This window comes from Gallinula chloropus (genome assembly GCF_964237585.1).
Source record: "Gallinula chloropus genome assembly, chromosome: 15".
Lineage (NCBI taxonomy): Eukaryota > Metazoa > Chordata > Aves > Gruiformes > Rallidae > Gallinula > Gallinula chloropus.
The window spans coordinates 15,343,069-15,487,247 of record NC_140100.1 but is presented as its reverse complement, the minus strand read 5'-3'; the positions used below and the strand labels follow the sequence as shown (position 1 = coordinate 15,487,247).

The following is a 144,179-nucleotide window of genomic DNA, read 5'->3' as shown; positions in this document are numbered from 1 at the left end:
CCTAACTGCTAATTGAGTAAACACAAAGATTCACAAATACACTATTTCATACATAAATTTGGTGATGGGGTGGCATGGGTTTAGGATTATTAAACCTACCCCCCCCCCAAAAAAAAAAAAAGTATAAAAACAATAGCCAAGAGTACAACTCAGCAGAGCTTTTCATAAACTTTTGGTGCTTGCCACCAACTTTTCTGAGGCTGCTGACACCCAAACAGTTGTTTTCCAGAAAGCAGATGCTCTAAATGTGCCCTTTGTGACATACTGTGGGGTGTAATCATGAGTGATTATTCGGTTACATAAAATATGCATGTATTTTGAATCACATGAGGGAAAGTAAACACACTGGTTCTGAGAAAAAGGTGTATCAGCTTGCATGGCAACGGAGAACAGACTTTAAGTGACCATAACTGTCCAAGGCAAGAGCTAGATACCACTGGTGTAGTCACAGTACAGTACTGGAAAGGCAAAAACACTTGCAATCTTAGATCACACCAAATGACAGAACTGAGTTTTCTCTAAAATTATATTCATGAAAGGCTACTACCATAGAAGGAAAAGTTAAAGAAAGTTCTAAAGAGTAGGAGGAGCTGGCTATAGACTGCCTTTTTGAATATGCATCCTTCCTAACACAAGCTGGCAAGTGAACTTTTCTCCCAGTATGGTGTACCCCATGCATGTTTTTCACTGCTGTAGTTTCCTGGAATAGCTCAGTTTATTCTAAGGTATGGGGCACTGGCAAAGGAAGAGAGGAAAGAGGTCACATTCACAGGAATTCCAAAGTATCTTGAATTCTGTTTGAAATGCTGTCAGTCTGGGTTCCTGTAACTAGTCCTGCTAATGGGAGAAGTAAACAGCATACATCTCATTTTTTATATATCTCTTCTTTACCAAGGCATAAATTGTTCTCCTTTGTCACAGCAGACAGTACAAGGCTTTCGTTCTTTCAACTGGCAGTAGCAGGGAAATAGAAATTTAAGGAGTTGATCTACCCTCCTGATGTAAGGTTACAGTTTATTACTGAAACATAATTTCTTAATATATGCTGTTAAGATACTGTAGAACATTTAATCATGCATGACATTGGTAATACATATTTGCAATAACTACCTACTTCCATTTATTTTATGAAAATGTGCTTATCTTTCAATGAGAAAAACATATCATCATAACTGAAAAAATAATGTAATCTGAGCAATTTAGATGTAGATATACAGTACTTAATAAACAGTGTTATGTCTGTCTGCAATTCAAGCATCATATCAACTCAAACTCTTGGTTTCCATTTGATCACCATTTCTGAAAAGGAAACTGCACAGAGAGAAGGTGGTTCCCTGGAGGATTTTCTCATTTTTACAAAAAGCTACTATCTTTCTTTATGGAGAACATGAATAGTAGAAAAAGTGTGTTTGAAAGAAATTTCAAAGTCAACATTAATGCCAAGGAAACTGATGCCTTATCCACTGTGCATAACATATCAAGGAAGTTCAATTAGCAAAAATGCCAGCTCATCTCAAGACTACTTCTATTTCAAGCCTATATTCATTTTATATATATTTTGTAGCTTCTGGCTCATGTTAATAATATGCTGAAGCATCCCAGTAGGTAGTAAATATGTTGCAGAACAGTTAAATGAACAACGGCTGCCTGGACAGCTAAGTGAGGACTGACAGGCTATGTGAATAATAGTACATTTAACAGGCTGCTTTCTATAAGAAAAATAGAACTTGACATCAAATGAAGCAGGTGCTCCCATTACCTATCTCAGATTGATTTAATCAGGAACATTTTGGGACAATTAGTTGGCTAAAACAGAATTTCAAATGCCTCCAGCTTCCCCGCAGAGGAAAGCCCAAACACTAAACAAGAAAAAGGAACAAAAGTGGCAAAGAAGCAACTTCACAGAACATCACAGGAGAAAGAGCCTACAAGAGGGACTTCTGTCAGCAAATGTAACAGAAATAATAGGCCCAGAGACACAAAAGAGGGAATGGTCAGAACTCCATGCTGTGATTTTTAAGGAATGCTTTCTATCATTTATGTACAGAGCAATTTATTCACAGAGCAACTTTCCACAAGTGCCTGTGGTAATCTTCCCTAAATAGTTAATATGACTGTATAGGTAAGTAACACTGAGACACTTCAGAGAAAGAATGATTTGAGCCATCTTACATAAATGAAGTGGAAGAATCATAGAATCACAGAATGCTTTGGGTTGGAAGGGACCTCAAAGATCATCCAGCTCCAACCCTCCTGCCATGGGCAGGGACACCCTCACTAGACCAGGTTGCCAAAAGCCTCATCCAACCTGGCCTTAAATGCCTCCAGGGATGGGGCTTCCACAGCCTCTCTGGTCACACCGTGCCAGGGCCTCACCACTCAGTAGTAGTTTCAGTCAGTAAAGTCCCAGCCTAAAACAACAGGAAACGGTACCTACACTGTAACAGTCAAAACTGGACTATTTGACCAGAGCTTAATTGCTTAAAGCAGAGGACAGTTTTCCTGATCTCGTCTCCTGCCTTTCCCTCAGATTTAATCACCTAAACAAGATTGGTACATTGCAGCAACCCCAGAGCTGTTTGGCGGGGTTGGGGTTTCTTTATTGTGGTGGGGATTTTTTGTTGTTTAGGATTTCCCCAAACCTGTTACAAATATAAGCATTTTATGAGTTTTCAAATGAGCTGCATAACTGAAGCTACAGCTTACCATGAATAATTGAATACAAAATAACAAAGCCAAAAAACATTAATTGTTGTTTTCATACATATTAATCTATGTATTAATAATCTATTGCTGTTCACCAGGCAGACATACCATTGCCACGGCAGAAGACGGTTTTGCAAAACTCCAACCAAACTGTGTTAACTTGCAACAGTTCTCCAGCACTGTAAGAGAAAGGTATAATGATACAGAAGTTAGAACATATCATAAAAGAGGTTTATCTTTAGCATTCATGAATGTTTCCAATTTTCTCCTTCCTCACCCCCTAATTTCTTAAACCATGAAAAAACATTAATAGCGACCATCATTCCGGTTTCTTTATAAGTAACAAAAACCCAGTCTTTCTAGCACAAATATATACTGTATTTTTATCCTACAAGACTCTCTTTTATAAAGTTTATCATCTGTTCTTCAAATATGATGAATGTCACAGCAAAATGCTTGTGATGGGTACGGAAAAACAATAGGTTGTGATATGATGTAGTAAGACACAATGCCCATGCTTAGAGTAGCTGCAAACATCTTTAGTAACAGGATTTTATAAGCACACTAAAACAGAATGTCTGGAGCCATCATAAAAAAACCAAGCCAAAAAACCCACAAACCCTAAAAAACCTACCACCAAACCAAAAAACCCCACAAACTTCCCAAGTTCAGAAAGGGAAGACACAATAAATCATTCCATTTTCTGAAATACTGAAAATATTGAACTGGTCTAGTAGCTGGTGATTTTAATTCTTCATGTCAGAATTTAGAACCACATAGAAAAACATTTGGTGTTTGTTGATTTTGAATTATTGAGATTTCTTTCTTCTGGAATCTGGGAAACAGACTCATTCATGTGCTCTGTTCCTGAGCCCCACTTTTGGCTGGCATGATTTAAACAGCACATCTCTTGCTGACAAGTTCCTTCATGCTGACAAGGAAGAAAGTTGCAGTTTTCCTTTTTATTTTTCAGGTCTCCTTATGCTTATTTAATGAAGCATAAATATGGATGGCACCTTCCTCCTTATATCAGTTGAAAACACACCAAAATACATTCAGCTGCAAAAGCACCTCTTTCTTAACCAGTCTTTTAATAGTTCCCTTGGTTTTCATTATTATTATAGAGACTTATGCTTACTTCAAACACATGAGCCAGACAATCTCCCCAACAATCTGTCCACACAGATCAGCACACTGATTTCAGAAAAAGTATAAGAAAAAAACATATGCAGCACTCAGAACAAGAAAATACTTTCATGTATTAAAAACATAGCTTCATATCATTATTCTTTGACTTCATTCCCACTTATTATATGTGTTCAATATTATTTTTTTTAATGTTGCTCTTTCCTCTGTAACTATAATTAAGAGTCTGTCACCCAGTGCTGCATGGGATCAGCCATACCTAACAGGTAATGCTAGCTAAGCTCTTCCTGACAGATTTCTAGTCCTACTGCCACAGGACATGGAAAGAATTGATTGTCTTCTTCACAGAAATATTATGCAGTGCTTTATCAAAGGACATTCCTGTTTATCCAGTTTATTATCACTGGATGCTGCAAACTGGCTTGTAACATTTCTCTGCTCCTATTCCATATCCTACTTGGTAGATTATCCTCCTTCTTTCAGCTCACTCTTGCCTTTTCTATTGCTTTCTTAGTGTTATGGGGAATTATTGTATCTTTTTAGGCTCATTTACTTAAGTGTTCTGGAGGTGGAGAGAAAGTGATATATAGATGAAGTAAGCAAGAAAGGATGTCTGCCAGCAACAGGCAAACACTGACATGCAGGTTAACACCCAATACCTGTCTGCACAGGTTGTCCGGGTCAGTTTGGATAACGTGAAAAATGTCACTGATATTGATCAGGCAAACCTATTCCAATAATGATATCCAGAATAATGTTTTTATGTTTTACAGCCCTAGTTGTCTGCGATATGTAGAGGCATTATTAATTAGCTACTTACTACCTGCTCTTCTTGCAGACTCCACCATAAAACTTATTATATACTCTCAAATCTAAACATTCAGATTCAGGAAAACAATAATTTTAAAAAATCCCATTAATGGCACACTTACATGCCCACACACAGAGGCTGCTGGGCATCAGCTCCACCCATTCGCCAGCTCACTCAGTCCACGTCCCTTCAAACACAGAAAGTGTACCACACCTTAGCACCACAGAGCCCACTGGGGCTGCACGAGCGGGCCTGCTCCCCCAGCAGAGACACCAGCAGATTGGGCTGACTGGAGCAGCAGACAAGCACATGGACTCCTTCTGGTTCTTTACTTTCCTCCTTCAGAACTGTAAACTATAAAAACATAGCTTTCTAAGTAATAATTCATTATTATTATTTGCATGTTTTAGTTTTACCTCCTGACCTTTGCTCCAATGCTGTCCTGTCAACCATAATAATTATTTACTTTTACTTCTGATGAACACTGCTGCAGCAATTAAAGACTTATTCAATTCAATTGGCGGTTAATAATTATATATAGTGTATCAGACCACATTGCCCTTTAAATTAAAATAGATTTTTAAAAACCAAACAAAATGCCCAAAGAAAGAGTTGACTGTGCTACTGACAAATAAATCTAGCTTCAAAACAGTTTCAAAGGCTCTCAAAGTCTCAGACCTGATGAGTGAAAGGTTTATGTCAAATGTCTCAGAGCTCTTAGTTCAGGTAAACATTTGCATATCAGTCATTTTTCTATAGTGTTTTAAGGAATAATATTCAAAACCATGTGGCATTGAGCACGTGCACAGTGGACCCAGCTTTGAGTGCTACACTGAACGAGTCAACTTCCTGAGGTCCCTTCCTACCTGAAACATTCTATGAGTATATGAATTGGATTATAAAACTCACGTAGAATTCAACAGGAGTAGGGTTAAAGCAATACTAAATATATAATGCCTGACTGTTAGAGTTTTTCATCATCTTCTAGCTTTCAAATTACATTAGTAAAAGCAACTGGTCACTTAGCACTTTTGAAAAGCAGAGCACCTACCATTCTGTTAAATATAAGTTATTTTAAAGTGTTTGCTACTTAAAATATTGATCTTCATATAAGCTGTTATCAAAATATACCTGGAAAGATTTTGTGCATGTGCTACTTCCTATTTCTAGATTGAAATAATATTTCTCATCAGAAATATCTTGTCAGGTGTTTCTTGTGTCATTGCCACAGCTCAAAAAATGAGGGCACACACAGAATTCAGAAAACTTTATCAAAATAGACATCTCAGTTGCCCACAAGAGACAGCCTGTGCTTGTCTTTTGGGTTTGTTTGGATGGTTTTTCCCTTTACTTTTCGAGACCTGTATCTGGTAAAAATGTATCTGAGTAAAGCAAGCACATTTTCCTCATGTCCTCCCTCCTGTTCTATACCATATATTGATCATTTTTCTAATGCAGGAAGATTTTTTCAACTAGATTTAGAGATCTGACTTTGTACAAGAAAGGAAGAAGATGAAGATCCAATTGATTCAAGTTGAGTGAGCAACAGGCAGAGGTACTGCTGAGCAGGAATCACCACCCCAAAAAAGTCATATATCCTTTTGATAACAATTAATTATACTTTTCATAATATCTAAGTTCTAGTGTGCTAAACAACAGGCAAGAATATCAACATTCACTGTGTAAGAGACTAACACAGATGAGAAAGCACATCTATGAATCAAAGTAGAAAGCTAACTAACCCTGCAGCAGATTCTTCCAGCCAACCAGAGATATAAAGGACAGAGTTTGAAGGATTTTCACATTTACTCAAGATAAAATATTCATGAGCCTGCAATATTAACACACCACCACACTGATTCCCAGAGACAGAGAGCCCTGGTACTCAGCCGGGACATTCCATTCCAAGCTGACACATTTCCTCACGGCTTCATTGTATTTACAGATCATCCAGGGGCACATCAAGGGCTCAACTACAACGCTGGTCAAGTATCCACTGTACAGCAAGATATCTTCTACATTTGTGCTTTGTGGGAGAAGATGGATTTCATACACTACACAGCCTCTAAATAGTTCCTATAAAGTGTGAAAGAGGAGTAAATTATGAAGAACGGAGGAAAGTGTTGTAGGATAGAGCTTTATTCTAAGCCTTAGCCAGCAGAAAAGGAACTCTGAGTTCACAGTGGTAAACATGTAAGCAAAAACAGAAAGGAGAGAACCTAAGGAGTCTTTTCATCTGAAAATTCCAGCATTCCTGTGGGGTCAATATAAGTGAAAAATTAGCCCCAAGACAAAATTCCTCCTGCTGAAAGACAAGAGAAAAAACAGGGCTTCTAGCATACATTTAACAACTAAAATTGTGCCATGTTTTTCTTTCCCCATTCTTTCTTCTCACTCTAGTATTTCATGCAGTCCAGAAATTATCATTACAAGTACTGTTAAGAATAGTTATCTGACCTCAATTCCACAGTGGGCAGGGTGTCATAAATCAAGTAAAAAAACTCCCAAAACCAACCAAACAAAATCCATACTGAATAAAATAACCAGATACATTCCTCAGGCAAAAACTCCCTAAAAATTTCAGAATTAACATAAAAAATGACTGATTCTCTATGTCACAGCGTTTACTTTTGGAGTAAAAGCGTTAGAGACCTCTCTGTCTTCATCCAAAGAGTACGTTAAATGATGACCACAACCATCCCCAGGGAGCCTGCAAAGAGCACTGGAGACATTGTTCATGTTTTTATTGCAAGCAGAACTTGGCTGCATATAAAAATTTGCTCTACAACGTATCAGGCTTGTCTTAAATTGTTGAGGATTACCTTTCATCCTGGATTGGATACAGAGATACTACAGATTATCTACATTCAGAGTAAGAGTTCTTTGTCTCTGTTCATTTCTATAGTTTTGCAGGAAGAATCAACGTGTGAACAAGTGGAAATAGGTCAGGGAAACTGAAGCACATACAGTCAGACCCCAAAAGTATGGGAATTCTACATATGAGTCCCAAAATTAAACAAACTTCCTATTTCATTTACAAGTGAAGCAGCAAGCTACTTGTTCCAGTTAAATAAGCTGTTATGTTCCAATAACATCAACATTCAGCTGAGCCCATGGATACTAATATGCTTGGGTGCCACAGTGCAAGGCAACATAGTGCGTCTATTTTGGTGTCTGTTTACTGGATACATAATTACAAGCAATAAGTGCATGCATCTTTCCACCCCTCTTCGAAAACCACCTTTCACACTTTATTATCACTTACTAAAGCCTACTGCTGGCTTGATTGAAGTGTGTAGGCTGCACTATACTTACCTGCAAATAAAGCACCTTCATTTGGTTCTTAAGTTACTTCAGAAGCTCTCCCTGTTATTACATGAATCCTGTTCATATTATGAATTTCACACACTTTACTGCTTTTGTGTTTCACTAAAATCTTGTTTATTGGTGGCACAAAAGTAAAGCTTGACTAGTAATGCCTGCCTTTTTCTTTTCATGCTTTCCCTCCTGGGATGCAATTCAACTCCCATTATTGATGTGAATTATTCATTTCTGAAAATCTTTCAAGTACGTCTGAAAATCTTTCAAGTATGTCTGAACCAAGCAGGTTCTTACATTTTCTACCCTTGGAAGAGGGAGAAGAATCGTATTACAGAGTTTCCATCCTTTGATATATATGATTTAATGGCAGAATATATATCATCACATCTTTCTCAACAGATACAGTTGAAGTCCAAACCTGTATCTAGATGAAGTACTGTGCCTAGCCAAGACCTGTTTTCTACTACAGGATCACAGGATCATTTCTCAACACTTCTTCAAATCTAAGGCTGTTCTTACATCTAAAGACTCCTAGATCTCAAAAGGCTGAAGACTAATATGTATAAAAGTAAAGTAGGCAAAAAGAAAAATCTATATGGTTAATTTTATTTAATATAAATTGAAAGTGCATGGATTTAGGACATATATTTTATTATTACTTGCACTGTGCCTACATTATTTTAATTTCTTTGAAAAAAAAGTCAGTCCTTTTACCTGCTTTCAGAAATGTTTAATTAAAGAAGGGACAATTCTAATGAGTTATCAAACATCTAACTCTGTAAGAGAGTTTTTATCCACAGACTCAAGTTCAGTAACTATATGATCTCCCTTGCCCACATAATGTTCATAAAAGCAATATTTTCGTTAGTCCCATTTCAAAAATGAGACAGGTAAGATCAAAACAATAAAAAGCCAGTTACAGTTTAGGATTATGTGGAAAAATAGTTGTCATCTGCTATCAGTTATCTCCTTCAACTCTCTTCTTTGGTAAAATGATTACCACAGGAAAAAAAGTAGGTAGACAATCAACCCTGCTGGTATTAGCGACTTCTTTTTTTTCCCCAAAATTGGCTTGTGTCAGGTAAACTAAGTGAAAGACTGCTAAACAACATAGTTTTTATCCTCCAGTTCTCCAGTAGTGAATGAGGTTTATGTATCAGTTTTTATATATACAACCATACACACACAAACCCCGAATGATGAGAACTCTCAACTCTGCAACTTGAAACACTAAGTTGTGCACAGCTTGGTCATGTGAATTTCAGTAAGTTTCAATTAAATGGAGGCTACTGCATTCTGATTGCCTATTTTAGAAAATTAGAAAACTTTGCTTTCTGTACTAGTTTTGGAAGGAAATAAATTAAACAGATGCATTGCCTGCCTGTCAGTTCTCATCTCCTCCCTCAGAACTTTTGAATGAATTGGCTAATTTTGATCAAATTTGATAAAAGGACCTGGTCTCAAGGATACGAAGTTCCAGTAAGCTTCCATGAGAACTGACAGTTGAGTAGGAGATAAAGACTGACATGAGTCTTCCTAGTGATGAAAATATTGCTGTGTAAGCTCAGCAATTATCTATTATGTTTGACATACCTTCAAGTCAATCATTGTGTATATATCAGCCACACAATCCACTCGCATGTAATTCAGAAGCAATCACAGGTCTTCTGTTTCTCACCCAGACACCACCTAGGGAGCAGAGGAATGGTTGGCAGTATATTTTGGAATCAGTGGAGCAGCTCAGTTTTAGCAATGAAAAGTGAATGGAGCTGTAGTTCAATTGGACATAAACTCATTTGAAACCAGGCTTCAGCACATACAGTGCAATCAAATGAATTTGTTTGCAAAGTGTTTGTAATCATTAACCCCCTGTGATCCAAAACAACAAAAAAAAGAGGAAAAGATCAGAAAATGTCAGGCTGATTGTGATTTAACAATAATACAAACAAGTTGCTATTTATACTTTCCAGTGTTAAATATTTAAGTAGGCCAGTATCCCACAGCGCTCTTCAACCTTTTTGTACCATCACCACTTGATCTAGGAGGGCACAAGCTATTGTACCCTTTTTAGGTGGGTCCATACTAGCTCTATCCCCCCTGCTCCCCTGCTTACTCCTGTTTACCTTCCCTTCTTATTAAGAAAAAGGATTACATTACTGTTTATGCAGGTGTGGCACCAGGAACTCATGTTTCATTATTCTAATACTACAAATCCTTGATCTTTTCCAGTCATGGCTTTCAAAGTCAGTATTCCGTTCTGTTGATGAAGGACTATACTTACATCTGCTCAGACCTAATAAACACTCCAGAACTGGCGGTCCATCAACATAACTGAAAGTACTTGTTTGAATTATCATTTAGCAATCATACCCTCCCTCGTCCAGATGTTACAGATCATCCAGGATAAGAAAACACTCCAAAGAAATCTGCATTGCAGTCATCATCAAAGTGAATAAATAAAGCAAGCTGATAGGACACACTAGGCAAATAGCTGTGATCTTCATAGGGAAAGGTAATGGATTTATTTTTCATCTTTTCTGAAATACAGTTTTCTTCTAGATTCAGAGGCCTTCATGTTAAATTCAGTATTTTTAGCACCCACACGACCATCTAGAATTAAACTGCAGCAGTTCCTTAGCATCTGAGTAAGAAAGCAATGATAGATCACTGTGATTCTCCTCTCCTTGTACAGTAATCAAAGAATCATTTACTAAAAGGCTGAACTGCTCCCAAAAGCAGAAATCACACAGCTCCATCTTGTGGAAGATATGATTCTTCGTGCAATGTCACAGCTCAGTTCAAATCCTGCAGTTGACTTCTACCTTTGTTAACAGTTTAGCTTTAAATTATTTTACCTACTGGATATATTTAATGAGCATTTTACAGAACTTCACCAAGAGCAGGAGCAATCTGCCTTGTATTTTTATTTTTATTCCCCTGTTTCATTTTATTTTCCCATAAAATTCTACCTAACAGATCTGTCCTGCCACAGTTCACGTTTGTACCAAGTGGTACAGAATCAGCTACTTACTTTAAATGCACAGTAGCAGAGTTCGTCTTATTCATGTAAATGAAAAGAGAACTCTAATCTGTAATTCTTCCATAATCCAATGACATTAAACTAAACCAAGTCATAACAACTTTTATCTCAGACGAACCAAGTAACTTTCCACAAGATCACAAAAAGTAACTTCCTGGATACTGAAGACAACTGGGGGGTCTATCCTTATTCCTTTGTTGCAGTCTTGTCCCACTGAGAGCTTTGGAAGGGACTGTACATCTGAAAAAAACATCACCATATGCATTGCACAGATGCTGATGCTATTACTGTTGTGTTGCAAAGTGTAGTCTGTACCTTCCTACTTCCTCCACCCTTCTGTGGTAAGTTTAGTGTTGCAGGGAGAGTTGTCCTCAGCAAGCACAAGTCTTTAATTACTTTGTGCTTCTCTTCAGCAACTTCTTAGATAATTATGACAACATTTACCTTAAAAGGTAAATTCCAAATTTGAAGTATTTCAGGAATTCAAAGTAAGACTTTTAGAGTGACAAAAACACCAAGAGTATGAAAATCTCTGAACAATAAGGCCCTGGTTTTAGAACAGCAGTTATTCATCCTTTTATGTTATAGAATTTATCTATCGATTCTTTGGTCATTAGGTGAGAATTTTATGGAAATTTTATTTGAATTTTGTTAGAAATTTTATTTTTATTTGGAATTTTATTTGAAATCTTAAAAAATGGCTATGCTCAAAAAAAATTTAGTCTGCTCCTATATATTCATTATTGTCCTGTCAGTAATACTTCTCTAACAGATTATCCCAGCCAACATTCACTGAAGTTTTCTGTAAAAACAGAGAGTAACATGACTCATGGAACTATTCACTGGTGACTCTGGGAACATATCTCCCATTAATCTACAAGTGAAATGCATGAGTGGTCACAAATGACCACAAACATTCCCTCAAGTCTTCTAATTTAATTAAAAGGATAAATGATCCTAAGTGTTTAATCTTTTTTAATTAGTTCTAAATTAATTTTCAGTCTGAGAGACGGAAGTCCTAAGAGTAAAAACAAGGAATTGTGCAGAGCTGCTTCTGCTGATCTTCAGACATACCAGATCTGCATGATGAATGTCAACACAATAACAAAAGCCACCTGCTTATTAAAATACTGTTTTTGAACTACAACAGTCAGAGACTGACTGAATTAACACATATAGACAAAAAAATGCAGTAAAGACAAATTTTCTAAAAATCATCCAAAATCTGTATTATTAGTTATGATGTCAAGAATCTAGGGTGAACAAACAGAATAGCGTCTTGATTATTGCCCTACAAAGCATATTTTACACCACTATTTGAGACAATTCACTATCGCTTCACCTTCCCAAATTCACTTTACATACCGAGAAACACTTCGGCAGTCCTGTCTTCTGGTAGGAGTCAACATAGTAACTCTCCAAGTATGACTGAGATGAAAAACACTTCATCTCTCCTGACTTTTTTATTTTTAATTGTATGAACTTTCAGGAATAGTACCAACTTGATTTCTTGATACTAAATCTTGAATTTCTTTTTCTTTCTCTATAAACCATTACTATTACTCTGAAACACTGAAAGCCAAAAGCTACAGAACGGATGCAGAAAAACAAGGGACTTTCCAAGGTTCATACCCCACCCCACAAATAGCTGTCAATCCTGACAATAAATAACTACCTCTGAAATAGATGGTTTTAATAACTTATCCTCTTTACCCAGTCAGTCTTTGGACCATATTCTAGAATCTGCTAACAAGGTTGCCAATTAGTGCCAATCATAGCATGTTTTTCTCTGATATGGTCACCTGTCCAAGCGAAATTGGGCTGATAATATCAATCTACTTCACATCTGTGTCTAAAGAGGCTTTGTAACCTCAAGTTACTACCAAGATTAGCCAGGCTGAAATATTAATCCATAGGTATAAACAGCATATTCCTACAAAACAAGCTACATTGTGCAGTTTATAGTTGGAAGTACTCTTAAGCTTTTCAAGAAAGTGCCAAAAGACTACTGCTAGAAAGATAAAGTGATTTGTTCAATAGGGCTACAATTATTTAATCCCCAAAAGTAGGGGATTAAAATTATGTTAATTAGGATAAATATTAAAGAAGTATTAAAGCATTAAACCAAACAACAAAAGAGTTGCTGAGTATTACAACTGCTATAAATAATATCTTACAGTGATACTCTGTGATGCCTATAGTGCTTAGAAGGTATATAATTACACACTTGCTGCTGGTAATAGTAATTTAATCACCCTTAACCCTATGTATTTTCATTACTTCCATGTACACCATTAAAACTCAAATGTTATCAAAACATGACATTAAAAATAATTTTGTATTTCCTATTCTAGACTGAAAAAAATGTGTCAATATATGATAACTATGAGCAGGTCATTCTAGTAAAAAGAGATTAAAAACAGTAATGAAAGCTGTTTCCCCATCATCCTCTTATCTGTTCCTTTTCCAATACACGTGTATTTTGAATAAGGCATTGAAAGTGTAATCCTGAATTCACTGGTAATCTAAATGGGAGAATTGGCTGCAGAAGAAATCAGACATCAGATTCAGGGCAGAGAGAATTAACAAGTAAAATGTCTAGAAGACTTTGCAGGTAACTGTTTTAGTATGAAAGCTCTTGTTTTACTCTGCATGAATAAGAGTATGATCCTTTGGATTCTAAAGTACTTTAATCAATGTTCAAGGGCTTTTAAGAATCTCATTATATAGGATTATGAACATTTGCAAATAGGGTCATGTCATAATGCTTCAAAGGCTAAAAAGTTACATCAAGACATATTTTCCAAAACTCTTCAAAATTTTTCAAATTCATAAGCCCTACCCCATATACATTCCCACATTCAAGCATTCTCTGTGAATTTTAGCAACATCTTTTTTCATACATATATAACTGTTCTCCCTCCCCCACTGTTTTCCTATGATGATGACTACATCTGCACAACTTTATCCAAAAGTAAGTAAGGATTTCATTTAAATAAAATTTAAATAAAAGCTACAAAAATAAAGTATTTAATGGAATCGAATTTACTAAGCAACAGTGGGACAAGGATTTTAAAAAAAACCAAACCACTTGGATTATGATTGCGCACCTCTTACAAATAAGACTTTGGATTTCTAAATGTGTGTATAATGGGTTAGTCAATATTTTGCACAGGTAAGTTTATTTAGTTTTCAGGTATATATACCTGGACCTAAACGATAATCTGAACTCTCAAAGGAATAAGTTAATACTCCATTTACTTGAGACAATTCTAGTGATGCTCAGATTTATAAAAAATAAAGTCAGAAACTCACAACACATGAATACAACTCCCAAGTCCAGAAATAATATGTGTTTGTTTTAAACAGAAAGCTTGATGCTAAGCTAAGAATATTTATGTGGCATTTTACATACTGAGGAAAAAAGCAAAAATTTAAAAAAAAAATCTGGACCATTCTTTCTATGTTCTAGAACTCATTATCTGTGAGAGAGACTGAAAAAAGTTGAGTTCTCTTCACATTTCAGATAATTTTCAAAATAATCTGTATTTCAGACAGCTTTTTATGGTTCAGCAATATCATCATCAGTTCATCCCCTATAAGGTAAAACAAGTAGGGAGTGCAAGAGACCCCCCTGTATTAACTGTGAGCTTCTGAGTCCGCCCAAAACCAACAGGGAAGTGTACCAGACATGGAAAAGCAGACAAATGTGTATTGAGAACTGTAACGGCATTACCAGGGCATGCTGGGATGCAATCAGAGAAACAAAAGCTCAGCTCAAACTGAATTTGGACAGAGATATCAAAAATTACAAGAAAGGGTTCTTCAGTTACATAAACAAGCAGAAGGAAAATTTTGGCCCACTGTTAAACAGGAGAGGTGAGTTAGTCATCAACATTGCTATAAAGGAAAACCCGCTCATTGCTGATGAGAAAAACAGTGGTCCAGAAACGCTTGATGGGTATTATCCCAGCAAATAGAGATAGTTTATTTTTGTCAGGATCCATTAAAAAGCCAGGTAAAATGACAAAATTAAGTCTCATTGCCTTTTCAATTCCATAACAACTAAGGACAATTTGCTGGAACACAGTTCTCTTCAGAATTTGTGAGGCTAATAAAGTATTCCAATCAGCGTCAAATGACACATGAAAAAGTAATTGCCTCAGATGTATGTGAGCTGATGGGGTGCAGCAATCAGAACTGACACAACATGGCAGCACAACTAGTTTTGGACAAACCAAAGGAAAACGCAGGAATGTTTTAAATTGTGTCTCTTAGGAGAAACAGTCCCTTACTGTATGTGTCAGCATACAGACTGACAGCGCAGAATCTTCTGTAAAGTGGAAGATAAAACTTGGGCTCAAATATAATTTTTTTATTATTATTTTGTACTAACAGAGGAAGAATTGTCAGGTTTACACACAGACATGGTTGCAAAAAGCTTTCTAGTCAATATACATGTGTGCATGGAGATGTGTAAACACTGGCAGCGAGGAAGGAAAGAGCAGCAAATCCAGATCAGATAAAATATCTGTATCTGACAGGAACCTTTTGTGGATGCCTAGGGAAGAGTGAAAGCACAGGTAGCAGACAGTGAGACTGCCGAATAGGAGCTCCTCCTTCCAGGGCTTAGGTCCCAGTATTTCATATCTTTAGCTGCTTTTTTAACACCATTTCTTTTTTAAAACCCATCTAACCTTCTTCCATATCTCTTCAAGATAAAAAGGGGGTTAGGAAGTTGAAGGAAGCAAGGAAAGAGGTTTGGAGCAGCGAAAAGGAGAGATTAGAGAAGGACAGAATAAATGGGATAGGACTTGCAGAAGCAAGCAACGCTGCTTGGAATAAAGGGGGAAAGATTTTTTCCATGTGCAGCTCTGCAGCTCTCCGCCCTTAAGTAACAGTACTGGAGGCTTTCTAGGAAGGTAAGAGCTAGCATTAAGCACAGGTGCTGACAGCACTGAAGAAGCACATTGTAACCTACTGCAGCCTAAAAAAACATTAGGGGATACAGTGAAATCCAGAAAGAAGATTAGTTCAAAGAACATTGGAGGTATTTTTTACTTGTATGCATATACATGGGATGTCAGATAATCCACCAGTGTATCACTTATCTTTCTTGGCCATACAACTCTAGATATGTATTGTGCTTTGCCTCTCACACCACACATGTCAAGATTGAGAGAACCCCTTTCCAGTCGCTGTTTTCAGAAGTAAAATTATTTTTTTTTTAAAGGATGCAAGGGATCGAGAAGTCCTGTGAACTCTAGAGGAACGACACTGGTTGGTAACAGCACAAAGAAATGGGAAGGCAGATTTGGTACATTAAGAGTGTGTCAAAGAAGATGAGCTATTAGTCGTACTGAAATTGCACCATTCATTTGTTAAAATGAATATGCTTGGCTGTAGATTTGTCAGTCTATATATTTTGATTATATTCACCACATAGCTCAGCAGTAAATTACTGCAATTAACTTTGATTCTTTAGGATCCACAGGAGTAGCATATGCACATCTCCTTGCAGAATCCAGAATTCAACTCTAAATTCTTGTCTAAAATGTTTGTACAAAGCAAGTCGTTGCATTCAGAAGTGCTCCCAAACTTCAGCAGGAATTCTACAGAGATCTAAAGCAATACTGGTTTCTTAAATTTCCCATAAGAAAAAAAGCTTCTAAAAAATCCAAAGAAAATGAAGTATAGCTGTCACAGTAAAGTTTGAAAAAGAACATAAGCATTCAGCCACCGTTTTTGTTTACCAAATACAGACATTCCACTGAATGTGTTTTTCGTGCTGTTCCTTTTTAGTTTTAGTAGAACATCCACTGTGAAAGTAGCACTGCTCCATCTGTGAAACTATATAGTCAAACATTTTGCCTCATAACAAACCTGCATAACTCACTGGGTTTTGGCTGTATGAGAACAAAAGAACTTGACACAAAAGAAACTGCAAATAATCAGAGGTAAGGTGTAACTCCGGAAGAAAGTTGTATTCTTACTTTTGTTAGAAAAAAATCACAAGTCATGTGTCAATAGAGGCTTGGCCAGGGAAGAGAGGATGAAGTAAAAGAACTAGAGGAGCTATAAGAGAATCCGCAGTAGATCTACCAGAAAATAGGAATACAACTACTCATCTACTGACTTAAATTTGACAAAGTGTGAAAAGAGTCAAGACATGTACTTATGATAAAAGAAGTCTAATAGTTTCCATGTATGATACATGATCTTCTGTTCTTGTTTTCATAAATTCCCTGTGCTAAATTAATGTAACGTACAAATTAAGGGGGCTTTTCTTCTTTCTAAGAGTTACTGCACAGAACAATTAATAGTTGCTATATCACTGCAATGTAATTTAGAAGTGATATGTATATAGTATACAGAGTGGACAATTTTGTCACAACTACGAAATCCTGTCAATTGATCATTCAAGGATAAAAGTATCACAGAACTGGACCAAATCTACTTATCAGCACTTGCTTTTCATATCACAGTAGATTTGAATATCCCAAATAGCACCTGATCCTCTTTTGTTATTCAGTGAGCAAAAACAAAATGAAAGATTTTACAGATGTAATGAGCTATGATGGTATTCTCTCCATTTGACTCTGAAGAGCAGCCAGCAAAACTGAGCACATCCATAGATCTCAACGACTTGCATCTTAGCTGTGATCTATCCACACAAAGACAATGCCTTGTGAACTGAAATGGCTGTGCTAGATGCTTCATTAAGCCACAAATGTGGGGAGATAACAATGTTATTTTGTTAAATCACCAAATTACTAACTTTTTTTGTGAGCACAGTAAGGTCATGATTAAAACTCCACATATCCCCCTTGCAGTTCCTAATAAAGTTCTAACTTGCACTATTCATCTGACAAATAAAAATCATGGAAAACTGGAAACAATGAGAAAGCAGTTCCATGCATATTCAAATAGTTGTAATTGCTATGGAAACCATCTCTACTAATTCAGTCTTTGTCTCAAAGCATCAGAGACAAACCATGATACAATGACAGCAAAAGAAAGTGTAATACCTCCTAAGACTTCAAAGGTCAAAATTCTAGAGAAAATCAAACCGCTGCGTAGGAAAAGCCTTCACATTCTTCCATCTTCCAAGCTTTTGGAGCGCATTTAGGTGGATGAGCTCTTTGGTATTATTTTCTGCCTGGGCTTCCTAAAGAGCTACTTAAGTAGCTCTGAGGGCTGGCAGAATTGCAACAGTTGGCTGGGGGCAGGGTGGGGAAAGAAGATACTGTTGCCCTCATCTATTCTTCAAGTAATCATAATTTTAATCACCTTTCACTATTAGAAACTTTGGGAAAACTGGAAATGGAGAATTCTCCACAGTCACCACATATATCATTTATCTAAAATGTAAAAATGGGGGATGGTTTTTCAGGATACTTAAGTACAAAATGTACGTGTCTTTAAAGTTTTTAAGCCAGTTTTGTAATTATAGGGAAAAAATACTGTAGAAATCATTAACAGCTGATTAAGTTTAATTCTGAGTTTACTTAAAGTACATTGAACACACTTGCTGTTACTCACGTGGCAATTATACCTAAGGGAGAAAGGAAGGTGAAGGAGTTCGTAACTCCAGAGTCTCAAGGTGTGTGCAGAACCAAACTAGGATGAAAACCTAACCTTCCCTTACTAATGTTCCCTGTCCATCACACCACAGCCCAAATCAACTTTTTAACTGGAGTTAATTTTTAACCCACCAAAGCACACCATGTTTACTTTTTACAACAGCTTCCTTGAAAAATAATAATTAGGTTTTCCTTTCTAGGGGATTTTTTTTTTTTTTGACCTGTAAAGAATGTTGTGTGTTGCCTACTGGGGAAGAAAGTCTGTTTCAGCCAACTGCAAATTACAGAAAGTAACCTTGGGCCTTAGTATTCTAAGGACATGAAAAGATGTGGCTATAAAATGGCTTTAATAAATTCCCAAATTGTGGAACAGATATATCTTTATATCTACAGAAAAAAAAATCAGTACTTATATTTTTGCAATTCTTTTAGAAAGGAATTTTTTTTCTATTTAATTAATAAATAAATAGATTGAATTCCTCAGGAATCTGGGTAACAAAACTATGCATTAATTCAGATAATTTTGCTTCAGCAGTCTTGTCTTTTAACTATAAGCTCCAACTGATATTGTTATAAGATTTACTCTGTGGCAAATCACAAAATCGGAAAATTTTTAGACCACTTCAAAGAAATTGGCCATAGTCTTCTTAATTCACTGACACGACTTAAAAATTACATATCATAACAATTTCTTAAACAAAATTTATCATGTCCCTATACAGCTCTTTCTTGTGGTTTTAGTAATACTCTTAAAAATGTTACTCCCTTTTTTTGCAAAGGAAAAAGCTACATTAAAATTAATTGCAAGACTAAGTTCTGCCCTTCTAAGGAAAGAAGTGACAGCCCTCTGCCGGTTCATAAACACACAGCCACAAGCAGCACATCTCACAGCAAACTCCAGGGACGGGACACATGCATGAGGAATACAGAGTCAAGAACAGTGCTCAGATATTATTAATTCCCACTAGTTTTTTAAAGACTTACTGCTACTTGGACACAAGTCTCTGCACAGCGTGTTAGAATGCAGCACTTTTAAAACCCCCTGTATGAATTTTAAAGGTTCATTAGCACAATCTACAAATAACGTACTGTAAAGCACAGGTTTATTGCTGGCACCAGCCTGAGCGAGCAGGCAGGAACACAACAAACACACCAGCACCTGCAGACTTTCTCTTCCCTCGGTTAGGGTGGGCAAACACCCCAAACCAACAGAAGAACCTCCACTTCCACGGCCAGCGTGTCACAGAGAACAGAGAGCGCTCACTGAACCTACCAGACAGTTACACCGAGGGCAGCGTTTCGCCAAAAGTAGTCGGTGTTGGAGAGAATAATGGGACTTTATACCCGCTGAAACGAGAGATTTGGAACGACTTCCACGTGCTCAGGCGATGGCCGAAGCCAGCCCGAGGCCGTCCCGCCTCCCAACGGCCCTGCAGCGCTCCCCGCTCCTCCCCTCGCCCTGCTGCAGCGCGGTGCTGCCCCAGCTGCCGTGGCGCCTGACCCCGCCGCGCAGGCGTGGAAAAATCACTTTATTCTGAGGGGTTGGATGCAAGCGCATTCGCGTTTCACCACACTGAAGCGCAGGGTACCTCAGGCATGTTTCCAGCCGCTCCCGAGCTGCAGCCTCGCCTCTGAGGGAACCCCGACGCCGCTGAGGCCGGGGCGAAACAACCAGCGGTTCATACTGATAAAGGAACAGACTGTCTCGTACCTGCACTCAGCACGTGCACGCACACACTCCCGCACGCAAAAGGAGGAAAGGGCTTCGGCTCGCCCCGATACAAGCACCCGCGGGAGCTCGGAGAGAAGCTGAGGCCCGGCCTGGCCGCCGCCCCTCAGGACGCTCCTCTGCCGCCGCCCTTCACCCGTCGGAGCTTCGCCTGAGGCATCTCGCGCTCGAGGCGGGAAACTCACCGTCGCCGCTGGAGGACTGTGTCCCTAGGTCCGGCAGGGGGCGCGGCGCGACTCAGCGGCGGGCGGGCGGGCGGGCGCGCGCGGCGGCGCATGCGCCGCTGCCCGGCTCGGGGTTGGCGGCGGCCATGGCGGCGCTGCTGGAGCACGAGAGCCAGATCTTCCTGGACCTGTTCCACCAGGACGGGCTGGTGATCTGCGCCCGTGGGCTCGGCGTCGACCGCCTGCTGCTGCGCTTCCTCCGCCTCTACTGCGAGCCCGCCAGCCTGGTGCTGGTGCTGAACACCAGCCCCGCCGAGGAGGTGAGGGGAGCGCCGGTCAGCCCGCCCCGCCCTTTCCCTTCCCCGCCGGCGCCTCTCCGGTTCGGCGGGCGCGACCCGGGGGCGGCCGGCGCCCTGTCAGCGGCCCGTGCCCAGGGTCGGGGGGGGCCTGGCCGGGCGGCGGCGGCAGGCGGGCAGCCCCGGGCACTTGGGGAGCGGGCGAGGCTCCAAGTCCCGCTCGCTGGGCGGCGAGTTACTCGTGGCGAGCAGCGAGGGGCGATACCGGGCAGAGGGGCGAGGCGGGCGGGCGGGCCCTGCGCGCGGGACGCCCGGAGCGGGGCGACGGCCGGGGCGCTTGCGGAGACCGGCGGCCGCCAGACCCCGCCGCCGCCGGGCAGAGCCCGCCGCCGCGGTGCGGGGCCTCCTGCTGCAGCCGGCCCTGGCAGCGGGTGTGTGGAGGGGAGGCTCATCCCTTCCCAACCCGCTGTGACCGTTAGAAGTGCCCGTTCTCTGAGGAAGAGCCGGTGCGCGGTAGGAGGGGTGAGCTCCTGTGAGGGACAGCGGCTCGTGTCGGCTGTGTGTGTTGCCTGGCTGCTAATGAGAACACACGGGTCTCCAAATCACCCGGGCGAGTTTGAAACCAAAGCACCCCGAGCACGAAAATAGGGCGATAATTCTGACTCGTCTGGTACAGTCTTTCCCTGTCCTCGTGTCGATTTGTTGTGGGCAGCCCCTCAGGGTGAATGGACTGTGTGTGTATAGTCGGGGGGGTTGCATCCCTTTCCTCGGTTGCCACAGTGAAGCCGTGTGTTTCCACTCTGTTTGCTGCAGGAGTATTTCATCGATCAGCTGAGGTCAGATGGAGTCGTTCACCTTCCTCGGCGTGTCACCAACGAAATCACCAACAACACTCGCTATGAGTTTTACACACAAGGAGGGGTCATCTTTGCAACCAGCAGAATCCTTGTGGTAGATTTTCTCACTGACAGAATTCCTGCAAACCTCATCACTGGTAAGAGTTCAATGAAACAAGGGTAAGGCCGTTCTGTTTGAAAATACATAAAGCTTAATTCTGTATTAAGAGTTCCAGACACCTGTATTGAGGGTGAAGAATTATTCCTTTTTTCCCTGCAAAGACTGAGGTAAAAAGATTAAAAATGTGGTTGGTTTTTGGTTTGAGTCTCTTTTTTTTGGGTGGGGGGATAATGGCTGTCTTTGCTTTATTTAATCAGACAATTTGAAAACATCCATGCTGATTTTAGATAATGCATTTGTATGACTTCTTGATACCAGTAACTGGCTGGGAAGCCAATCAGCAGTTAAACTTTGCCTTTGGCATTGAAATGTAAAATTCAGGCTGGCTTTCCAAGCAGAGTAATTGATTTCATGTGCTGAAATGATGTCTAGAATACTGTTAGTAAATGGCCTATGGCTGAAACTGATTTTAGATGTCCTTATGAGCCCTGCAAAGCACCTATTTTTTGCATTAAGAAGTTACTTCTGACTACTTTTTCCATGAAAAATCGCAATATTTTACTAATCTTTGCCTTGACACACCTTAGTCATTATCTAAATAACAGTATTATGAAGTAACACTAGTAGTATCCTTGTCAAAATTTTATGGAATAGCTTCTGACCTTTTCGGTTGGTACACAGAAGTTAGGTGTGCAAGGTGTTACAATTACCTTACTTCCATGTTCTTCTCCCCACCTCCCCCACCCCCTGTAGTTTTTAGGTTCTTGCCTAAGCTAGAAACTCTTCTAAAGCCTGGAAAGCTGGTGAAATAGATCTCTAAAAGGCAGCAATGTAAGACTATTTTACTGTTGTCTAAATGTTACTCTGTTCTTAATGACTAAACATAACTGAATATTGAGTGCTTGGAAGAACGTAAGGTTTTGCTTCAGAACCTGTGTCCCCTTCATTGTAGACAATGTGTGACAGGCTCTAATCTGCAAGACATTTGGAACAGTCTGATGGCTCCAGCCAGAGGGTACCCAATGTGTCGATTCTGATATTTCAACACTAAAAAGAGTTCAGATTCTCTGGGCCACCCACTTTAATTTCTCTCTTCCCCTTGATGCTTTCCTCTTTACTTTTCTGCCCTACCAAATAAGGGGGGGAGGTGGAGAACAAAAGAAAAAGGGAAAAGCACACCTTTAGGTGTTAAGTGTATGAAAACAAGAAATACACTAAAGATTTAAAGCATAGTGCTGTCCTTGAGGCAGCAGTTAATTTGCATTGCCACCGGAGGTCAGTGTGGCAGCAACTCTGGCAGACTCAGTGCTGCATTTGCACATCTATTTGTGTGAAATCGGTGACAAAACCAAGAAAAACTTGTGATAGTGTTTCCCATGGAGTTAACATAGGGAAAAAACAAACCAAACTGAAACCAGTAAAGTGTTTCTGGGTGCTACAAATGGTGTTTATAAAATCAGTGTAGGATCACATGTGAATTAGTATTTCATTAATTCAGCTAAATGAAGATAAGAAATCATGGCTGCAGTTAAAAGGCATTACTTCTGGTGATTTGGTCTAAGTAGGAATTTAGTAGCATAGTAAAACTGGTGCGACTTGGAGTAGTAAACAACAGCAAGTTCTACCCAGGTTTAAGCAGTAGTATGAACTGACTTAATAGGCAGAGAAATACTGACTGGAAGTAGGAAGGTTTAAAATAAACACAGTATTTAACAGGCTGGGTCTCACTGTCCCGCTACAAATCCTGTGTCTCCTGTAATGTCCTGTAGAGTCGCATCTTGGCAAATGGGAAGATGCTCAGAAATGTGTACAGTCATCATTATGTCCTGAAAAGTTTGCTTCATGGCAGAGATGTAAAAATATCTAGGTAGAAGAATACCTTTTAGTGGATCATTCCATGGCTTGATCACAAATGGCTAGCAGTCACGTGGAAGTCTCTCTCTTACAGCTGTTTTTCCCATTTACAAAGCAGAGGCATGTTAAAATCAATGTGGGTTGAAGAGACTTGTTGCAGAAATTAAATGCACTGTAAGTTTCTCAGCTTACGAAGGCAGAAGGTAAAACCTGTGATGCTTGGTGCCCTTTGCTTCTGTTCTAGAAAGGCACTGATTATTCCACTGGAAGCTGTGAACAGATAAAGTACCACGTAGGTATGGGGAGAGTGAAAAAATTGTCATGTGCTATTAACAATCAAGCATGAAAAAATAACACCTTTAACAGGTCTTGGCTGAGTGAAGTGTAAATTCCAGAAGTATTCACCCCAAATGCTTCAGGTTGTTAAACTGTTGTTTCAGTGCTCTCTCCTAAGATGTGCACAATGGGTCTATTTTTCCCCATGCACTGATAGCCATGAAGAAAACTGGGGGGGGGGGAAGCAAAATAAATCTTTCCAGAAATTCTTTCATTGTGTAAAGGCTTGAACTGTTACCAGTGAAACCTCCTTGCCTAGTTTGTGGTTCCAGAATTTCTGTAAGGAAATATATATATATATATATATGTCTCATGCATGACACAATATTACAACAAAGCAAGTTTGGTATGTCTTGCATTCAGTTTTCTTCCTTTGAAAAGGCTCAAGTTTTGTCCTAGGAGTAAAGATTTTTCTAAGCTAGTAAGTCCTGCCTCTCAAGCACAAGGTTTCTTTTGCTAAAGATGCACCAGTAGCTCAGTTCTGTTGTTTGGGGATTCTGTGGTACCGAAACTGAGGAACCATTTGGTTTGAACCTCTGAAAGTTTGTTCAACCAGTGCTCTAGAAGAGTTAATTTCTTATTTAGGAAAAGACATTAAAAGAACAAGAGAGTTTTGAGGAAAAATCTGTACAAAATTGGACTTTATTTTTTTGTAACTTGAAATCCTTTTATTTTGCCAGGCATTTTAGTATACAAAGCCCACAGAATCATTGAGTCCTGTCAGGAAGCATTTATCTTGCGACTGTACCGCCAGAAGAACAAGCAAGGCTTCATTAAAGCTTTCACAGATAATGCAGTTGCATTTAGCACTGGCTTTTGCCACGTGGAAAGAGTGATGAGAAATCTTTTTGTCAGGAAACTTTACCTGTGGCCAAGGTAAGGCACCTCTTTGCTTCACTGAGGAGTTAAACTTTTTGTTTGTTTGTTTTAAAAAGGGATATTAAAGTAGATTTCTAAGAAAACCGGGTGTGTGCAGCCACACTGCTAATCTGTGTTCCAAAACCAGTTTCATTCAGTTTTTGGCAGAAGAACATGCTACACTTCTGTAAGTATTTTTGAAAATAGACCCAAGTTAAATCTATAAGGGACTGAACTTTATGGTATAGCTGTCCTTTTAGCCACTAGAAGTCACAGCAGAAAGTGACATTCTTAGTAGCATAAGAAAGACTTTATTAAACAGATGATTTAAGCCATGACAGAACAGGAATATAGTCTTGGTTCTGCCATTCATGGAGGTGTTTGTACTGAAGCTCCATGGGTCTCTTTCTGCATGTCAGATTTTTTTAATCTTCTTTTACAGGTATGTTGTTATGTGAAGAATCTTTCTTGATGACTGATAAACCAAAGTGCCACATTTGTAACGTGCACTAAGTGTCAGGAGCAGAGCCACACAGGGAGCTGGCACTTGAGCCCATTACCCCACGCAGTGCTCTTGCCTTGGCCAGGAGGTCTGCCCATTTGTTCCTTTAGTCTAGTCTAGCATGTGTTCCACTCCATCCTAACCTATTGTTACTCTGCACTATAAACTCTGTAACAGTCTCTGAACCATGAAGAGACCTGGGGCGCAACCTGCAGCAGGGGAAATGCACCCTGAGTTTGAGAGGCCAGCAGGTATAGCATTTTCTGTTAGTAAAAATCAGCTGGTGTACCTGTATGGCCAGATTGGCTGTAAGGGCAGTGCTCTCCCAAGGACCTGCTGCTCACAAGCAGAAGCTAGAGATGTCAGAGAATCTGCCAGAGGATCAAGGGATTCCAAAGGATTTATGATTCCATTCCAGTTTCTCCCTTGTGAGATTCTTATGGGATTACTTTACTATTTGTTGTAATAATGATGTAGAATCTAGTGCAGAAATCTTCTGTGGGTCATTCACCAGCACTGTAGGCTCACGGGGCTAGAATGGCTACAGTCTTTGTTGTAGAATACATGGTTTTTGAGGTTTCTGTTGATAAGATTGCAGTCTTCGCACCTCTAGAAACCGATACTTTGCAATGAACTTACTTGTTCACGTTTAAAATTATTCCGGTTTGTATAAACTACTGAATAACTGTAGGTCAAGCAAACCATCCATGTGAACCCTAATAAGCTCTCTTCCTCTCAGGTTTCATATAGCAGTGAACTCATTTTTAGAGAAGCATAAACCTGAAGTGGTGGAAATCCATGTGTCAATGACACCTGCTATGCGTGCCATCCAGACTTCAATCCTGGACATCCTGAACGCCTGCCTGAGAGAACTCAAACGTTATAATCCAGCTCTTGAAGTAGAAGATCTGTCTTTAGAAAATGCTATTGGTAAATCGTTTGACAAGGTAACCATTTTGCTATGTCTAAGTAGAGGAATATAAATCTTCAGACTGCATACCATACAATCCAAAGAAGTATTTGTAAAATGCCTGGCCAGCAGCAACCAAGTGTTCTCTGATGACATGGTTGTTACTGGCAGAAGGAGAGAAACCATGTTAATCTGTAACAGTGATGTTACAGTTACCAGCAAGATTTTTGGTGTATTGGTATTATTTTTTTCCTTCATTTCCTAAGTCCCTTCAGTAAGAAATCCTGATTCATGGGGTTTTGTTGTTTATTATTGTTATTGTTATTAATTATAAAGGCTGCAATTGTGGCTGAAAATACTTGAGAGATAAGGATGAAATTATCCCCCCTCTTTAATTTCCTTTCTTTTAATTAAACATGCACCTGCATGCATCTGTTTTATCTTTTAATCATACTATTTGTCTTTAATTGTGTGTGCATTGTTATTTTTGGCAGATGTGCAATATTTGGTATATGTAAGCTTTCTGTAGGGCAAAATCATAAATTCTAAGTGTCACAGTGAAACAGTTATCTGTGATGTAACCTTGATGTAAGTCCCTCTGTGATCTAAGTCTCCCTTAAATATTTGCAGGGTTTTTTCTTAGCTCTGTAGGTTGCACAGCTGCATGGTACTTAATTTGAAAATTAAATTACATCATAGTGGTTTTTTTACTGTACATAAATAATGGATACTAAAGGCACAGGGCAACACCAGTAAAATAAAGTAGCTTTTTTTACCCATGTCTTATTGTTGAACAGAAAGGAACATGTTTACCAAAAACATTAAATGATACACATCTGCTAATTGCTGAGATGTTCTGCATAAAGGCATCTGTAATACATAAACTTGAAAAAAGAATAAGTTCATAAATACCTCACCATCACATCTTGGATGGGGTGTGTTTTAAAACTTTGGGAAACCAGTGGCATTCCCTGTAAAGGGAAAAAAACGTGTGTTATCTTGATGAGTATACTGTATATCTGACATGGTGAACTTTCCAATTTCTATTTGTAGACAATACGCCACTATTTAGATCCTCTCTGGCATCAGCTTGGAGCCAAGACAAAGTCCTTGGTCCAGGATTTGAAGGTACTACGTACGTTGCTACTGTATCTAACGCAGTATGACTGTGTCACTTTCCTTAATCTCCTGGAGTCACTGAAAGCAAGTGAAAAAGCTTTTGGTGAGAATTCAGGTAAGCACTGAATAACCAAACAAGTTAAAGTATGAAACAGTGAAATGTAGATATATAATTAACATTCCCAAACGTGAAGGTATCTAATTAGACTTTTATATAACCAGCCATAAGGACGTAGGTTTTTATTGACAGATAATGCTTTCATCTTCCCACTTAACTGCTGTTGCTTAACAGTGTGAAATTCACATCACATTTCAGTTGTTTATTGCCCAGTAACTGCATGGCCAGCAGGTAGCACAGGCATCCCAAATGAGCAGTGTGAGGCTCTCACCTCACCGGAGAGGGTTCTCACACACACACACACACACACGTACATTGGGAGTGTCCAAGTGCCGCCGCTTCTCTCTCCCTTAGGTTGGCTCTTCCTCGACTCCAGCACCTCCATGTTCGTGAACGCTCGAGCTCGAGTGTATCGGCTCCCAGATGACAAACTGCACCAGAAGGGAAAAGTCTCTGAGAAAAGCGATGGAAAGAAGGACAACGGTACTGATTATTCCTCATTCCAAGTCTGAGAGTGTCACACGACTTCACAAGCTCTGCATGTTATTACTGGTGCTGTGCTTCCCTACACGGTCTTACTCAGCTCAAGATCTCAATCTGTTAACTGAGATAAGATATAATCTTAGTTCAAAAATCATGTAATACACAACATAAAACAGTCAAAGAAGCAAGAGGGTCTTCTAAGCTTGCTCAGATGATCCTTGGGAGACCTTTTATGTAATTGTTCTTAAAGTACATTACTGTTTAGCTTGATCATTTGTATATTATGCAAAGGGATAGGAGGCTACTGTTGTTTTTATAAAAAAATAAATACAGGAGTCTCATAATTGAATGAGTGAATATTTTAACTTTTTGTTTCACTGAAGCACTCTTTCCTATTTTTAAATGTGTCTGTGAGCATGCTCTCCAACCCATCAGCATAACACGTTGCCTACGTAGGCTGTTGAATATGATATTTGCCAGCAGCCATCAGACTGTTGCCTTCTCACCATTAATTTAAAGCACTGAAGGATATTTTGTCTCTTAAGAGCTGCTGAGTACAGTTTGATTTTTTTTGTTTCAGAACTGAGAAGGGAACTGGTTCTAGAAAGTAACCCAAAATGGGAAGCTTTGAGAGAAGTACTGAAAGAGATTGAAAATGAGAATAAGAACAGTGAAGACCTTGGTGGTCCAGGTGAGAGAATATGAAATGATTTAAGTTTTCACAGTAGAGCTAGTTTTTACATCTGCTTGACATTTCAGAGAAGGAGCCTAAGTCTTTATTGTAGTTTTATTACAGTTCTAGTTTTAAACTTACTAATTTGTGAATTCAAGGATGTTGTATGCATATATGTGCATAAACCATGTAAAAATTACTAGTCCTTGCTCTGGAAGACAAGTGCTGTTGGTTACTTTGCAGTGCTGTTCAGGAAAGAATCTGTATTATTACAGAAAAAAAATTCACTTAAACTGCAGTATTTTACTGATACTGTAGTCTCAGTAAAACTAATAGCATGGAAATTAATAATAGTAAATTCACTCATTTCTCAAGTTCAGGTTAAAACAAAAAAGATTGTGTCTTATGCCCTTTCCATCTTGCACATTCTGCTTATACACCAGAAACTGCTTCTGCAGGAGATGTACCTACATGGGGAAAGGCAAGTGTGGTTTTTAATTGACTGCTTTGTGCCTGTCCTATTTTAGGGCTTTTCATCCACTTAAATTTCACCAAGTTTTATTTCAGGAAATAGTAAGGGTAAACAGTGCTCTCTTCTCCCACCCACGGTGTTCTGGCTCTGTGTAAGAACTGTCTCTCTCACCTAGTGTTGTAGGAGTTTATCTGAGTCAGCTTGTGAAAATTGTTATTCAGGGCCCACAAATGTCAGTAATACTGTATGAAACATGCATTTTATAGACTCTTCAGCACAGTTGACAAAGGCTGAAAATTAGAGTGGTCTAAATTAGGTTCTCTCTTATTCTGCATTAAAAAAAAACCCCAAATTTGTCCAAGTATGTTTCTGTCCATGCAGAATCTGCCTCATTTCGGATGGTCAAAAGGAAAACCTTGCTAATTTAGGTGGAGTAAGAATAAGGAATGGTGAACTTTCATTAACCTTCTCTAATCTTGTTTTGTGCATCACATCATGCAGTTTAAACTCTCTGGAAGTCAAGAGCAACTGTGACAACCGAATGTAAAGGCAGGGATGCTTTTAGGATCATTAAAAATGTGCTCAAGAGATGTCTTGTAGGTGGATAAGAAGTACTGCTTAACAGATTATAAACATGACACTGTTTCTTGACTGCAGGACAAGTGCTGATCTGTGCCAGCGATGACCGAGCTTGTGCGCAGCTCAGGGAGTACATTATTGCTGGACCAGAAGCCTTCTTAACAAGACTGTACAACAAAACCTTCGGAAAGGATGAGAAAGCTGGAGAGGTGTGGGCTAATGACAGAAAAGCTGTCAAGTCCAAAGGAAATGCCAGACCAGACACAGGGCCTCAAGCAAAAAGAGCCAAACTCACAGCTTCTGCGAAACAAAATACACACAGGAAGCAGCAAGACCGGACTATAATCCAAATGATGGGGAAAACTGAGGAAGAAAAGAGAGAGGAATTAGAGGTGGAAGACAAGAAAGAGTTAAGCAGTAGCCAAGAAAGCAGTTTTGAAGAGAACATTCCTGAAGATTTCGATGTGAATTTACCCTCAGACTGTTACTACGGCATTTTCAAGAACCCACTTACAATTATCCACCCCTTGCAGGGCTGCAGTGATCCCTACGCGCTCACCCGGGTGCTGCATGAGGTGGAGCCGCGATACGTTGTGTTGTATGATGCAGAACTGACTTTCGTGCGGCAGCTGGAGGTCTACAAGGCGAGCAGGCCTGGGAAGCCTCTAAGGCAAGTTCACTTGCTCAGTCTAATTTGAACCCTGGCAGGAAAAGCAAAACTTTTTGTGCTTCTGGTGATTTTTCTTTTTGATTCCTGTTTAACCCTCCTCTTAATTTTAAACAAAAGCATAATGTCTGGTTTGACAACAAGTAAAAAGGGGAAATATTTCCCAGCAGGTATTGAGTCCTGTAACAGGAACGTTCCTATTAAAAAAACAAGTTTATTCCATCTTCCACAAGACCTCTGCTTAGGTGATGTTAGTGGCACAAATCATAGCTGTATGTATGACTTCTGCACACTAAGTTTAATTTTGGATTTGATTAGTTTTCACATTTCCTGGTGTCTGGTCATGCAGAAGACCAGTAATGCAGAAACTGTAACAGAAAAACAAATAAAGGGAACTGCAGCAAAGAAAATGGGAAGCACCTGCAGTTATATGCAGCTCTGATGGTAGCCAACCGACAGATTTCCACATTGTGTCTGTGTATATACATAAAGCTTGATTCATTTGTAAGTTGCAAAACTCACTTTTATGAACAGATGTTACAGACTAACTAAAAATATGTAAAAATTAAAGTTTAATATACTATGAGGTTTTGCACTATCTTTCATTTATATGGCTGCCTGATACAGCATCTCTTCAATCCAGTAGACTGCATTTACACCTGCACCTCTCTGAAAATAACTGGGGGCAGTCTCTTAAGTCTTAGAATAAACACAGCCTGGTTACTGCAGCGGAAACACAGTTTGTTGGTATATAAAATTATTACTTTTTTAATTATAATGCTTTAACCACTTCATGAAAATTACTTGCATAGATTTAGCAGAGCAGATGTACTTTCCAGCCCAAGATGAGTGTATGTGCCCTGAAAATGGAGTTCAGGCTGGCAGTGTTTAGCACTTCTGTACCCAGTGTCCCAGTAAGGACTCTGCAGTGCAGATCCAGATGGCAGAATTCACAGAGCATGAGGATAATCACTGTTGTTTTATATTGCCTAATCCACACGTGGTGTTACCTACCATCAGCATCATGTTCCCATGCTTCAGGGCAGGAAAGTCAGGTGCAGTCAGGCAAGTAAGGGGTTAGGAGATGCACTGTGTGAGAGGAGTAATACCAATAAAATCTATCAGTCTGACAACACGTACCCCAAGTAAATCATATTGGGAATAAAATGACTGCTGAAAAGCTATAGGCAATTAAGTTCCTAAGGTAATTATTAATTCTCACATGGTCCATATAAAGACCTATTTGTGGAATAAGGTTGATCTGTCAGTGTGTTCATCTCTGTGAGATAAATGACAGCATTTTCTTTGTAGAACCTATGATTTCCTTGAACAAATGCATCATTTTTAAATCTTAGATGATTTTTTTCCTAGCCCAGGATGATTTTTTAGTTTGTTCTAAATATTCTAGTGGGAAGATTTTAGAAACAGTAAGAAATTAACTTCTCCATTATACTTGCTTTATGTCTTTACTGAAACCTGTGTCCGCTCTGGTTGAATCCCAGAATTCCAGTAAGCTGATCCTCCACTGGAAAGAGAGGACACTGGATTTATGTTTTTATTGCTGATTTTGGGGTATCATTACAGAAAAAGTGTTTTTTCACTTGCCTTTTTAATGGCAAATATTAACTTGTCAGGCACATCCTGCTACGGATCTTAACTGTTGGCTGTGGGTGGGTTTAAGTAATTACAAAATTTTTTGCTCTTTTCCTCATTTTTTTCTGTGGATTTTCTTCTCTTCCTCCAAAACTGTAGGGTTTATTTCCTCATATATGGGGGCTCAACAGAAGAACAGCGCTATCTCACAGCTCTGAGAAAAGAGAAGGAGGCCTTTGAAAAACTCATTCGGTATCAAAATCAGTTTACTACCTTTATTATTGATGTTTTTCTTGTGATTCCCTTACATGCTTATATTTTAAATAAACTGAAGTTCTTGACTGTATGAAGTCTATAAATAAACTTCATTTTCCTACTGTGAATCAGTGAGAACTCAAAACCTTCCTTCCCAAAGCATCTGATATTTTAATATTCAATTCCAAAGGCTAAACAGGACCACTTCTATTTTTCCCTGATTGTCTAAGAATTTCATTTCTGTAAATGTGGTTTTTTGTCTGCAGGTGATGTTTCTTGTAAGGTATTTCTAAGGCTTTTATGACTTGTCATTTTGGGAAAGAAAGCAATTCTTTCACAGACTGTGTAGGACAGTACTTTCACTGACACGTGTCTTCTCAACGGGTTGTACTGCTATTACTGGTCACTAGTTCCTTTGTTTCATGTGCCTGAAAAGTCAGGAAAATAACACCATTATAGTGTCTATAAATACCTGTGTCCTGGGCTTGGAGAGAGTTAATTTGCTACTCAGTAGCCGGTACTGTGCTGTGTTTTGGATTGAGGATGAGAATGTCAGTCACACACTGATGTGTTAGTTGCTGCTGAGGAACACTTACACTGTCAAGGGCTTTCCAGCCTCTTACGCCCTGACAGTGAGTAAGCTGGGGGTGCACAAGGGGGTGCATCTGGGGCAGCTGGCCCCAACTGACCCAAAAGACTGTCCATGCCATATGACATCATGGTTTGCATAGAGGGGGTGATTTGCCTGGGCAGTGTGTCGCTGTTCAGGGGCGGGCTGGGCATTGATCAGCAGGTGGTGAGCAGTTGCATTGTGCATTACCTCTTCTGTGTTACTCATATTCCTATTCAACTATTTTTAGCTAAACCCATGAGGTTTTGCTTCCCCCTCACTTCTCTCCCCCATCCTGCTGAGGAAGGCAGAGGGAGCAAAAGGTTCTGTGGTGTTCTGCTGCCTCCTGGGTGAGGCCACAGCAATCTGCCTGAAGGGTATTAAAGTGTCTTGATCTGTTCTTCTCATATCATTCAGTTTTTAGTGTATGTGTGTTTGTGTTTCCTTAGGGAGAAGGCCAGCATGGTGATTCCTGAAGAAAGAGAAGGAAGAGATGAAACAAACTTAGACTTAGTAAGAGATGCTAAGCCTGCCTCTGCTTCCATGGACACACGCAAAGCAGGTGAGTTCCTGAAGCTGGGCTGGCAGCTCTAAGCTTGAGAAAAGACAGACAAGTGGTGTTCAAATCCCATCCTGAGCATCTGCATCCTAGACACGTTTCATGTTATCACTGCAGTGCTCATGGTGGAGACACATCATCACCCTTACTCCATCAGCCTCACCTGTGCACTGACGAGTTACACTTTTCTTTGAAAATAGATGAGTGTTTTGCCATTAAGACAGAGGCCATTTGGATTGTTTCTGAGCAGCTTGTGGGTTATGAAACTGTCTACTACTGCTTGTAATGAGGTGGAGAGAAACTAAAACATTAAAGCTGAGGTCTACAGATAGTCAAAGGCAGTGTTCTCCTTGAGCTAGTCCATGCTGGGGACTTCTTTTGATCTTGGCAAAACACATTGCCTGGGTAAACAACTGCAGATTCTGTTTTTTGTCTACTTGCTTTGCCGTAAAGCATCTTTTTTCTTTTGTCACAGTTAAACCCACAGGTTTTATTCCTTTCTTTTGACATGTGTATTCTGTCTTCACAGCTCTGCCCCTGTTTTTCTTGGCTTTTGTAATCCAGCTCTCCTTCACCATATACTCCCTCACCTTTGCTGTTCCATCTTGTGTGGCCTTGTCTCTGCAATCCCTTCTTGTGTCCTTCTACAGATTGATAAGAGGCTAAACTAAAACTACAATAAAATGCCATATTTTTCTGGGAAGGGCATGGAAATAAAAAGGATCAGCTTCAGTATTTTGCTCTGCAGGCAGCTTTTAAAATATTTTCCTGATGCATTTAAATAATTTTCATCTACAGCTTAATGTATTTCATTGTCATATATTCAAAGCTTAGAACAAGTACCATGATAGTTCTTTGAAACTGCAGAGAATGCTCCATAAACGTGTCTCTAACAGTGAAGAATTAAGAATTAATTATTTACCATACTGCTGACTGTGAGGATCTGAGATGAGAAGAGGGAGGCAGCCGGAGTCAGGGGGTGTAAGGGTTCTGTGAACTGTTTGCTCTTCTCTCTAGGTGGGCAGGAGCAGCAGAGGGCTCAGCAGACCATCATAGTGGATATGCGGGAGTTCCGCAGCGAGCTCCCGTCGCTGCTCCACCGCCGCGGCATTGACATCGAGCCCGTCACTTTGGAAGTTGGAGACTATATTTTAACTCCTGATATCTGTGTGGAGCGGAAAAGCATCAGTGACCTGATCGGTTCCTTGAGTAACGGGAGGCTGTACGCACAGTGCGTCTCTATGTCCCGTTACTACAAGCGACCGATTCTCCTCATCGAGTTTGATCCCAACAAGTCTTTCTCCTTGATCCCACGAGGCTCTCTGCACCAGGAAATTTCCAGTAACGATGTGACTTCTAAAATAACCCTTCTTACCCTCCACTTCCCAAAGTTACGTATCCTGTGGTGTCCTTCTCCCCATGCTACTGCTGAACTGTTTGAAGAGTTAAAACAAAACTATCCCCAGCCTGATGCAGAAACAGCAATGGCTGTCACAGCAGACTCTGAAATCCTTCCCGAGTCAGACAAGTACAACCCTGGTCCTCAGGACTTTCTATTAAAAATGCCAGGTATCAATGCAAAAAACTGCCGTGCCTTAATGAACCACGTTAAAAGCATTGCAGAGCTCGTGGCGCTGCCCAAGGACGAACTCACCAAGATTCTGGGTAATGCTGCCAATGCCACGCAACTCTTTGACTTTATTCACCTGACCTATGGAGAGGCAATGTCTAAAGGAAAAGCCAGAAGATGACTAATGAGATTGTTCAGCATAGGGCATAGATAAGCTGTTCTTTGGCAAAGCACATGAAATATGTTAACAAATGCCCTCTGAGGTAACCAGCTGTTCCATCAGTTTTAACATTTGAGTTAATTATTACTGAAGGCAAGTTTCAAGAGGAGTAAAAACTGTTTTTAATAGAGAAATGCAAATTATATTTATTCTTTCTAAAGCACTTTAACTGCTTCTGTGATTCCACTGAATGAACTAAACTAGGGTCTTCACTGAGTGCATAAGAATGAAGTGCTAGGGGTAATAAAGGTGTTTTCTTCTGAAAGTTGTGATGTCTCATTACAAAGCTAAAAATGTGACCTGCTGCTGACCTGTCACTTTGCTTTTGCCATGTTTATTAACATTTTACTCTCTGGGAACTGCTGGTTTTCCACAGACGTGATGGAGCTCTTAGAAACAGACCATGATCTCTTGTCAGAAGTTCGGTTAGGAGAATGAGAACAAGGCCTCAGGTGTGACAGTCAGCTCATCATAAGCCTTTGTCACAGTAAGCTGCAATTGTGTGGTACACTGTACATTATAATTGCTTACTTTACCAGAAGTTATAGGTTCATTCCAAGGTCAGCACAGCTCTGCCCTGCTCGATTTTTGTCTAGACTGGGTAGAGATTTTGCAGGGGCACAATGCAACTTCTCAACTTGCCTTACTTATAAGTATAAGGAAGTTGTACTATTTTAATCAGTTTTGATACCTCCCTCACCTCATTCACTGGAAAGTGAAAAATCTAGGTGTACCATTGGAACTACTCCCTTGTACCAGAGCAGTTCCTTCTCATGAAATACAATAGTTTTCTGTGTGAGGTTTCCCAGAAGTGTTTCTGGGCCTTCCAATATTGCCACCTTCTCTGTCCTACCACAACTGCATTTTAAGGTCTTGAATGGACCATTTGTCAGTAGTTTCAGTGAGCTGTTGTCACCTGGAGGATAAAACCTTTAGCTGTCTGTGTAGCATAAACCCAGGAAAAGTTGTTATTTTCCTTTTAGCAGTTTGTGGATGTGTACACTGTTGAAAACAAGATACTCTGCACTGAACTGTGATAGAACCGTGTAGTGAACTGCCACACCTGTGTCCAACCCTTTTGGCAGTGGCAGTTCACTACATGGTAATGTGTTTGCATTAGATATTTACAAAATCTTTATCTACAATGACTTACATGCATTTTACAGAGTTCTAATGCTAACAACAGATCAGTATAACCCCCACTGTTATTGGAGAAAGTGGATTTTCTGCATTCAGGTTCAGTAAAAACTGTACTGTGCACGCTTAGGTTGAACTTTTGCTGTGGATTCTATGAGTGGATTATGAATTTGTTCACTTAGAGCCCAGGCCTGAACTGTGACCAATTTTTCCAAAGTGAAGATTTTTCTGCCAATGCCAATTTCAGTATTAAATACACCTGGAACAGGATTAAAATTAGTTAATGATCTTGTTTCTCATTTTTCTGTATTGATGTCAACAATTTGTCAGTGTGTGTGGTTTCTATTGTGCTGTGGTCTAATTTAAGTCATTTCTTTCTGTGAGACTCATGCTTATTCACAGCAGTAACACCAGAAACCTTAAGGGCTGAGTAGTTCTCTTAGCACCACTTCACGAGGCACAAAAACCAGAGTAAGAATGTAGGTGACCTGAATGCGTGGCCTTTAGAGCCCGATCCAGAGGAGGAGAGCTGCCCAGCCTTCCACAAGGTGCTCTGTTCCTGCGTTTGTATCATGAAGATGTTCTGAGAACTGTGGGTTGTTTGGTTGGGTTTTTTTCAGCAGCACTGTATCTCTACATTGCTTAGATTCCTATCAGAGGAAACTGAAGGGTTTATGAAGAGGTAATGAAGTTGTAGCTTTGTGTTGCACACTAGAGCAAAGTCTCATAATGCAATTAAGTACTTGCTCGATATTTAAATTGTCTTGTTTATATATGTGGACATATTGTAGGGGGTTTTGTTCAATGCAGGGTTTGTCTTTCTCTTTAACATAGTCAGGGCTGCTGCATGCCATTCCTGCTTAGCTGTGACTTGGCATTTTACTCTACTAGATTAGGTTGCAAGTTCGTGGTGTGTCCTTCTGGGGCAGAAGGCACAAACACTGAACAAAGGTGAGAGAGACCTTGTCTCCTGAAACAAACTGAACCACCCGAGACGGTGTCTGCCTGGTGCAACACAACAGAACACCTGGGTGAAGGATGAGAATCCTTGGGACACGTTCCCTGTCCTTATGGTGCTCCTCACCTTGCAGCAGTAAGGAAGTCTGTCTATCTTCTTCTCACTCAGTTCACGCTTTCCTTACTAAAACCAAACAGAAACCTGCCTTCAGTGTAGTGGTTTACCACAACCAAGACTGCACATTCCGTGGTTACTGACTACGTGAAACGGGTTCCTATGCTTTTGGGAAGTCAGCAAGTCGCCTGCCTCTGCAGTTTGTCCCAGGCTTTGGTTGCACAAGGCTTTTCCTAGAATTAACAATAAGCCCAAAACGTGGCTTCGATCAGCAAATGTATTTTGCACGGGATAGATTACAGTGTACAAGCTTTCCCTTCAAAATTACTTCCTCTGCATGGCTGTGCACAGTAGGGCTTTTCTAGTACCAGCTGTCTTGCTCACTTCCCAGGTTATGCTTCCAAACTCACAGGTGAAGCAGCCAACCAGAACCCCTCACGCTTGTAAAATCCACAGCTACCCCAGAAAAGAACAGTGACTCTCAGAAAGCACCAACGTTTCAGTGTGAGGATTTGTGACTGTGAGGCTTTCCTGTTTGCAGAGATGGTTCAATCACAAATAATTCTTAAAAATAACACCATTTTTTTCTAAAGCTTTCCTTAGTCATCTAGAACTTCAGTTCTATGACTGTAGAATAGAATCTGCAAGTGGACATCTGCCAAAAAGCAGTTATTAAACAAATACATTATTTCTATGCCAAACAGCATAAAGAAGTGTAACTGAGGGTCCTTAAAGAAACTTCCCATGTGTGGGCTCACCAATAGACAATTTTTACGTTGGGCTCTGTAAGCTGGGTGCTAGCAGTGTTTACAATCCTTTCACAAGGGCTCCTTTATCCTAAAGTTCTCCAAAGTGCTTAGGAAAGACAGCTTTGATTGAATATCCAACTGATCTGCTTTCCACAATGAATGGTTTTAAGGAATCCAAGTAGGGTCATAAACCAAAAAGGTCAGGAACTGTTGCTCCAGGATTCTGTAACACTTTGTAACACACTACACATGCTGGCTCGCTCTTGAGATGAATCAATGTTTCATACTTCCAAACACAAACCAAGCACAAACCCTGGTATGTTTGTCACATGGGGGGGTCCCCTGTAGCTGCTCAACTGAGCCACCTTCTCTCACGCAACACAGTGTAATAGAGACGTGTGACCCAGAATGTAGTTCAGAGGCAATTCAGAGCTCTTGTCCTCTTTGGCTTGTTGATGAAACACTTTGGCTTTCCTTGAGGCTCTTCAGGGGAACTAGTATCACAACTGAGTAAGAACACTTGGCTTTTCTCCCTACTAACGATGCAGCAACATACCTATATAAAGGAAGGCTCAGAAAAGCTGATGCTAAATAAGAGGGAACTAAGAGGCTCCTGCAGAGAAACTGTTTAGCATTGCTGCCTCCCTCTGTATTTTATTCTTGAAATCAATGGGTGAGTTCAAGGGGAAAAATCTGACTCCATTGTAAAAGGCCAGAGAGAATGTATGTGGCTCACTAAATGTTTTACTAAGGTTGTACAAGGAAATACTCAAATGTTTTAAAGTTTCAGAACTTTTCTTTTTGTATACAAAACAGTAAGAGTTCATCTCCCAGAGTCTTCAGTACAAATAGGCTGGATGGTTTTTTTACTTCAGTTTTGATCTCTGTTTTACAGGCTTCTCTGCAGTGAATCAAAAGGAAGAAATACTCTCAGCCAGTCTTGAAGAGGGAAAAAATGTTCAGTAGCTTGGCTAGCCACTACTTGCCAAGAAATTAATTCTTTGGCCTTACTGAACTTAGTAAGGGTAACCAGGGCTACTCCACTGCTATGGTGATTTGCTGTCTAAACAGAAGATGTTGCTGCAATATATCAAAAGGAGCCTCCACAGATACTAATTTTAGTGTGATTATTTTTTTTTTAGAGCCTGGAGAAATTCTCTTAACCCACAGCTCCTCTCAAGCTCAGCAGTATGCCTAGTGAAACGGGCATATGATGCCTGAACTTGGCACCGTTGCACTTCAGCCCCCTACAAATAGGCCATTCTAATTCAGGGTGTTTGCACAGAGCTCCTCAGTTCCCCTGGGGTCAGGCACACTGGCACTGTCTGCTGGACACGCTCCTGGGTGAATGGAGCATGTGGAACGTGCAGCTGCAGCTGGGACCTGTGTGTCCTACACCCACAGCACCGGTGCACACTGACTTTTGCAACATTTCAGAGTTTCTTGTAGCTTTCTTCTCAGGATGCTGTGTTTGTGTTGTTCTCAGATACTCCATTCCACTGAAAACTCTCCCCTGGTTTTGTCTCTGGAATTTTCTAGTTTATTTCCTTTTTGCTTCTTTCATCCTAACACCCTCTGTCTGTGTTCTCATCCATTGCTGGACCACTGCAGTTTGTGATGCCTTCTGAGTTCTTTGCAACACTGGCTGCACTGTAGCCCTGTCCAGTGCTTGGTACCCAGGGGCTTATACAAAAAAATGTACAGTGCTTCGTTCTTATTTTGGTCTCAGACTTGAGGTGTGTCACACTTGGAGGACTGATGTGTAGAGGCAGCCCAGGGCAGCAGTTGGCAGGTCTTGTGATATGCAATTCCCTTTTGTCTTGAATTATTATTTTTTTTTTAAAGAGATTAAAACCAGGCCAAACACAGATACACTAGAATTATAATCAGTTGTTTTTATAAATTATTCCCAGCCCTGGAAAACTTTCAAAGCATTTTTTACATAGAACAAAATTCTTGGAATCTTACGCGCAGACAGCAGGAGTTACAAACCTCCTTGTGGCATCTGCATCTCATGCCCCTCTTAACACACTGCAGGAATACAGCTGACAAGCCTTCAGAGCCTGTACAAACTCATATTCCTTGCACAGTCACTGATACCAAGATTTGGGAGATCTGCAAAAATATGAACACCATGACTCCTGCTTTCATCTAAATTCTCCTTAATGGAATCCCCCATCCTGCTCTTCCCATTGTCCAGATATGCTTTCTTCCTGCTTCATCTCAAAAATCTGTCCATGTTGAGTGCTGACAGGAACTGTGGTCTCTAAAAATCAGTGTTGGTTTGTGTTAAACTGTGACACACTTCTAATGGAACAGCCAAAGCCTACACAACCCGCCTGTTCCACCTGTTCCAGGTGCACTCTGGAGTGTATCACGCCACCCCCTCTGCACCTTACAGACGGTCATACCGTGTCTGTGATGCTTGCAGCCCAAAGCATGATGCTCTGACCACTCGTTGGAGACCAGAGGCACTCTTACACCAGGTTGTAAATGTTCAGATCAACTTCAGCTGACCCACCACAGCAAAGGTTTAGAGACCCTTCAGGAACCCTGCCTCAGAAACGTTTGAGGCGTGTCCCATGCAGATCCTGGTGCATGCAGTGCCATCTATATAGACAGTCTTTAAGATACTGAAGATGTCTCAACCAAGCCTTGAATTGCAGCAATAAATCTGCTCTATTGCAGTGATTACATTACTGTAATAGAGCTATTACGCTGAAATAGGATTTTATTAAACATTAGCATCGCACTACACATCGCTACCTGACAGAAGCCATAATCAAGATTTTCTTTTTCACTTTAATATCTAATAGACAGGTTTGAGTGGTCACATACTAAGCTATCTGAGTTAATTATTAAACACAGTGGGTTTTTTTCTTTCTTAGCCCCACCAACTTCTTAGGGATCCCTGACATATTTCTAGTGGCTTGAATAACACAATCACTATTACCCAAATAAAGGAATTTCAACTGATATCCACCAGGAATCTCTGACTTTCCCCCATTCATTATCAACTTGCCAGTAGTGTGTAACATTACACACACATTTGCACACACACAGTGTGTGCTGTGTTGGGTAACATGAGCCTGCACATCTTCAGTGTCTGTGTCTCTGAAGATGACCCTGAAAAAGTAAGCTAAGCCCATCCCTGTTTCTATATATAAAACTGTTTAATTGGTGGACTGCACCAAGAATAAATAATGAGGTAATTCTGAAGATCATTCCCAGAACCATCAGCTAGGATTGTTTCTACCAGTCAGAGCCATCTCCTCTCCTTTGTGTTGCATTTGGGGGTTTTTTAATGGTTCCATTGCTGAAGCTTTATATCTAAATGCAATTTGAGGAACACACTATTTCAAGAATGAAGCATGCTGCACGTAAGTCAGGGTTGGGAGTGTTTGTTTACCGAGTGTAAAACCTTAAAAGTTCAAATCCTGACACCAGATCCAGGATTCTAACCAGGCTGGAGATGAAGTTTCTTTAAAAACACAAACTTTCAAGACTGCTCAGTCAACTGGGGAAGACTACTGTCAAGAGTTCTTCCAAGGGATTGGACAGATCTTATTTACCGTTAACAATAGTTTAAGCTAGGAACTTGACTACATACCTTATCTTGGAAAAAAGATAAAGATTTTAAAGAGGTATAGTAATTCCTTTTTCCACTTTTTTAACTCTTTGGTTGTAACATATTATAAAAGGCTTGATAATAATTTAAAAAACAAATCCCTTCCGCTCTTGCTATTATGTTTTGCTTTTGTCTTCTAAAGTACCAGGAGTATCCATGGCCCCTCTATGTCTTGGTCTGTGCACTAACAGATGAGGTAAAAAGTAACAGAGAAGGTTCAGAGCTATGTAGAACTATGGCAGGGTGACAGGGAGATGTGCTCACAGGCCTGCTGTGATTTCCTGTATCAGCACAGTAACTGTCACCTGCAGTGTCCTGTAACTCGTGTAACGACCGGCTGTGGTGGGAAGAGTACAGCCTCCAGTCAAACACCAGCCAGTCCCCGTGAGGGCAGTACTGTGCCTTTTTGAAAGGTTATAAAATTAAGCACTTTGTGATGTGGTTTTTTTATCTCACAAATGGGGAATCAGAAAAACCAAGGGCAAAGGGATAAACCAGAGTTAGTCTACAACGAAGTGTGAAACTGAAACCAGCCACTGACTCACAGATTAGTTTATACCTTACGAGTCTTACCTGTCACACCCCTCCACACGTTTGCAGTTCCGAGATGACCTTGTTTATTGCAGTTTAAGGTAAAATCCTTTCTTCCAGTAAATGCCTCTGAGCAGGGTACACTGAAGTTTCTCTGCATTCCCAGGATTGGTGCACTGATGATTCACCCCAAACCAGTCCGAGCCACATGCAGAAATGTTCTGCCACCACCAGCGTAGCTTTGGGCCCCACTATGGCACCCATCCTACAGCACTAACTCACCCAGAGGACCTTTCTAGAAGCCATCTTCATCTTATCTTCTGGGTTGTCTCTACCCTGTAGAGAGAAAAACCAGAGAGTAAGGGGCAGCATGGGGTCATGAACCAAGCATTTCATGCATAGCTGCTAGACTCTCTTTGGTTCAAGTCCTTGTTCAAAGAGTGAGATTCAAATCCTAGAGAGACATTCGGGCTGGCAGGCAGGATCCAGCTCAGACCTAGAAAATCTGGATTTCTAAGCAACTGTAATTAGTTTGACCCTTATTGTTAGGGTTACACCGCTTGCAGCAGCAGATGCCACGATAGGACCAGGGCCAAATCAGTTATGATCTGTTTTTATTTACATAAAAGGCTCATGTGGACATAATTTGCTGCTGTGAGTTAGGAAATAATGAGTAAGGAGGAAGGACTATGAACACATTTGGCCTAGAGATGAAGAGAGAATGCAGCCTTATCTCCAAATCTGGAATACCTTCTTTTGTGATAAGCTTCACTGTCAAAGCTGACATGGGGATTTGGTACAGCCTCGTTTTCAACTCATTGTGTCTTAACTGAACAGCCAAACTCTCCATTTGGAAGCTCAAATTAGCAGCTATAGGATGTGTGGAGGTGCCAGCTGGAGGATTTGGCGTCTTGTATGTACTGTATAAACCAGACTGAAATAGAACTGAGAACTCCTTCATGAACTTTAGGCAAGGTAGAGGGGAAGCTGTGGGGAAGAAATGGCTATGCCTCCCAGGAAAGAGGAGTGAGATTTCAGCAAAGGAGACCTGTGTGCTATCCCACTCTTAAACTAAAACTTTTGCTTTACCTCATTGCATTTGAGAAGCTGTAAAAACCTATGCTTACTGCACTAGCTGTCTACTATTTAATAATTTAGCATTTCTTATAATGTACCATTTTAGGAGTCAAAAGTCTTAAATGCAGGCAAATAATCCATACACCAGACTGGTTTATTCTAACTGGTGGGGGAAACCCACAAGAAAATAAATTCAATAAAAAGGATTATTAGCAACTAAAATAAGCACTAAGTAAGATATTCAATTACTTAGAAATCAGCAACTTAAATTCAAGCTCTATATAATTTTATGAGAGTGCATTATAAAAGTAAATGGATTAAGAATTAATATTTCCCAGGCCTGTTCTGTGGCTCGTAAAGGTAGTACTTAGTTTTGTAACTGTGCTTATGAACATCTGCTCTGCCTTCCATGCTATCTGTTAATGTGGGGACAGCACAGAACTGCTGCTAACACTGAACCATTTCCCAGAGATACCAAAAATTGGTTCATCCCTACTAAAATAGCATTCAAGTATCTGAAGCTTCCAAACACAGTACACAGAGGGAGGACTCCGTGTACCCGTTACATGTGACAAGAACCATCACTCCTGTATCAGGCCACTTGCTCATCAAGACTATCCAAAGTTTTAACATTTACACCTCCACCTTAGCTCCCAATTAGTGCCATGCCAAAGAGGTGTAACATTCTTACTGTGGGCCTGGATGTCCTCCCCACAGGAGCTACATTTGACCATGATAGCTCACAACACTGCACGCCACTGGCCAATGTCTCCACACCACATATGCTTCAGAAAGGCCCTAAGGTACTACCTAGTGCAGCCTGGGAATACATCATCTAGTGTTTCCTGCACATCCACTGTTTGTCCAGTGTCAAAGGCACAGTACCAGGCAAGTCAGATCTCTGGTCCTCTGCAGAGGACTGTTCACATGTTGATTATCAAGTCCTGTTCAGCCTTTTCATCACAACCCCCTCAGAACAGACTCCTGGAGCAGATGCAGGTTGCACTTCTCCCCACCTGCACACACCTGTAACTGACAGAAAGTAATGAATGCTTATCATTGCTGAAAGAATGCACTATAAAAATATAATCTTGCTATCTGATGTGGCCACCTGCCTCTGCTGCACCAGATGATGCTGCTAGTTGGCAATAGGAAAGGAAAAAGGGAACCCAAAAAAGCCCTGACACTTGGAGACCACTGCATGTATTGTTTAAAGGACGAATGGCATGTAATCTAAAGTCTTTCTTGCCAATCAGATAGGAAGATTATATTTTTACAGTGCATTCTTTCAGCAATGATAAGCATTCATTACTTTCTATCAGTGCCTATTTACACATTGGTAAATGCTGTTCTACTTTGTAGCAAGGATTATCCTTTCTGTTCACGTAAATGGATTTTTATGCCGCTGGGACATACAGTGAGGGAGGGAGCAATTGCTGGGCTTTGAAAAGTCGGTCTTTGGACAAGCCTTTATTAAGATATAAGAACAGTCAATATATTATGTCAACCTTTACCAAAAAAATCCTGCTGGTTTATCCCTAATCAATGTAATGAAAAATGCACCCTGAAGTTTTCTTGGCTCTGTACACAGAGAAAAACAGTATCCTTATTTGAAGGTGGCTTGCTTCAGGGCTAAGAGGGAACAAGTGAAAATGTGGCTTTTATTTAATAACTCCCACATCACATTGTGTGAAAACGGTATTTGAAGAGTTAAAAATCACCCCAGTGAAGAGTTCAGACATCCCATCAAAGACTTTTTACCACCTGTCAGGCAAGATACCATCTGGTGGCATATACCAGTTAGACATGAACACAAACCACTGTATGCAAGTGACATTTTCAGTTGGGTATGAGATGCCTGTATTTTAAGCCTAGCAAACTGATTAATGACTTGGTTGACATAAGTCTTGGTTCACACAGAAAGCATCTACAGATAAATACATCAAACCCTATTTGCCCATTTACAATACTGGATTTATGCTTCCACCCTGTGCATGCTGAGTGACGGCAGCAGGAGTAAGAGCAAGAGCTGCTGGTGAATGGTGCTACCTGAGACAGAAGTGTGTGCTTAATAAAAAACCATCTACAGAAACTGCAGTCTGTAGATGGTTGTTTTATTAACAATCCTCCTTCCTCCTCCCTCCCACCCTTTCTCCTTTCCTTTCCTTTCCTTCCTTCCCATCCCTTCCCAGGACATCTTTGTGTCCTATTCCCTATGGACCAGTGCACATTCTGGACAGCATAGTGGGACAGAGAACTGAAGGCAGCTGAGCTGGAGCTCTGCAGCTGTGACTCAGCACGCGCACGGTGACAATACAGTCGGGTTACACGACACATCGTGCTAACCCCAAGGAACACGTAGAGCAGGGACATAAAAAGGATGGTGCTGAAAAGGTAGGATGAACATGAATAATTAATTTTCAGGGAGTGCAAAATGATGTGGTCACCATCAGATTTTCCCCATCTGTTGCTAAGCAGCAGGCTTTAGTCACAAGCTCTGACTTACAAAATGAACAGCAGCCTCTGCACATTTTGCTATTTTTATGTTTTAAACTGTTCTTTTGCCAAGCTTTCACTGTAACTGTGTTTCAAACACTCCAGAACAAAGATGAGCACCAAGACATCTGCATTCCTTGGGAGAAGGCCTCAGTTACTACCTGGGACATGTGGCCCATGGACTTTACAGTCTCAAATAAGCCACTAGGAAAGTCTCCATCTCCCACATACCAAGGTAAATGCTTGTTGCCTCTCAGGCCTGAGCTTTACAGGAGAAATTGAATTTGCATCTTGGAAAAGCCAAGAGTATCATACATTTGGTTTTGTATGTTCATCATCAGTTTCAATCTGCATAAACAAAATCCCAGAATTAATTGTATTAATGCTTTCCATCTGCACTAGGGATGCTGTTCCAACCATCAGGCACCCATTCGATGCTCTGGGCATTCTGACAAAAATTAAAATTAAATCAACTATCTCTCTGTGTGAGAAATTATCTCTCTCATTTAATTAGAAGTAAAGGGCTAGCTGCCAGTGTTCCAAAACGAAATACCAAACATCCCCACTGCAAACACCCTCTTAAATGCTTTGATACACAACCAGAAATGTAAGAAATCTGCAGCCTTGAAGACCAAGAGAAGCAACTGAAAAAGAGTTCAGGGTTTTTCATAAACTCTGGGCTCCTAACAACCCACACTTACCTCCCATGTCTCTGCAATTTAAACACACTGCGCTGGCAACTCAAACACAACGAGTAACCGTTTTCAAGTGCAGATTGACCAACAGCTCCATCTTCTTCAATACTGATGACTGAACAGATGGTAGAGGGACACTGGGAGTCCTGTGGAGCCCGTGGCCTGGAGAGAGAAGAAAGAGTCAGAACAGTTACAGCAGGGCTTTTTGTGCATTTCTACAGAAAAGGGGAAAGGTTCTTGCAAGGTCTGCTAAACCAACACCAGGGTGATAAATTACACTCTTCTCTCTGCTGGACAGTGGTAAATGACACTGTAACTACCATCCTTAGGGCTGCTTTCCCACTCACTGGCAAAAGACTGACTGAGACTCTGGAGTCCTTTGCCAAGCAACAGAACATAACATTTCCCAAAGGGATATTCTGACCCAGCCCCCTGCCTGGGCAGCCTGTTCCAGGCCCCCACAACTCGTTCAGTGAAAAATTTTTTCCTAACATCTGATCTGACCCTGCCAAAGAAAAGATTGGGCAATTTGGTTAGAATCAATGACAATGACTGCTTCTTAAACAAAACACTGCTCTAACTACCCATGCATCACCAGCACTGTTGGAAGCAGATTGAGTACAGACATTGGTATTTTTCATAGGTTAAGATTCAAGGAGAGTATTCTAGTTGTATTTCTTTCTACTCTTAATTGTGAATTTCAGAAAATTATAAATATTTTCAGCTTTTCAGAAACAAAAAATATTTAATGAAGTTTTGCCTTTCGTGTTTGCTGGTAGGTTTGTTTGCCTTTTAATCTGGAGAGATTAAAAACACGGGTTTTAAGATTTAGTACTGTTAACATTCATCAAAACAATTAATAAACAGAATGCAAATGGTGTTAATAAATATCTGTTTCTTGTGACAGACTATCCAAGCTTCAGTGGAAGACTGAGTTTGCAATTACTATAAATAATTGTTGTTTGTTAGTGCTACAACTGAGTTGCAATTCTTTGCTCAGATATGATCTCCTCTACTGTTGATCTCCCATGAGCTCCATTCAATCAGGTCAGCACGGCTGGACCTGGCACTGGCGACTGAAACTGCTGGCAGGATCCCTGCTTGCAGGATCACAGCTGGCAGGGTCCCTGCTTGCAGGATCACCACTGGCAGGATCCCAGCTGGCAGGATCCCTGCCAGTGATCACAGCTTTCGGACACCGAGTCCCCTCTGTACGATCACTGGGCTAAAACCATTGCACGTTTCTCCAGAGAATACAAAAATACAAGTTGGCAGAGGTCAGCCTGCTGCTCTCTGACATGCCTGTTTCAAATTAGTAATGGTTTATATACTTACTTAACCTATTAATATAACCAGTTATCCAGTGGAAGGGTTTTTGTTTTGGCTTGTTGTTTGTTCCATTTCGTTCTCAGGCAGTGTGCTGATAAACACTGGCCTTTTCTCTCCCAGCTTCCTTGTCACAGTGACTAAGAACTGATTCTCTGGCTTACACTAGAAGTCTGTCTAGACCAGCATCCTCCCTCTAAGAGCAGCGACACTGAGACACCTCACATAAACATTCCCATCCTTTGTTACCTATTGAACTTAAGGAGCTGTTCAGCTATAAGAGCCTTTGAGCAGGAGCATTAAAAGCTTATTCAACTCCAAATAACTCTGTATCAACAACTCATCTTATCCACTTCCCCTCAGTTATCTGAAATAACAAAAAGACCTTTGGAGAAAGAAGTCATTTCTTCATTGCATAACATGTTTTGGCAATCTTATTTTGAACTCAGGCCTTTAAGGAACACAATGAAATAAAATAATTACTATTTATATGACACTAACAGAAGCCATAGCTCTCATCCTTATTTCAAAATAGTTTGCTCACTACTACTCTAATCCTGCAAGTTACATGGCAAAACCATAGTATTTTCTCCATGAATTCTACCAAGAAATAAAGTAACCCTCATCAAATACAGAGCTGACATCTGACTAGTAATTGCATTGATTTTTCTGCAGGTAGTCCCAGTCTTTGAGGATATAACCTGCCAAAAAAGATGAAAGAGCACAGGTATTTGCAAAAGCTTAGACAGCCCCTTACTTAAGGACCTCGTCACAGAAACAGGGATTTATCTCTTTGGAAAGTGAAAACAAGGTAACCATGTCTGTTACTAGGTTTCCTCTACATCCTCCTTTTCCCTCTAGCTTGGACATGATCAAAATTTCCTAACAACAAGCAATTTTTACAGTTACATCCTTTATTTGAACTTCTCTTGAGCTTCAATGTTAATTTTTCCTTAGTGGACTGTGGATCGTCCATAGGTGTGCTGGAAAGAAACTAAGCTACCTTCTGACAGATACCTGGAGCAGGGAACAAGTATTACAAAATGCTTTTCTCAGCATCTGAATAATGTGTAATTAAACCTTTTAAAGGTTAATCATTCAATAACCATTTGTACTGAGCAAAAACCCCCTCATACCCAATGTACTAACTGCAACTTTAAAAACCCTGAAGTGGTTCCCCAGAGCTCCTGGGTAAAGGCAGATCTACAGAAACTCCCTGAAATGCCTCCTTCCTAATCTGTGCAGAGATTTATTTTATGTATATGAATATACACGTATATTTGGAGTACTGTGTTTAGCTCTGGGGGCCCCAGCATCGTACGTATGTGGAGCTGTGGGAGCGAGTTCAGAAGAGGCCATGGAGATGATGGGAGAGCTGGAGTCCCTCTGCCCTGGAGCCAGGCTGGGACAGCTGGGCTGGCTCAGCCCAGAGAAGAGAAGAGAAGGGCTGCTTCTGGGGAGAGCTCAGAGCCCCAGGAGAGCTGAAGAGGGGCTGGGAGGCAGAAACCCTTCCTGGGGAGAGGGGAGGCCCCGGCACAGGGTGCCCAGAGAAGCTGGGGCTGCCCTGGGATCCCTGTCAGGGTTCAAGGCCGGGTTGGATGGGGCTTGGGGCACCCTGGGCTGGGGGGGTGTCCCTGCCCAGAGAGGGGGCACTGGGGGGTCTGAGGTCCCTGCCCACCCACACCAATCTCTCGTTCTTTGATTTTCAGTGCTTCAGTGACATCTCCAACACGTTCAAAAGCAGCATTTGAATTTCTTAACAGCTTCGTGACATTCCTTTAATAACAATAAATAGTCTTACATTTGATATAATTAATTCATATGGCATTTATGTTTGCAGAGGGGTGTAGCTGTATTGTACACTTTGTCTGAGTGGGTGCTAATTGTGGTTGGCAAGGTTACCTATGAATAAAAGCTTCTCTCTGAACAGCATAAATTCAGCTATGTTTTAAACAAAGCACTTCAGTTATTTGTGTTAGCAGATACAGCCTTCAAGTGCTTGCTTGAGAAGGATGTTACAAGGGAACGTCACAATGCCTGAAGATTAGGATAACCAAAAAAACACTACTTGAAAGGGTATGCCAGCATTTTTTTAAAGCATTCACTAGAGTTTACACAGAATGTAGTTTTATTGAGCGTTGGATTTGCACTGCCTCCCAGAAAGCCACTGTGATTCTTGTATATAGCTACCAAATATTTATGTATCAGAAAATTAAGACTGGAAGAGCTGCAGAATACAGGCACTGTAAGATAAAGTCTTTCCTATAAACAACAGTAGCAAGGCATTACTGAGGATTGTTCAGTTGGATGCACTGGTTATGGGATTAACAGCAGTGAAACCCCACATTCATATGGAGATATATATATATATACAGGTGGGAGTGACAGCAAGACATTCTTAATATCCCTGGACAACTCCTTCTCTTTGCCAACGCCTATGTGGACTTGTTGGTCCAGATGACATATGATAAACCCTCCTGCTGGAAAGCCTTTGGAAAGAAAATTCAAATTACTTTGAGATGTCATATGTAAGATTTTGAGAGATACATCTCAGACAAGCACAGTGATGATCTTACTACTCCTGCTTTTGTGTGATATGGCTTTGGAATGTGTAAAACCACACAAAACTGAACAGGTACATTTGATAACTCTTGGAATAATTTAAAATTCATTATGGAACATTTTGATTGTATGTTTTAAATGATGAATGAACATTATTAACAAATCTGAAAACAGTGTTTATATTTCCAAAACAATCTGATTTTTACAATGCCTGAACTAGAACTGAAAGCATCTATATCAAAACAACTTTGCCTTCTTTCATTAAAGAAACAGTTCTTCCCTAAAATACACAGCCTACAACTGCAAGAATATATATTTGTTATAAATCACAAAAAATATTTTTACTTGTGCATTAATTTGGATATTAAGATACTGATGTGTCATTTGTCTTCACATTTAGCAGTTTATAGCAGGGCACTAGTTCAAAAGCAAGAGAGTTAGGTCTGTCTTTTCAAATGACAGCATTCCTCTAGTTAAAATCATTGTACCTCTGTTTCTGATGCTTACTGGTATTTTAAGAGAGGGAATATAAAGTTCATTGTTATTCTTGGAGACAAACACTGAGTGCTCTAGTTGAACCTTTCTGTACTAAGAAGGAGGGTTGCACATGTTCATGCCCAAGACAGGAAAGGTGGTGCTCAAAAGACAAGAGCTATTGTGTGGAGCTGGACAATTTCCATAGACCTATTTTATGGAGGAAACTGTTTTCAAGTAGTTATTTGCTGCTTTAGATGTATCTTCCTTTCCACTGGCTGGTATCACCATGGTGTTTCAAAAAGCACAGGTACCTTCAAGAACTACCAACCATGTTCAGTGTCAACCTTTCAACATACCTTTGATTATTCTTTTAGGTTTTCAGTGTTCTGTAGCATTCCTTACCATGCAATACTCGAGGTATTGCAAAATGTGTACCACATCTATACCCTTCTAAAAAATTCACTATGTCTTAATGTGTGCAGCAGCTGAAACAACCAGAATACTCCAGACTTCATTGTGACTTTCACCCCTCTCACACAACACTCTCCTACATCCTTGTTTCCACTTTGCAAAGAGGTAACCTGCATTTCTGCAATGATTATGTCATTTATGTCAGCTAGAAAGAGGATTTATATGTTACTGAAATGACAGCTCATCTTTCTATGTTTCTGGTTTTCAAATGCGATGGCCAAATAGGGTGAAGGAGACTGAACTCTGCCAACAAAACCCCTCAGCAGCAAAGGGATGCCTTGTGTTTCCAGAAAAACAGGAAATAAAGAATTCCTTGTGAAGGGAAACCAATCCAAGAAGATTAATACAGCAAGTATTTCTGTTATTCAGTGCATTTAAAGGAGAAAAAAAACAATTTCTTTGGCCTAATTATCTGACATCTTGTCTTTACTGCCATTCACACCCAAAATTCTTTGCTAGAATCACATTATAAATCTGTTTTCCAAATTTGTAGGTGAGGATTTGTTGGTTTAGTTTTCCTAGAACTCTCTAGGCCAACTTTTTACTCCCAATACATTAAGAAAAAACAAAAAATATTATAGGAGAGGGCAGAACCAAATATTTAGACATTTTGAAGGACAATATAGTATATATGCTCTAGACACAGAATCACAAGGTTGGAAGAAACCTCTGAAGATCATCGAGTCCAACCATTCCCATCCTGTGCTAAACCATATCCCTAAGTACCTCATCTACCCTTTTTTTGAACACATCCAGGGATGGTGACTCAACCTCCTCCCTGGGCAGCCTGTTCCAGCCCTGACAACTCTTTCAGTAACAAATATTTTTCTAATATCCAATCTGTCCCTGCCCTGGCACAGCTTCATGCCATTGCCCCTTGTTCTCTCTTCTGTCACCTGGCTGAAGAGACCATCACTCACCTCTCTACAACCTCCCTTCAGGTAGTTGTAGGTGGTGATAAGGTCTCCCCTCAGCCTCCTCTTCTCCAGGCTAAACACCCCCAGCTCCCTCAGCCATTCCTCATACGATTTGTCCTCCAGCCCCTTCACCAGCCTGGTTGCCCTTCTCTGCACTTGCTCAAGGACCTCAATGTCCTTTTTATGGTGGGGAGCCCAGAACTCAACACAGTACTCAAGGTGCAGCCTCGCCAGTGCCGAGTACAAGGGCACAATTACCTCCCTAGACCTACTGGCCACACTGGTTTTGATACAAGCCAGGATGCCATTGGCCTTCTTGGCTGCCCAAGCACACTGCTGTCAACCAACACCCCCAGGTCCTTCTCTGCCTGACAGCTCTCCAGCCAGTCTCCCCCAGCCTGTAGTGCTGCAGGGGGTTGTTCTGTCCCATGTGCAGCACTCTGCACTTGGCCTTGTTAAACTCCATCCTGTTGGTCTAAGCCCATGGGTCCAGCCTGTTCAGGTCCCTCTGAAGAGCCTCCCTACCCTCAAGCAGATCAGCACTTCCTCCCAGCTCAGTGTCCTCTGCAGACTGACTGAGGGAGCATTCAATCCCTTCATCCAGGTCATTGATGAAGATGTTGAACAGAACTGGACCCAGGACTGAGCCCTGGGGGTGCCACTCGTGACCGGCCTCCAGCTGGATTTGGCTCCATTCACCCTTTGGGCCCATCCAGCCATTGTTTAACCCAGCTGAGGGTCCACCTGTCCAGCCCAGTGGCTGCCAGTTTCTCAGTCAGAATGCTGTGAGAAACCATGTCAAAGGCTTTACTGAAGTCCAGGTAGACACATCCACAGCCTTACCCTTGTCCATTAAGCGGGTCACCTTGTCACAGAAGGTGATCAGGTTAGTTTGACAGGATCTACCTTTTGTAAACCCATGTTGACTGGGCCTGATCCCCTGGCCATCATGCATGTGCTGCATGATAGCTCCCAAGATGACCCTCTCCATGATCTTCCCCAGGACTGAGGTCAGGCTGACAGGCCTGTAGTTCCCCAGATCCCCCTTCCGGCCGTTCTTATAGATGGGGGTAGACACATCCATCGGGATGACCTGATGAAGCCACCTTGATTTAGAGAATAAATGTAAAGATGTAAAAAACCAGAGATGTAGCTATGTTCGGTTAAATCCCTGGTTTGTGTCAAAACATGTAGCACTGAATAATTTTTTTTAATTACTCTAACCACTACAAATTCCTGACCATGTTAAAAGCATTTTTTTCCCATGCAAAAAGGCCTTGAACTAAAGACATTCCAGCAGTCAAGCCACTGCAGCTCTTTAAACTGTGCCAGTCTCACCTACTTCCCTGTTAAACACATCTCTTCCTGTTCCTGCTGGTTTTGTTAACAGCAACAGCTGTTTGGTCTCGTATAATAATTTGTCCTGAAGTCAGAGTATGGTTTCTGTCAGTCTGAGAAAATGATGTTTGCAGACAGCAGACATCCACTGAACCTATACGCATGAGCACCCAAAGACCTTCTGCACACTGCGTAAGGGCAAAACAGGGCTGAGCTCTCAGGCTCTGTGCCCGTTTACCACTTTTTTCCTGTTTTCTGGGAAATCTGAAAGTTCAGACAGGGATTGGGTTTGTTCGATTTCACTCAGCTGTTCTATAATCCTGATCTGATTGATTAACGCCACTCGTTAGAGCGAACACTCACACAGCCACACTCCCGGCTTCAACAGCAGGCTCGGTCTGAACCACTTCACTTGGAAGCGGCAAACCTGCAGCATGTCACAGGGTTCAGTGAAGTCTCTGCAGGGTTTCTGGGTCGCTGCTGGCATGAGCTTCTCTCTGAAACCCGACAAAGCCTGATCAGCCACCTGTATTCAGGAAGGCGAGAGATAAAAAAGACAGGGACCTCCTTGAGAGAGTCCAGAGGAGGCTACGGAGATGATTAAGGGTCTGGAACATCTCCCCTATGAGGAAAGGCTGAGTGAGCTGGGGCTGTTCAGCCTGGAGAGACTGAGGGAGGACCTAATCAATGTTTATCAGTATCTTAAGGATGGGATGCAGAGGGAAACGGCCAGTCCCTTCTCAGTGTCTGTGGGGACAGGACAAGGGGCAATGGCTGCAAGTTGGAGCATAGGAAATTCCCCACCAACATGCAGAACTTTCTCACAGCGAGGGTGACAGAGCCCTGGAATAGGCTGCCCAGAGAGGCGGTGGAGTTTCCTTCTCTGGAGATATTCAAGACCTGTCTGGACGCCTGAGTGACATGTCCTAGGGAGCTGCTTTGGCAGGGGGTTGGACCCGATGATCTCTCGAGGTCCCTTCCAACCCCTGTGATTCTGTGATTCCAGCCCCACCTAAAGAGCTCCACCAGCCGACCCCGCACACGCCACGGCTCCGCACAGCCGCGGCACAACGCCGTTCAGCACCTCGAACCCGTGATCACTTTATTTGCCAACACCGCCCGTGCGCGGCTGGCCGCGGCGCCGCCGAACGCATCCAACCCCGACCGGCCCGAAGGCCGCGCTCCGCGGGCCCGACGCACTCACGGACCGGGCGCGCTCGGTGTCCGCCGGAGACGGGCCCGCCGCGGCGCGCGCCAGCGCCGCTGCTCCGCTCGCGCAGCGGACGCGCGTGTCCCCGCGCGCGCCGCCGCGCGCACCTCGGCGGGCTCCGCTCTGAGGAACGCCTCTCCGAGGCCCGGCCCCGTCGCCTCGGACGCTCGGCGACGGCCCGGAGGGGAACGCGAGTCCGCCCCGCCGCCGGACGGCCGTGCCGGAGCTTCCCTCCCGAGTTTGAATTCGTGCCCCCCGCGGCGCCCTGGGGGAAGCGCTGTGCCGACCGCCCCGGCCGCACCACCGCGGCGGAGAGGCGCGCTCGCCTCATCCCGGCCTCGCCTCAGCGCTGCGGAAACCCCGCCCGGCGCCAGGCCCCTCGGCTGGCCCGGCCACCCCTTCCGCCGCCAGCCAGGTGCGTGAAGAGCTGGGGTGCCTATAACCGGGGGGGGACGAGGCGGGAGGCTGCACCGATGGCAGAGGGGTGCGGTTTACCTCGGGCCCGGCAGGGAAGAGGGAGGTCCCGGGGTCGCTTTCGGGGCAGAGGCCCCCTTGGCGCCCGGGAGGGGCGGGCGGCGAAGCGAGGGGCGCCGAGCGCGCGCACCCCTGGCCGCCCCCTTGAGCGCGCGAGTGCCCGGATGCGGCAGCCCCGCCTCCTTGGCCCCCGCCTCCCACGTGCGTAGGGCGGCCGCGGAGCGGCAGCGCGCGCGGCCTTTTCGCCCGCGGGCCAACCGCTTGGGCGCGCGCCCGAGGGCGGTGCTGGCCGCAGAGCTCGCGAGAGGACATGTCCGTGGTGGCGGCGGCGGCGAGCGAGGGTGAGCGGGCGGGCGGCCGGGGGAGCGGGCGGCGGGGGGAGGGCGGGAGCGAGCGGGCGCTGCCGCTCGGCCGGGAGCCTCCCCGCGGGGTCCAGCGGGGGAGCGCGCGTCACGTGACGGGTGGGGCGGCGGCGGCGGGATGGTGGCGGTGGTGCCGCGTCCCGCGGGGTCGGGCCGGCGGCCGCCGCTCGCTGCCCTCCGTCCCCTTCTGAGAGGGTGCCTGCTCGGCCCCGCCCGCGGCAGGCCGCTCGCCCCCGCCGCTGGGGCCGTCGTACAGCGGCTGAGGCGCGTAGAGGTGCGCCCTGGCCCCGCGCCAGAAGGGGCGCCTGCCCGCCGCGGTGGTGGGGTCCGGAGCGGCGGCCGCCCTCTCCCTGCGGCGGGTGGGGGGACGGATACGCGCCGCACGGCACACGACGTGGGGACGGGATCCCTGCGGGGGCGGCAGCGGCGTCCCCTCCGCCCTGCCGGGCCTCGCTGTGGGGGTGTCTTCGTCCCGTCCTTCCCGCCCCCCCCGCCCCGCGGGGCCGCGCAGGTGGAGGCGGCCCGGAGCGGGGGCGTCGGCACCTCCCGCGACGCGCTCGGGGATGCGGCTGCCCTGGAGCTCTGCCCGGCCCGGCTAATGCCCTGCTGACGCGGATAGATATTCCTTGTGCTGCACCGCGGCCGCTAATGTTTTTATCGCTGTTCCGCGGCCGTGGGGCGCGCGAGCTCCCGGGTGAGGTGCGGGGCTTGTGCGGAGCCCGGCCCCAGGCCGTGCCTGGCCGTACGGAGGCTTCTCCCCGCTCGGCGCACTGCAGTCGGGACCCCCGGCCTCGCAGGCGCAGACTGGGCTCGCTTACCTGCGGGAGGAGCGGCTGCGCGTAGGCCGGGAGCGGTTCGTTGTGTGACATCCGAGGGTTTTCAGGTGGCACTCGGTTAGTCAGCGCGGAACGTGAAAGAACAGGCGTGTCCGCGGCCATCGCGTGTGCAGCTGCGTATCGCGGATCGGTTCACCCCGGCGAGGCGGAGGGCAGCGCTGCCCGCGGCCGGCACACGCCGCCTGTGCCTTCATCCCGGGTCCGCAGCGCGGGCAGCTGGGCCGGGTCACCGCGGCGCAGCCGGGCAGGCAGCGCGGGACCCCGCGGCTGCAGCGGGCCGCACAGCTGGAAGGGTTTAAAATAAAGCCAAGTAGGAGTTTAATCGTGAAGTGAGGACGGGAACCTTGCCTCCTTGTGCCTGTTCCGCGGACAGCACAGTGAAATCTCATCGCTTTGCTTTCAGCGCGTCTGAAAGATTCAGACTAACGTCAGTCAGCTTTTAAGAGAAAACCACAATAAAACCCCACAACAGCTGCACTGTACCGTGAGCACAGCGTGTCCTGCAGTCTGGGCTTGTGGGAAGGCGACTGCTCTTCTTCCTCACGCTACATCTTCTCCCTCGTTAATGTTTTATGAAATAGCATTTAATAACTGCCAGCCTTAAAGAAACCTGTGATTTTAAACATTTTTTTAGCTTCTCTAAAGTACAGTAGGTTGTCATTGACATAATCCTGTGTGTCTGTGTATGCACATGTGTACACACGTGGTCTAAAATAGAAATGAAATTCTGACGATGGAGCAAATACGTTTGCGTTGTCACAGCAAAAACCCAAATAGGGTTTCCTTTTCCCTTTATATTGGAGTCTATCAAAAACTAAAATATACTGGTTATTAAATGAAGTTATAGTGCACATATGCATGTGTGTGTATATTTCTATTTAAAAAATTAACTCACGCTTAAACTTTCAAGTAAGAAGACATTCCAGCTCTAAGGAATTATGCAAGCTGCACTTGGAGAAGTTAGGACTGGTCTTGTTTATGTAGTTGAGTTAAAAGGTGGGGGTGTTGTACCACTAGCACTGTTATTTTTGCCAGAGGTAACTGGAAAGACAAATAATTAATGTTACAATTTGAGTAGTAGTATGAAATGTCCTAAACATGACCTTGGAGCGTATAGAAATTAGCAATTTTTTATTCTTAAGGTTTTAATTTCTTAGGCGACATAGAATATGTAAATTTTAAAATAAAGAATGTTTCTGATTGTTGCTTTTCCTATCTTTGATTTCCTTTTGACCAGAAATGTGCTGAAAAAGACACTATAGAAGGAGGCTAGAAATACAAGGTAAGTGCTATATCTTAAAGGAGTTAAAGCTTTCTGAAAACTTTATTTTTAAATAGTTGCTGCTGTTTTTTAGTGAGCAGTGTATTGCTTTAAATGGGGCTGTCTAGAATTCTGTAAAAATTGAAGGTTTTCCAAGACACATGTTCTCATAAACAGGAGTTTGATATGTAGTACCTGTGTTACACAAGCTCAGAGCAGGTTACTGTGATGTTTTTGCTTTGCCATTTGATATGAGTGTGTTTTAATCAATTCTTAGAATTGAAATATTCTTATGTTGATTAAATAATAGTTTCTCCTTTTTTTAAAGGACAGTCATGCTTGCAGCCCTTCACAGATTATGTTAGATTTCTTCTCAGTGCTAGTAGTTTTGATATCAGTAGGTAAAGCTTTAGCCTATATAGTATTTTGCTTATTTTTAACACTTGCTCTGCAGTGGCTTGTTCAAGTACCAGCATAGCACCGTAGCGCTGAACAGAACAGCACTTCCAAACCACCACCAGACCCAGTGCATTTTTTGATCAAATCATTTTGACATGAGGAAACTTCTTTCTCAAAGGGAGTAGCTAAGAATGTTTACTGACTGCTGATATAGTCCTGTTTCAGTAGGTACTCGGAAGGGACTTGAGCAGCTTAGTAAAATAAGGGAGCAGGTGGGAGGGGTTGTTTTATTTTCAGAGTAACCAAGACAGAACATCAAGCTTCGAAGCTCCTTGATGATTTCTACTGGAGCTGCTCTAAGATGAAGCAGAGCTTTGGCTCTACCTCTGCAGAAAAAGGCAGGCACCGTTCACAGCTTTTGTGGCTAAGAATGGGACAGCAAAATGTACAAACCGGCCCGGGTATGCAGAAGGTGGTATGGATCTGGAGCACTGATGTGCTGGAGCAGACTCCAGAACTGGAGTGCTAGGCAAAAAATTACAAACTGGAAACACTTAAAGATGGAGGGGACTTCCTTTAACCTGAGCGTGAGCTGTGTTTCAGAGTTGTATTCAGACGACATGAAGAAGAGTAGGTTTGATTAGAGTTGGCAAACCAGTTCACTTCCTGTCCTGGTTAAGTGTACAACCTTCTGTTTCTTATCTTCAGTTTATCTGCTACTTTTTAGCAGCATGCCAAAAAAAAAAAAACCACCTACTGACGTTAAGCTTGTTTGCATCGGACAACCATGAGTGTTTCACGTTTGCTGCTTCAAATGAAGCTCTGTGCTGCACTGCAGAGAGTGAACCAGTATTCCTGGCATTGATTCTTAAGCATTTTTATCAAATCCAAGAGCCCAAATTGCATAATATTAATTATGGTAAAGATTAACAGCTGCTGTAAAACTACTCCTCAGTCCTGTTGAGGCTCTGTTGAAGCCACAGCCACAAAAATCTTCCATATCCTGAAACTCCAAAGCAAATGCACATTACTAAATTTATTAAATACTATTCAGATTGCTGTTATTAAATCCAGATGTTACTGTAACAGTTTTGTACTTGTGCAATAAACCAAGTCTCTGTGATCCTCAGTAGGCAGTATTTTAAGATTTGGTATTTGGGTACTTGGCTAAAGCCATTAATTAAATGTTTGAAAACTGGCTTAAACCTGGGCACGATGCCAAAAGCAGCAAAGAGAGAGAAGTCTTAGTTAACCTCAGTTTTGATCTTCACACCAGCTAGCAAAGCACAAGTGAACAAAACACTATAAAAGTAAAAAAAGACAAACCCTCCTGGTTTCCTACCCTTCTTAATCTGTGAATTCATAATGTAATTAGCCCCGAGTTATATTCCTGAAAAGGGTGGACAATTGTAGTTTTATTCCCATGTGTTTGGTTTTAGGTTGGTTTTTTCATCCTAATGTTAGGAGTCTGCTGAAAGGCTAGGGAACAATTGCTGAAAACTTGACTAAAAATTCTAGAGACCTTAAAATTAGTTCACCAGTCATCCTTTATTATAAATGTAAAAGAGGTCATATAAATCAAGCAGAGAAACTCATTAAAATAGGGTTCAGATTGTTAGTCTATTCCAGTAATGTCCAGTTAAGACCCATAAATGGTTCTTGGGTGTCATGAAGTGGCAAGCTTCTCAGTATTTCCTATTAAAACACCCCAGAATTCCAGCTACTGGCATTCTGTCCAATTGCAATTGCTAGCACAGTCCTTAATTTTGTTGCCTGTTTTTACAACTGAAAATGTATTGCTTGGTGAAGTTGTGACCCAGCAGAGCTTTGAGCATGTGTTTACAAGACTAAATGGGTTGCATGAAGTTTGAAAACTTGCTTAACGCTTTTCAGGATTTGGAACCGCCTGTTAATAAAGCTTTAGGAAAGGAGTAGTTGTGACTTAAAGAAAGCAATGTGTGTGTGAATATCTTTGTGGTGGAGATATTCCTTCCTTTATGGCTGTTCAGTGTAAATTGTGAATTATGGTCTTAGTGTTTTACCTGAATGTTACCTGAGTGAACATGTGATGTCACCATAAATCTCACTTTGTTTTAAAACACTGTGGAAGTTGTATGTGTTTTCAGTATTGTTGTATGTTGTGAATTGGCTACCTCAGCACGCTTCTATTCTTGTATGCATATGACTTTGGAAGTGTGACAGCAAAGGAGTGTGGTTGTGCTTTTCTAATCTTTCTGTTATGGTAAAGATTAGGCAGGTGAGGGCCTCAGAATATTTATTTTTAAAATGGAGCTTATTGAATATGCTTCAATTACTTTATGCTCACTATGGTGGTCTGAATTGTATGAGTTGTGTATTATTTTAGGAGCTTTTGAATGGACTAATAAATCTCTCAGTTATTTTGGAGCACTTGGGTTTTCATTATGATACCACCTTACGTGGTAGGTTATTTTCTTGTAAGTAGTAACTATTACTAGTTACTATTTTGACAGCTGAATCCAAGCCTTATGCTCACTGGTTTCTTTTCTTCAAGAGAAGAAAACAGTTACTAAGGAAGGTTGATATACAGAGCATTTTTGAGCTGAGATGAGAAGTGATTTAGTGATCGATGGGGACTGGAAAAAAACCCCTCAAGAGGAATGAAGAAGGAAAGCAGGTACTGAAATGACCTGTGGAAGAAATAAACTGATCTGATGCCATAACAGAAATCATGAAAATAAGATAAAAAATGCGCTAGAAACCTGGGATGTAGTAATTATATCTGACCAGATAATATTTAACAAATATCGTGTTTTCATGAGGTTATCAGTAGCTTTCAAACAGGGGTTCTAGTAAAACTTAGTGGGCTGGTTTTGGTTTGGGTTGTTTTTTTGTTTGCCTCTTTTTGTTTATTTTGGGGGGGTCTGTGTTTGTTTTCCAAAAATATTGCTAATGCTGTTCAAGAAATGGATCTTTGAGGAAAGAGCAGCACAGCATAGATTTTTCAGCCTTTTAACTGATCTATTCATGATTAAACACATTATGTGTTTTAGTGTTAGCAAATAGATCCAACCAGAGTATTTTGAAACATAATATATTGTGTTTGACTGTTAAATGATGGGAATGTCAGAAGGAATACTAAAGCAAGTATATATTATGCTATGGTGCTGAGTATCAAAATATCTAGTATACAAATGAAATTATTACATAGGAGAGAAATTATGGCTTGAAGTATTTTTAGGCTCATGAGTTTGTAGATTCACTTATTCTAGTTTTGATGTGTGCATGAAAAGAAACAGCAGGAGCTTTTTCATTAACGTTGTGCAGAAGGGTAATGGGAGAAGCCATTAAAAATATTTCAGCCTGTGCTTTAAGGAGGTTTTTGGTTTACTGAAGATCACAAGGTTTACTCCACATTACATGTTCAGCTCATGGGGGAGAACTATTTGGCCATGTAACTTTAAGGAAGTGTGATTAAGATGATGCACGTTGTCTTTTGGCAGAGCCTCTCATTCCACCCTACCAGAGGCTTTTGCCTGCTCAGGTTTGTTCTCCTAAACTATTTCAGTTCAGGTTAGCCAAGTTAGCAGAGGCAACTGTTGGAACTTGTTGTGATGATTGAGCGCTCGGTGGGTAAGGACCACCCATGCCAAGAGCTGACCCAGCAGTGCGAACAGGATCATCATAACCAGAAATTGGGTGGTGAAAATCATCTGAAAGACTGGTGATTTTGTCAGTCAGCACAATTACAAGGGGGCTCGGTGGTTTTAACAGAAATGCTCTATATTTAGTCACTACACCATTGGACCTAATTAGTCAGCAACCCTAGTTTGGTTATGCTCTGGTGGTGGCAGGCATTTTATGTTGAGTTAAGGAATAACTTTTAGTAAAAGCTGTTTAGATTTTGTAATAATAAGGCAGTGTGGCACAGGAGCTTTCTATGTTAGGGCAGCAGACTTCAGTAATGGTGTCTCTTTCTTTTTTACTTCAGAAATATCCTGTTCTTTAAATTGGAAGTGTGTGGGGAAGGGGGTATGCACAGTCTGTGTTTTTACATGTATCAGTGTGAAACTGATTATTTGTGTTACTACTTTTGCCATACATTAAATATTATTTTCCTTAAATGTGATCTTTGGAAATAACTGGTCTTAACTTAGTGAAGGAAATAATTTCCCCCCCCCCCAGTGTTTATTAACTTTTTGTTGAATGGTTCTTGAGATTTTAAGGATTTCTGAAGGCCATTATGTTTCTTTCTCAGCTTATTCTTGGTTACTGCCATTTCTGCATAAACGGGGGGCTTTTTCTCTGCTTTGTAACGGAGATGAGATGGGTGTTTGTTTTGTAAGGGGAAGGTTAAATGTCTTTTTTCACTTTTTTATTAAGAGAAAATTCGGAGAAATACAGAATTTAACGCTGTTAAGCGTAGCAATTTGTGCAGAAATGTAGCATAAGCAATTTTATGGTTACCTTCTATCTCTATATATTTTTAAACAAGCAGCTTTGTAGGGAATGAAATACTGGAATGCACAATAGTTTAACAGATAAGGCGACTTCGTTGAAAGTGGCCTTAGGCAACATAAACTCTCCTGACCCAGAGTTTCTGCCTTATTAGTCTTTAACTAATTTCAGTACAGAAAATGGAGTTCAAGTTCATTTTAGCTTTAGAGATCGTGAGAAATTGGTTCTTAAAGCACTGAGGGCATGGACTGTGGATTATAGCATTAAATTGTTTAGTTTTCAGGCTCCGTACTAATAACATACTTTTTCTAGTTATTTTAGAATATGGGTGTTGATCTGGGGATTAAGCTTGATCACTTATAATCTTGGCTCTGTATTTATAGAGAAACAGTAAGTGATACTCCTTCCTGTGGTCTTACCCTGTCCACAGAAAATACTGTTTGCCTTGTTAGAAGTGAAGCTCTTGATTTGAGAAGTAAAAGTTTGGCTTTCATTTAGTAAAGAATGTTATTTTTCTTAACAAAAAAATATTTATGTTTCTGTTAATGTCATGATATTATGTTGGTGGTGTATCTTCATGCTTGATTTCCAGTGTTAGGAAGCTGGGGGTTGGGGTTTTTTGGTTGGTGTGGGATGCATGGGTTTTAAATATGTATACTAAAACAAGGCTATTGTATCTCTAAAGAACCCACTTCAATTCTTGGGAGGATACCACAAGGTGCATATTTGTTATACATGATGTAATTGCATTCACATTCTGATCTTTCGTCACTGTTGTATAAAAAATTAGGTCACTTAATTGTTCATATCCCACATCATATTGAGTAGTGGTTTGCTGTTACCAAATGTAACGTGACACTTTGTTCCCTTTTCTTCCTGGGAGGGTGTAGTAACATTCTGTAACCCTGCCCCGTCTGTGCTCTTTCCCTTTTGAGTGATTTTTAAAGTTTGTATGTTAAGTAATACTTTTAAGGCAAATAAATATGTTTTCCCAGTAGCAGAACAGCAGCTGAGGCTGTAAGAAATAGAAGCATACTGACCTATTCTAGGTCTGGAGGGTAATGACAAATACAGTGGAGAGTAACTTCAGTGTATTGAGTAGAAGAGTTGGCAATAGCATGAGGTGGCTTTATGGGACTGCCAAGATTGTGTCCCTGCCTCTCCAACTGAGCAGGATGAATACTTGTACCCACACGTGTGATGAATGTGTGTGCTTAATGAATGTAGCTAATTGAGTTACCTTTGGGAGCACTAGAGCCAGCCTTCAAAATCTTAGGGATGTAGCTCACTCAGTGGTTCTGGACTAAGCAGGAGACAGCAGTACTGTATAAAAATGGTCTTAAAATTTCTAACACCTTCTTTAATTAGCCTTTTTATTCAAAGTGTGCCACATCATCCAGTGTAAATTAGATTGTTGAAAAGAAAAAGATGGTCCCAGGAACTTGTAAGTCAGACATGTTAATTGTTTGGTACTAGGCCTCTTGTTTTCTTCCTAGTTAGAGAGAATAGAGAAGGTTAAATACTTCTAATTAACAACTTGCAAAGTATAACCAGTTACTTGGGTCCGTTAAATGCATACAGTGATTCTCTGCTTTTTCATATGGGGATGCTGCATAATCATAAATAAGAGAATATTTTAGGTGAACTCTAAGAACTTGTGTAAATCAAATAAAGAACACATGGTGAATAGCTGCTGCTTAAGATCTACAGAATGTTGGTTCCACTATTTTTAATTTCAATCTTAATCTGTTACCTTTTAAGTTTTTCTTTTGTTCATTAGCAAGTTACACTTGACAAGTTTTAGTTTCAGAAGCTGAGAGCAGCAAATTGACATGTTTCCATGGGAGCTAATTCAAATTGTTTGCACTGTTAATATCTGAAGGTAGCTGTGTTATACAAATCAACATGCAGCAAAAGTTCTGTGAAAGAGAGGTGTTTCTAAGTTGTCCTAAGGTTATGAGTAGGGACTGCTTAACTGAGGGTCATCTGCACACGTGTGTGCATGTGCAGAGACATAATCATTCTGATATTTGCAAGATCTCCTAAACTGAAGTTGCCAGTAATCTCTAATTATGCTACATTATTTTGAATTCATGCCCAATTAGTATTTAATTTATTGCTGATTGTGAATAGTAAGTGAAATTATGTCCTAGAGAGGTTGATTGCATCTTCTTAAGAGGTTAAATAGCAGTCTTTGCTAGACCAAATATTCTAATAAAATTTTGCTAACCTCTCTGTAATGGTGCACAGAAATAAGTAGCAACAAAGTTTGTCTTTTTTCAGGAAATTTCATTTTATAGAAATTATTTTTTAATGTTCAGTCATATTTATGAAAGAAGGTAGAAAGTAGCATGTCCAACAGGAAACAGTCCCGTAGTTCCTTCCTCTTTGACTTGAATCCTAATGCTTTCCTTGCTTTGTTCAATTCAAGGGCTTGGTTTACAGGCATTAAAATAAACAGAATAGCACCTGCAGCTTAGTCATAAATGGGATACATCTTGAAGTAACTAAGCAAACAAATGAAATCATGGAGTAATTTAACCTTTTCCTGAAATGCCTTAGGTACTCTGCCAACCTTCATTTTTAAAATAGATCAATGTTCTGCCTATGGAAGGACTCTGACCACATGGGAATTGTTAAAGATTTACTGATAACTGTAAATGATTTAGTCATTTCTGAACTGCCAGAATCTCTGTATATTTTCTCTCCTTTTTGTTTTTTTTTAATAAATCCCCATTTCTGGGACATGACATTAAAATCTTCAGCAGTTGTACAATGTGTTCATATAAATACTTGACCCCTACTCCAGACTCAAGCTATCAAGCACTTCTGTAATACCAAAATGAGAACTTTTGTTTTGATTTTTTTTTTTAATAATAATATGCTGTCAGTTTCAATTACATAAGTAGATTCTGCTGGCTACACAGTTTATGTTTGCTGGCCACAGAAAATGATGGAGCACATTATATTATGAATTCCTTACACAAAGTTCTGTCATAGTCCAGAAGAACTGAACTTGCTTTTTGACAGGTAAGTCTGCAAGTTTATCTGGCAGTTACTTGAACACAACTGCTAAGCACTTCAAATTAAAGCTGATAATAAGAACTCTTGAAATATTTTTAAACTGAAATTTAAATAAATTGCTTCTCAAATGATGTGTCATTTCCAGTTTACTGAAAAGAGACATTTGTGTACAGGCCCAGAAGGATGAGAAACTAGAAGCATTGTTTTCTTTGTCTTCCTATATTTAGATATTATAATACTGACCTTGTGTTGTTTCCTATCCTGAATCTAAATTTATTTGCTGCCATGTTAATACAGGCATTTTAAATTTTAGTAGAGTATTATAAAGCAGGTGTAAAATATTGACAACCAAACTCATTTTAATGAAAGCTTCATGTATTGAAGCACTAAGCTTCACAACATTCCTCTGAGCTCCTTTCCACTGAAGAGTTACGCGAAGTTATGCAAAGCCCAGAAGAATCTACTATATGTTACTTGAATAGGTTAGTTTTGGGAAGGCATTAATGGAGAAGAGATAGGTAAATCATCTGTATGGCCCTACACAGCACGAGGGTAAGCCTTAGCTTCCCCAGGCCTTAAGGGAGCTGTGTGAGGCTGCCTGTTTCATCACAGCCCCGCTCTCTGCCTGATCCTTCACTGAAACTTTGCAGGCCACGTCTCTCTCCCCTTACCACTCAGTTGCCTTTTTCTTGTAAGCCTGGAGATGGTACAGGAAGGAATGTATCATTGAGTGTTCTTTGAACTCATCCCCTGCCTCTGTCCAGATAGAAGTAATTTTCTATACTTTACCTACTTTACAGTGTGCATTTGCTAATGTAGCTTGCTTACTTTTAATTTTTCAGTTAGTCCAGAGACTTAAGGTTTAAAGATAGTAGAGGGAGTGTCAGTGTAGCATTGTCATCAAAATATGGAAGTGTTAAACAAGTTGCTAGAGGTCTTCTAGTGTCTGCTCAGTGGTATTGATTTAGCTAGAGTAGACAGTTCCACAAATTTAATCTCAGTAATGTATTGATAAGGGAGGAATGTTATTTGAAATATCAGTCCAGTCTTAACTCCATGCTCCCTTAAGAGGCATGTCAATCCAACTACTGGTATGGCAAGAAACCTGACAGGAACCATCCACACTGTTTTTTAAAGAAATTAATAGTAACAGTGAGTTTCTGATAATGCATAATCCAAGATGATTACTCATAGTTAGTCAGCTGTTGGTATTGCTCATCTTTTTCTGCTTTTGTCTAATTACCTTTGTAAAAATAGCAGTGTGATTTTAAGTCCTTGTTGCTGTGTTTTTTACCACAAAATTTATCTTAATATAACAGCATTGTATTTTAACTGTAGGACTGAAATTTTTCTTTCAATATAATAACTTAATGTCAGTTTTAATTTCTTAGTTCATAAAGTGGTGGTTTGGCCCCAAGCACTGGCTGAGCACCACTCCCACAGCAGAAACAGAGCCTCTGTGGACAGTTTACTGACAAAAGCACCCTGAAAGTAGAACAGTAATAGCCAATTGGATTGGATCCAATATCCAATTAGACTGGATAGTAGAAAAAAATTTTTTACTGAAAGAGTTGTCAGGCCTGGAACAGGCTGCCCAGGGAAGTGGTTGAGTCACCATCCCTGGATGTGTTCAAAAAAAGGGTTGATGGGGTACTTAGGGATATGGTTTAGCATAGGATGGGAATGGTTGCACTTGATGATCTTCAAGGGTCTCTTCCAACCTTGTGATTCTGTGAATTACACACACACACACACACACACACACACACACACACACACACACACACACACACACACACACACACACACACAGTGATAACACAGAGCACCTTACTACCCTGACAACTAGAGTCCAGCATGACCTAAGGACCAACCCAGCTGCACTCAGACTGCTCTGGAGGCACCCAGGGGTGCTTGTCCCCAACCAGCCCCTTTAATGGGGGAGTGATGTCAAGTGCTGTGGGAAACAGCCTGAGCTAACTCAGCTCACCTGGGCTGGCTGCTTAGGGACGTAAACACTGGCCTGGCCAGAGCCAGGACAACGTACTGTATCCAAAATACTTGGCTTTGATAGAAACTGACTGCAGAAGTTGAAAGTGATACTGAGCTGTCAGCAGTGTTGATGCTGCTTCTCTTTGGGAGAAGGAACAGCATCACACTGTGTTTAGTGGAATACTGAAATGGTTGAGTATTTTTCAAGACATTTGTTTCCATGAAGATTATCTTTTGGTCTTTTAATCCACTGTGGTATACACAAAATCAGGGGAGTAAATCTCAACAGTATTAAGCATTGTTCTTGCAACAGAGGCAAACTTAATTGGGGAGATTTTCTCCAGTCAGTGAAACTATGAATGTCAAAAGTGAATCAATTAACATATTCAGTTAATTTATCAATAATACGGATTATTATGAATGGCAACTGTTATGTACTCAGCTGTTCGGGTAACCTGCTAGATGTGGTGCTTAAGCTTTTTAGATGTCTGGTTTACTGTTTCCTTACACACTGCAAAAACCGAAAGGAACAAGACCAAACAGAACTATACCACACCAAATCCAACATTTTGCAATTCTAGTGTTCTTCCCAATACAGTTCCTGGTGTGTTATGAACAGTTAGCTATGTAATTTAAAATTTTACTGAGGTTTACAAAGGGAGAAACTCAAACCTCGGTGACTGCTACTGTTTGCACTAGGATTCTGTAATTAATTCTGTGCAGGAGACTGGTATTGCCAACACCTAATCCAGTGTGAATATTAATGATTGGATACTTCATTGTGTGTAGTAACCTAAGTTCCTTGCAGGTGTAGACAAGTGAAGCAGTGTTAAGGCCAGCCATTTGACTTGGCCGGAGTTCGAACGCCTTGTGAACTGTTTTTTTCCAGCAGATTTCTAAAATAAAAGCTGGTTTACTACTTAAGTGTCATCCAGATTTCACAGTTCATGCCAAATAAAATATCAGTTCTAGTGTCTCAAGTCGCAGGGAAGTATTTATTTCCCCCCCCCCCCCTTTCTGAGATTTTCCTAAGAAAAATACTTTGTCTTTTGAAGATAAAATGTTTAAAAATAAAGAAGCGTTTGTCTTCAGCAGTTAGGAAAGATAGCAACCACCTACAATCTGTGAGAACACTTACATAAGACTCAAGCACTGTACGGGAGTTCTCCTTCCACAGCACTGGAACGCTGTTTCTATGTGCTGTCAGTTAAATGTGGACTGCAGGGCTGCCTGCAGGGCTGGTGCATGCTCTGCTCTGATGGTCTATTCCAAAGGTGAAGTGGATAAATAATTCTGTTCTAGGTTTCACTTTCTCACTCTCAAACATTGCGCTGATTTGTGGTTAAAAACAGGAGCACCCCAAACCTGAAATCCTTGGGGACTATTGGAAGAGTGGAGTAGTTTTAGTTGCTACGAACAAGAGCTGGTATTATGCTTTCCAACACTGTGTAAGAAGTGTTTTCCATGCCACATAGAAGGATGGTTCATACAATTTAAAAAACCTTTAGATGCCTTCATTTCAAGGAAGGGAGAAGAAACCCCTACAGGGACAAGCTCTTTTCTGTCAGATTAGCCTTGTTTAAATGGTGCTTTCTTGGATTATGCAAAGTAAGATGCTGAGACTTTGATACTGCGGATTTTTTTTTAATTATTTTTTCTGTATGCATGTTTACTGTTGAGCTTCTCTTATGTTATTCATGCACTTTCATGTATAGGTCTGCTTAAATTAGGGGTTCCCTGGACAGTAGTTACCATCTGTAAATGCAGATGGCAAATATGAAATAATTATTCAAGATTGAGGAGGCTTCAAGTAAATGAGAAAGAGGAGGCAAATGTCTTTAATACAAAGTGTAATAGTGTCATGGTACACGAAGTCACTTTTGCGTGTGATGGCTGGATAAAGTATTCATTGTAGAGGCTTTGAGTTTGTTAATCAAGGTGAGCTAATGTTTTCTTCTGCTGTTCTTTGTGTTTGAATTGCTCATATCCAAACAATCAGTTATTTTAGAGATGTCAGAATGAGGTAGGGCTTATGAAAACTGCAGATAGATGGGAGATGTGCCGCATAGTTTAACTCTAGTTTCATGTGAAGGAAATGCTGCTGCTTGTGACCACCAGCTGATGATAAAGCAATTGTATGCATCTTCCCTGGCAGTTAACAGAAAAAAGTGTACTAAAAATAGTAGTCGCTTATCTCATGCATACAACAGTGTAAAAGGACTGTGTTTACATAGAGATGTCTCTCTTTTTATTATCTGTTTTGTTTGTTTTGGAAAGGCATTTATAAAAAATATTTTAATTTAAGTTTCAGAATTATTTTGTCCGTCAATAGGGAAAACCTTATGCCTAAGGCAAACTAGTAGCTTCATGGATGCTAAGTTTAGAAGTTCTTCTTAGAAAGTTGAACAGCTGAATTCGCTTGCAGGCTCTAATAGAACAAGAAAGAAGAACCAGATTAATTGTTTATATTATTGCAGATATTCAATTTGTCATTGTTATGGTATTGTTCAGACGTTTCGTTGGTTCAGTAGAGTAGCTGTTATTTATCCTGATCTTGATGATGTAGGTCACAGATTATTTTTTTTCACAATACAGAAAAAACTTGTAAGTGTTGGAAGGAGGTGTGTATTTTATTTTGGGGGAAAAGGTCAAGAGAATGCATTGTTATAAGCTCAAAAGCATTTCAGTAATCTGATACAGTAGCAGTTCATCAGTAAAAATGAAAAGAAAATAGAGTAAATTGTGGTTTGAGATACGGCTGAGGTATTTAGATTTACCAGGAATTCTAGTGTTTCATTCAGAGATGATGCAGTAATGTAACAGTAGGGTTTTTCTAGTGTTAAAGGACCATTTGGCAAAATATCTGGATTTTTAAGAGTTTGTAGGTAAGGAGGCTTGCATCAGCACCCTAAAGCAAAAAGTAGAAAGGGCCCTCTGCATGCAACAGTGTGTGATGACCTCATCCTGCTCTGCCCAGTGCAGACAACTGCTTGGGGAAACACAAAAGGCATCAGCTGTGGTGTATTGATATGCAAGCGACAACCTGCTCCAGTGTCTGTGGCATTCTGTACCAGTAAAGGATGCAGAAATACTGGATGTTTAGGCTTTTAAATAAAAACTTTAGTATTTAGAATTGTTTCTCCAAAAGATTTAAGATAAGGAGTTTGCAATATTTGAGACTCCAGTGTGAATTGGAAACTTCAAATTGAGATTATGGTTCTACATCGGAGAACTTTGCTTGTAGAGGTTTCCTAATGGTCAGGTTTGTATATTACAGGAAAGCAGAGTAAAGGCTGGGATGTGAGAGCTGGGATTGGCAGTATGGTCTGTGCTGGAGCAGGAGGCCACAGCCACAGACTCCATGTGAGGGGGGAGCAGAGTGTCCCCAGTGAGGTTACCCAGAGGTGTGGGAGTCACCGGCTTTGGGATTTTTCAGCCCCTGACAAGACAAATTCTTGGGCAGCTGGTAGCCCTACTTGTGTTCAGGGAGTGGACTGTGTGACCTCCAGAAAGCTCCTTCTAGCCTGATTTAGTCAGGGTCCCACCACAGATTAAGCACATTCTAATGTGAGAAGTTTTTCTGAATGGCACTGTAATGCTGCAAGCAATGTCTTTTAATGTGCTGCATGTAATTATGGCATGTCTTGCTACTTGAATCTGGACAAGAAAACCACATTTATGTCCATTCACAAAATGAAAATTAACAAATGGATGTGTAAATAATTTAGTAGTGTGTTGTAGAAGTGGTGAAAGTTAAACTGGTCAATTTAAAGCAAGATATTTAGCTATCTGTCACGGGGTAAAGATTAGTCAGAGCAACGTGTGGCATAATAAATGTGAAGCCTTTTGTACAGTAAGGTGTTTCTATTAATTCCATATGGATTTAATGGCATGAATATAGCTCATGTGGCTTAATCTCTTTGAAAAGTGACTCCCAATGCATAACTCATAGTTAATAAATTGTGGATAAAATTCTGTGGATACAAGCAGATAAGCAGCTAAATTCTCACTTAAATTCTGCTCTGAAGAGACTTGCTTCGTTAATAATGTACTTAATTTGTATGGGTGAGTGGGAGTTTGAGAAGGGTGTAATGTCAAGAAATCGAGTGAGAGCTGGGTAAATTATGCTTCTAAAAGCTAAGAACAAAGAAAAAAATCTTGCGTAACAGTAACTTAATGGGTCTTCATTTAATGTGAAAGCCAGTTGGTAACTATGGAAAATAATGAAAAATATGCACTTCACCCTTGTAATTGTTCTACTGAGGTATATAGCAAAGCAGTACTTGCTTATATTTCTTAAATTGGTACTTTCAGCAACATGATTCTTTACTACCCCTTGTAGCGAGGGCCACTCAGTGATGGTCATGATAACTTTTGTCATCTCGATGTCTTTTTAAAATGTCAAATCACGCTTGCCAGATTTTGGTATGGTCATTGGAATGCATGATGCGTTTCAATCACCTTTAAATATAAACCATACTGGTTTATTGAAATTTTAATGGCTTGATAGAGCTCTGTGAGCTGTAAAAACCCTGTACCAGTAATTCATACCTCTTGTCTCTCATCACTGTAGATTAAGTACCACATTAATGATGGAAAGGAAATAAATAATAAATTGGGACTTTTATTCCACTCTGTATTTGACAGGAAGTAACTAGTATGCAATAAAATTAATTTGAATAAATTAACGACAAAACCTTCCTTGCTGGAGAGATTAAAGATTAACTAGTTCTGATAGAGTTCTGTGGTGGTATGAAGGCCTGCATTAATTCCAAAGTGGGGTTTTGATCCAGCAGAAAATTGTACAGTGCTTCAAAATACTAAAAGCCATTTGTATGTTATCAGAGATTAATTCAGCATTCTCTAATACAAGCTACTGAGAAAAAAGACTGTTGTGCTGATAAATGGGCTGTGTCCCTTGCTAGGAGGTTGGGCACAGGAGCCTCCAGAGACATATACTAAGAGTTAACAAGAACTCTTCTGTCGAAGTGAGCAGAGAAACTGTCCTGTTTCTCAGAACCAAATGACTGTTGAATTGCTTGTGAATACATTGCTTACCTATATTTTTGCAAACCCATAGTATTTGTGAAGTATTAGTAGATAATGTCTATATTATTTTAAAGTTGTGTGCAAGGGAACTGACCAAACCCAGAAACCAAACACAGAAAGTAATGTGTCTGTGATCTTTTTTCTCTTTATTAATCAACTGTAGTGTGATTAAGAATCACAGAATGTGCTTGCTCTGCCTGTCTGCAGACGAGTGTACGCAATGGATCACCTGGGGACGGCGGATGCTGAGGATGACTCCGGGTCGCTGACGCGGCTTGCCCCTAGTCCTCACAGCGAAGCAGTTGCGCATGAGTTTAAGGAACTCTCACTGCAGCCAAATCAGTACTTACCTCCTCTCAACGAACGGAAGAATGGTGAGTGTCCAAGCGACTGTTCTCCTTTTCTTTACCTTGCTGTCTGTGGTTTTCTATTGATGTTTGGTTTCTTCAAATAGCATTTCTTGACTGCCTTCACTTGCTCTTCCCAAACCACATTATGTAGCGTTAACATGCTGCAGTGTTACTTAGGAAATCTTCACCTGTGGTGGCAGCTTGTAAGCCTGACACTAAACCACTAACTGGACTACTTTGTTGAGGCATATAGAATATGTTGTTTATATTTTTAAGTAGTTTTAAAACCACAGCTAGTATATAATGAAATATTTTTGAGAGTTGTATTATTATCAGACAAAATTGTAAAGATAATTACAAAGTAGTATTATCTTTTATAATTAAAGGTAATTAAGATAAAAGCAATTTTAAAGATACTTATAAAATATTAATAGTTACTATTATAAATATAATTATAAAACCCAGGGCTTTTTCTGCAAAAACAATACAGAATTGAAGTTTCACATTGTATTCTAGAAAGTTTAATTCACCACGTAGTTTAAGTTTGAACAGCAAAAGAAAAATAAGATTTATATTTTGGGAATCTTTCCAGTATCTTTCCTCATTGTTGATGTTGGCATGGCAACTTAGCATAAAAGTGTTTCCACTGTTACACTAAGTATTGGGAAGAATTAGGTCTGAATCCAAATGTAGGTTCATTTTTACTGGGGAGAAGGCAGGAACATTACTTCTCCTCTTTGGTGGTTCTTGTTTTTTTGAGGGTTTTTTGGTGGTGGTTCTTACTCTAATATCCTTTCGTAATGAAGATTTGTTTTCCAGTATTTGTAGTAAATAGTAGCTGTGCCTATACCAAATACCTATTTTTTTCCAGGTATGAAGAACCTGAGATACAGAATAGCTGCAATAACTGCTATAATCATAGGATGTGTTTGGTTGGAAAGGACCTTTATTTAAAGACCATCTAATCTTAGGCCCTGCAGTGAGCAGGGACATCTTTAACTAGATCAGATTTCTCAGAGCTTCACCAAGCCCAACCTTGAATGTCTCCAGGGATGAGGCCTCCACCACCTCTCTGGGCACTCTGTGCCAGTGACCTGTCACCCTCAGAGTGAAGAACTTCCTAATGTCTAATCTAAAACTGCTCTGCCCTGCTGCAGCTTTGCTGTAGGTCCTCTTCAGATACTGGAAGGCTACTGTAAGGTCTCCCTGGAGCTTCCTCCAGGCTGAACAAACCAACTCTCTTAGCCTGTCTTTGTAGCACAGGTGCTCCAGACCTCAGATCATCCTCCTGGCCTCCTCTGGACCCACTTCAAGAGGTCCATGTCCCTCTTGTGCTGAGGGCTTCAGAGCTGGACACAATACTGCAGGTCAGGCCTCACCAGAGCTGAGGAGAGGGAGAATCACCTCTCTTGATCTGCTGGCCACACTTCTTGTGATGCAGCCCAGGATGCGATTGGCTTCTGGGTAGCAAGTGCAAGTTGTTGGCTGATGTGCAGCTTTTTATCCACCAATACCCCCAAGCCCTTTTCTGCAGGGCTGCTCTCCATCACATCATCCACCAGCCTGTATTGGTAATGATGGTTGTCCTGACCCAAGTGCAGGGCCTTGCAAACTTCTAGAGGTTTTCATGGGCCCACCTCTCTAGCTGGTCCTGGTCTCTCTGGATGACATCCCATCCCTCAGGTATGTCAGCTGCACCACTCAGCTTGGTGTCCTCTGCAAACTTGCTGAGGGTGCCTTGAGGGTGTACTTTGTTGTTGATGAAGGTATTAAACAACCCTGATCCCAGTACACATTCTTGAGGGACATGACTTGTCACTGTTCTCCATCTGGACATCGAGCCATTGACCACTACCCTCTGGATGCGACCATCCAGCCAATTCCTTATTCGTCATCCATCCATCTATCCATCCATCTATCCATCCATCTATCCATCCATCTATCCATCTATCTAATATATAAGGTTATCAGTTCCTCTTTTGACAAACTTACTATGACTGTTTATCCCCTTCACTTTGTTATTGCTTTGTTATCTTTCTGCTTTTACTAAGAAACTGTCAAGCAGTAAAACAAGGTAAGCAGTTCCTTAGTTTTTCATTTTCAATTCTTCTGTATTAGAGATTTGTTTCTTTTCTTAGGCATTTTTCCCATAATTTGAAAGTATTGTTCTGCTTTCATGTATTAGTGAAATAATTTGTAGGTAGGTTTTGTATCGTCTTTTATATGATCTACTACTTCTTTATTTTCCAAAGAAAAGGCAGCAGCAAGAGATTTTAGTACTTAAGGGCTTGGACTTGTTGAAATAACAGAGAAGATTTTCTTAAATAAAGATGTGGGAGGGAAATGAATTATTTGAGAACTTGCCTCTCAGTCCCCTGTGCCAGCTGACTTAAGAACCAATGCACTGTTTCTCTTCATTATTTAACATAATTCCTGTTATGACTTAGGATACTTTTGAGCATTTGTTCACTGTAGGTATCAGGTCTCCCACAAACATTTCAGTGTCTTACTTGATTAAGAGATTGTATGAAGTTCACATAATGGGCCCCACGGCCTCAATTCACCTGTGTCTCTTCTGACAAGACTTAAGTTGTCTGGCTGGACTTGACCAGAAGATTAGGTCTTGTTTTCAAGGCCATTATTAGCACAATCCTGTCACTTTTGAAAAGCAACAGGCTCAAAAATCTGCAAGGCAGATTGGAAAAATCATATAATTGGAGGGTTTTTCTGAGGAATACAGTGTGATAGACATGATAAGGAAGTGTTTGATGTATATTGGTGCAATTTCCTACCCTTTACAGTTTTATAGATCTTTCTAATATTGTTTAAGAATCCTTCCATTGAGACAATGTTACTTTAGTCGTATTTGAATAATTCCTAAATGAACATAAGAGGAGCCTCCTGGTTCTTTTCCTATCCTTATGTGAAAGATCTGACAGTTTCTGGCAGCTTTTGTTGCAGGAAGAAATGGGTGTTTGTGTTCAAATGGCTTTTTTAAATCACCAGAACCCCAAACTACTGCTTACCCTTCATTTCAGGCGTAGTGATTTTGGTTAATTCGATTAATTTTTTGTTGTTGTTGAACTAATGAAAGAAGAAGATTTTCAGAAGTAAAACTTGATGGATTCATATGAAAAGTAGCTTTGATACTTAGTATTTCCTTTTACTCTTTACTAAAAGTGGATTTCTTCAGGAGTATTTTAACATGTCACTATTTTACAGAGTCTGTAAGCATAAGAGATTTCAGGATGCAGAGATACAGTGGCAGTTTTTTTGCAGGAACCATTATGCTCACAGTGAGCTTTGGTAATGATCCTTTAAAACTTTTGTGTACTGGAGTGAGTCTTTTGGCAGTAGTTCAGTAGAAGGCCAAGTTACTCTGCTCTTGCTCTGCATAGTGCTGTCAAGCTGGCTTGCACAAGTTAGCACAGAAACTGTGTTTGAAGCTTTTCCAAAGACACTACAAGTGTGGGAGGCTTATGCTTTGGTTTGGTTTGCTTTACATGGAGGTAATCACAGCAGAGCAGCACAAGTATGTGATGAAATTGCAGTGTGTGCCTGGGGGTTTTTGTTTTGTTTTGTTGTTTTTTTTTCACATTTTACTCCTCTTCCCCTGAGCAGAGACCAGAGTCATACAGCAAAGCTAGCATAGCAGTTCAGGTAAGCATAGCTCAGTATTTTTTTGTTCAGAATCTCATGGAATCTCCAATCTCCAATGGAACTGTTGTCCCCTGAGTTGACAAAGGAACACTTTTATGCTCTGACAAGGGTTTAACTTCCAGTAGAGGATCGGTAACAAACAGTTAGAGGACAATGGCATCTTAATCTTCTCCAGCTATTTACAACATCCAGGTGTTTACTCCCTGAATAAATACAAACAGATAATTTCTTTGGGGAGTGACAGAGAAGGGCAAGGACATACCCTTGTCTTTTCAAATGTCATTTTTCATGCAGATGGCTTCCATCATAAAAAGTTAGTGAAAAACAAATACCAACCCAATTAGTGTTTCATATTTTAGTAGTGGAACAAGTAAGGGGAGCTTTCATCTGATACAGGTTTCAAGCTGATTTGCTACATCAAGGTTTTACTGTGGGGCTGAAGCACTTAAATTGAACCATTTCTAAAGCAAACACTTTAGTCATTTGGGGTTAGAACAGCAAATGGTTTATGGAAGGTAACCTTGTGGAGGTATTTGGTGTAATAACAAGGAATCATCTTTCCAGGATGTTGTACATTGGCCTTTTGGACTGCTGCAACTTTAAGATTCCTCTTTGGAGCCATTTTCAAGTTAATGGCTGTGGGCAATACTGAATTACTAATGAAATTAATTTCAGTTTCTCATTAGCCAGCATCTTTCTGGATTATTATGCAATAGAGTGCATTGATAATGTAAACTTTCACCCTGTGTATTGCAGCATATTATCATGCCTGTTTTCTGCAGGCCGACTTTTTTTTCTACTTGCCGAAGAGCAACAGAAGTTACCTTTTCATTGGTTCTGCTTTTCACAGTCACCTGCTGAGTGGACACCAAAGACACGCCTTTGATTCTGGCAGTCTAGGGGCAACCACTGGTGTATGTATAGTCCATGTCTATCCTGTGTGCAGCTGGGATTCTCACACAAATGGAGACTGGGAAAAAGAAGGCTGTGCCCTTAGAAGGCTCTTGGTTTGCATCCCTGCCTGAAAGAAGCTAGGTTGTGTATTCTGTATTTGCTTTCTTAGTCAAGCTGCTGTATCCTTCGAAAGGACAGCAGTTGAGGGAGGATAAGAGTGACACAGCTGAGGCCCTTCTTTGGGAGCAAGAGGGAGAAAATTGATGGCTGGGTGTTGTTTAGCTGGACTGCAGTGAAGGAAGAATGACAGAGTAGTAGGCAGCATGGCACAGCTGAAGTACTAGTCAGAACAATATGCTACCCACGCACTGTACCACAGTTTCACAAGATTTCTGTCTGAGAGCCAGGAGGTGGCAAGGGAGGGACGGATAGGCAGTCTGCTGCTGACAGCAGGAGGGTGGATGGGAGTGATGTTGCTTGCAGCCTTCTAACCTGCTGTTTCACAGCCAAAGGGTGGGAAGGGATTGCACACGTAGATACCTTTAAAAAAAAAACCACAAGGGAATGCAGCATGATCAAAGCTGCTTGCATGCTGGATTAGTACTTTCCCTGAACTGCTGAGCATGACACTTTGGCCTGTAGAGGTGGGTGAGAAGGTCTGGGTGACAGGGCCATGCAATCAATTGTTTCAAGGTACCTGTAAAATGAAAAGGTTCTAGCTTCTGTTTTACAGCAATCTCTCTTGGCTTTGCAGTGGCTTCCTTGATTATCCCACTGTGCCAGAATCTCTTTGTGACAGTGAGAGACGTGTCGGTTACTCTTGCGCAGTCCTCATCCACAGATGAGAGGCTGGTTATACTCCTGTAACATACATAGAGAATGGGATGGCTTCTAAATTGCCTGTTGACTGTCCTTCAGCACTCTGTAGGTCTGCTTCAGCTCTTTGTCTTGGCTATAAATAATTTGAGATCGTGAGTGTGCCTGTTCTCTGTCCTCTGCATTGTGTGGGGAAAGTATTGTTCCAGCTAATGGAAGCTAGTGGGAATATGCTTTTCTAATCTTGGAACCAAAGTAGATACAAAGTAGATAGTAGCAGAAGGGTTGCCTTCTGCTTCTGTTTGTGGTTGTGTGTCTTGTACTGGAGGAGGGTAGAAAAGGTTGTGAGGTGCCTACCACGGCTGGCTGCTAGATCTCACTTGTTGAGGGCTGGCAGCTAATACTGTGCAGCAGGACTGAGTTAACTGAGAAAAGAGCTGAGAGTCTTGGATGTTGTATCAGGAATAAAGCCTTGGGACAGCAACCACCTTAAAGTAGAAGCAGGACAGGTAAAACCTCTGTTAGAAGAAGCTAGCCCAAAGAAATTAGTTCGTCTGGCTGCTTGAGAATGACAACATCCAGGAGCAAAGACCCTGAGGCAGTGGTCAGATGAGAATGGCCCCTCCTGTGGGCCAGGAGGGTGTGTGAGGAGCCAAAGTGAATAAAGGTGAAGATGCAACATCCCCTCCACCCCCCAAAAAAAAAACCCAACAAAAAACCCCAACCAAACAAAAAACCCAAAACAAAACAAACCCCCACCAAACCAAAAGGAAAACAGAAGATATTCCACATGCTGGATATTGAGTCCTCCTAAGGGACTGGACAAGTCAGCTGGGAGGGAGACCTCAAAATAACTGAATGAAATCTGCATCACACTAAACATGATGATATTACTTAAATAAATTTGATGAACCAAGGGAATTTTTCTGGCATCTAGAAGAGTAGCCCTGAGTATATTAGTTTGCCTGTTACCGCTTATCTTCCACTCCCTCCTTATGCAGCACTGGTAACATGCATACTTGGCATAGCTCTGTGGCTTCTGAACAAATTCTTAATCCTCTGTGCAATTAATAGATTTAAAGCTGCAAATCTGATGCTGTCCCAAGTGAAATTTGGGACATTCTCCTTGTATCTGTGTTCCACGGGTATTTTCAACTCTTTTCAGGGCTGTGATAAGGCATGTTTTTTTCCTCTCCTAATGGTACATATGTAGGTTACTGTGCTTAGAGGTTATTTTCTTGAAAGAACTTGGAGAGATAAAGTGGAGAAAAGATGGCTAGTGGGAAGACTAGAAAACAGCAAATGGAAGACTTAGTTCTGATTAAATTAATAGATTGGCACAGAAAATAACTGGAAATGTCAAATTCAGTGGTTCACTAAGCTGAAAGCAATGAGATCTGGATAACAGCATACAGATACTCAGATTAACACCACCACCCCCACAACAAATACAAACTAACAAAAAAACCCCACACAACAGAAGAAGCCTGAAGTAAGTCTATTCTAAAAGACCTATCTAGATATAGGAGGAGAATAGAATTTGTATAAGTTTCCAATAGAAAGCGTGTGTGTGTGTACAGTATAGTGTGTATATATAATGTGTGTGATGTGTAGAAGAATGGTTGCCCCAAGAGGTTGTGGAATATCCATCCCTGGAAACATGAAAAACGGGACTGGGCACAGTCCTGGGCAGCCTGCCCCAGCTAACCCTGCCTGAGCAGGAGCTTGGGCTGGGTGTTCTCAGGGTGTTGCTTCCAACCACAATTCTGTGATTTGCCTTTCCTTTAAGATATTAATAGTCCATAGACTGCCCATTGCAAATATTCTACTGAATAACCCTTTGTATGAACACACAGCATATTGTAATTAATATTTATTTGTCTCTGTTTTTTGTGGGGGTTTTGGGGTGCTGTGGGTTTTTGGAGGGAGTTTGGAGGGGTTTTGCTTGTTTTGTAGTGGGGTTTTTCTAACATAGGGTGTCAGTAGAATGTCTTGCAATGTATGGATTCTTTAGGTCTTCCTGTAAATAGTTGAATGTTGTCTTATCTGTTACGAGCTGAGAGTGCAAACTGAGTAGGTACTGACTTACTGGGAAGTCTGTCTTTGTCATTGGTACTGCCAGTTCCCACAATCCTAGCATTCCCAGGGCATCAGTCAGTGTCTACAAGGAACAATTTTCAAATATTAAAGCATGTGAAAAGACATACAGGCCAAAACTCAGAGCTCTCTAGGGACTGTGACCTCTTAAATGGAATATATTCTGACATTTTCACAGGCTACATGAAAGAATTCCAGCAGGGTCATTCCATTCGGTAAACTTCTAAACAAACATTCTGTCATTTAGTTTGATTCATAGATTATTATTTTTTTAATTATCTGCTCATTGTGAAGAGATTAACATGCAAGATATGACCTGTGACTGACTTGATTGAAGGCATCTGGTATATATATGTGAAGAGATCATTAGAGGGCTTGGCATTTGAGTGATTACAGGAGATATGGGAAGTATGTTTTTCTTTAAAGAAATCTCTTGAACAAGCTGTCTTATTCTGACTTTTTTTCCCTGAAATTCCTCATGGATAACTAAATGCATAGCTAGAAAAGAATGTTGAGTTAATTTTAAATTCTACTGTATAATTGTTTTAAATCATTAGAACTAAATCCTAGCTACATACATTATCACTGAAATGTTAGCTGGTGATACAGCTACTGCAGGAAGGTAATGTAGTGCAAACAGAACTGGTAACTGATATGCAGTACTCATGGCATGAGCCTTTGCAAATCAAAGGGGAAAAAAAGGAGTTGGGGTTTTTTACCAAAATAAGACAGCAGAATAGAAGTCCATGGTAAGTGGCAATTGGATGGGCAGAGGCAGAACAAAAGAACACCCCACCCCCAAGCAAAACAACTTTGCTAATGGTTTGAAGTAACATTCTTACTGTTTTAAGAAGTAATAAAATAAATTATAACAGGTATTATTGAAATTAGTGTTTATAGTATGTGTAGTCAGAGCACTGTTTCCCTAATTATTATACAGAGATAGATTGGATTATTCTAACACAATAATAAAGGACCGAGAAATTCATCAAGGTGTGTATAAAGCCAAGATGAAATAAATGGTTAATTAAGCTTTTTTCCACATTTCAGAATCTTTTGCTAGCAAAATAGATTAAGTATCTTAATTCTGGGGATTTTTTGTGGATGTTTTTTTTCCCCAGAGGTTAAATGAATTTGTAGGTTGGGTTTGGTTTTTTTAGTGGGCTCCATACGATGTGAAGAGTTGTAACGTGCTGTTAAAGCAGTTGGTGTTAGTTACTTGTGTTTAGTGAGGTTGTAAAGCTGCTCATCTTCACGATCTCGCTCACCATATCACTGATGTTTACAAGGACAGCGTGTCTGTCCTGAGCAGCAGCCGGACAGGCCCTGTGCAGGGAGCGGTACTGCTGCCTCGTTCCCTCCTGCACCTTGTGAGTTTGGCAAATACGTGGCAGGCACATCCTCTTTTTACATAATGCTTCTCTGAAGGTTGGCAGAACATTGAAAATCTGTGTGACAGGATGGAAGGAAAAACATTGTTTACCTTGGATTAAGAGCAGAGACATTTTTATTACGTTCTTGTGCAATACATTGTTATTTATTGAGATGTTACTGGGTTTTGGTTTATGGACTGTCCATCCTGAAGACTCGTATACGATATATACAGCCTTAAATTGAGAGCTGCTGCTGGTCTCTGAAGATGATGAGAATGCCAACAGATTTAATTTTTATTGAAACAAAAAACTTGTTATGTATCTTGATACATACAATTCTCTCTTAGCTGACAGTTGTATTTTGTTGTTTGATAGAAACTAGTGTTTCAGCCACGGTTTTGTTTCTAGCTCGTTACAGGTTTCTCTATGATCCTCAGTGTTATTTACCTATTTATACTGTTAAATATAGCTCTTTGGAAACAAGTATGTTTTAATATCAGAACAAATCAATACTTTAGAAATGAGTATTTCCTTTCTTTTATTATTAAGCTTTCTGTATTTGAGTGCACAATAGCAGTAAGAAGAGATGAAAATTTAGCAGTTTGAAAAGGTTTTTTGGCCGGCTTTTTAAGAATGGCATCGATTTCAAATGACAATCCAGATTCCACCTGCCTTTTGGAAAAGCTTTTCAAACTGGGTAGAGGGGAAGGACCCCAAGCTCTTTTTATTTTATATTTTGTAGGTTGTGTCTGTTTATTGTATAACTGCTAAAATAAAGAACAGGCTTTAAGGAGTAGTCAAAGAACAAACAAGTTGCTGTTGTTTCATTAATACTTACTCTGAAACGTGAACAAAGAGGTAGTTTGCATGGGAAAGTATGAAGTTCCCAATGCTGAAGTCTTTCACCAAATCTTTTGAGATAAATGTGTAATTAGCATGCTTTAAAAGCAACAATTAAAGTAACTGCTACACAAGGCTGGTTTTTATCTGTCAAAACAGTGACCTTAGAGACAGACCCTGTCCAAAGGTAGGAAGTATGTGTAAAGAATCCGCATGGTGTTGGTGGATGATGACAGGGCTTCTGCTGCTTTGCAAGAACTTTACAAATTACTGACTGAATTTAAAATGCCTGGGTAAATCTGAGAAGTAGGTGTGGTGCTTTAGCAATCAAAGGTAAGAACATATGTCAACCATTCTGGGAGAATTACAAATTTATTTGATTTAGCAGGAAAAAGGGAGCCCTTAAGTGACAGGTGGATTGGCTCTCTGGGGATCATCAAGAGGCGCTTTGCCTTGGTTGGCATGGGACCTGCTGGGGATTGGAAGACTTTTGTTCACTAGCAGATGAATTCAGTACTTGAATGTGCTAACCAGCTCACAGTGTTTCTGTTCCTTCTCCCAAGAATGTGAGAAAGTCACTGATAAATAGATGTGTTTTTCCCATGTTCCAGTGCTGCAGCTGTTGAGCCAGCAGTTGGGAGATGCCCAGAGGTACCTGTGAGCCAGTCTCAGAATTTTAGGCTTTTCTAAAGTACGCATGTTGACATGGTGATTGTTTTTTAATTGAAGCCTTCTCACTAAAAACAGTAGAATTACACTGCTGATCACTCAAGTAACCAGTATATCCAGATTATCAGTTGAGCTTGGATTATTGTATATTCAAAACTGCTCAGAAAATAAAAGATTCTGGAATATAAGTCTTTTTTCATCATGTGGGGGATAAATGTCATTCTTCATGCAGGGATTCAAGAGGAACTGTACCCTGGGCAAAATGTGTAGGTGTTCTCAGTATTCACAGTCTGAACAAAAAACTATTTTCTTCCAAGGTATCTTTTCTTCTGCAGTTGTTAAGTCTGCTCCTGCCCCAATATTAGCATTTATTGGCAACTACAGTACGTGGTTACATGGAAAATGCATGGCATCATTTTGGCCATCCCTCCTAGCCTGCACAAAAATTTCCATTCTGTTGTTCCTGCTTTTCTTCATAAAGTTATTTGCAAATTACTGTTGAGATTTTGAGATTTTTGCTTTAAAGCGTTTTAAATATTACTCTGTACGACAGCTTGAACTGCACTTGGAAGGTGAATTTGAAGCAGATCTCTAGGCTTAAATCCAGGGGGCTGAAGCAGAAGCATGTTTGTGTAAATTCTGCTGTGCAGTGGGTACCCTTGAAAAGGGGGAGGAGTGAATGGCAGGGACTCAGCGCTGCTGAAGCTCATCTTTCAGAACAGTGGTGAGGAGCATCCACGAAGGCTTGAACTGCTGCTCCCCACCTGTGATCTGGCATTGAATTGAGCACTGGACACTCTTAATTTCTGTAAACCACTGTGCAGGACAGGAATGGGTAGAACAACCTTCAGAACTACGATATCTGAAGGGAAGTGTGTTATTCCTTGGGTTCTTTGATAGCACAGAATCATTTTGAAAGTTCTTCAGACCAAAGTACTGATTTTTCAGAAAATGTCTCACTCTGTACCCTTCCCATAACAGGGTTTCTGCTGTTACATATTGTAACACTGTTAGAACATAATTAATCCATCCAAACCGTTCACTGCTCTGTTGGTATGAGAAAAATGTGGAGTTAGAATCTCATATATCCACAACTGTGTAAGAGTCTCTATTGCCTGTGTCAGATTTTCATACAGGTTTCTGAAGTCCTGTGTGTTTGTATTCTGTTTGGATTATTGTTTTCTGAAGATGTGAAGTTTCTCAACAGTAATTTGATTTCTTATAGTAAATAGTAAATGTTCTGGCTGCAGGCTGTGACAGAGTGAATTTGAATTATGAAAGAATTCTTCCACAGTTACTCTCTTTCTCTGCAAAAGCAGAGGTGTTGGAATAGCCTATAATTTGTATTTAAGCAAAACGTAATTTAAGCTGATAATTTTATAGAGGCTGGGAGAGCTTCCTCAAATCATTAGTGCTGCAAGAGTTTTTCTTTTGCCTGTATTTTCAGCTCCTTAGATGTCCAGAAGTGTACGTGGCCTAGCTTGCTCACATCTCCTCTCAATCCATAGTTCTGAGTAGAGTGAGGTCTCCCTTCTCCCAGCAGTAGGAAGACAGGGAGAGACCTTCAGGTGTTGCTGGCTGCATCAGGCAGCCCCACACACGCCCCATACTGTCACTTCCCTGCCCCAGGTGTGAAGGTGAAGAGCCAGTGTTGAATGTGACTGTCTTGTAGAATGATCCACAGAGGCAAGAGAGTTTTGTATCTATTTTCTGCCTCTGAAGTTCTGCATTGAGCGTTCGTTATTGTATATAGATGTGTTCAAATCTGATTCTGTAGAAGTGAAGCAGTTTTTGAGTGGAGATGTGCTTTATAATTTCAGGCTGAAGGATTGAAATATAAAAGTAGGGGTGTGGATAGTATGTGTAATTATGGCATTTTTAGGCCAAAGGGAAAGGAAAATGCTCATGTCAGAGTTACTTGTTGGCATGTAGTGGCTACTTCAAATGACGTATCATTTATTCTCTCTTAAGTACATGAAATGCAAGCTAGTCTGCTGTCCCCTCATGTCCAGTACCAGACAGTTAAAGGGGATCCCTTTCCCCAAAACCTTCTGAAGTTGAGGAGTCACGTAAGATAAATGGAATATGCTTGGAGAGGATGGCAGATCAGAAGCTGTGGGAGATGATACTCCTAAAACTGCTGTGAATAATGAGATGTGTAACTAATGCAAAAAGAAAAACAGTAAAAATATTTGCAGTTTAGATATTTACATCAAGGAACAGAATCTCTGTGTTCTGCAAGATCTGGGGCTGGGGTGGGTGGCAAGGCTCCTCAGCGTAACTTTTCCAGATGCTAACATGCAGCTTTGTTTACTGTTGAAACGTAAGGAGTAATGACTGTGTCAGTCAGGGAGAATGAAATATTCTGCTGCCTGCAGCAGTGTTGGGAATAGTGGGGGAAGGGAGAAGGAGGGGGGAAAAGGGGAGAGTTCTCAGCAGTAGTTTGTCTTGGTATCAGCGAATCCTGTGCCTTTAGCAACTGCTGGATTTATTTTTAACTGCTTGACTCATGCGTTGTCAGATGATTGACCATCAAGCTGCATGTTGAAACACCAATGTGCAGAGGAAGCGAGCGTAACTGAAGGAAAGGGGGGAGTGGTTGTCTGGGAAAGGAGGTGGGATTTGGGAGTTGTGCTTCACATGCTCTGTGCCTGCTGTCTGGGTGAGTTACAGGCTCCAGAGCAGGCTGAGCGTACCGCAGGTCAACCCGGAAAGTGAAGGATGATGTCTTCTCTCAGCTGCAAAAAGGCAAAATTGCTCATCTATTAGAAGAAAGGACCTGGAAGTAGTGTTTGGGCCATCAGTGTTCTGCTTGGTGTCAAAGTGATTCTGTTTTCCTATGCTGGAAGTTGCCATTTTGAAGGATTCTCATCATGATCGATAGCTCCAAGAAGCAGCAGCAGGGCTTCTCCGAGATCTTACCTGCGGGAGAGGTTAAGCCGCTGAAGGAGAAAGAATGCCCTGAGGTGAACAGCCAGAAGAGTCTCAAGGAAGGTCAGTCACTCGCTGGGTGAGGGACAAAATGCAGGAGGACTGGGCAGATTCAGTTCACCAGCATTTGTGGTGTGATGCTGTATGTCAGGAAGGATTTTTGTACATTAAATCGGGGGCGGTTTTCCTTCTTAAAATCTCTAAAAGGTAAATCTAGATATTTCCTGAGACCCTTAAGATAACGATAATAGGTTGAAAGAAATTGTAGTATAAAGAAAAATGAGTGATCAACTACGCTTTTCAGAGTAGCATTTAGTGCTGAATTCATTAAATACTCTGCTTGTCCTGTAAATATTCCACAAAATCCTTCAAAAGGTCACCATTAAAATTTAATGAAAAAAATTCATTAAATATGACATAAAAAAAAAAAACCCAACCATCCAAAAAAACACAACCACCCAACCTTTAGTTTTAGACATGTATTACTATCTCATTTTCCCCAGTGCTTTTCTCAGCTCTCTTCCTCTGGAATTCCCTGCTCCTCTCACACATTACATTAGATTTGACTCTGCTTTCCAGATGTATGCTTTTCAAATTGCATTATGTCTCCTTAAAGGATTAGTTTTAGATCATGCATTAAGTTGGTATAAAGCACAAACATCAGTTTGTAGAATAGCAATAGTCTGAGGATATTTGGACTGTTATTTAAAGCTGCCAAATGGTCCTGAACCAGATTCTTCTCAAGTAGCATTTGTTAGGCTGTGGGAACAATGTGCTGAGACACGGAGGTGTTTTTATTCCTTCTTGCTGGAGGTAGTCTTGTCGCTGGCCTGTGTTAAGGAGAAGGGAGAGACCTCTCGAGGTCATGGAACTACTGCGTGTTACGGCTCTCTGCAGAGTCCATCTCCAGCTTCTCCATTACACAAACACAACATATGTGTAGTAGACAAAATTCCTGCTTTCCCTTTATAGCACTCTGCCTTGGCATTTACTCCAGATATCTCTGGTTGTCTGGTGATTCAGAGATTTCTTGGCTGTTGTGGCAGGGCTGCGGGTTTTTCTCCTTCCACATAAGATCGTGTCTTTCTCGTCATTTAAATGCTGGGTTTGTTGCGGGGTTTTGTTTGGTTTTAAAGTTGGATCCTAACACTTGAAATAGCAAGAGACAGCCCGTACTCATTATTGAACTGAGTAACTGATCATTTATTTTAAAAACTCCTTTGCTGGGCTCTAAGATGGGCTAAAGAAAGTGCTGGTTTCTATTTGTGCGTATATCTAATGTACAGACACCGAAGGTTTCTTGCTAATGGAAAAGAGATAATTGTAAGTTGAGTGGATGGATGGGGCTGCAGTTGAGAGTAATGATTCTGCTTCTTTTACAGCAGGAAAATACTGACTAAAAGACAGTGATTGAAGAGAAAGGGCCAGCAGTGACTGCTTTTTCATCTTGCCACCTCCAAATAGGCACAGTTAAACCTTACGCTGCTCCCCCTGAAGCACTGAGGGGCAACAGGCACAAAGGCAGCCAGGAAGTTGAGAGGGACAAGGCACTAAGCGTGCTGGGGTGGAAAATTCTGTAGGAATAAAACCCGAACTGATCTCAGCTACCAAGAAATACGGGGGAAAAGGTGTTAAAAGAGCGAGTGTGGCGGGTAGTGGGCTGATAAGTAGCCATGCTAATAATCTGCATTCTTCTTTGAATATGTCAATTAAACAGATAGTTGATGACAGAATGTACATTACAGTGATGATGGTCTGTCAGAGTAGCCAAAACCCTGGAATTTACAGACACTCTCCTACTCTAAATTAATGAATATTTTAGACTTTAGATTATTTAGTGCATAAAATGAGAGAGAAGTGTTTTCCACAATCACTCTCTTTGCTTCCTTTTCTCTGTTCTAATACTTGTTCTGCATTTTGACTTTTCCCCCGTGCTTATCTTTTATAGATAAATTTGGCAGCCAGTAACTAAAATAATGAACCTCTTTTTGATAGTATGGATGGCTACAGGATCTCCTCTTACAGCCTTTCCCATTCTAAAGCCTAGCATTTTCTTTCTCTTGCGCTTTGTAGAATGAATTAATGAAAGCACTGCAAATCTGCTTTATTTGCATCTAGAGAGAGTAAAACAGAGCTTCACATGTTCAGTTTATAATGAACAATATGTAGTTCACATATTTTGTAGATTTTTAAAAATTCAATTGGGTTTTTTAGTTTCATCCTATTTCAATAATGCTGTAAGTAACATTAAAACTGTTGTTCTACAGAACAGTATATTCTAAGTTAGCTTGTGGCATTTTCTCTTTTTCTTTTTCCTTTAATTCAAACGATGATGTGACTGATTTTGCCACCTGAGTTGTCAACCAGTTTTTGTTACAACACAAAAGTACTTACCAATACCATCTGTGAGTGATTAAAGCTGCAAAAATGAAAAATGTGATTCTTTTGGTAAAACCCAGATGAAGTCCAAAAGAGGTCAGGTAATTCAGAAGGTGCTACAGCATTTACTTCACACTTTTATTTTGCAGTTTGAGAAATGTAAAAATCTAGAGATAGTAAAGGGTGCTTTTTCCAGCAGTGAGCACCTTGAGGATGAGAAAAATGAGAATCGTTAGGTGCAATGCTTTTATTACGTAGTATTTCCTTGTAAAGCAAGAGACGCTATGGAAAAACAAATCCCAACACTGTCTTCAGCAAATTCACATTAAGGGCATTGAAATGTTAGATTACAGGGATGATTTTTTTTTTCTTTGCTTAGACTAATGAATATTTTTAGAAGCTACACATTATAGCATCCTGTAACACAGGAAAAAATCCTCTTTACCCTATTATCTTATAAACAATGAATAATTGTTTATAAATAATTGTTACATATATTGTCTGTTCTGTGAAAACAATTCTTAATTTTATCAGTTTTATCAAATTTACTTTTTGTATGAGGAAGGAACAAAAATACTTTTTGGCTCTGAAGCTGATACAGTGCTAACTAAGCAGCTTTGTCAGAAATCCCTGTAGCATTGAATTCCAATGGCATGTAAGTAGCCAAACCAGTTAGAAAATTCAAGGGTAAATTCTTGAATGGAATCAGGACATCACTGTGTGTAGACTTAGTAAAGAAGAGTTAGAGAGACACTTATCAACAATGCATGCATGAGGAATTAGAATGTTTCTACCTGAGGAGTGAAGTGAGTTTGGGAAGTCTGGCCTCATACCTACATTGTTTAATACAGAGATTGATGAGCTCCCGCAAGAGTGTATGACCATGCAGAACTCTGAGACACACTATCAGATTGGTGAAGCACATCTGTATGGTGCTACCTCAGGTGGGGTTTGAAGAGAGATTGGATCCCAGTTTGTTTGCATGATATTTTTTACCTATTGAGCTGAGCTTCGGAGTCACCAGTTGCTTGCAGGTTACTGTAAGGAAAAACTAACCAGGGAGGAAATTTCTCTCTCAGATTTGTGTGGGGTTTGAATGTTACTGTTGACTGGAGAATGGCAAGTGCTAGAAACAGGATAGGGGGTGGAATGAGTGAAGCACAGGGTGCTTGCTGGAAATGCCTTCACTCTGTCTGGTTAATAGATTGCCAGATTTAGTCAGGAAGGAGTTCTTCCCTTCCTTCCCCTGCGGTCAAATCAATACTGCACGAGAATTGTTTGTTTAGCAGACGTCCTGCTATTGCTGGTGTGTTGAGCACCACTGCCACTCCTGATCTCTACAGCTCTCCTGAGGCAGTGAGTTAGATTTGGATTCGACTCTTGGTCTGCTGGTTTTATTGGGGGTTTTGTTTTGTTGTTGGGTTTTTGGTTTGGGGTTGTTTTTTTTCAATGCTTTAAGTTCTGTTATATGGTGTTCAGAGGTGTTTTTATGGTGTCAACTCAGTTAATAAAAGAAGCGCTGTAAATTCAGTGTACCAGTCCTGCAAGGCTACCATAAACCATCTCCTTAATGACAGTGGGATGATTGTGTATCTTACAAGTAAATCAGCACTTACTCTGCAAAATTTTCTTGATCAATGTAGCACTAAACACATTCTTAAATGCTTTGGTAAACCAGGGCTGCAGTGTATTAATTTGATGGTGTGTGTGTAATTGGTCTAGAATTGGAGGATACAGTGGCTAACCAAGAGTTATAAAGAAACTTGCTATGTCAACTACGAGGTTCCTCAAAGGTTTTACAAAGGATTAGGGTCAAGACTGCCCCTGCAAAAGCCAGTGAGTCTCATCCAGCCCTACCCCGCTTACTGCCCGCCTCTCTCGTGTGGGCAGCAGTGAGTATGCCACCCTGAAGCCAGTAGGATCAGTGATGAGGTGTTACTGCAGACTGCTCATTCCAGTAGTGCTGGTTTGTGGCCAGGTGGGACTGGATGCAAAGATGACAGGCTGCATCTTTGCCAGTGTTGACACAACAGAAGCAGCTGGGGTTGGAGGGAGGGAGGAAGAGACCATTGTCTTTTCATCAGTAATCCCATCCTAGACCATGTGAATTTATGAAACCACACTGTGAAACCGTGGTCTGTTTTGTGGGGTGCTCTGTGAAAGAGGAAACCTCCAGTCCAGCAGCACAGTGTGTGTGTGTGTATCTCAGCCTTTCAGTGCAGAGTTGCTCTTAATGCAGCAACTTGGCTGTCACTGCAAGTGGTCCAAACTCATCCCCTGAGCAGGCATCTGCAGGTCCCACGATGTGATCTACAGAGCAGAGCTGACACGGTGTCACTGTTTGCAAACCACTTTGCAGGTGGGCACCCTCCTTGGTGTTTTGAATTATGTCATTGGGCGAGTGGGGAGGGTCTGCTGGAGTGTGTTTTGTGTGCTCACTCTCCTGAGCTTAGAAGAAGCGTGGACAGTGGAGGTGGTACCTTCTGAAGAGGCCTTGGCTGGAAGGCACCTGTCATCATTCAGGGTAATATACTCTGAATTACCACAGAGCAAGTCTATAGTAGATGGAGAATTGGAACACAAGTTTCCTCAGTCCTTTGGCAGCACTTTCCTTGGCTGATAGGGGTATTTGAGGAAACACTGCAGTCTTTTTTTTTTTTTTTAATTTAAATAATTTGTAAGAGGAATACTTGCAGGTTTAGAAGATGTAATTATTGTTCATATACTTAAAGTATGCAATTTTACAGAATATTTGGAATGTAAGCTTTCATTTATTCAGGCTTTCCACCCAAGATGGTATTGTTGGGTTTGTTTTCTCATTTTAAACAGAACTCTGAGAAGTATAGCTTTTGCTTTTCACATTCCCTTGTTCTTGTTTTTATAAGTAAAATATTTTAATTTTTAAATTATCACCTGGCATATATACACACACACACACACACACATGCATATGTACATACACACACAGGTTTTTTTACTTTTTCGTTTTCATCCCAACCAGCCTTCCAGGAGGCTGGTGTGTGTTCTGGCTTGTTTCTAAGCAACATGTTCCATAGCAATAGGATACAATGCAGATTGTCCTATATCCCAGTCATTTAAGCTTCTCAACTGATGGTGCTGGTTACACTTTGTATTTCGTTCCCAATGTTAAGTTTACATTTAGCCATCTCCCATCCAGCTTTCCATTTCCTACTGTCAGTGTGGTGATGGTACCTCTGGAAGCAGCTCTGTGTACGTTATTACTGGCTTACAGACAGAAGCTTTAAATCACAGTGGCATCATTTAAAAGATGTGGAGCTCCTGCAGGGTTTCCCTTCAGTGTTCTGAAGGGACTATCTGAAGTGGCCCTCAGCAGTCTCCACTCACATGCTTTGCATTTATCCAGAACATTTCTCAGCTGAAAGGAAAGGAGGACTGAATAATTGCCTAAAATGAGTATGCACCAGAGGCTGCTTCCCTTTTCTTAATTATTTTGGATAGAGTCTTAGTAGAAAAATCACATACACAATAATGGAAAAAAGAATATTGGAAGTATATAAAAATAAGTAAGGATTTTTTTTTTATAAGGACAAGTAAAAATAAGTAAAATACTTTCATTTTTAAATTATCACCTGGCATATGTGAAAGTTTTTACCTTATTCACTCATGTTTAGATGATGTCTGATTTCTTTAGTGATTAATTATTTTTATTTTAAAATGAAGAGTATTTAACCTACTGTATCACCATCTTCAGACTGGTAGGTGGGAACCACAATTTTTGAATGCATTTTATCTTTAAATCAGTGTAAGACTCATTTAGAATCTCTTCTAACATCGCAGGCAGCTAAATATTTTCCTGGCTATTCTCTCTCCTTCCTCCCTTCCTTCACATGCCATATGAACCAACAGAGCACCACATCACAAACATCTGACTCGGAACACACGTGGAACGAGCGGTGCCAGGTGTAAGCTGGATACCAGTTTCTGTAACACATGAAACACATGCCTTGCATGTCACCTGCTCGCTCTTTAGCTTACTATAGAAACCATTTGGTTTATTAAATGATTAATTTTATTTGCAGAATCAATTTTCGTTAAATTATTTTTGTCTCAATGAAGCATTTAACTCCAGATAGAGTACAGCATCCCAGAGGGAGGAAGAATCACAACCCGGGAGAAAGCAAAGCGTGTATCTCTGGAAAATTAACTTACTGTAAATTATGCTGTTTAGAAAATGCCATAGAAACTTGTAAGTCCAAGCAGATGGTGTTTGGGGGTGTAAGGGTAGGAACTGCAAGAGGCACAGAGCTTGATGCCAGGTCTGTGCAGCTCTGCAGCCTCACCCTGTGTGGTGGGGTCAGTGCAGGATGCTAACACAAAGCCGGTGCTTTCATCGCTTGTACAGTCCACCTACCAGCGGATAAAACACTCTCCTACGTTACTGCCACCCTGCTGTTCATGTCATTGTATTAATGTTACAGTCGTGATGCCAAGTAACTAGTTATAAATCCCTTCAAGGATACAGTGGCCTATGTAGTTCATCTGTGGCATTGCTTCACTGCAGCTAGAGTGTCTGTTGGGAATGTCTGCTGCTCTGTGCTTCAGCCTCACCGTGCTGGAGACCTTGGCTGTATGAAAACCCTCCTAAGCTGGCAGAAAGAAATGGAGGCTTTCGGTGTAACAGCTTTTAATTTAAAGGAAGCGGCTGTTTCCAGCACTGTCTGTTTCCATGGCAGCCAGCCTAGCAGCCTGCACTGGAGTTTGCAGCCCTTGGAAATTTCCAAGGGAGTATGCAGGAATGTTGGACATCACATTTTTCCCACTTGCAGTTTTAAGGGCTTAAATTGCTAATATCCACTGGATTTTAACTTTGGAAGAAATAATGAGATGATTATATACAGAACATAAAAAATCTTGATGTGCTACTTTTCTTCTGGCTGTCATTCGGAAGAACTGCATGCCATCTAATCAGCCCCTTCCTGATGGGTTGGTGTCTGTGTCATCTTAATTGTTAAATGTCAACAACTGTTTGCTGTTTCATAATACCTTCTAGAAAAACATAAAATTAGAATTTTAATAGGATATGTAATTAACTGTGTTAGATGTGGAATAATTAGTGCTGGAACACAGTGCTGTGCACAGTGTGAATGCTGGGTTTTTTTCAAGACAAGAAGCAGTGGTGAGAGCCTGTCAGTCGGTGTAGATAGCGTTGTTCCTGCAGGACAACTATCCATTTATTTTTGTCCTCTTTACATTCCACTGCCTGTGATTATATAGTACTACTCGGAGACATCTTTTCCATAGGATACAAATTACATATTACAGAAATCACTTGCTCAACCTTGATAATAGCTGTTTGTTCTAAGTTATTTAATAATGCATTTTATTTTCAGTTAGTCTGCCATTCTCACTGGACTCTTGTACTCTTTCTACCTTTTAGAGGGACTGCTGCCTGTTTGTGCCAGCTTTCTTGCACTTGAACCAGCACAGCGCTTCAGCAAGCTTTTCAGGATCCCTGTTTTGTTTATTCTTAGTTTTTATGCCCCTTTGGGGTATCAACTGTGTGTGATCAGTACTCACCCTCTGCAAATAGGGGCTGTTAACTTCGTGAAAGGTACTGCCATCCAGAGATACCTCCCAGGCAAGCAGAGTGCGCTGGCTAACGGATGTCTGCTTTTTGGTGTTGTCATCTCCGTTCCCTTGCCTGCAGAGGCGTTGATTCTCCGGTGTGCCAACACTGGAGTGGGAGCACCAGCCCCTGGCACTCGGCTTTTTAGGTGTTGAAAAATCTGTACCTCCACTGAAGCCAGAAGGCTGCTGACTTGCAGAGTCAGAAGCCAGATATTGTGAGGAAAGATTATGCTTTCTGGTTTTGTCCAAGATTTAGTGATCATTTTGCTGATCAAATCAAAATGGAAATTTGGGAATCTCTTCTTCTGGTGATAAAGTGTTAATCTTAGTCACATACTGGGAAATAAGAAATACCCTCCCTTCCCCCCTCGGTCGAAACAGGAGTTTGACTGACCTCTGTGCATGGCTTTTCTTCAGAAGCAGTTCAAAGATACTTCTTGAGTTGCAGTGTTCTGAACAGGGTTTCCCACCAGAATCTTTCAGCAGCCAGGTTTGCTCAGTGGTGTTAGTGTAGCCCTTCTGTGAAGGTGCATTTCATGAGGAACGTATTACTGACATTAATAGTGTATTAAGATACCCAAATCTTTCTCAATTCTGGCCTTGTATTTCAGCAGTTCCATTCTGTGATTTTAGATGTTATGCAGGTAACTGATTCTGAAAGTGTGGGAGTGAGAGGTTAACTGTGAGACAACAAGCGGAAGGGATTTACCCCGTAAGAACAATGTTAAACACTGTGTTTGAATGAGTACCAGCCCACAGTGAACTTTGTTTTCTAGTAGTACCTCATGTCTTCTGACTTCTGCCATTCCCAGATTCCATGCTTGCCTGTCTTGAATGCCAGTCAGAGGTGTGATCCTCTTCGTATGGAAGCTAAAAAGCCTTGGTCTGATACACATGTCAGGGTCTGTATCTGAGAAAGCCTTATCTCTAAAAAATAAATAGATTTCTGATAAAACTCTGACCCTTTATATGTAATTTTAACAGGTGAACTGATTTCTTAAAAAAACAGACACCAGTGTCAAGCAGTTTTATTCCTGCTCAAAGATTTGCACAACAGGCTTGAGATTGCAGTGGTACTACATTGGAGTTTAAGTCTGATAAGATGATGGACAAGCATCTGTTGTCTGCAGCAGGTTTCTTACAGTCAAAGGTGTGTGCACTTCCTACAGAAGTTTAGCCTGCTGTCAAAGCAGTGAATCAGTGAGGGCTGTCAGATTGATCCTTCTGCAGTGTGAAGGTCAGTTGACAGTTGTCCAACTTTCCCACTTCTGTTCACCGATACCTGAAAGCACAATCCTGGATGCTTAGGTAGTCACAGCTGAACCACCTACTCCTACAAAACAGGGTTTATGATTATTTTTTTCTTAATAGATGACTTGCCTGTGATACATCAGTGGGTGACTGGTGTCAGTGCTAAGATTCCTGCACCTGCCTTAACAGTACCAGTGTTCCCCTGTTGATCCACTGCATTCCAGGAGATGAACGATTTATTTGCCTGTCAGATAATGTCTTATCGTTGGAGCATGTAATTTTCTCACAGAATCCCAGACCAGCCTGGGTTGGAAGGGATGGTAAAACCAATCTAGTTCCATCCCCTGCCACAGGCAGGAACACCTCCCCCCAGCCCAGGGTGCCCCAAGCCCCATCCAACCCAACCTTGAACCCTGACGGGGATCCCAGAGCAGCCCCAGCTTCTCTGGGCACCCTGTGCCAGGGTCTCCCCCCTCCCCGGGAGGGGTTTCTGCCTTCCAGCTCCAGTCCCTCCCTGTCCTGTAAGCCGGTCTTCTTAGAGCCATTAGGCCTAAAATAGGGAGGCATATGTGTAAAACAGACTTGTAAGTAGGTAGAGATTGGAACACACACTTGTAGTGCATTCAGTGTTCCATGATAGCCAAATTTAAGTGTAGTGTGTAATTGGACCAAATGCAGCTGTACTGCACGGATGGGATTCCTGTCTGGAGAAGGATGTGCTTTTTGTGCTTTTGCACAGTCTCCTAGTTGTGTAAAAGGAAGCTTAGTTTGAGCAAAGAACAGAAGAGAGTCCAGTTTCCATCTACTGAAGACCACAGATATAGGGACTAAAAGACAAGTAATGTTGCTGTGCTGTTTATGAATTGTCTGTCACATTGTTCGGATGGGTAAAACTTACTGAAGTTTTTGAAGGGATAACCCATTTGGTTTTAAGATTAACTGAGCTTTCCTCATTTATGGTTGTAAGCAAGAGAATCTGAAACCAGCATGTTCTCAGAGTGCTTTACTTTCCCATAAACACTGCACCAATTCCCAGGGCGTTCTACTAGTGCAGTAGGGAGATCTTTGACATGCCCCCAGGGAAAGAAGCTTAACATCATAACATTATATTGTAGTCACAAAATGAAGTTTTCTGTAGGAATGGGTTAAACCCTGACCCAATACATTATTTTTCTTAATCCACACTTATTTGTATACCCCATGTGGTTTTCTGCAGAAAGAACTTTTTCTTGCATGCTCTGAACTTCTGGGAGCGCTGAGCTGAGCTGAGCTGGGCTGTGCTGTGCTGCCAAACCTGGCCTAAGGAGCAGTGCTGGCAGAAGTGACCAACCACACCGTTTGAGCTGGTCCAAGACTTCAGGCAGTGGAGATTTTGATCTGCTAGTAAGAGATAATGTAAGAGGAGGTCGTGGCTTACCTTGGAGCCATGTGAAATTAAGGAAGAACCAAAAATATGTAATTTGAACTATTATAGAGTAGTTCTCCAGTTACCTTTTTTACAGTCGTTATACATTGCTCTGAGAACACCGTCCCTTGCTTAACGCAGGTATTTTCAGGTTTCCAGAGGAACTCGGTCATTTCTTCTTGTTACTTTGGCATTCTGCCATCTCTGTCCATTCCAATTCCCGGGTAACAATGCTGTAAACTCTGAGCAGAGCTGCCTGCCACAGCCCTGGGATGTTTGCATTTGAATTCGCGGTGGTTTTGTGACGCGAGAAAATAATGTCCTTGTTTTCAGGACTTGCTATTCCCAGTTTTAATGCTTTAGCCAGGAGTATCCTTCCTGTGCTGTAGAACAGGAAATAAGCTGGTTCCTTTTAAATTCTGAAAACAACAAACTTTGGCCTTAGCCTGATTTTTTAGAAATTACATTCATTTTGAAGTTTTGGGCAAGGCATCAGTTTGTTTCCTTGTGAAATACAATGGGAGCAGCAGTCACCATCTTACAGCCACAATGAGCTGTTGGGTCAGGTTTTAAGAACATAAACATTGCATCTTTAGGGGTTTTTTCTTCAAAAGATGTAGTTTTGCATTAGGGTAATGGCTGTATGTGTTTAAGAAATAACAAAGCACTATGGTAAGTTGATAACAGAAACACGGAGAAAGGAGCAAAAGAAGAAACAAACTTCTTATTTTTCTTCCTTTTTTCCTGGCAGCTCTAATTGCATTTATGAGGCCTTTACATCTGTGCCCTCCCCTTGGTTTCTTGCAGCTCCTGGTATATCATGTGTGCCCACTTGAGTTATTCTTACAGTAACAAGAAGAATCTTTGTACATTTTATTGAGTGTAATGAAATGTATGAAGCTACCTTTAAAAATGTAAATGGTTTTTCCAAATTTTTCAGTATTGAATGTATTTGGTCCTAGAAACAATCACAACAACATGTATCTCAATCAGGAAAACAGCATCTACTGATACTCAGAGAGATGATGCCTGTTCCTGATTGTGTCCTGGTTTTGTTTTTTTAAGAAATACAGGTAAAATATGGCTTCTCTTCACGTGTCTCAGCAGCATTGACTTAAATGTACAGTGAGTCTTTATATTTAAAAATGTCCACAAGGAAAAACAATGTACAGCTTTGCTTTTATGTTTGGAAACATAACTTCTATTTCAGCACAGAGCAGTTATGTAAGAGTGGTTTAAGACATGTAAGCAAGCTATATAATCATCCTGTTGCAGTTTATGGTATAAACTCTTTACACCAGTCCCTTTGTCAGCGGTGACAGAAAAGCAGCACACTGGATTGGAAGCAATCCCTCCAAACTGTGTTAACAGCAGTTGATCCTCAGTGACAGGTGTCTGAGAGGTTACGGTCGGGTCTGATACATTTGAAAAATATTTCTAAGGCTGAACAACTCGTTATCTTTTGGATGTGGGGTTTTGTGCTCTCAGAGGGATAGTATGCTTACATATGAATGAATGTTTTCTCTTGACAGTACTTCAGCTAAGGCTCCAGCAACGACGGACACGAGAACAGCTGGTGGACCAGGGCATCATGCCACGTAAGACTTCTGCTATTCCCAGTGATTTGTATTACTGCACTGTGCTAGGGACTGAATATATGAAATTATGAAGATAAGCATTTATGTGAAAATCGTTAAAAATAACTCATTTGAAAAGACTTGTGGGACCCTTTTGGTAATCTAAATGAGTATGAAGTAAATTCATCTTACTTCCCTGATGTTTTAGTTAGAATAGTCACCGCGATGAAAAACACAAGGATCTGCAGACATGGTCTGATTCTACTGTTACGTTTTCTCTTTAAATTATGACTAATCCTACTGGTGTGAATTGAATTATATAAGTGAGTGGGCATAATAACAAAGCCAGTGGCTTTAAAGAGCAGGATGGCAAGGGTTGTAAAACAAAACCTTAAGGACACATAGTTGTGACCTGTTTCTGTGTCAAGTGATGGTAGCTGCGTGGTTACAGAACATGAGGCAGTGGATTAAGCTGGACATCACATACTGCATTGTTTGACCTAATGCAGCAGCCTCTGTGCCTAGACCTTTCTGAGCGTGAGCACGTCTACAGGAACATGGCCAGTGGCTTTGTGCATTTTTTTAGAAAACTGCTTTGGTTTTAGAACACTTTCTCTAGTTGCCAGAAGTTCCTGATCAACTTGCCACATCTGGTAAACTGCCCAAATTGGTCTGAGAGTTTGGCATTCTTTTCCAAAACAAAGATTATATGGTGGTGTAGCTTCAGGGAATGCCCTCAGATGCTATCTTTGGAATAATTAAGATGCTGCTAATTACTGTACTGTGAAATGTCCCACTAAGGCAGCAGTGCCACCGATTTCATAAACACAGGTGGAGATGGATTTGTGATTCCAGGATTCTGTAATGCTGAGCTCTGGAATCTGCAGCCTGGCTACCTGCTGTCCTTGACAGCTACCTCAGAAGTTACCTGTTCTTCAGTAAAGTATTTTTAAACTCTGTTCTACCACTGGAATTTAATTGTGTATCACACCACTTCAACAAGCAAATGATGTTTGTAAATTTGGGTATTGGCTACATTTGTATGCCTGAACTCACAGCACTTGTATTTTGAAAGTAATTGACATGCTTTGTGCAACTCTGCTCAGAGTCCATTTTCTTTTATTGATTTCAATCTGTTAGAGATTACAGTTGTTTCAGCAGAAGCACTCATGATACCTAAAATCACAAGAGGATCCTCCTGAATATGTATGTCTAGTGGCCTAGAATTCAACTGCAGTTAACTCAGTTGTTTTGGTGTTCCTCCAGTTGGCCTCCCAATGACTATGCCAGTTGTTTGTTATAACCCCTCCAGACTTGTTTTGGAGACCAGCCTGGCCTCAGAATGACAGGTGGACAGAATCCCAGTGGATGGTGTGGGATGAGTCTGAGCTCAAGATAATAAGTTTAAGTTGTCAAAAGATTATCTATGAAAAGTCATGTTTTTTTCTTAAACAGAAACACCTGCCATTGAAAACATAGCAAAATGTCACTTTATAATAAATAGCCCAGTGTGCACTTGTGAATTCCAGCTCAAAAGCACAGTAGTACCTAAAGCTAACCTCTTCCCTGAGGTTTCTGCATATGCAGCACACTTGGGATTGATCTAAGGCATCTTCATTGTCCCAGGTCTCTAGTGTTGATTATCTCCAGGGAACAGAATAATCTGTTTCTTTTTGAGTGAGACCTGGGGAAAAAAAAACCCCAACCTCTGAACTGTCAAACAGTGTTAAAAGATTTGGTTTTGCAGTATCTTATTTCTGCCAAAAGTGGCAAACGAGGTGGGTAACGCCTGCTGCCATTTCCCTTCCTTTCAGCACTCTGAGGTGAAGCACTCCACGATTGCTATTATATCTAGCTGAGTAGTAGTTTTTACTCTTTTTGGCTATTTAGCATCTAACTTTGTTCTGTTTTCCAGTCTGAACATTTGGGTCATGTACAGGTTGGGGTTTTTTTCTCCTTTTTTTTCTTAAATTAGCAGAAGTAGTTCTGAAGGGACAGTCCGTTTCTCTCCAATAACAACTAGTATGAGCTACAGATAGTAAATACAGTGGAATAAATGAAACACTATTTTGGCATTCTGAACCTTACCTCATAAAACTTATACTGTGGAATAATTTTTGTAAAAAGACCCCGGTTTGCTTTGTGGAAAAGTTACCTGTTACAGAGTAATAACTGTTAAATATTCCAAGTGTTCTGTACAGGAGTGTCACTCATCTCTGTTAAATGTAAGTGAATACAACTAGCATGAAGCAAACCTGTGCCTGGTCAGATGCAACCACAACTCTGAGGTGGTGTTTAACATGCATCTAAACATACCCATCAGGATATTTCTTTTGGAAATCACTGCCTGTCAATTTAACTCTTGCTCTCCTTTCACAGCTTTGAAAAGTCCAGCTGCATTCCATGAGCAGATCAAGAGCCTGGAGCGAGCCAGGGTAAACCACTTTGTGGAAACTTGTTACTAACATTTTGAAAATGGATAGTCAGTTCTTTGTGATACTGAATTCCCTGGGTACATGAAAAAATTATTGCCATTACAGTGATAACATGTAAGAAGAATCCATTAAAATAAAATCTTGGTGTCAGATCTGAGAGGAACATTCTTAATTCTTCGCAGATCCAGGTGGGAGGACAAACTTACCATCATAACGTAGTACACAGCAACCCCCAGTTAAGGAGAGGATCCTTGGGTAAATTACACTTGTGCAGTATCTCTGTAGCCAATCTATACTGCTGTGATTTTGTGTGGTGATATGGGATCGAATCCGGAAACATCCCCAGCCTGTTTGGGGAAGATAAACATCCACTGGCACTGCCTAACTGATAGAAAAGTGAAAACAAAGCAAAGCCTTCTACTGCCCCTGTTCTAACAGGGATGTCTGAATGCAACTGCAAGTGTTTATTGATTGGACATCATTGATTTATCAAAGTACGTTGATTTTTGTAGTAAACAGCAGTTAATGTTATTTTCTCATTTCTTTAAAGACTGAAAATTTTTTGAAGCACAAGATTCGCAGCCGGCCAGACCGATCGGAGCTGGTCAGGATGCACATCCTCGAAGGTTTGTACCCAACTCTCTGCACCTTTAGAGCTGCTATTAGAGCAGCTTCTGTTCTGCACTTCCTTTCTAACTGAATTTGGCTTTGGTATGAATAACTCTGTTTCTGTACTAATACAGTGTCTGTTGTAATCTGTATTCTAAATCTGTATAATAAAAGCTCCCTCTAGAGCAGGCAGAGCGTTCTCAGCTGCATATTGTTTGCATTTGTTGTGTAAGTTGCTTAAATTTCTATTCCTACCTTAAAACAACCTGACAGCCTTGTACTTCCCCATCCCCTGCCCAAACAGTCTTTAATAAACTTCCTTTTTACCCTGCCTTGTTTTCCTTGTTGCTCAGGGCATTTGAAACAATAGTCTTTTATGAATGTTTTGCAGTCTTTCACCCTGATATTACTAAATACAGAAATGACCAAATAAATGTAATCCAAGTCAATTTAATAGCTGTTAGTTTTCAAACCTGGCACTTGGATATTAAACTCAGATAGGAATCTCCATATTGATATACCACATCCATGTCAACAGGCTGTCTCTATATTTTCATTGAAATATAATTTTGAAGACTCAAATTTGTGCTGGAAGCTGTTCTTTAGGGTATACGTTTTAATATGTTTGTCAAGAGAGAAAAAAATCAGTGGACTACTTAAACCTTTACCCTAGCTCACACTGATAAGCCGTTAGAGCACCAAGTGCTGTCTTCAGATTGTAATTAGCATTTGTTACTTTATATTCCCTGCTTTTCTGTTGGACATCACACAGGTGTTTACCTAAAGTATTACTGCTGTAAAGAAGAGGGTTGTATTTATAGAAAAGCATGATGGTGGCATGAACATCTGCTCATAGAATGGCTTATGAACTTGAGAACTTTCAGTGTAGTCCTTCACTGCTTTTCATAAAAGTGGAACAGTTACTGCAAAGACAAGACAGTGTTGTTTTTCATTAAATTGGAGAAAAGATGGAACAGAATATTTAAATCAGTGTATCCTTTTAGAGACGTTTGCAGAGCCTTCACTACAAGCTACTCAGATGAAACTGAAGAGAGCTCGGCTGGCAGATGATCTGAATGAGAAGATTGCTCAGAGGCCTGGCCCCATGGAACTGGTAGAGAAAAATATTCTTCCTGTAGACTCCAGCGTTAAAGAAGCGATTATAGGCAAGTAGAAGTCTCACAGCTTCTATCTGTTACCTATATGGCACTGTGGAAAGTAGTAATTTAACTTTTGAAGGTAATTTTTTACTACTTACTCTCTGAGTTTCTGAGTCCTAAACTCTGTCATCATTTGATTAGTTATGCTATTTTTATGTGAAACTGTTAGACTTACACAGAGTCTTTGAAAAGATTTCTTAATAAATCTATTACAAAATATTCAAATATATGTGGCCATTAGTCAGTCTGTCACGGGTGTCTTTGTGCACTCCACGTAAGTTGAATGTACCTTTCAATCTCTTGCTCGAACAACTTCTGCTAGGCACTTACAATGTAATACAGCTGTCATAGTAACAACACAATAAATCTGTACCCTATGTTTAGACAGGGTTGCAAACTCACCACTTTCTATTAATTAGCTAATTCTGCCACCGATGCCTAAATTTCATTTTTGTATCTAAAAAAAAATTGGTTTGCTTGTTTCTTTGTAAACATACTAGCAGTTGGACAAGAGAATTATCCTCAAGCTTTGGATGATTATTCATTTGATGAAGACAGCAGTGATGCTTTATCACCAGATCAGCCAGCCAGCCAAGAATCCCAAGGTTCAGCAGCTTCCCCTGGCGAGCCAAAAACAAGTGACTCGCCTTCGCCAGTAACACCAAATGCTACAACGACAACACAGGTACAGTTCCTAAATGTTGAAACAAAATCTTCACAGTATGTTTTTGGGTCTGGCACTACAGAAATGGGGCACAATGTCGCATTGGCTGTTGCAAAGGAGTGTCTAGGACTCCGTTTTCTGTTTGGGAGTGTGTAGACCAAAACCCTGGCTTGGCTGCTGGCAGTGATGAAACGCCCAGAGACTCTAGTAAAGCCCTAAAGTTCACTAAAATACATTATGGCCCTTAGAAGATGTACAGCTTTCCCAGAGGTTGTTTAAAAGGCCATCTCCATGGCTTGCTATAGCCTTCCCTGATTAATTAATGTCTGTCTTCCTTCTGGGCCAGGCCTTGAACTTGTTTACAATTAAGTCAGCTGACAGAACAGTTGCCATCATTTCTATTATCCCTAGAAAAGGCCATAAAAATAAGGTTTCCCACATAATTTATATGTTGTTATTCTCTCCCATAGTTCTAAAATACTGCCTATGGTCTTTACTCTTCAAGAAATTACAGTAACGTTTATGTTAATATTTCTGTGAGATTTTTAGTATTTTCTTTCAAGAATTAATGTGAACACTATTCTTAAAGCAGCAAGTGTGAATTTGATGGAAATTCAAATTCATTCCATGCAAATCTGTACCTGGTAAAACAAGTTGGTTTAGCCTGTATAAAAAACCAAAAAAATATTTAAATACTTGTATTTGAAAGAATTTAGAACATATCAAAATTTGACCACTACATGAATGGTACAACCCTAAATGGTAATATTATTCACATTAATTGTTCATCATTAATGTGAATAATTACTATAACCTGTAATGGAGAGATTTCAGGAGGACTTGCTAAGACTGTTCCTTCACCATTATCTTTAGTATATAATGGAGCACAAGGTGCATAATCTTGCAGTGAAATTATTTTCATGCTTGTCTTTTTATTAGGCCTTCTTTTGGGAAATAGATTTATTTATGTGTTTAAAATCTCAGAGGACTCTACATTGGGAACTGTGCTGTAATTCATAAATTAAGACATGAACAAAAGATAAGGCTGCGTACTGAGTTCTTACTGTATGAAGTCATGTTAAACTGAAACATTAGATACGAGAAAAATACTGTTCGTGCTTCAAAGATGTTACTGTCTTAATGACTCTGGGTACTTGACAACTGCATAGTTCTGGATCTGGAATTACTACAGTAAATAGAAAAAGCCCACATTAAAAAACAGTGCTAGACAAAGTACAGCACATCGTTTTATTTCATTGTTCCCTAACATACTGATTAAGATGAGAATTGGGTTTCATGTCAAGAGAATGTAATTTCTCTTGAACAAATTGAAAACAAGCCTTGTGAAATTAGATTCCTAAGTAAAGAGTTAGGTTCCTAATGAAGAGTTAAGTAAAAATGCTCAAAGCAATACATGCCAAAAGCTTTTCAAGTAGGAAGCGTAAGAGAGAGATGTGATTGCAGCAACAAAATAACAGAGCACTTGAATTTGATTGAAAAAGCACTTCAGATAGGACTTCAATCCTTTGCTTATGGATTTCATAACATACTACAGCCACTTCTCCACACAGATCTAAAATGTGAAGCTGCTCTTCTGCAGAGTAAAACAGCTGCTTACCTTGTTGTTCCTTTTGAAATACAGAATAACAGCGCAGCGTGTCTCTACAGGAGATGGGTCTGGGAAATTGCTCCTCGTGCGTTTAATTTCCTCTGACACATTTTACGTTTTATTACACCACAAAATACAAAGACTGTTTTGAAAACAGCAGAGTGCAGCAAGAGTTCTTTTCAAGGCTTCCTCCCCCACACATTTCCAGGCCTCCAAGGATGCGACATAACTTTGAGAACTTTCAGCTCTTGTTGACTGATGACCTAAGCTTGCTTTACCCTGATCTATGTGCATCGGCTAAGAATTAGGCATTTTAACCACACCACTCTGAACAGGTCACATTGTGCTGTTCAGAAATCTGAAGACATTAAACAGTTACCCACAAAACAGCTGAAGTATTTTGCCTGATGAGACAATATAATGACTGCTTTTTTAATATATTCCCTGTAGCTTGTTGGCCTGCTGGATGCTGTTAGATGAAAAGGGCTAGAAATCTTATTTTCTGTAACTGGAAATAGAAGGTCTGTTCGAAGGAAGTAATCTTTACTTTATCAAGTAATTAAGTAAAGAAGTTGAGATCTGGTAATTTAGGTTTGGGGTTTTTTTTAATTTATAAAATTACCAAGTACATGATATGTATGGCTTATTGCCTCATCTAACAGCTGCAGGTAAAACCAGGAGGTCTGAAAAGATCTGTATTTCATGTAGCCACTAAGCCCTTCGTAGTTTAGACACTTTGGTAAAAAGAAAATTTAAGAACCAGTGAAAATCTTGAGATTATTAGAATTCTCTGGTGCTTTATGGTAACACTGTACATGACACTGAGATTCAAAGACAACCTTAGTGTTTTTTTAAATGTTACTGTTAGAACTAGAATAAGACTTAAACTTGATCGCAACAGCAGTGTGTGGTATGTTGGAATGCAGCATCCTGAACACTTTTTGTAAAGGTTTAAGTCTGTCTAAAGTTCCCTGCCAGTTCTTATGCATGGCCAACAAATAACAGATACTGTGTAGATATCACATGCCTTCCAGAACAAACACTTTGAAAGCTGGATACAAAAATAGAGGCATTTATATCTTGAACCTGCCACCATCAACTGACACAACTCCAGGACACAGGCACATGTGTAATACTGCAGTGAGTAGGCATGGTGTACTAAATCTTGTGGTTCAGTAAGGCAGAATCAGGGGCTTTTCCTCTGGATGACTGCACTACAGGAGGATCAAAATCACTGTACAGTTCAGATACTGTTACAGCAACCTAGCTACAGCTGCCTGTTGGCAGCTGACAGTTGGAGACCCAGCAAAATGCATAAAAGAAACATGGAGCTGGAAAATTACTATCATTAGTTGTAGGCAAAAGTTGGAGAGCTTAGTGCATGCTGACTGGTAGCTTGATAATTGCCACTGCAGAAGTACACAAGAACCAGGACACAAAGTTTCAAAATGGTGTACAAAGTGGTTTTTGCAAACTAATTTAAGTTCTTTATGTTCTAATCTCATGGAAGAAATTAATTAGTTAGAAGTACTCCATCTAATTTAACTGAAATGCAAGGTTTTTAAATGTATTCTGAAGAAAAAGGACATTTACTGATAGGAATACAAGGGAAATGCATAGGCTTTTGTAAAAGGAATATGGTACTGATTGCTTAAAGGATGGAAATATAGCTGATCTCATCTGTCTGGATTTAATACTCTATGATATTAAACATCAGCAAAACTGGAGAAGATGGAGATGAGCAGAAGTGAGACAGAAAGATCCAAGTATTGGGTTGAAAGTTTGATAATACTGCTCTGCAGGAGTTGATTTGGGGATGATCTGGTTTCGTGTTAACATTAACAGCCTTGCCATAAGAATGGGTCATGTAACAAAAGCTGGGAAGCAGGGTTGGATTTTTGATACACAGAAAGAACTGGTTGGTTTGACTTTCAGGAGAGAAACGGAATTCCAGTAGAATGGAATAGTTCTGAGAGAAAAATACACACCACCTCTCCTTCTGATGAAAAAGAAATGTGGAAAATTGAGGACTCTGACTAAAGAGACAACTGAGGAGGAAGACAGTTGGGGTGCAGTGGCCAGCAGTGGAGTGACTTAGCTGCTGTTAATGCTGCTGTAAGGATACAGGGAGACCTCATATGGAATATGCTATATAGTTCCAGTCACTTATATCCAAGAAAGACGCATAAAAACTGTAAGACAAAGAAGAAAGGATCATCAAAGAATGAAGCATCTCTTTTATGAGAAGAGTAAAAATTAATTTGTAGCTAGAAAAACGGGCTGAAATCTGTTTATGTACAGACTCCATCCCATCAGTGGGATATTCACTACAGAAGGAAATGGATTTTAAATCAGAGAACAATTTCAGCACAGAGAAAACAATTATATGACACTTAAGCTCAGCAAAGTCGGGTTATTATGTAGGAAGACTTCTGGGAATTTCTTTTACACATAGTGCTGCCAGGAAAATAACAATAATAATAAAGTCCTAAGCTTATCTGGAATTTTAAAGTTTACAGAAGAAATTGCACATGATGTTTCTAACAGCAAAGGAACAAGCTCAGGCTACTGGACTTTACAGAGAAATACAATAGTGCTGGCAGTCACACAAACAGAAGAAACATACTCCTGGCACAGTCTGAGGTGTGGCTGCCATGAAGAGACAACAGGAAACTTTCTCTTTAAAATAAATCTGCTCTGCTGCTGTGTGATCTTCCTGAAATAAGTTAATTGTCCTGTGTTGTTTGACCTTCATGACAGATAGGCTTTTCTGACAGTACTAGTCTTGGGTGGTGAGATCCTCCCTGTGTGCTCAAGATTCTGACATCACAGACAGAAAATAGTGAAGGCCTCAATCCTGTAGTAATAAAGCAGTGTGACTGCAGCAGGCTGCTTCAGCATGTGTGCAGTGTGGCCAGGGTCATATTTCATTGCTGTTTCAAGCATAATAAATCTCTAACAATGCATTATATTCCTTATTTTTAACTCTTATATCTCCTTTTATTTATAATTAGTAATTTTTAAAGTATTAATCTGTATGTAAGTGTATATAAATATATATATAAATTAGTTATTTTTAGAATCTGTAATTTTTTGGTTCTACAGATACTCACATATGACATCTGGTAATGCTAACAAGACAAAAATTGTATTTGACATTATCTTTTCCCTGTAATTCTTACTTTTATACTCTGTATATACTTCTATACTCTGTATAGAAGATTTCTTTTTTCATCCCTATGCCAGGAGTGTGAGTACTTTAATGGCAGCTGTCAGTTCTAGAAGAAATTTACAGTTATAAAGTTAAAAACTGGCATCAATTAGTTAATCTGATTCTGAATTAACAGGGGCAAATGCATGTTAGGAGCAGTTGAAGCAAAATATTCCTGACTTGAATGGATGAGGTTACTTCTGAAGGTCCTTCCAGGTCTTTTTTTTTTATAATTTTCTAAAAAAGACTGAAAGAAAATGTTTTATTGTATTTGTTTTCATGCATGTTAAAAGGAGAAACCAATTCTAAAATTAAAACAGTGTAGAGGTTATGAAAACAAAGCCCCTCCTGGGGGCTTTTTTTTAATGTTGTTATACATCCTTTTTGGTTACTGGTTTTACCTGCTGAAAATACAACAATAAAAACTAAGAAAAATTTTAATGTTGGAAAACTGCTACAAAAATTGATGTTAAAATCAATTATCATTTTGTTTTAATGAAACTAGAAGTAAACCCTATACTGGTAAAAGCAGAATTTTGGATGCATTTACATGCAGTTGATAAAATGCAAACTAAGAAGTCAAGGTAAGGAACCAGTTCCTCTTATTTTCTCTACTTGAAGTATGTCAAAATGTACATGAAAGTCCTGGTTTTGCCCTTCCTCCTAAAAACATTTTGTGAATTTGACATAAGAAATTGTCTTAACCTTTTCACATTTTTTTAATTAATCAGATGGTGGATGTTTTTAATGTTTCTCTTTTTCCTTATATTTTTTTAATACTAGTATCCACCTTTAACCTCTCCAGTTCCTGAATTTCTCAAAACTCCCTCTACAATTGAACAGCATGCTACACGTTCTACTGCTGCAAGCACTCTGACCACAAGTACTGTATCTGCAGCAAAGCCTGGGCCAACACTAGTTAAGGTAGGTATCTGCAGTGACGACATTGGAGGATTACAGCACCTATTGCTAACAACTGTTAATAGTGTTGAGAACATGACCAAGTTGTTGATTGAAAGCTTTTCTATGCTAAGATTAACCATTAACGCTGTAGGGACTGGCTCCTTACTTCAAGAGGTCTTTCCAGTACAAAACTTTTCAAGCAGAATTCTGCATTACAGTTGCTATGGAAGTTTTTAAGAAGTAAGGACAATAGATTTTTGCAATACTGAGTTTCTACTTTCTGTTGGTGATTTTTTTTTAACCTAGTTTTGTATGGAGAATAATTTAGGAACAAATGCAGCAACTACTTCATAGTCTACCTATAACCAAACCAATTAACAGCATTGCTTCCTTCCCATGACTATTTTCTTAGTTAATTTATTGTAGAAGCAGAACACACTGAGTGAAGTTTACCATATCTTTGTGTATTTGAGTGTCAGACAAACATCATTCTCTTCTCTGTGCTGACCTAGCCACAAGCATGGAAAACTTTTTCAAATACAATTATATAGGGGGTCATGTTAGAAGATGTCTGTAACATCTCATTGCAGTAATTTTGCCAAAGGCCTTCAGCTGCGTAATGATGATACATCTGTAGATTCTACCCACCTGTGTGAAATGAATTCTTGAATAAATTTACAAGCAAGACCTCTAATGGTCGATTTCTGTTACAAATTTGGCTATATCTAGTGAAACTGCTGGACTTGTACCACCTTATTGTAAGCCCTTAATGACAAATTCAGATACCCCCAAACCAGGCTATTTGTGTAATAGATCTGCATGGATCAGCACAGGATTTCTGCTTTGGTACCTTCTGTACCTCAATTTTCCACCCAAAATAATTTCAAGAGCTCGTAAATCAAGAGTGTTTTACCACATGTGCAGGTACTGCTAATGAAGATACTGCTGAAGTTTTGTAAGGGGAATCCTTTAATTTATAGCACTGGATGTGCTTTTAATCTAGACCCGTAAGTACTTCTGACCTGCAGGTCTCTACAGATAGACTTCTAGACACTATCTTTTACTTGCCCAGAGTGCTTAAGTGGCTTTGAACTTACCTGTTGAAAAGTGCCTCTTTGCAACCGCAGGTCATGTCTAGCAGCTGAACCCTGTAGCTTCATTTGTGCCATCTGTTAGAAAAACATTTCACAGGGTGTGATTTAATGACCCCTTCTTGTGCATGTCTTGTTCCAGCCAGCTGGAGCACGTTAACTTTTCAAGGATGGTAGTGATCCTTTTGGGCAGGTTTGCAGGGCCAGTTGTATGGAGGAACTCTGCATTAAATGCTCTCCTGTTTGCTTTATCTGTGTACCTTGCATTACCACACATAAATGAGATGGGTAATAGAGTTGTTTCAATCTTTTCCATCCATGAACAGCAAAGCCACCCAAAGAACCCAAATGATAAGCACCGGAGCAAGAAATGTAAAGAACCTAAGCCAAGGGTGAAGAAGTTGAAGTATCATCAATATATCCCACCTGATCAGAAAGGTGAGAAAAATGAGCCACAGATGGACTCCAACTATGCTCGTCTGCTACAACAGCAGCAACTGTTTTTGCAGCTGCAGATCCTGAGCCAACAGCAACAACACTACAACTACCAGACTATTCTACCTGCACCGCTGAAGTATGTGAAGCATTCTTTGTGTCCTTTAAAGAAAGATATGTACCTCAGGTGTAGACTTCATGCTTTAGAACTAAATGTGTTTTGCAAGTGTTAAGAAACCAGAGCCCAGAAAACTTAGATGCCAGTGTACATCACAGTGGGTGGTATTTGCCTCATTTAACAAGGTGATGAGGTGATTCTTTTGTTACAATACTTCTGAAGCCTGATAAGCCTTTAAGTGGCCCGAGTTAATATTTGTGTGACATGGAAACAGAAATTCCTACCTGTCAGATGCATTTTTTCAGACCAGATCCATATTTGAAACTCAAAAGCATTTTTGCAAAAACAAGAAAGTTTTGACACTGTTTTCAATCAAGTATGACATAGGCAGAGCAGAAGAGAAGCTTACAGATTATGTTTTTCACAAAAACAAGTACTATTGTTGTGTTTTCATTGTCTCCTTACATCTGTTTCACAGACTGCATTTTTGCAGTTTAAAAATAAGAAGAAACAGTGTTTTAAATTAGGTAAAAGTTTTATATTGTTTATCACCTCATCTCCAACACATGAATTCCTCATCAGTGTTCAGCACTTGTAACAGTGGGAAGTATACTTTCTGATTAATAGGTAGAAGTAGTCAGAAAAATAAATCTTCAAAGAGTTGCCAGCAAGCTACAGCAGTATGAGAAGCTGACTGACTACCTGCAGTGTTTCATTCTCACCATCTAAGACCAGTCTTTCCCTAGAAGTGCTTGCAGTGCAGCACACCACAGGCACAACCCTTAAATTCAAGTGACTTTCAACTGTTTTTTCAGATTATTTTTTTTAAACGAGTTTTTCATTGAGGTATTTTTCCTCACCAAGAGAGGCTAGAAAAGTTAAAGATACCATCTGTGGTTGTATTTATAATTACCATGTATCCTAACATTTGGACTAGATATGTTTCTGCCTGCTTACCCACGCTTCTTATGTTCCATTTACTGACATTTCAGAAACATTTCTTCAGAAATCAGTTGAACAAAATAAAAGAGCTGACTTATGGTACCTAATGTATATGACAGCATTTTAAATGTTTTTACAATTATTTTGAGATTCTTGTATGAGATTCTTCTTAGGAGGAGTACAGATGATAAAAATGCTTTCACATTGCTCCTTACTATTTATGAACATTGGATGTGTATGTAGGGTTTAGTGGTTTTCTTACTGATGTCAAACAAAAAGTAGCTAGTTGCCTTAGGTGATGATTAATTTGTATAAACTGATTCTGCAGACCACAGTATCCTTTGGGGATGCCCTGACAGTAATAACAACTGTGAAGCAGAAATTAGTACACTTAAGAGAAAAATAATGACATACTACTACTCTGTGTTGTTTTCTCCTCTGTGGTGTTTACTAAAAGAATCGGTAATATGTTATAAATGTTTTTGTAAAAAAAAAAAAGTTCATTCAGTTGACAGACACTGGATTCAGAATCACTTGACTGAAAACATAATGTGTGTAGCATTGACATTATTGTCCCCCTTCTTCTTCTCTCTTCAAGGCCACTGAATGACAAACAGAGTAACAACGGGAATACACAACTGAATGCTTTGAACAACAGTACACCAACATCAGCTGCCAACTCACCAAGACAGAACAGTACTATTCCCAGCCGAAAACCAGGACCTCTACCTTCAAGCTTGGATGACTTGAAGGTAAAAAAATAAGAGGGATTTGTGCATTCCTGTGCATCACTATAGGTCATAACTTGGAAACTGTTCACATCAAGAATAAGCTCAAATGCTATTTACTGATTAAAACTGTTCTTTTCTCTTGAGTGTTTAGAATAAGGTTGTCAGAGTTTTCATATACAACTCTTCTCAACTTAAATACTTTGTTTGATTAGCCTTCTCACGTGTATGTTCTAGAAATGGCATTTCTTTCACAATTAGAAGAGGAAGAAGAATTTCAGGCAGATGGTATAGGTACAGAATCTGATACCGTGGATAGACTATGAGGTATACTTCATGTAAAGTTATAGCCAAGGCAGATTTACACACTGGAACAGTAATTTCCTCATGACAATTTTAGTATAACAATGAAAGGTTTAGTTATGCAGTATAAATGAAGAGATGCCATAATGATTAACATATTTAGAGAAGTCACTACTCTAAAGCCATAGAAGTACCAAATCTATTTACACTCAATACATGTGCACTTTATCTGGAATCTTATTAGAAAATGGAGAGCAATTTTCTATCAGAAATTCAATAAATCTGACTGCTTATATATTTTATGTTTGTAAAAGAAACTCACATGTCATACAGCTCTAACTGTTCAGCTGCCAATTAAAGAACCTTTTGTTTGGTGGGTCTACTGAATCATCCAACTGACCTCATAAAACTTTTCAGAAAGAGATCTTAATGGTGTAACAAAGGGATTTAATGTGCTAGTGTTCCATGCTATAGTGATGGCTGCACTTCTGCCACTGTCTACAGGTTTGCTTCAGACATATTTCAGCTCAGAATTGGAGCTGTATGTTCATTTTTTCCATTTTGAGTATTTATGAAAAATCAGCAAAACTTTGTTACTAGTCATTGTACAGCAACTGAACACTCCTGAGGTTTCACCCACTTAAACAGTGAAAGTAAGTAGCAGGTAGTGGAATCAGAGGTGTCAGATCAGAGGTGTCACATCTAGTATGCTGAAGGATAATTTTTCTTACTGGAAAGTAAGGTAGAATGTACATAAGTAAGTTCATTTTCTTACTATCATGCTTTCTATTATTTCAGGTAGCAGAGCTTAAAATGGAGTTGAAATTGAGGGGATTACCAGTATCTGGAACAAAAACAGATCTTATTGAGCGACTGAAACCCTATCAAGATCTTAATAACAATGGAGTTGCTACTAGTAGCTCTGTTACAGTAACCACTTCTACTGGGGCCACAGGTAACACTGGGGAAGTGACTGTGGCATTTCCTGTCGCAACACTAAATAAACCAGTGGCTAATACCATGTCCAGCTTTCCTCCAGAAAAGTCATCTACCGGAGCTGGCTGCAAAATAGTAAATACTGAAAACATTGGCTCTCCTCTGCCTATATCTCCCTCTCCTTCAGAACAGTCTAGTCTAAGCACAGATGACACTAGTATGGCAGATACTTTCACAGAAATGATGACCATGATGTCACCATCCCAGTTCCTAAGTACTTCCCCACTGCGAGCAAATATGAGTGATGATAATCAGAATCGCAGCTGTGGAAGCATCTCAACCATGGAGTTTGATGTGGCAGAGAAGGACCGCAAGCTGCAAGAAAAAGAGAAGCAGATAGAAGAGCTCAAAAGGAAACTGGAACAAGAGCAAAAGCTTGTGGAAGTACTAAAAATGCAACTTGAGGTTGAAAAACGGGGACAACAGCAACAGTCTCAGGCTTCTGGGAACTCAGCTGCTTTGGAACAGAAACAATTCAGTGCTGCTGTCAAGGATGAAAACGCTCTTACCGACTGCTCTAGTACGAGTCAATCCATACCTGTAGTCAGCCATTCTTTAGGACAATCAGTATATACTAGTGGCCAGAATCCAGTTGCCAAAAAGGCGGTCGTTATCAAGCAGGAGATACCTGTGGCCAAAGCTGAACCTCAGAATGCCATTTCTCAATTTTATGTTAATCCTCAGAGGCAGCCACAAACTGCAGTTGTTGCCCAACCTCAAGCTTTATTAACTACCCAAGGAACTGCACAGCTGCTCCTTCCACTATCTATCCAGGGACCGAATTCTACTGCTGCAGTGCAGCTACCAGTTGGAAATATAAAGTTGCAGGTAAGGGTGTTTTTATTTCTCATCATGTAACCTGCATGGTACTACTTGCATAACTTAATCTGAATGAGCTGCTCATAAGATTTAACTTTAAAATCAGGCTTCTTCAGGGAAAAGAGTAGAAAAACTTAAGAGCCGATTTCTTTGTAACGTCTTCTCATACTTGCTTTCTCATTCACAGATGCTCAGTTTAACCTGCTGGTCTAAAGTAGAATTAAGCATATACTTCCCACTGGCATTATTGGACATAGCTAGATGATATCAGCTGCCACCCACATGTTTATTGTGGCAGCAAAGTACTCTTTGAGCTCCAGTGTGTACTTACTGTTGTGGCATGTTGTAGCATGCTAGGCTTTGGCACTAGAACGTGCACTATTGCATTTAGGAATACTTATGAGTGCTATAAAATTCTGATTAGGATGGGCCACCACAGTCCAAAGTGCAAGAGCTATTCCTGCTAGCTACACACTCAGACAGATCTTTGTCTAGATTGTTAAGTCTTCTGCTAGAAGTCTGTAATAACCTTAAGCAGCTTGTTCTGCTATTTCACTTTGCTGATATTACAGAAAGTTTCCCTATGGTACGAGCTGCAATTTCAGCAGCTATTGTAACTAGTAATGATCTTCTTAAGAACAACCTTTTTCTTGCATCATCAGTTGTCTTTCTAGTTACTCAAACCCAGTTCTTATAGTCCTTTCTTAGTGGTTATGCTCTCTATATATTCATTGCTCTCCACTGGACCCTCTCCAGTTTGTCGTTATCTCTCTTAAACTTTGTTAAAATACACACCACCTTTTAAGCTGGGAGTTCATCACTACCAGAGTAAAAATTTTGTCTCATACACAGTTCACGCTCATCCTTCACAGAATAAATGCTATTGCTGTTCTGCATATTCTGTGCAATAGGTTTTTACATTATGTAACTTTACTGTGAGATACGAATAATGAAAATAATTTTATTTTCATCCTTTAGGCTCAATCACAAGCTGGAATACAGACCCCATCACAAATACCTGCTCCTATTTCTTCCTCTGGCCTGGTCCAGAAAGCACCTCAGATGCATACTCCACAGTCAAAGCAAAATGCCATCACACAGCATGCACTTGTTGGTCAGACCCAACAAGTTGGAAAGGTTTGTGGCTAGCAACAAGCATTACAGTAAATAGTTGTGTTAATCTAGCTATAGGCAGTGCTTTTAGAATCTTTTTGTGTCATCTGCACTGTATATAAATTAGGAAGTCACCTAACATCTCTGTACATGTTTTGCTGTTTGATACAATGGCTTGTACCTCTCTTTCTGAAATTTTAGTCCATGCAGGTCTTTAGTTTTCAGCTGCAAATAAATGCATAAGGCTTTTGATCTTAATGGTACTCTGATTGGGACCATTCTTGCTACTTTCTTCCTCATGCTTAGCACAATAGGTATACCAAGTATTCCAGTCAGTTTCTTTTATTTGCCACTGGCTCAAAATGGAAGATACTTGTAGACAGTTCTTAAGAACAAGCTTTTACCCATGGCTTCAGAGTTGTACTCTTTTAAAGGAGTTCCTATTAGTTTTCCTCCTTTACCCTTGATTTCTTCCTTACTTACGAAGAAAGCTATGAACCGATACAGTGGGGAGAGCAACTCCAGTGAGTCAGAGCTCCACCATACCTACAATACATCGCGTCCTGAGGAATGCAGGGAGTGATTCAGAGAGAAATCCTTCTCTTCCTCTCTACACAGAACAATCTGCTCTGAAATGTCCCGTTCCAAAACAGGTATTCATCAGCAGTGGATGCATAGCTGAGTGCCAGTCCAGTCATGTTCATATGGTAACTGATAGCAACCCATCAACACCAGTCATCACAAAATAAAAGGCTTGCTTTTCCTTTAAGCCTTTTCAAAGTTGACCTCTATTATTAGGAACTCAGAGATTGGTTTTGGACCATTACTGCTTCCTTATCACTATCACCTCTTAAGGCTCCCATCACAGAAGAACAAAGTTTTTTAGCCTGCCCCCAAGGAAAGGATAATTGGGAAACATTTAAGTAACATTTCAAGATAAGAGAGTCATTTTTACAGTATGTTACGTAACTGCTACAAAATATCTCAGCCTTCAAAATTTATATTTCAGTTTACAAAAGTGCACCATAAACCTGTATTTTGATGTGATTTGGGGCTTCTACCTGTGCAATGTCCTCCAGTCTGCTTCTGATAAGGTCCTTGTTACAGATTAGAATATGTCTTAGGAGATGTATAATTATGTCCAGCCGTTCTCTAGACTGCTGGCTAATAATGGGGAACACAGCTAAATAAGAATCATCACTCTTCAGACTGCTTGTTCAGTCTGTTTCGTTTCATGGACGTGGAGGTTATCCTAAGAAGTCAAAAAGGTTAGTTATCTGGGGTTTGATGAGGGGCTAATGCCAGAAACTAGCAGTTTGCTTCCTTTGCTGTCTAGAAGTTACTTGAAATATTTGCAGGAGATAACTAAGAATCGTATCCTCTGTCCCCCTATTCAGATCAGGGAGACCACAGAGTTCCCAGCAGACTTTAATCTGCACCCAGCTATCCTGAAGCTGAACAGCCTAGCTGTTGTAGCAGTACTGCCATCGCTTACGTGGGAAACCAGACAGCATCAACTCAGAGTTTCCTACATCAGAATGCGAAACACTGATGTGATACAGTGTATCAGGACAAGCTGGTCTTCCTAATAGCAATCACCTCCGTAAAAGGTTTTTGCCATAATCAGTTTTCATTGAATCCATCTAGACTTTCTCAGGTAGCTCAGATTTTTATGCAAACAAGCTTTTTTGGATGGTCAGACTGTATTTCACAAAGCTTATCCCTGGCTTCACCTCTGTCCATGTCATAAAGGTATCGGGGAGTGATACTGAACTTAAAAGAACAGTCTTGTGCACTCATACATTCATAGCTGCTCTTCCTCTCCCTTTAACGTATGAGACTGCTTGGAATCATCTGCAATGAGTGTATTGACTGTCAGTTGAGACACAGTTCATATACCAATAATCAATATATTATTATTATATATTGATTGATACCCGAGTTCATTAGTTATATCTTTTGCCTCTCCCTTACTACTTATAAATATGTGTAGTCAAAAGAAATTAGAATTATATGGCACAAACCAAACCATTTTTTATAAAACAGGCAGCACAGAACAAGTGTGGATACATACACTAGTTTGTATCAGGCCAGAAATAAGTTCATTTTATTGACTGTGTCCACTAAGTGGGGAAATTGTGCATACTGTATGAAACTATTCCATACTTTTCTGAATGTATTTCAGAATAATTATATTACACTTTCTCATGTTTCCTGGAAAATCACAGGAAAATATTTTTAGTTATCAGTGATAAATGAAAGCATGTCATAGCACGCAGTTTCTTTCAAAGAGTAATTGTTCTTGATTTTACTTTATTAATATCATTTACCCAATGTTATGTATTATTAAAGAAAAAAACAAACCACAACAAGAAGCCACCAAGCACAACCTAAGACTGATCTATTAATCCTTTACAGGTTTTTCCACCTACTACATCAAACACAGTATTTTCCTATCAGACTGCACCGGTTACAACACCTTCACAATCTTTTATTAATAAAACATCAAACTCTAACATTCTCACTGGTGTTAATCAGGTTCCCTCTGTGCAGAATGGACCTGCTACTCCTAATAAGGTAAGATTAGCCCAACAATGTTCCATACTGTTCAGTTTTATATTCTTCTTAACATGTAACTGTAAATACTTCAGTTCACTAAAGGACAAAGAATGGTTTTGTAGATTTTAATACATATATACACATGTGTGTATACATGTGTGAGAGAGAAATAAACTATTGTTTTATCCCTCTGATTACCTATGTTATTGTTATTTGTAGAGTGGTAGGCAAAATAGGATAATCTAGAACTCAATATATGTGCAACTCACTAGAACATGTTGTTTAGTCATTATTTTGTTATTTCACACAGCCTGCCTCTCCATCTCAAGCCCAGCCATTTATTGTGCAACAGCCCCTCTTCAACAGCACAATATCCAAGACAAAAGATCCTCCTCGTTATGAAGAGGCCATAAAGCAGACCCGCAATATTCAGACCTCGCATCGTGAGGTAGTTTTCTCCTGTTTAGTCTATTAAAAACATTTTTTCTCTTCATGGTTACTTATCAAAGCCATTGCTTTAGTTTTTTCTTTGATATCTAGATTTTCTAATATATCCTGTTAATATTTTCAGAACTGTGTTTAATAATGGGACTCATTTCATTATTCTTTTTATTAAAGCAACAGACATGTAAGTAAGTGTTAGAGTATCCAGTTGGTGACATGTATAGTGGGGATAATGCTGCTATTGCTACTTAATATTAACTAGCCTTCAACTGACTTGTTTCAAGGATGTATGACACCCAGGAGATGAAACTTTGGGGTGGCTTTGTTGCTGGTTTTGTGCTGGCAGACACTCAGGCAGAAGCATGGGTATCTGATGCTGTTTGGTACGTTCTTGGCATGTGTAAGACATCCTTACAGTAAAGACACAAAGCTGGTCTTACACAATTCTATCACTACTAGTTACTGAAATGCCTCCCTGCTGGCCTTTTCTCAGGAGCTAGATCTCCTGATGACAAGTTACTTCTTCTCTCCAGAGTATAACCAGTGTTTTCATTTTGGGACAGTTATAAAATTCTTAACTTTTCCTAGATCATTTTTGAAAGAATGGTTTTGTGAGGGTTTGTTACCTTTTGCATAAGGTTCGGGTATGCAGGAGATGGCTGTGTAAAACAGATGAGCAGTTGATGAAACCTTCCTCCTTTAGAAAAGAACGTAAGTCCACAGATTGGAAAAAACCCCAAAATCTAACAAAATGCAACTTACGTAAAGGCTATTTGAGAGAATGCAGTTCAGGGTGCATCCCCAAAGTCCTGTGGCTATTCCAGATACCCCACTACAAAACAGGACTGGCAGTTCTTATCCGTAGTTTTCTGCACCTCTCTTCCAGGTTGCCTTCATTAAATCTTGTCTTGCTTTTCAGATGTTTTTCCCTATTCCTTTGTAGTGAAACTGACCACTGGGATTACCAGTCTCTCTCCAAACCATTTCTGTTTTCTAGAGTGACAGTTTTCTATGAAGTATTTTAGTCTTGATCATAGGTTAGTACTTAAGTGGTATTGAAGGAAGCTAGGATCAATCAGCTTAAGGAAAAATACTACATGATAAAAAGAATAATCCTTGTCTTATACACTACAGCTTTCCAGTGCGCACAGTCAGCAGATGGATGATCTTTTTGATATTCTCATCAAAAGTGGAGGTAAGCTGAGAGACATCTGTGTGATGAAGTGATTTAAAACCCAATAATAAAAACTGAGTACTATAATCAAAGGAAATAATTCTTCCATGGAGAGGAGGTAGAAGCTGTCAAGCCTGGATGAAACTAGTATTTCTGAAAGGTTGGAATAATTATCTATTAAAGAAAAAAAATAGCACAACACATACAGTCAACCTGCTGTGGAACTTGTAAGTTAGCCCAGGCAGACCTTCGGAATAATCCACACAGCATTCAGGTGATTAAAACACCACCTGAAATTAGCACAGATTTAATTGGGAAAAGATAGTGAGTCCATATCATGTACATTGGAACTACACAAGAAATAACATATTGAAGTATGTTGACAGTAAAGTGTTATTAAATATAACCATGTGTTATCAAGTCTAAATGTCAAAGATGAACTAGTAGGAAAAGTATAGAGACATGAGTAACAACTTCCAAAGTTAAAGTAAGGGAGCTATCAGAAAGGAACTGAAATAACTAAATACACAAAGTGGCAAGCATAATTAGGCTTTGTGGACTAAGAAGTTATTAAAATATTGGGAAATGTACTGGTGTCAAGCAGTTTAATTAGCTTAATGTTTTGTGCAAGTGTTGTATAAGGATCTTGACAGCAGTCAATGACAGGCTATTAGATGATTTTAGTCATATTCTAAATAACAAAGTATTTTCTCTTTTCCAAAACAAATTACAAGCCAGCTGGAAAATAGGCAGGGACCTGTACAGTGAACAACTCAACCTAAATTCAAAAGTACTTTCAGTGTTTTTATTAAAAATTGCATGGGTAGTTTGAAGAGGTTATACCCCTGGAACAGAAGATGTAGGAAACATTGGCGTGCTTACTTAAATACTTGATTTGAGTGTCACATTACTAAATGTGTTTGATCTTAAAGGTAACAATTTGTGAAGCTGCCATAAAAAAAAAGCAAATGTTTCCTGATCATCTTTGTGAAAAACAAAGAAAATCATTCAGGGCTCTTGCACTCATGTAAGCCCTACACTGAGAAAACGTTTAGTTGAAGAACATACTTCAAGGGAGCAAGAGGGTCCATTTAGTAATGCTTTGCTTTTACTAAGCAGTCATTTTAATAGGTGCTCTTAAAGATTTTAGGAATGTGGGTTTTGCTTGGAAAACTGATGCAAGATATATTGTTGGGTATGTTTTTGCTGGCAGAAACACCATCTGTTCTAGATGATATGTTCCCATATTCTGGTCTGTCTAGTCTTTGAACTCCATTTGCCTGTAAGAATTAATTGGAACTTGATTTGCTTTCTTTCCTTTTATTGTCACTGCCTCTACCTTACATGGAACTTCTTGATGTACAAGTAGTTTTTAGATTCTAGATTCAGAAACAAATGCATCCTAATCACATCAGTTGATCTCAGATTCTAATTCATCAACAGGGACACAGGAACTAAACAGGGATTGAACTGAAAATTGGTTCAGTTACTCTTCTCTACGTGTTGGTTCCATAATTCTTCTGATTAGTCAGAACTATAAGCATAAAGGAGGTAAAGCTAATACCTGAGAAAATGGTTCCTTTTCTCCATCACTAAAAATATTCTACTTTGACTGGAAGCAAAACTCTGGATCTTGTTTTTAAATACTTTGTTGTGCACAGAATACCTGACTTAGTCTGAAGCATGTAGTGTTTATATTATTAGAACAGCAAAGGTTACTCTTACAACATTGAATTCACTTTGGATGCATCTCAAAGAGGGAAAAAAAGGAGTGGAAGTAGTAAATCTGAGGATATATGTCATTATCTTTTCTGAATTCAATACTAGATTTTTTTTTAATTTCTTTTAATTACAGAGATTTCCCTTCCAATAAAGGAGGAACCATCTCCTATTTCTAAAATGAGACCAGTAACAGCTAACATCACTACAATGCCAGTGAACACAGTGATATCCCGTCCACCACCACAAATCCAAATGGCCCCTCCTCCTGTGCCCTTAGAACCAACCACCAGCTTGTCTATTAGCCTGGAAAACCAACTCGAAGCCCTCCTGGATGGAACTTTACCATCGGGTAATGAAATTCCTCAACTGACAAGCAGTAACGAGGACAGAGAGTCATTTTCTTTGATTGAAGACCTCCAGAATGATCTGCTTAATCACTCCAGCATTCTAGAACACTCTCATTCACCCATGGAAACATCTGACCCACAATTTACCACTAATAATTCCTGCCTGTCTCTTGACCTTCCCGATACAAACTTGGACAATATGGAATGGCTAGACATTACGATGCCCAGCTCCTCATCTGGACTCACTCCTCTCAGTTCTGCTGCCCCAAGCATGTTTTCCACTGATTTTCTGGATCCACAAGATCTGCAGTTGCACTGGGATTAAACTCTGCAAGTCTCTTTACAGCAGACGTCCATTATTATACCATTCTGATTGTAGTTAAGATAAATTAAGACAGTAGTGTTTGGAAGAACAAATGCTTGAAGCTAATTCTTTATTGATTTTCACGTTTACAACAGTGAATTACTTTATGCTCCTATCAGTAATGCAGATCAGGGCCCTCTGAAATCTGTATTTCACAAGGCAAGAAGATGATTGCACTTAGTGCTTTAAAGTACCCTGTGGTAAATGCATCACAAACATTCAAGAAAGAAATTGTGTCTCTCACTTTGTAATGCTTAAAATGAGCAACACAACATGGCTAAACTTAAAATAAGCAAAAGTGAGATTCAACTGTTTGTACTGACACAGTGAGCAAATAGTTGGGGGAGGGTGAGGTATCACTGCACTTCATTGTTCCTGTGGATAGCCTGAGCCAGGTTTGGAATTCATTGGGAGGGCAAAGGCAAGTAGAAGCACTGGCTGGTTCAGTGAAATTTCATATATCTAGTCGTTTGATTTGTTCACGTTGTTTTTATATTTTGGTTTTGTGGGTTTAAAAACTCTTCCCCTGTTCTTTAGTCATGAGGGTAGAATTTAAAGCATCCAAAAAGGACGTTAAGGGTAACTGCAGGAAATCCAGTGTAGCTACACCAGGTAATACTGCGAACACTGAATTCTGTATAGCAATGCTCTGGATTCAATAGCTAGGTTTTAATGTGTATATCAGACAGTTATTTGTATACTCTTTTAACTTTGTATAGCTTATTTTTGCAAACAGAGGGGAACAGTGGTCTTCAAACAAAACATTACTATAATGGAAATAGCAAATATCCTGCTTTACTTTGTGGTTGAGTATATTGTTAGATCATTGAAGCAGTATTTCACCATATGAGAACAGTTTGAGGAATTAGAAGAGATTAATGCTGTTGTGCACTATGATCATACAAGCATCAATGCAAGAATAGTCCAAATGCCCTCAGTAAACGGTGTCTGTAAGATCACGTGGAGTTGCAGGGGGCAGTACTGACAGGACACACATCACTTCTTAATGAATATTTATTGAACAGCTTTGTCTACCACTACATAACATCAGGGAAGCTGAACAGAGATGCTGCTCAGTGAAAATCCGAAATAGCGCACAAGCTTATGGAAAATTATAAAGGGGTGATAGGCAGTATTGGGATGTACTGCTTTGTAACAAGAAGGCATATTTTATACCTGAAACAGGTGATAGCAAAAATTAAATTCTTACCTCACAGCGCATGAAAATATTTTTTAAGGCCCTTAGGAGTTTTTTTCCAGAGTCTATTATGAAAGCAGTTGGAAAAACAAACAAAAAAATGTAAATAGAAGTAATACAGTTTGTAATTCTGTGGTTGTCTCTCAGGTAATAGTTGTTAAATGTTGCCATAGATGATGTAGGCTGATAATCAAACATAAAATTGGAATTATTTCCTATTAGGGAATTCCTTAAAAGGAAACAGTCCTCTGTTTCATGAACAATGGAAACATGATATGATTTCTAGTCTGAAAATGGATATTGCAGAATTCTTTCCTCACTGCCAACTATCAAAACTAAAGTTTCATAGGAAACAATGAAAAAATGTCCTGAAGGGTTTTGCTTGTTTCGTGGAGTAATGAAATGTATCCAAAAAGTCTCAAAGAAATAATGAAAACAGAAAGTATCTGTAAACTGTTTAGCAATCTATGCCACACTTTAAAAAATCCAACCCAATGCAATCATGTCAACATCAAACAGTACTTCCATCAGAAATGTTGTGAAATTAGCTGCAAATTTGTCTCCAGATATGCAATGCAGTCTGGTTTATTAATATTAAAGAATTCCATTGGCTTCAGATAAAATAGTGGATTGTAGAATTGATTCAGGATTTAAGCTGACATCACATGTTTCCATCATACCAATATCTGCACTTTAAATCATTATGTATCTCCAGTAGTTTTACAGGTCAGGATTTATTTTGATCTGAAACTAAGTACAGAAAAACAATCTACAGAGATTTTTCACAACAAAAGAAGGTGGTGAAAGATGTATTTGCTTATTCCTTCTTTCTGTGCCTACGATACTTGAGTACAGTATTACACATGGACTGTTTGCCTTAAAGTTTGATGGTACAGGACTCTTCAATAACATTGAACAAATACATTCAACTTTTTGCATTAATACTCTAAAAAACTAAGTGTCCTCAGCTGTTACAAGAAAAAGCATTAAGGACTTTTGGTCTAAGAACAACTTTGAATGAAACTTAGTGTTCTGCAGTACTGTCAACTTGTTTTTGTGATAAACCAGACATCATACCACCTATGTGTGGTTAGAGTTAACCCCTTTCTGGCCCTGCCTTTTGATTAAATAAGAGGCAAACAAATTAATTTTTAGAGGACCCAGACCTCTAATTAGCCTAGAGCAACTGTACTGTCATTTTTGATGTGCATGTAAATAAAGCTTAAAACTGGCAGTCATCTTGCTACAAAGCTATCCATATTGGCAGTGTAGAATGTTAACTAATCCATAGGAATCTATGTGTAGAAATAAACCCAAACAGTTGGGATGTGTTGTTATCAGTACAGTACAGCTTTCTACTCTAAAAGTCTCTTAAAAAAAAAAACCTAAAAAAAATAAGGGATCATTTTAGTTTTTCAAGTACAAATATTCTAGTGTAGGGACTGTGTGATTTACTTTTTTGTACATTTCAGAATTATGTGTATTAAACCTTATCTGTAATGGTTTGCTTTCAACTTTGTTCTGAAATGTGATTCTTTGCCATAGTTCTATATGCCTGTTATGGCAGAAATAGATTTTGCTTAGACTTTTGTGTGTGCATGTTTTACATGACAATTTTTGTAACAAATACATCCTAGAAATTTAATCATGCCTGTGCAGTTTGACTGTACAGAACTGAATATATTTCTCATTAAGAGAACAGTTGCAAAGGAATACACTGGCACTAAACTCGCCATGTAATGGCTGTAATATACTAACAGGACACATCCTATCTAATGTGTTGTTAGAGCCTCAAAGTAGCAAAGAAAACCATTTTATCAGTATGAAAAATCAAAAGTTGGTGTTAACACTTCTACACACAGAGAGCTCAGACACACCTTTACAAGGTTAATGTACTCAAGAGGAGTCACACCCTGCATTTAATACAGAAACGGTATTGGTTATGCACTTCTGGTGCCATTCATTCAACATTATTTAAAAAATTAAGTTTACAGGCAAAATTTTATTATAAGTAGTTCGTAAAAATCATTGTCATGAATTCAGCAATTCCCTCAGAAAAGGCATTTATAGCAGTTGCTCTCTACCAAAATTGAGAGTCTAATCCAGCAATGTGAGCTTGAGGAATCAGACCCTTAAAAAGCTGAGGCCACAGCTTTTAGAAATTATCAATACTTAATACTGAAATTTCTTTCCTATTTCTAAATACACCAACAGGAGTTATGTTCAAGGAGCAGGTGATTCGAGGACGAGTTTTAGCATTCCAGTTTTTATGCTACATAATCTCAAACACTCAGATGCCTGAAAAGTGTCAGTACTGTAATTGGAAACCAGGCACAAGCTCCTCAACTGCTTTTAAAGCAAAGAAAATGCAATCATGAAATACATTTAACTGGAAGGGCATTATGTAATCAGAACACAGTAAAGCTCACTGATGTAAACAATTATTATTTGGATGGCATCCTCAATGTATTATAAACAAAGTAAATTCTATTAGAACTGGAAAAAAAAAATCTTCCATTTATCTCTAGTAAATGTTCTGTTAAAATTCCTTGTGTTGTGGTCTATTAAATTGCCTTTTGATGACTTCTAGACCATACTGCAGATAGCTTTTTCACGTGAGATAGGAGGAATGGAGTTGCATGTAGTATATACATGACCAATAAAGAGCTCCATTAAAACTCTAATACTTGTTTTGTACCAGAAACTAGAAATAAAGCGCAAAGAGACACATACCTTATTCTGTTGTGTCCCATACTTAATATAAAGACATTTTAAGGTAAAAGTGCATAAATGTATTTGTAGAAATCTAGCCAAAAAAAACCATTCTAGCAATGAGAGCAAATTCTCAATAAAAAGCAGGGAATGGTTAAGAACTATATAATCACACTATTTTTATAAAAAAAAAAATACAGCTCATATATTCAAAAGACAGCCTAAAATAAATTATAATAATTTAATAAAATTTTAAATAGCAACCAAAGCATTGCCATTTACGTTGCCAAAGGAGGCGCTTTGTATTTTGAAGCATAGGGAATTAAACCCCCTAAAGTATTATCCATACTTTTTTAAAATTAATGATGTAGATATTTTCAAAGCTGGTTTTGATGTTTAACAGTACAGATTTGTTTTTGTTGTTGGAGAAATTTGTATTAAGTAATAGCACAGGCTTTTTCCAGATAGGATTTTTCTTCACAGTACTGCTTGCAGTAGATATAATGCTAACCCTGGTGGGTGTTTCTCCTCTTCTTTTCATAGTCATTATTATGTCTTAGCATCTCATTTTGTGGAAAGAAGATGACAGACACCTGTCTCTAGGGCCCTCTTCATTTACGCACTACTCTACTAAATGCAAATGATGGCAATCAGGGCGTCAGTTAATGCATTGCCTTTCTATAAGAAACCATGATGCCTTTGTATTTGCTGTTTGCACCCCGAAAATCAATTCCATATGTTGAATGCCATATGTTTTGCACATTGTACTGTATATATGTAACGCATACTGTATTTTTATATGTGTACTACAGTTATCAAATATTTTGTACATAGTGGCAATATTGTAGCTACTGAGGAAATGTTTGATATTTCAGCATTTTTGCTAAGTGTCTCAAATAAAAAAGGCAAACTGTGTTCCTTTGTCCATGGTTACTACTTAAGAGAAAAACACTATTAATAACAACAAAAATTCTAACTTCTATGAGTCAGAAATGTTTGGCCTATGTTCTAAGAATGAAGTGTGTACTCAGACAAACTAAAAGCACAATGTCTTCAAAATCATAGACAAATTATGTAAGAATAGAGATTTCCTTAACTCTCAAAGGTTAGGTTTAGATATTTTTTTTTCCTATTATTTGAAGAAATGCTTTTATATTAATTCCTTTCCTGTTTGGGGGGGGGGGGGGGGGGGGGGGGGGGGTATTCTTTTCTCAAGAAAAAGTAGGGTAAGAACACAGACTTTTCAGTACTTTTGTCATTTAAAACAAATCAACCAACCCTACTGTATGCACAAGTGTAACTCTCTCATATAACTTTCAGGTAAAACCTGTGATACTCTCCAATACATGTTCAATGAAGTAGCTTCATAAAAACTAAAGCAATTGTATTCAGTGACAGGTTTCTGTAGCTCATAATGATACAGTCCTCATTTTGTAATTTGTAACTGTATTTTCATGATGTGCTGCTCCTGCTGGGAGCAATTAACTAGCTCACTGAAAAACTACTGTCTTGGGCTCAGCACAGTCTTAAAAGCCTACGCTCCTCAGAGTGCCTGTCCAGCCACAGAACTCTTTAGAAAGGGTGAGCAGTTTGGAAGGGAGTGCTTGCCCCGGGCTGCCCAGAGAGTGGCCACTTGTTAACTGCACAAACCTAAGAAGCACTGACAGAGTATTAATGGCTGCAAAGCAGTATTAAGTCATTTTGGACATTTCTTTTTCACAAGCAAAATACCTTACTTAAAAAGTCTTCTTAAGTATAGCAGAGAAGAGGACGTTACAATTACAGAGTGTACATACTGACTGTACAGCAGTGCTGGGTTACTGAAGAGATCAGCCAACAAGCACTGCTTTACACCCATCCTCAACAAAACGAAACACATGATCAAAACTCAAGATGATGTGATAAGACTCAGGAAAATACAGTGTGATTCTAGTACATCTCTTTATCAACCACAGAGAGTCAAGTCACTAGCAAAATTCTCTTAAGGATAATCTCTATTAGATTAGTCCACACCTTTTGCTGGCAGAGAGAGGAACAAGCTACAACATCAAAGTCATGCATAGAAGCAACAGTAAGGGAGATGGTGGGCTCCAGTATTCTGACTCACAGTGCCAGGGTGACAAAGGAAGAAAGAAAAAACTTAGAAGAGTTTTTTCTTCCCTTTGAGAGAAGGGTTTGGTTTTGCAAGACAGTAGTTCAGTTTGGGGGCGGTAGTAGTAGTTTTGTTTTGGGGGCAGGGGGAGGGTGGGGGGGGTGAGGGGAGAGGTGTTGGGTAGGATATACTGAATACTCCCCAGATAGTTTTACTTCATTTGTGAGAGTCAAATGCAACATTTTATTCACTTAAGCAAATGAGCTTTCAAGGTCTCTCAGAGCAATGTAACACAGTTATGAAAAATACCATTGCGGATTAAGGGTGTATTTCCCCTTGCAATGCTGCCTTCTGCTCCTACCTGAGTTGCACTGCCAGACACAGAAAGAAATCCCAAACAAGTTTCACGTGGTCTTATCACCTCGAAAATACTGTGATTCTTTTTTATACTGTACAGTACTAGTCTGGAATTTAAGAAAGTAAAAAGTGTGTCACAGTTTTCTGACTAGAGGCTACCTGTAATCCTCTAACAGTACAAAAGAATTTGTTAAAAAAAACCTCAAAGTAGTACAAAGGAAAAGGCTATTCTGTGAGAAATTAAGGGATATTTCACAACTACAGTAAGGCAAAGAAAGGATTAGAATAAAATTACAGCCACTTTCACTCAAGGCCTTCCTGAATTCCAAGGTTTTTCAATATGTGCTGGACTATTGGATTTCATATTTACATTTTGGATTCTGCTCAGTTTGTGATCTAGAAACACCTCTATGCATTTTTCAGAAGATTGAGCTATGAGCTGTTCAATATGCACAAAGCATCTTTTACATATTTACTATTATACTTCCTCTTGTGGAGGCAGTCCCCATACTAGATCACTCACCCTTTCCTTATTCAAGTCTGTCATCAGCATAGAACATCAGAGCGTGGCCAATTATTACAACACCCAAAAACTGTTAAGCAGTACCCTTAATTAAAAAAACTCACTAATATGCCCTTCAAATTTCACAAAACTTTAACAATTCTAAGCTTGTAGGCTATATATGCCACACTTACCTTCAGGCATCACACACCAAACACAGCCCTTTCTGACTATGTGTTTGTGCATTACAGAACTTATAGTTGAATATATCAGAGACAAAACACACGTTTCAGTGCCAGCTGGCAATTTGGGAAGCTGATTGTTTCACAAAGACCAAGAAAAATAAACACATAATACTTCTTCCCCCAAATCTGTGTTTGTATTATGATGTCAACACCAACACAATGACTGATGAAACTTGAAATTATGCTGAATTAATTTCCTCCACAAGCTAAACCTTGGTTTGCAATAAAACCTGAATATATTAAACCAAGTTCTACAAATGGCCATCATGACATTCGTCTTTAGTCTGTACAAGATTAAATGCTGTACACTCCTACCTATTAGTGTGTTCTGTACTGTCTCAAGTCAGAGATGTCTCCTTGATAGCAAAGAATTCTGCACATTTCCCCACACCCTACACTATGGTTTACACCACCACCAAGACCTCCCTAAAAAAGAACCAAAGAAGCTAATTGGAGGAGCATCTGAGATGCAACAGCTAAAAGGTTTGTGGGGTTGAGTTTTGGTGGGTTTTTCCCCTTTGTGTATCCATAAGTGTACAGAGTAGCTGAGAAATATTTTCCCTTAGATAAGTTACCTGAAGATGAGTCTCCAGTCTTCTTTTCAAAATAACGACGGTGGGGCCACTCTACCATAACACTGCATCATTCTTGAATCCCTCCAAGACAACTGCTGTTGATAAGAAATAAAAATAGTGAACAGAAACATCCTTCCATAAAGCTAGGTCAAAGTCTAAGCTTAAATAATTGAGGAACATTCCAGCAACCCCATAGCAAAGCTTTATAAACTCAGTTATACAATTGCACAAATTCTGCATAAATGTGACTGTTCCCCTGTGGCTCCTTGGGAGAGTCAGGGAGATGTGGAGAAAGGCCTAGTTTTATACATTAGCATCAAAGCCCTCTCCTAATGCAATACCTAAGCATGAGGCTTAAGGAAAGAAGGAAAAAAAGCCTGGTGATAACCTTCTTTCAACAAAATCTCTGACATTATCTTTTCAGCACTGGAGTCTACTGAAGGCTTTCCTTTAGGAAATCTATGTTATGTTTTAAAAAAAGGCTTTGTCAGAAGAGAACACTGCATGAGAAGGATTCAGCATAAAGAATAAGGACTTTCACAGAGCTCAAACAACATAAAAGATATTTTCAAGCAAAAGTATCCAGACATCAAAAGAAACCACAGGTAATTGCACCTTATAAATCAGATTTGTATTTTTAGGTATAAAAACTATTGCTTTGCTAAGCCAGCTCGCAAACAGCACTTTGCTCAGGTATCTAGCATTGAGGAAGCTAGGCTCACAGACTAGGCAATGTTTTTTAAACCAAATGAAGAATTTCCTCTCAGAAGACCTTTATGATTTCAAATCGAGCGTTCCATCTCCCCACAGTTAAGGAAGACCTGGAGCATTAGGAGCTGCTTCACCATAAAATACCATTTCTGGCAGCAACTGAAGCGTTCATTTAAAAACGTGGTGTTTCTGAAGCTAACAGCTCCTATGAATCCCACACGCAGTTCTTCCTGTCGTGAAATTACTTCTCCCCTCAGGACGGCACCGAGCCACCAGTAAACACCGACGCAGGACCCGCCATGACGAGCCGCAGCTGATAAGCGCGGCGGGTAAAGGAGCGCGCCCGGCAGGTTTCACAGGCAGCCTAAAGGGATCGCCACAACTAGAAGCTGTTTCCAGATCACTTCTGTAGGTATCTAGGAGACCGAACCTAGGAGAGTAAGTATTTGAGTATCGCCACTGCACTTCGCAACACTCAGTTTGCGCAGGGGGACAAGCACCGGGCCGTTAACAAGTTCGGTACCGTTTAACTGCCCGAACGCTTCGCGCCTCTCACCGGCTGAGGACAGCTGAGCTGCCCGCCCGCCCGGCCGCTCGCGGGCCTGAGCACCACCGCAAGGCAGGAGCGCCCTCTTCTGGTAAGCAGCCCCCCGCCTGCCCCCGCCAGCCGCCGCACAACACAACGGCGCCTTCAACCGGGAGGCCCCCCTCGGCCCTGGGGCCCGCGCCCGGCCCGATCGCCCTGTGAGGCGGGAGCGCCGGGGCCCCGGCGCCTGGGTGAGGCCGACCCGGGACGCCTTCTCAGACAAAGGGGGCTGTTCCTCGCCGCCCCCACGGAGAGAGCGCATCTCCCTCCTACAAACACCGCTGCTTCAGCACACACCTGCCGCGGCACCGGACCGGCGCTCCCTCCGCGCCTGAGGCCGCCAGGTGCCGGCGGGGCCGCCGCGCGGGAGCGGCGCCAGGGATAGAACGGCACCGGGCAGGCCAGTTAACGCAGGCGCGGTGGCCAAGTGGTAAGGCGTCGGTCTCGTAAACCGAAGATCACGGGTTCGAACCCCGTCCGTGCCTCGGCGCTTTGTCGCCGCTGGGAAGTCTCCCCGATCCTTTTTAGGGGAAGGCGGTGCGGCCGCCCCGTGGGAGTCCGGACTCCGCCCGCCCGGGCAGCCAGGGCGAACGGAGACACCTCCTGCCCACCCCGCTCTGGTCGGGCAGCGACTCTGCCGGGTGCAGCCCGTGGCGGCGCTCTACTGCCGCGTGCCGAGCGCAAATGGCCGCGGTCCGGCCTTGTCCCTCTCCCCGCCAGGGCGGGCGGGCCCGCCGGCTGCGCGCTCCTCCGCCTCTCCCTACCTCGCGACGTGGCTGCCTCCAGAACCGCTATTTTGCAACAACAGAACCGTTCTTCGGACCACGTCCCTTGGGTCAAACGAGAGACGCTCCGGCTCAGGGGGACGGCGCAGAGGCAGAGGGGGCTCGCGGACGTGCAGGGAAGGGCGGGAAGCCGCGAACATGGCGGCTCAGAGCAAGCACGTGCCCAAGCTAAAGGAGCCAGGACTGAAAGACATGGCTGGCCTGAAACCTCCCCAGGCAGCCCACAAGCAGCCCCTGGCATCCAGGCTCTGAGGGCTCTCATTTGCCAGGGAACACTCCAACTAGCTCCCTAGGTGCTTCTCTCAGCTGCAGCAGCACTCACTTCAAAACACACCAAACGTCCAGCAAGAGCTCCCAAAGCAAAGGAGCCAGCACTGTGATACACCACTCATGCCAGCAGAGCCTCACCTGCTCCTCCAGCTGCTTTTAATCCTTCTGCAGGCAACATCCTCCCCTTTCCCAAGGGACTGTGGGAAGGGCAGTGGGTGGGACCTGAGGTATATAAGGCACCAACCTGCCCCTATTGAGAGGGGTAGGGTTTAGAGCTTGGAGTGACATATGAGGTGCTGACTGACGGTGCTATTCTGTTTTTCTGCTTGTCTTTATCACAGAGGCTGAAGAATAACAAGGCAACTACAGGAACATCCCATTTGGCCTACAGAGGGATGTGCTGTGTTCCTTAAGGATGGAGATAGATCCCCAGTGGTCTGAGAGCTAAGTGGATGGAGCAGGAGGAGAAGGGGATAAGGGTGGGGCAAAGGCAGCAGCATGAAAGTTCATGTAGGAAGAGGGGCTGTTTCTCAGGGGGAAAAAAGAAAGAGCAAATTGGAGTTTGAGGCACAATAAGGCTGCCTAAAGGGAAACAATGAGCAAGGTTCAAGAAAGAGTACAATGCCAATCTGTATGTGTTTGTGAGCACTGTCACCTGTAACCAGGAAGCACTTGCGAGAAGTTAAAATTTGGCCCCTTCTGCAGCCAGTTTTGCCAGAGGGCCTCTGGTGCGGCTGTTGGGCACCCTTTGGCACCTTCAGCAGCAAATGTTGCTAGAGTGCCCCCTTTGGTTGTCAATTTTCAAAAAGGGCCCCTCTCTACAAAAGGTAGATCCTGTCAAACTAACCTGATCACCTTCTGTGACAAGGTGACCCGCTTAATGGACAAGGGGAAGGCTGTGGATGTGTCTACCTGGACTTCAGTAAAGCCTTTGACATGGTTTCTCACAGCATTCTGACTGAGAAACTGGCAGCCACTGGGCTGGACAGGTGGACCCTCAGCTGGGTTAAACACTGGCTGGATGGGCTCAAAGGGTGAATGGATCCAGTTCTGTTCAACATCTTCATCAATGACCTGGATGAAGGGATTGAATGTTCCCTTATTAAGTTTGCAGAGGACACTAAACTAGGAGGAAGTGTTCATCTGCCTGAGGGCAGGGAGGCTCTTCAGAGGGACCTGAACAGGCTGGATCAATGGGCTGAGACCAACAGGATCAAGTTTAACATGGCCAAGTGCAGAGTGCTGCACATGGGACAGAACAACCCCCTGCAACACTACAGACTTGAGGGAGACTGGCTGGAGAGCTGTCAGCAAGAGGAGAACCTGGGGGTGTTGGTTGACAGCAATGTGCCTGGGCAGCCAAGAAGGCCAATGGCATCTTGGCTTGTATCAAAAAGTGTGGCCAGTAGGTCTAGGGAGGTAATTGTGACTACAAGGTAAGGCCACACCTTGAGTACTGTGTTGAGTTCTGGGCTCCCCACTGTAAAAAGGACATTGAGGTCCTTGAGCAAGTCCAGAGAAGGGCAACCAGGCTGGGGAAGGGGCTGGAGAGCAGATCATATGAGGAACAGCTGAGGGAGCTGGGGGTGTTTAGCCTGGAGAAGAGGAAGCTGAGGGGAGACCTTATCACCACCTACAACTACCAGAAGGGAGGTTGTAGAGAGGTGGGTGATGGTCTCTTCAGCCAGGTGACAGAAGATAGAACAAGGGGAACTGGCATGAAGCTGTGCCAGGGCAGGTTTAGATTGGATATTAGAAAAATTTTTTACTGAAAGAGTTGTCAGGGCTGGAACAGGCTGCCCAGGGAGGGGCTGAGTCACCTTCCCTGGATGTGTTCAAAAACAGGGGCAGATGAGGTATGGTTTAGCATAGGATGAGAATGGTTGGACTCGATCTTCAAAGGTCTCTTCCAACCTTGTTATTCTGTGATTCTTTGGCCCTCACAGACCCCTTCAGTGATGTCAGTTTGTATGAGAATATTTCTACTTCAAGGAAAATCACATGTTGGCCAACAAAAAATGGTATGTTGATGTGCATGTGTGTTTTAGCAGCATGGGATATGACAGTAAAGAGACTCTTAGGCTTCTAAACACTATCATGTATAAAATTTAAACAATAAAGATATGATGATCATAAAAGTATAAAGTGTTTTGTGCTTTGTGTTCAGTGTCAGTTTTGTGTGGCTTTGGTGGTTTATTCTGAGTAGTCTGAGTTAGACTCTCTTGTCCTCTCCCTGTGTATATCTGTCTTCCTCTGTTCCCATCCCTTGTCTGTCTCTCCATCATTTGTATGTATCTGTTAGTTTCTTTCCCCTGTTGTCTTTGGCTGTCTGTCTCTCTCTGCCTGTTGTGTTTGTCTGTTGTTCTCAGAGCCCTCTGTCTTTGTCTCCTTGTCTTTCAGGCCCTTAGTTGTCTCCCCCCTCCCTCTCAGTCTCTTGTCTTTGCCTGTCTCTCTCTCTTACTACTGTTTGTTTCTCAGTCTGTCTGTAGCACCACCCCACCCTTTGGTCACACTGTTTCTGCCCTGCTCTCTCTCACTCTGTATCACAGTCCTCTGTCTCTCCCCCTCTTTATCTCTGTTTCTGCCCCTCCAGCTGTTTGGTTCCCTCTCTCTGCCCGGTTTATCTATCTCTCTGGTCTCTCCTCCCTGCCCCTCCTTGTTTGTTCTGATGTGGTTTTCCTCCTGGCTTCCTCTTTGTCCCCTCTCTTGCTTTCTGCCCTTGTCTTAGTGCGTCCCTCACTCTCTTCCCCTTTCCTTTCTCTTTCTCCCCTGTGCCCTTCCCTCTTGTTTGTCCTCCTGCCTCCCCATCTTATCTCCCCCCACCCCCACCCCCTTCTTGACCTCCTCTATTACCAGTCCTAGATCTAGTCCTAAGACTCAAGAGGTCTAATCTGCAAACAAAGATCCAACAAGAGATCTAAGTTATAGTGCAGAACCTAACACTGCAACCTACACAAGCATAGCAAAGGGTGGAACTGCCCTACCTGCTGCACCCAGTGGTGGCATTCCACAGACCCACTCATTCAAGAGAGATGTGCTGGCACTCATGGCATGTGGCACCTACCACCCCCAGAGATCCAAAATTACTTTTACCCTTGCAAAAAATAACTGCTCCCAGAGTTGCCTCATGCCCAGTGCCTGGCTGTTACACCAGCTCACCTCCACCACTCCTCTGCTTCCAAGGTGCCAACACAGACAACATCACCTTGCTTTCTTGGTGCACCATGGCCATGTCCTGCCACCACCTCCAGGGCCTGGAAGGGACACAGGCCAAGAGAGCACCTGAAACCGGTTCCCACCTTCCATGACCTTACCTTGACCCATCGCTCACCTGGCCTGTGCCACTTACAGGTGGCTGCACCAAGGCTCAGGCCTGGCCTATAACACCCTGCCAAGGGTACCACCTTCACCAAAGCCTCCTGGGCAGAAGCCTGCACGCCAACCCTGGACTCTTACTGCCCTGTCACCTCACCCCAATTCCGCAGCCCCCTGCCAAACACACACGCAGAACACAACACAGAAGCCACAGACACTGCAACTCCAAGATGACACAAAACTTTTGACAAGGGCTCCCAGACAGGAGACACCATCAAGCAACACTACAGAGGTGGGGACAGGAGGAAGCTCTATGGCAACCCCAGAAGAGTTGCCACAGACAACTGGAATAGCATGGTGGAAGGACTTGCTGTCAAAATTGTGATGATGGATGTGCAAGAAGCCCACCTTCAAGGCCTAACGATGGAAAGATGCTGGGAAAATCCTCAAGCGTGACAATGGGTGACTAGAGAGGCCAGCTCCTGACAGAGCCTGCAATGACACCATAAGAGAAGACCAACCAGAAACATCTGAGATGCAAGCACAGACTGTGCTGTGAGCTTGCTAGGCAAATTGAGAACCACCTCACAGGCGCCATGGTGATGAGTGAACAGGGGTGTTTGACACCCTAGAGACTGTGCCCGAGAGGCACGCTGTGCCCCTTTGAGCATATGGAGGATGCTGACACCCAGAGAAGGGCTGAGATGCAGGGAAGAAGCCTCAGACCAGGAAGAGAGATGGCCTGAGAGTACGGCTACCGACAGAGCCAGTGATTGTGCCACAAGACGAGACTGACTGGAAGCTTCTGAGACGTGAGGGTGAACTGCACCACAAGCTTGCTAAGTGAGCAAAGAGCCCAATTGGCACCACACCTGGGAGCGAGTGTGGCCATTTGAGACCCTAGAGACCACACCTGAGGGGCATGTTGCACTCCTCTGAGCACAAAGAGGATGCCGACACCCAGAGAAGGACTAAGACACAGAAGATGCCACACAACAAGCACACACAGACAAGAGCTAGACCTGCCTGGCCTGCCCCCCCCCCAATGTCGTGCTGGTGAGTAACCCGCCTGCCCAAAGGGGACCGCTCATGGACAGCCCCTTTTCCTACATGAACTTTCATGCCACCACCTCTGCCCCACCCTTCTCCTCCTGCTCCCTCCCCAGCCCTGGTCCCTCCACTTAGCTCTCAGACCGCTGAGGATCTATCTCCATCCTCGAGGAACGCAGCACATCCCTCCATAGGCCAAATGGGACGTTCCTGTAGTTGCCACATTAGTCCAGCCTCTGTGATAAAGACAAGCAGAAAAACAGAACAGCATTGCATGTGTCACCCCGAGCTCTAAACCCTACCCCTCTCAAAAGGGACAGGCTATTCAGGTCCCCTGCTTATCTCAAAGGCATGAGCTAGCAGTCATGGCTTGTGGCCCCCACCACCCAGGAGATGCCAATTGACTCTTATGCCTGTGACAAACCATCACTCCCATGGGTGATGCATGTCACACCTCACTAGCTGTGCAACCCTTAGTAAAGCCCTTACCTTAAAGGCAGGAACCAAGATGAGAGCAGCACCTCCAACACTTAACTGCAGCATGGAAAGCAGAACCCTCTGACAGGAGACCCAAAGCAAAATGAGCTCCCATAGGCAGGTTGGTGCCTTATATACCTCAGGTCCCACCCACTGCCCTTCCCACAGTCCCTTGGGAAAGGGGAGGATGTTGCCTGCAGAGGGATTAAAAGCAGCTGGAGGAGCAGGTGTGGCTCTGCTGACATGAGTGGTGTATCACAGGTGGGATGCTGAATGGAGAAAGGGAATCTTGCTGAAAACATTCCCTGACGAATATTTATGTTGATGATTCAGCCAAGTATGTAAATACCTATAACTTTACTAAATTATGGACAGAAAATACTAAAGAGAGCGTTAAACTTCACAGAAAAAAATACTAAGTAAAGTGATAAAAATGCAAGAAAAAAAACAGGTATGCCTTCAATTCAAACCATGCCAAACATCCAGCAATGGCTCCCAAACCAAAGGAGCCAGGACTGAAAGACATATCTGGCCTGAAACCTCTCCAGGCAGCCCACAAGCAGCCCCTGGCATCCAGGCTCTGAGGGCTTTGGTGTGCCAGGAAGCACTCCAACTACCTCCTTGGGAGGTTTATCAGCTGCAGCAGCACTCACTTCAAAACATGCCAAACGTCCAGCACGAGCACATTCGTCCTGTGAGGAACAAGTGGAGCCTCTGACAACTCTTGTGTGAAGAGATGTTCTCCACAGCCTGCAGCTACCAAGATCACTACGCTTTCTTGTGTAGATTTAGTGTTACAAGGATTATCTGATGCTATTAATGACATTTAATTAAAATACATCATTTCACTGAGAGTTTACTGTCAGTATCACAGTCCACAGACCTGTTCTTTAGCAAATTAGGCATAACTTTGGTGAAGTGTCAGTACAAAGGACATCATACTGCTTGCTTTCCAGCTCATTTTCACACTTGAAATTTTTTGTATGAAATGGATGATAATACTGTCCAATCTCCCTAGAGAGAAGAAAAATCAGTGATTGTGAGCAGTGACAGTTTTAGCACAGAGTACATGCAAAACCATAACCCAAAATGTTCTGAATTGATTTCTGCTTTTGTAGTTATTTTTACTCGTGGATGTGAAGGATGGAGGTGTCCATGAAGCTGCTTCCATAAGGGGGTTTTCAAAACTAAACATAAACTCAAGGACAGAACAGGTACCTGACAAATACTGCTCTTGGTTACTCCAACCTTGGGGATAAACCTGGAAAGGAGCCACCCTGCCTGTGGTGAGTAATGCTTTCATGAATTCTTGACTGTTTTCTAGAAGTTTGTTCATAAGATGAAGCCAGGTGTACTATGGCTGTGTCTCACCCACATAGTAATGGTTTGCGACCTGTTACATGATACAAAGAGAAACAGGATAATCTAGAACCAGTTTTTCCACAGTTTGCAGGCAGAACTTAGCATTTTTCTAAGTAACATTGCTAAATTATTAGTATGATAATGCTTTTAAGACATGTCTTAGGGCTATTTACTCGAAATGAATTTTGTAATTAGAAAATTCTGAAATCACAGTAAGACAAGCTAGTGCAGAGCAGAGGCTGGCAACTCTGGTAGCAGTTGAGATGTAGAAATAATTAACACACCACACAGTTGCTACACATTCTTCTTGAAATCAGGCCCCAGGATGGACACATCATTGCTGCTCGGCCACACTGAGAGGGAGGCAGAGTGTTTCAACCCATCATGACTCGCAGAAGGATACCATGAGTGGTTGAAGTGGGAACTGGCATTATGTGCACCCAGCAAAGCCTGGGCTGTCATAGTTGTAGTGCGGCAAGAAGCTGCATGGCTGACATCACATCATGTAAGTCATCACACATGAGCACAAACTATCCAAACTGGCACATGTAGGCCTGACCAGAGCGTGTGACATGAAATTTAAGCTACAAACGTCCTCTCACAGTGTGCTTGGCAGCACTGCAGCTCTCCGGGTCAGCCCTGGAGCCAAAGGCAGGCTGCAGCCCCCTCTGGCACCCAGCATGCAGGGAAGCCATGGCAAGGAGTTGAAACTGCAGCCAGAGTCCAATAGGGCTGGATCCCAGGGCAGATGCTGTAGTATGGAGTCATGTGAAATGAGTCCTCTCCTTTATCCTGCTTCCAGTATCCACCAGTGCCTCATTTTTTAGGAATTATTTAGAAAATTCTGCTACGATACAGTTATTGGTGAAAGTGGAAGTTGATGCAAATTGAATTTATATTCACCATTCTTGTCATTTTTAAGTCTCTTGCTGCCCTTCTTGAGTTAATTGAATTTTACATGTGACAACCAGTATGACCAACAGAGGACAGTACATGCATTTCTTTTAGTGATCAAAAGATCCCGAACTCGAGGCTGCCATTCACTTTTTCACTCAGGAAATTCGAGTGACAGGCAGAGTAGAGCAGTATGCCACAAATAAGCCAGCCAGCTTAAAAAGGGCTTTTTGCAGTTAAGTAGAGCTGTTTTGAATTCCAAGAGATTACTTAAAATAAATGTACTTCTAACCAGGCATTATTGCCAATGAAACATTGTGAGAGCACCTCCCTGAAAGTAGGGCTGTATTCTGAAGCAAGAGTTTATTGAGCACTGCAGTAACACTTAAAACATGCTCTGGTGTCAAAGCAGACAGGATTCTCAAGTGAACTCAGCTAATTCCCCTTCAAAACTGCAGACAAGGTGTCTGTAAGTTAGTTTTGATTCAGTGTGAATGTTTATGAAACACTGAGGTAAAGCCAGACTCCAATATTTTTATTACATTTGATTTGGGGACAGCAAAGACTCTGCAGGTCATAATGAAATTCAAAGAACAAATACAAGGATTTCATGTGGCTGAGGGGAATTTCATCATGGAAATTCAATTAACCTGCAAGAGTTGCACATACTGAGATCTACTGCCTTTCCTCAAATGCTGGCTATTGTCTTTTTTTTTTATTGTAATCCTTCCTAGTCCTGGATAAATAATTTTTTATTTCAAATGCAGGGCATCTTTACATAATTAATAGCATATAATAACATCTTCATCTGTTACTGCTTTGCAAACACTCATTCCTGTTTCCTATGAAATGTATCAAATAGTGATTTTTAAAAAGCTATGCCTAAAGAAGGACTGGGTGTTAGACACAACCACAAACCAAATACACAGATTAGGAGACACATGAGGAAGGGAGGTGATTTCAGGAAGGGGATTGGCCTGCTCTGCACTACACTGGGGTGGCCTCATCTCGAGTCCTGGGTGCAGTTCTAGGCACCACAAGAGGGACACAAAACTACTGAAGAGTGTCCAGAGGAGGAGAGGCTGAAGACCCTGGGTTTGTTCAGCCTGGAGAAGAGGAGGTTTATGGGACACCTCATGGCAGTCTGTGGCTGCCTGCCGAGGGGAGCGAGGGGGCAGGTGCCAATCTCCTCTCTTTGGCAACCAAGGATAGAACCCGAGGGAATGGCATGAATCTCTGACAGGGGAGGGTTAGGTTGGCTGTTAGGAAGAGGTTCTGTACTGAGAGGGAGGTTGGGCACTGGCACAGGCTCCCCAGGGAAGGGCTCACAGCCCTGAGCTGGGCTGAGGGCAAGAGGCGTCTGGACGATGCGCTCAGTGCAGCTCTGACTGGGCTGGGCCTGTGTGGAGCCAGCAGCTGGACTCCATGGTCCTCACAGGTCCCTTCCAGCTCAGGGTATTCTGTGGTTCTATGATTCTATGAATAACAGTGGCTCATGCCAGTGTGCAGGTCTGCTGCATGTCCCAACTTACTTTTCTTTGCCAGTCAGGGCCTGATCCTGCAAATTGCTTATCAGAATTAATTAATAGCCTAAGATATGGTTAAGTCAACAGGGACTGACAGTGGTCAGCAGTCCTTAGTATTTGGGCTTTTAAATAAATGCCAACTTACAAATTCCCATTCATGCAAGTAGCGATACTGCACACATCTACAGGAGTAACTTGAAGCATTCACATCAGTGTAGTCAAAGATGCAACCTGCAAAGCCTGTTTAAAATAACACAAACATTAATTAGCCTTCCTGTGATACATGGGAGGACTGTGCACATAGGTCAGATATGAGTACATGGGGAAAAGTAAATACAGGAGATAGACATCTATAAACATTAGTAGAAAATGAGGAAAGGGGGCTACTAATTAGCTTTCTTTCCAAAGGAAACTCCTAGATCATATCAATGTGAGTTGTTATCATCTTTCTTTTTTTTTAACCATTATCTGATGAGAGAAGCATGAAAAGCACTCTACTGCTGGAGGTTTGTGGTTTTTGTTGGTCTGTGGTGGGTTTTTTCCTGTGCTAGGAGCCCTCTGCAGGAAGTGAAGCTGAATTTCACAGATCTTCCCTTTCTGACGTCTCCCGAATTTCTAGGAATGCCCCTTCCCTGTTACTATATTTGGAGGTAGTTTCTAGGAAAAAAAAAAAAAGACCAACAAAAAACAAGCAAAGCTTTCGGAAGGGTCCTGGCCCCAGCACCCCCCCCACACCCCGGGGACTCCGCGCCCCGGGTGTCCTGGCACGGCCCTTGCCGAGTTGCGGAGCTCCCGGCTCGGGCTCAGCAACTCCCGGCGCAGGCTGCACGTCTTTGTAGCACTGTCGGAGGAACGAGCATGGAGAGGGAGTGGGAAGAGGTGTCTTTGTGGCAACAATGAGTGAATCTTCTCTAGTTATTTCCCGGTGGCTGCTCTTTTCCCCCCCTCGGCACTTTTTTCCTCCCCCTTTTTTTTTCAGAGGAAGAGGATTTTAAGGAAAATCCCCCCACACCTTCTGGATTTTTTCTGTTTCGCCTCCGCTTTCCCCTCTCCCCCTCCCCTTGATGTGGCCTCTTGTTTAGCTTGTGGCGTGACCGTGATGAAGAAATGTTTCTGGGCGCCTGGCAGGGCGATCTTTTTATGTAATGAGTCAGGATTTTGCCAACGGAAGGAGCCGGCTCGGAGCTGCCTCCTTTCGGGAACGGGAACCTGCCAGGCGAGCGGTGCCCTCTCCTCGGGATCCCGGCGCGCTCCGGGCGTCTGTTTCTTCACGGCGTGCGGGGGCACCGCCGGCGGGACCGACAGGCGGTAAGTTGCGCTCTCCTTCCGCGCCCCCCCGCCATTGCGCTGCCCGCCGAGAGGAGCGTGGCCCCGCGCACGTCCCCGCCGCCTCCGAGGCCCGTAGGTGGGGCCACCGCCCCGCTCCGCCGGCGCGGGCAGCCGGGACCGCGCCCTGCCGCGGGGATGGGGCGGCTCCGCGTCGCTCCGCGCCAGGCGGACACCTGGGCGGGCGCCGGCCGAGGCATCGGGGCCGCGGAAAGGCGCCTCGCGCCGCCCGGGGGTGGGGATGGGGTTTGGGATGAGGATGGGGATGGGGATGGGGATGGAGGGCGGCGCGCAGCCGCGCGTCCCCGGCCGCCTCCCGGCGCGGCGCGGCGGCACGTGCCCACCTGCCGCAGGCCGCGGAGGGGGCGCCCACGGGAGGCGAGGCCGGGGCCCGCCCGGCTCCGCTGCCGTGCGGGGAAGGAGCGGGGCCGGTTTGCCGCCGTGCCGGGCGCCCTCGGGAGCCACAGGTGCTCGCTGCTCCCGGGTGTCCGACCTGCCGGTCCCGTCCTGCAGCCCCGAGGCGGCTTCTGGGACCGACGAGCGCCGCGTGCCGATAGGTGCCGATAGGTCTCCTCTGATAAGCGCAACGGTGGGGAGGCTCCTACACACCACAAACGGTCATCGCCGCAGCCGGCAGGAGTCGGGCCGTGCCTCTTTCTACAGGCCGTATATTCCACTGACATTTCTGCTTGGCCAGAATTTCCATCAACTTCTCCGCGTTTTCGCTGGTTACTCAGCGGTCGGGCTGGGGCGGCGTTCTTTGGCTCCGTGTTGCCATTATCGATACCGGGATCCATGTGGCAGAGGCTTTCTGAGCGCAGGAATTAGTTTCTTCTGACAGCATTTACCTGCTTCGGTCATCCCAAGTGTAAACTATAATGCTTTTAAACTTGGATTTTATTTAGAAGTTCTGCTGGAATTATAAACTGAGGGTTTAGAAAGCATTTTCCTTTTGCTCACAGATCTCTACTTTTCCTCTCATCTTTGAAAGGAGTTCTTAAGACACATAATGCTAAGAGGAGCAAGATTTAGACACACAATTGATTACTTGAAACTACCACTTTTAGTGGGAAAACACCCGCTTCAAGGAAAGTGAAAATATTTTCTAGTTTAGTGTACAGATGAAAAAAAAATAGATTAATGACAGACATCTCTGTCGTGTCAACTTAGGTTGAAATACACTGGAACAGATAAGCAAATAAGCTCTTACTCATTTTGAGGAGAAACCTAAATAGATATTTTCAGTGCTGGGTCTAATAAATGTTATTCTGGAGGAGTTCTGTGACATTTAATAGACACTTATAGAAGGTGCTGCTTACCTACTTAACAAATCATAAGATGGGAATAAAACCAAATAGTACCTGTTAGCAATTCCTGTTGTTCAGAAAGTGAAGAAGTGTGTACTGTGACTTGGCTACCATGTGCTCTTTTATTAGTCCAAAAATTACCCACTTTATAAGCAGTGATTCTCTCAGTTGATTTGGCATATCTTACAAAGATACTTACAAATTGAGTCTCAGAAGGTTGTGGTTCCAGAGTCGGGGTTTTGGGGGCGAGATGAGCTTATGTTTTATCCAACTGGCCCACAAAGTCCCGCTTTTGGTTGTCACTTTGTTCTGCAAAAGAAACCAGTACATTATCGCTCTTACAGTGGACATTAAACTTAGTAGTAAACTACTGTTGCACTTAGCAGAAGGCTACTATAGACTTTAAATAATAATAATAATCATCATCATCATCATCATCTAACTTTAACATTTGTCTTCAGCAATAAAAAGTGGATAGAAAATATTATCATACTGAAAGTTAAGTGGAAGAAAAAGTTTTCTAACTGTTGGTGGTGTTTTTCCTCTCCAGACAAAGCCCAAGGAAAAGTTATATTTCAGAGCTGTCACTCAATACAAGTGAATTGGGAGAAAAGGCAGCAAGTGCCTAGGAAAAGAGAGG

At 41.1% G+C, this 144,179-nt stretch overlaps 2 protein-coding genes and 2 long non-coding RNA genes across 5 annotated transcripts; 2 read left to right on the top strand and 2 right to left on the bottom strand.

Moving 5' to 3' along the window:
• Window positions 1–20,646: 20,646 nt before the first annotated feature.
• ERCC4 (ERCC excision repair 4, endonuclease catalytic subunit) lies at window positions 20,647–35,390 on the top strand (the record flags this gene model as incomplete). The annotated part of the gene is made up of 11 exons (XM_084271174.1): window positions 20,647–20,820; window positions 21,610–21,790; window positions 24,624–24,819; window positions 26,043–26,250; window positions 27,267–27,447; window positions 27,805–27,933; window positions 28,514–28,624; window positions 29,736–30,327; window positions 32,077–32,169; window positions 33,232–33,344; window positions 34,359–35,390. 11 exons carry the CDS (start codon window positions 20,647–20,649, stop codon window positions 35,090–35,092), a joined length of 2,712 nt encoding a protein of 903 aa, XP_084127300.1. The 3' UTR covers window positions 35,093–35,390.
• Window positions 27,571–55,445, bottom strand: LOC311197419. 2 transcript variants are annotated; one of them, XR_014617633.1, is made up of 4 exons: window positions 55,313–55,445; window positions 46,523–46,678; window positions 42,291–42,584; window positions 27,571–27,903 (listed from the first exon to the last, which is right to left on the bottom strand). It is a non-coding gene; the product is annotated as an uncharacterized lncRNA (long non-coding RNA). The 2 variants fall into 2 exon arrangements; XR_014617634.1 differs by having other exon boundaries at window positions 27,571–27,881.
• A 17,426-nt stretch (window positions 55,446–72,871) lies between these two features.
• MRTFB (myocardin related transcription factor B) lies at window positions 72,872–122,263 on the top strand (the record flags this gene model as incomplete). The annotated part of the gene is made up of 15 exons (XM_084271148.1): window positions 72,872–73,025; window positions 98,459–98,524; window positions 100,883–100,938; window positions 101,489–101,564; window positions 102,552–102,713; window positions 103,208–103,392; window positions 108,975–109,115; window positions 110,512–110,759; window positions 112,279–112,432; window positions 113,510–114,535; window positions 115,505–115,663; window positions 118,058–118,216; window positions 118,509–118,646; window positions 119,777–119,837; window positions 121,672–122,263. 15 exons carry the CDS (start codon window positions 72,872–72,874, stop codon window positions 122,208–122,210), a joined length of 3,324 nt encoding a protein of 1,107 aa, XP_084127274.1. The 3' UTR covers window positions 122,211–122,263.
• LOC311197394 lies at window positions 95,449–130,018 on the bottom strand. The gene is made up of 3 exons (XR_014617632.1): window positions 129,931–130,018; window positions 110,192–110,263; window positions 95,449–95,552 (listed from the first exon to the last, which is right to left on the bottom strand). It is a non-coding gene; the product is annotated as an uncharacterized lncRNA (long non-coding RNA).
• Window positions 130,019–144,179: the final 14,161 nt, after the last annotated feature.